We start from the raw sequence: 144,179 nt of genomic DNA, 5'->3' as shown, positions 1-144,179 counted from the left end.
AACAATCACACTCTAACATGTCTGCATCAGAATTAGAAATGTTCACTTACCCGATTTTCCTAAGGCAGTACAATTTCACTAGTGATGTTAGCAGATTAAAAGAAAATCTCTAAAACAAATTCAAAATGCAAACCTAATAATGGCTCATGGTTTCCCTTTCAAAGTATCATCTCAGCCACTGCTATGCGTCCCCTAGAGATCTCACTGGAGAGTTGGTCACTGGGTTTTGGCAGCTTTCCCATAGACCTCACTTCAACAGCTAGAGATGTGGGCAGATACTGAGTGACAATTTCCCTTCTGTTGCGGAACATGAGTCAGGGAGGGAATTCGCTGTGCAATGACACACATTTCACATCCTTCAGGTGCCAAATGTTCAAAGGATAAAAATACCTCCACTGGCCACTTCCCAGAATAAGATAGGCAGTGACCCAACCGTGAGCTCACAGTGCACCCATGACTTCACACTCCAATTGGGAGGGCTGTGCCGTTTAGAATTCATCAAAGAGAGAGTCTAAAAGAGACAGGTTCTCCTTTCCTGGGCCTCGTCCTCCCTCACTAAACCTGGAATACGTGCTCACTCAAGTGAGGAAGTATTCCTCACAGGAATCGGAATCATTCCTTTGAGCTGAAGAGTAAAACATGTTGGGGACGGGACTGAATTATCTGTGTACCTCACAAGTGATGGAACTGCCATAGCAAGAGGTGTGGTTTCCAGAAGAATGACAGCATCTGAGCACATTTGCCCATCCCACGACCATTATCTCCAACCCATAAGGAAGGGAGGAAACCTCTCCCTCTGTTTTATATTTTTTTCCCCTCTGAATTCCTCTCTGAAGGGAAAGGAGAAAATTATAAAATCAGGAGCCTGCACACTGCCTGAAACATTTACATTTAAGCTGGACCAAGCACTACCCATGTATCACAGGCAACAATTTCGCCCTAACAGGGAAATGGACTAAGTGACTTAATGGGTATTTTCCATCTCTAATTTCCATGATTAAAAGAAAGAGGTTGAGAGGGGTACATGTGGAGCCTATTGTGAGTTTGCCAATGAATCCTAATTTAGATCAAAGAGAGTCTATGTGACACTGAACCATAAACACCCTAGTGTGCGTTGCTTCAAGGAAGTTGTTAGTATGTCCCCCGATGGCTATTATGTGATATAGTTGCGCTCAATAGCCTGCACCCTTTAATTACTAATATAGAAGAAAATCCCATATAAGAGGGAGGAATGTAAATGAGACCTCTGCTCTTTTGAACATTTTATGCATTTGCCAAATTAAAATTTGCTGTGGACTTTGGTTTTCCCTGATCGCTGTTGGTAGCGATCATTTGGCTCATGGGATTAAATCCAACTTCCCAAAAACTATTTCCGATCAGTGTGCAGATTTCAGATATTTATATATGCTTTACACTGAGACATGAATCATCAGAACTAGACTGGGAACAACTTCTTTGAAGTTTTGAAAGGTATGGAAGAAATTCTTTCTTCTCTTTCATTCTCCTCTTTCTGCCGATCATCGTTCAAAGGCAGGTTGAGGAGGGTGCAACTGAGAGAGGGGCCTCAGGAGTCCAGAGGCACGATGTTATACCACACTCATGCACTGCCTGCAGCGCGTGCATGTAGCTTTTGTGCACAGAGGACCCCATTTGAAGGACTCAGGTCTGTATCAGTAAGCATGACCGTACTCACTTCAGTGGGGGTTGCTCACACTGAGTTTTAAAGCACAATTGCAAGATGAGGGCAACCACAAACGTCAACTGGATCAGCACGATTTTAATGATTCTTCCATCTTTAGGATTTTTCTGTCCTCAGCCCACCTATAGAAAAAAAAAAGAATTGACTACTCAGGAGGCTTAGGCAGAGAATCGTTTGAGCCCAGGAGTTAGAGGCTAAAGTATGCTGTGATCATAACTGTGAATAGCCCCACTGTGCTCCAACCTGGGGACACATAGTGAGACACTATCCCTGAAAAAAAAAAAAAAAAAAAAAAGAACTGATAACAGCCTTGCACTTAAATTAACAGCTGAGTGTAGAATCAGACCCTGCACAAAAGCGAAGATGCTTATTAGACTGAGCGGCTGCAGAAGATGTTAACCATTCAGGGAGCTCTGCCATGCCCAGTACTGCATCTTGTTCAATAAAGCAAACTCCTTCTTTGCCATCTGTCTCATACTACAAAGAGATAATAATAATAAAATCATTGCTTAATGAGTAAACTAAGTAGATGATAATTCCCGGGTAGATCATATTGGTGTTCTTCTCCAAAGGCTGCCATATTCTCAATGAGGCAGAGAACAGAGGGGAGACTGCATGCTTGTGCTCAGACGGGGATGCCTACAATCAAAAACCAAGGCAGCATATGTCAGTATTTAAAGCCCCATCAAAGAAACATCCAACTTTTCAGCTGTAACCCAAATATAAATTTTCCTTACCCTGTCAATTAGCAGATTACAAAACTTCTGTAGCAGGAAGACCATTCTGCCAGCAAAGCCGTAGTGTTTGGAATGGGTCCAGGTCAGACAGATGGTGTAGAAAGGGGGTGCAATGAGACATTCTCTGTCAGCAAAGTCAAATGTTCCTCCATGCAGCACATGCAACCTTTGAAAGGAGGAGCCACAAGGTGAAGTGTCTCCCACGCAGCTGGAGAAGCATACAGATGTCTACAGGCACCCAAGTGACGTGACAAGCACAACAGTGGGCTGCCTCAGGGGAAGCATCTAGAAAAGGAAAAATATGCAAAACATTAAATAACTGGAAAGCTTGTTCCTGTGTACCTAAAAAGTGCCCCCCAGCCTGAGCTGATGAGCATAAAAAACAGAGTCATATCTCCTCCAAGCATGATACTAGGGTAACAGAGGGTTCTTGGCTTTGGAATGCTGACTAAGCTATGTACAATCAAATGGTATAACCATGGGAAGAAGACAAAGGATATTTGCTATACTATTATTAAATGTCACCTGTGCATTGTCACAGTCTATTTGCAAAACTCATTCACTTATAAATAACACCTAATCGGTTGCACAGAAAAGCTTGATTCAGGAGTGAATGATTAATGAAGTTATTACGCATAGTAACAGTAATAGTCCACTGAATCTTAAAAGTAAGTTTTTAAATGGATCTATTGATGGCTAGCCATTTTAACAATTTTTAATGTAAAATTCCTTTAATTATGATCAAAGAAGCAAAGGTATTTCATTAAGTTAAATATTTTTAGGCCAATAAGAGTGTCTTTGGGCTGGGGGTGGTGGCTCACACCTGTAATCCCGGCACTTTGGGAGGTGGAGGCGGGCGGATTGCTTGAGCCCAGGAGTTGGAGATGAAACCCCGACTCTACTAAAAATATAAAAATTTTCCAGGTGTAATGATTACATGCTTGTAATTCCAACTACTTGGGAGACTGAGGCACGAGAATCACTTGAACCTAGGAGGCAGAGGTTGCAGTGAGCCGAGACTGTGCCACTGCACTCCAGCCCGGGTGACAGAGCAAGACTCCATCTCAACAACAAAAAAGTGTCTTTATTGCTATCTCTCTAAATTAGTCATGACCAGCCACTTGTAAGCACCAACAGCGCAACAGGCACTTTACCTGTGTCAGCTCACTTAATCCTCTAAACAACACTGCAAGATGGAATTACTGACATCATTTTAGAGGTAAGAAATTAAAGACCCAAGAAAGGAACTGGGTCATGCTCTGACAGTAACTCGCAGCACCACTACTCTAATTCCAGGGATCTACTCAAAAGCCTAGTTTTTCTCCATCCCATCACCACATCCCCCAAAGTGGGAGGTGGCTATTTGTAGCAAATTCCAAGTCACACTGTCTTCAGATGGAGCAGTACCACCTGACAATGCAGATCGATTGGCCTAATGCAAAAGGGCCCGTTGTATTTTAGTCATACTTCTATTTCAGCTAGCTCCAGGTGTTGGCTAGCAGTGTGGGATTTTGCACCGTGAAGCGTTTTGACCCCAAGCACAAGCTGGAGCCCTACCTTTAAGTAGTTCCTCCTGAAGGTGTTCCTGCATGACCGGAAACCTGGGTCCACCTGGCCGTCTGTCTGCTGCCAAGTGAGAGAGATACAAACACAAAAGGTGGTTGTGGCAATTTTGACTTTCACAGTGCCCTTCCTCCACAAAGTTCTGAGTCTTTTTCTGCTGCACGTTTTGCTCACTCACCCACAGAGGTTTGGGGTGAGGGGGTCTCTCAACTGAAATCGTGCAGAGAGGAGACATTGAGGCCACTATCCTGACAATACTGGGTTAAATTCTTTTCAGCTGTTCTAGCAAAAGGGGACTCTGCCTTCACACATAGGCTGGGTTTTTCTTTGACGCGATCTTGATCGAACAGAATAGGAAAGAAGTCACATGCCATGCTCTGTCTACAGCAGCCCCTGATTAAAGGAATATAGATCTGGCATCACATTTGATGCTACAGAGATTTCAAAACCAAGGCCAGGTTAAACCGGCCAAGCCTGGAGTGGAATTTTATGACTAGTGCCACTATTTTCACTTCAGAGTGACCTATAAGGAAGAGGATCCAATGATCAAAACAAGTGACTTGGTCATCGTTTAAACTGTTCAACCCAGGCCCCTGCCCTATATCCACACCCTGCGGAGGGGGAGAAAAAAAGCACAAAAGCCTCATAGAAGTAACAATTGCTTATTTTAATGTTGGCAACTTATAACTGACAATTATGTTGTTAATTGATAGTTATTTCAATGAGTTGTCATCCATGTAGATTGTTCAGATTAGCAGTGTTGTTTGTGCATTGTGATTAAACCACTGGGTAGCTGCATAAAAACTGTTGTCATCTATTACAGATACATTCTAACGTCTCAGAAGAAAAAAAGGGCCAAGCCCCTTTAAAGATACAGACGATTTTTAAAAGAGGCTGGGAGTCACAAAGTCTTGTTAAAATACGATTTTTAGCAGAATGCTTGATTAATGAAATGTAACATTTAATTAGAGAAATTCCTTTCTATGTAAACGAAGTATTAATTACACAACTAGCAGTAAAAGAAGGAGCTATCTTCAGCGGGGAGGCTACCAGGCACACCAAGGAAAACATTCTTCCTGCCTAGAATGAGTCTAATGGAGACCCCAAGCTTGTCTTTGGAACTAACTCTCTCAAATTCAGGACAGGTGGCCAACTACAGGATACAGCTGGTTGCTTTTTAGGCCTGGAGATCAGAGCAAGTAAAATCCCACAGGTTTCGCCTGAAGGAAAGGTTTAGAATAAGTTCATAGTCCAAGACTAAAATAGCATTTATTAACTCTACATATGAAAACAAAACCAAACCCTCTAGTATATCTTACTTAAAAGTTTTCTATGGCTTTCAAATCTTGAAAAAAAAAAAAAAAAAAAAAAAAAACAGATTGGATTTCTAAGTTGTTCTACTGTGTAGAAGCTTTAAGCTGTAGTCATTCTGTTAGCAACAGAAAAGTGATCTTGGACATCTGCTGGCAACAACTCCAGAAGCCCAGGCAGGCCCCTCCGAATCCACGGGCAGTCCTGGCCACAAGGTGGCAGTTGCCCAAATCTTAGGCAAAGTGACTTTTGACATATATTTGGATGAAAAACATTCAAGTGATCAAGTTAGTCAACCAACTCTTTCCTTTTAACAACCCTGGCAGTAATTCTTGTTAAATTGGAGCAAGATTCCTTTTCATATCAGCTGAACATACATCTTTTTTTTTTTTTTTTTTTTTGAGATGGAATCTCACTCTATCACCCAGGCTGGAGCACAGTGGTGCTATCTCAGCTCACTGCAACCTCCGCCTCCCAGGTTCAAGTGATTCTGCTGCCTCAGCCTCTCGAGTAGCTGGGACTACAGGTGCATGCCACCACGCCCAGCTAATTTTCGTATTTTTTTTAGTAGAGATGGGATTTCACCATATTGGCCAGGCTAGTCTTGAACTCCTAACCTTGTGATCCACCTGCCCTGGACTCCCAAAGTGCTGGGATTACAAGGGTGAGCCACCACACCCAGCCCATACATCTTTTTAAACTGTCATTTTGTGGGAGTTACATCTATGCAGTATTACCTACACCTCTCTGACTCTCCGCTCCTGATGCCCCCACAATATTGCTACCCCCTCAGTTGGCACTGTTGCACTACTGTCCTGTTTGAGGGTGCAGTGGATCTGTGTGGTTTTACACTGCACATATTTGTTTTCCTTTCTTCTGATAACCACTCCTCATCTACTCTCTTCTCCATGGATTGGGTGGGCCAATCACCACCTCTCAGGCTCAGAGCTGGGCATGAAACTCAGATCCAACCAGTCAGATTATTCTATTCCTCAGGTCACAGTCTATCGATTAGAGATAAGCATAGAACCCAGTCAGTCCAGTAAGAACTCACCTTAGAACTTTTTCTGAAGCTCCTGGGAAAGAGACAAGAAGCATTCTTTCTTTAAGGTGGGAAGAATGTAAGCTTGGAGATGCTGGGCCAGCACATGAATAGAACCTCATGAGAGACAGGCTTGCACAGGACAAAGCAGAGTCAAGATAGAGGAGTGCTTCCTCAAAGGTGCATAGGCTAGCAATTGGATAACTGCTGTATATATTTGAGTAAATAGGTAAATATATTGTAGATAAAGAAAGCCAGGTTTCTCTCTGTCAAAGAAAAAAGTTAAAATCAGGAAAGAGGGGAAGACTAGAATGAACCTTGAGATTTTTGGATTAGAATTGGAGATACTAGTATGAACTCATGGTTTCTCCCCAGTATATATCCAGATGGATAACACAGAAATAAATATAGTTATATGTATGTGTGCACATATGCATGGGAAAATACATGTATTTGCTAGCCATGTGTGCTAAGCAGGCATAGATACAATGACATCCTAGTAATGATGAGCACACCGAACACCCAGATCTTGGGTTCTAAATACCATTCTCCTATAAAAGGAACTGGGACTCCTGGGAGAAGTGAATGATTCCATGGCAGGAGCAGAGAAAATATAAAATGAGCCTTTAATATCTCTTGGTGCTGGAAAGTAGGCAAGAACTCAAAAAAATAATGAAGGTATATCAGAGAGCATAAAATAGTTCCCCAAAGCAACACCTGGAACCATTTGAGCAACAAAATAAATATTGGATTACAATACTTGCATAAAACAAACATTTATGATATCAATAAATTTTATTTTTTCAACAAATAAGAGAACAAACAAATCAACAGAAAAAACACCATTCTTCTTAGAGAAAAAGAAATCCAACTAATAAATGGAGAAGAAATGAGGAAAATAGAAAATTACTATTGGAAAAATAGAGTAAGAAATTTTGCAGGCAAGGTCCATCCGTCCACAAATGGTCTCTAAAATTAGTGGGGAAAAGTTTGAGGAGAAACAAGATAGTTGCATAGTCTCAAAGTATCTCATTCAAAGCATTCACTAATGACAAAGGGTATAATAGCTTTCCATTGGAGAAACCCAGCAGACATCACTTAAGGTTAACATTCTCTGTAATATGATGTGTTGACATTGTGTACCACTAATCTGATGGCCTCAGAAGTATATAATAATTTCTGAGATATTCTTACCACAAATGCATAACATCAAGCTAATCAAGAGAAAATAGTAGACATACCCAACTTGAAGAATGTTCCACAAAATAACTGGTCAGTGCTCTTTAGAAGTGTCAAGGTCATGAAAGGTGGCAATGATTGAGGAAATGTCATAAAATGAAGGCCACTAAGGAGGCATGACAACTAGTGGTGACATGAGGCCCTTGACTAGATGCTGGAACAGACTTTAACAGAAAAACTGGTGAAATTTAGTCTCTGGTTTTATTGTATTGTGCCAGTGTTAAATTCTTAGTTTGGGTCACTGTTTTATTGTCATGCACAACATTAACGTGAGAGGACACTGGGTGCAGGGTATGCAGAAACTTTCTTTATCATTTTGCAGCTTCTCTCTAAGTTTTAAATTATTCCAAAGAGTTGGGGGTTGTTTTTGTTTTTGTTTTAATGTAGAGGGTGAAAATAGAGGATCACTGAAAATTAGAGGGCAAGGAAGAGGAGGAAATGGACTCAAGGACCTGATGATGTCATATGAGCTTCTGAGCCATGCTATGATGGAAGCGAATTTACTCCAGGACTTTCTGGTAGTTCCTAGACAAGGGTGCAAATAAATTCACCACACTTGACACAATACTAAATTTAGATAAACATAGTAAATTCACAGGCCATTGAAAGGAAAGAAGGGGAAGTGTCCAGCCAGGAAAACAGATAAGAGCTGTAATTTACAAAATGTTAGAATAGTGCCATTAGTATTTTTTAAATGAAAGTTTGAAATGTTTGTAAATACGCCTCTTTGATTTGCCCAATACTTTTGAATGCCACTTTGGGTTATCAACTGAATTCGCTTTTTCCATAGATAGACTACCTACCTAAATAGCATTCCTGAGAAATGTAAGAAAGCTCAGCCCTAAAACATCATTCTATTGGCCATGACACAGAACATCAAATTCACTGCATTCATCTCCTTTTGGATCAAGGCCTCGAACGTCTCTCTTCAAATGTAACTGCTGTGGCCCAATCTATATTCATCTCAGTTCTCTCTGAAGGAGTAATATATTATTAATAATTATCAATCATTAGCAACTTAGCCCTAATTTATTAATCAGATTAATTTATAACCCATGGTAGGGTCTTGGAGGAATGGAACATAGAGTGAGTACATTTTAATGAAGGACTAGAAGAAAGGAAGGGTTTGAAGTCTGAGAGACCTGGATAATGTGCTGACTCTGGGGATCCTATATTCAAAGGTACTAGGAGAGAAAAGAGAGAGGAGCGGAGAGAAAAGGAGCAGAGAGGAAACAGCACAGTGTCAACAGCAACCCTGCCAACAATCCCTGTCCGTGGCCACCATTTTCAGGAATAATACAAGCATTGTTTAAGGGACACACAAGTCAGGGCCATCACTCAGTTATTCAGATTGTTCCTGGACAACCTGTTACAAGTAGAGACCAAATCCAGCACAAGCTCCCTTTGCCATGCTGCAAGTCCTACAGGGGCCTGCAGCTGCTCAGAGCAATTCCTTTCTCTAATTCATGCAAAAGTTTTGCAAGAACAGCCCTGCACCAAAATCATTTTTAAGGCTTTTTCAACCAAGGAGGAAAAGGGCATGTTGACATTTTCTGGTTGCACAATCCTCTTTCACTTTGGAGACTGTGACATGGAACCTCATTGCCTTCCACCTTGATATGGTTTGGCTGTGTCCCCACCCAAATCTCAACTTGAATTTTAGCTGTAATCCCCATGCATCATGGGAGGGACCCAGTGGAAGGTGATCAAATCATGTTGGTTTTTTGTTTTTGTTTTTGTTTTTCCTGTGCTGTTCTCATGATAGTGAATAAGTCTCATGGGATCTGATGGCTTTATAAAGGGTAGTTCCCCTGCACATGCTCTCCTGGCTGCCGCCATGTAAGACATGACTTGGCTCCTCCTTTGCCTTCTGCCATGATTGTGAGGCCTTCCCAACCATGTGGGACTGAGTCCATTAAATGTCTTTTTCTTTATAAATTACCTAGTCTTGGGTATGGCTTTATTAACAGTGTTAGAAAAGACTAATAGAGTAAATTGGTACCAAGTAGTGGGGCACTGCTATAAAGATACCCAAAAATGTGGAAGCAACTTTGGAACTGGGTAACAGTCAAAGGTTCAAACAGATTGGAGGGCTTGGAAGAAGACAGGTTTCTCACTGTCAAAGAAAGAAATTAAAAGCAGTAATGGGGGAAGTCTCAAATGAACCTTGAGATTTTTGGATTAGAATTGGAGGTACTAGTATGAACTCATGGTTTTTTCCCCAATATATATCTAGACAGATAATACAGAAATAAATACAGGTAAATACATATATTTATCTGTGTAAACATAGATATACCTATATAAATATAGATATAGATAGAGAGCTAAATACATGTATTTGCTACCCTTCTGAGGGCTCAGAAGAAGACAGGAAAATGTGGAAAAGTTTAGAACTTCCTAGAGACTTGGAGAGCTGAGAAGACAGGAAGATGTGGGGAAATTTGAAGCTTCCTGGAGGCATGTTGAATAGTTTTGGCCAAAATGCTGATAGTGATATGGACAATAAAGTCCAGGCTGAGATGGTCTCAGACAGAGGTGAGGAACTTATTGGGAACTGGAACAAAGGTGATTCTTGCTAACCTTTAGCAAAGAGACTGGCAGCATTTTGCCCCTGCCCTAGAGATCAGTGGAACTTTGAACTTGAGAGAGATGATTTAGGGTATCTGGCAGTACAAATTTTTAAGCAGCAAAGCATTCAAGAGATGACTTGGATGCTCTTAAAAGCAATCAGTTTTATTAATTCACAAAGATATAGTTTGGAATTGGAACTTATATTTAAAAGTGAAGCAGAGTATAAAAGTCAGAAAATATGCACCCTGATGACATGATAGCAAAGAAGAGCCCATTTTCTGGGGAGAAATTTAAGCCTGATGCAGAATTTTTTTTTTTTTTTTTTTTTTTTGAGACAGTCTCACTCTGTTGCCGAAGCTGGAGTGCAGATGCATGATCTTGGCTCACTGCAGCCTCCACCTCCCAGATTCAAGTGATTCTCCTGCCTCAGCCTCCTGAGTAGCTGGGATTACAGGCACACACCACCATACCTGGCTTATCTATCTATTTTTAGTAGAGACATGTTTTCACTATGTTGGCCAGGCTGATCTTAAATTCCTGACCTCAGGATCTGCCTACCTCGGCCTCCCAAAGTGCTGGAATTACAGGGATGAGCCACCACATCCGGCCTAGAATTTTTTATAAGTAACAAGGAGCCAACTATTAATCACCAAGACAATGGGGATAATGTCTCCAGGGCATGTCAGCAGCCCCTCCTATCAAAAGCCCAGAGGCCCAGGAGGAAAAACAGTTTCATGGGCCAGGCCAAGGGCCTTGCTGCTTTGTGCACTCTCAGGACTTGGTCCTACATCCTAGCTGTGGCTAAAAGGGGCCAATGTACAGCTCAGGACATTACTTCAGAGGGTGCAAGTCGCAAGCCTTAGCAGTCTCCACATAGTATTCAGCCTGCAGGTGAACAGAAGTCAAGAATTGAGGTTTGAGAACCTCCACCTAGATTTCAGAGGGTCCATGGAAATGCCTGTATGTCCAGGCAGAGGTGTGCTGCAAGGGCAGAGCCCTCTTGGAGAACCTCTGCTGGGGCAGTGCAGAAGAGAAAGGTGGGGTGGGAACCCCTGCACAGAGTCCCCATGGGGCACTGCCTAGTGGAGCTAGGAGAACAGGGCCACCATTCTCCAGACCCCAGAATGGTAGATCCACCCACAGCTTGCACCATGTGCCTGGAAAAGCCAGAGACACTCAATGGCCAGCCCCTGAAAGCAGTCAAGAGGGAGGCTGTACCCTGCAAAGCCACAGGGGCAAAACTGTCCGAGACCATGGGAACCCATCTCTTGCATCTGTGAGACCTGGATATGAGATATGGAGTCAAAGGAGATCATTTCAGAGCTTTAAGATCTGACTGCCCTGCTGGGTTTCGGACTTGCATGGGCCTGTAGCCCCTTCATTTTGGCCAATTTCTCCCATTTAGAATGGGAACATTTACCAGATGCCTATACCCTCATTGTATCTAGGAACCAACTAACTTGCTTTTGATTTTACAGGCTCATAGGTGGAAGGGATTTGCTTTGTCTTAGATGAGACTTTGAACTGTGGACCTTTGAGTTAATGCTGAAATGAGTTAGGACTTTGGGCAACTTTGGGGAAGGCTTGATTGGTTTTGAAATGTGAGAACGTGAGATTTGGAAGGGGCTGGGGCAGAATGATATGATTTGGCTGTGTCCCGACCCAAATCTGAGCTTGAATTGCAGCTCCCATAATCTCCACATGTCACGGGAGGGAGTTGGAGGGAGGTAACTGAATCATGGTGGTAGGTTTTTCTTCTTCTGTTTTCATGATAGTGAATATGTCTCATGAGATGTGATGGTTTTATAAAGGGCAGTTCCCCTGCACATGCGCTCTTGCCTCCCATTATGTAAAGCATGCCTTTACTCCTCCTTCACCTTCTGCCATGATTGTGAAGCCTCCCCAGTCACGTAGAGCCGTGAGCCCATTAAACATCTTTTTCTTTGTAAATTACCCAGTCTCAGGGATTTCTTCATAGCAGTATTAAAATGGACTAATACACACCTTAACTGTACATCCAGGCTACCATCAACCCATCAGCCTCTTGGTACTCAGGCTTGTTTTGAAAGTGGCAGAAGGCAGAGGACAGGAGGCTGCAGCTCAGGAAAGAGCTTTGAAGCAGTCTTGAAATTCTCTCCAATGACAGAGCTACTGGTGCAAACTCTACTGTTAATTTTCATGGATACTGACATTTTGTTTAGGGTGGTTAGAAGTAAAAGACAGCCTGTAATCCCAGCTACTCAGGAGGCTGAGGCGGGAGAATTGCCTGAACCCAGGAGGTGGAGGTTGCGGTGAGCCGAGATCGCGCCATTGCACTCCAGCCTGGGTAACGAGTGAAACTCCGTCTCAAAAAAAAAAAAAAAAAAAGAAAAAGAAAAAAGAAAGAAAGGAGAAAAGACAATGGAGGAAAGAATCTGGTAGAATACAACTCAATAAAAAAATCATCACAACTAAGACACTGTTGTCTCCTCCCTTTTCTGCTAAGTTATTTACTGCAAGAAAGGCTAGAGTTAAAGTTAGGGAAATCAAAGTAATAAAAGTTAACACTGCTTTCAGGACAGTGTTAACTGCTTCTGGCATATTTTGACCAGGAGAAAGTAGTTAAATTAGCACATTTTTCTCTTTCGAGCAGTGTGGATATATTAGTTCCTCCTATCATTTCACTAACACAGAGGCTCAGAGAAAATCCCACCAGACCTTAGAGGACATTACCCAGGGATGATAACCAGCAAATGCTTGTTCTGGTTTTTCCCAAAATCTTTTCTGCAGCTTTTCTCCGGGGAGCAGTTGAAACTAGGTCTTAGTTTAGGTCCGTGGTTATCTGGTGTCCTCCCAGGATTACTAACTCTTCATCTTTGGCTTTTGCCACTCCTCTGGGAAGTCTTCATGAGCCCTACCTCTGGCTTGAGGGGCCCCTCTTCTATTCTTCTGTAACATTCGGTGCCTACCTCATGGCACTTAGCACTCAAAAGGAGCTCCGAGTTCCCAGGATTTCAAAGTAGGACAAAGATTACTTTACCCATCTCAAAATCTCCTGTCATTTTCATTTCAGTTATAAAAGATCACATAAAATAACTCTCAAAGCATCATTCTTAAGCACTATTCAAAGGAGAGAAAAATTGATATGCAGTGCACAAAATCTGGAAAAATAAAATCTCTATTGCTCATAATGGTAAACGTGGTTGTGGGTCATGAATCTGATCTAAATCACTGAAATCCATAAAAACAGTGATAACTTGCTCATTAAACACTTCTTGCGAGACTTTCCATAGGATACCTTAGAAGGTAATGAAACAGAAGGTAATGGTAGAGCCTTGATAGGTTCTGCTTTATTATCTTAATCAGGAACATCGTAAACAGCGTCCTTACAGCACAGACACAGTTGTCTTCTTCACCCAGCTTTCCGCTCCTGATGGCAAACACCTAGGGTTCTTCTTGCCATTAGATTTTAATAGCCCAGTTTTGTGTTTGAGTTTTACAATATAGCTTCTTACAACTTCCTGCCTGTTCCTGGGCCACCAGATAGAATGATTTTGGTAAGCAGGTATCATTGAGAATTAAGATTGTGAAGGGGCCAAGTCCCATGTTCAAAATGTTAAATTAAAACCAGACCAAAAATCATAATGAAAGATGTAAAACCAGACTGAAACTAAAGTAGAGGGAAGAAAAATTGTATCAAACAGACTAAGAAAAACCTTTTCATGTTTAGTTTCTCTCATAAAATAGAGTTTTGGAGAAAATCACAGTATCTTGGGTTCAGAAACCTTTTTTTTTGTTTGTTTGTTTGTTTGCTTGTTTGTTTTGAGTCAAGGTCTCACTGTATTACCCAGGTACAGTCATGCGATCTTGGCTTACTGCAACCTCCACCTCCTGGGCTCAAGCCATCCTCCCACCTCAGCCTCGCAAGTAGCTGAGGCTACAGGCATGCACAACTATGCCTGGATAATTCTTTTTTTTTTTTTTTTTTTTTTTTTTTCTTTTTTTTTTTCTTTTTTTTTTTATTGCATTTTAGGTTTTGGGGTACATGTGATGAACATGCAAGATTGTTGCATAGGTACACACATGGCAGTGTGCTTTGCTGCCTTCCATCCCCTCTCCTGTATCTGTCATTTCTCCCCATGCTATCTCTTCCCACCTCCCCACCCCCCGCCCCTCCCCCATTCCCCCCAACAGACCCCAGTGTGTAGTGCTCCCCTCCCTGTGTCCATGTGTTCTCATTGTTCAACACCCGCCTATGAGCGAGAATATACGGTGTTTGATTTTCTGCTCTTGTGTCAGTTTGCTGAGAATGATGGTTTCCAGGTTCATCCATGTCCCTATAAAGGACGTGAACTCATCGTTTTTGATGGCTGCGTAATATTCCATGGTGTATATGTACCACATTTTCCCTATCCAGTCTATCATCGTTGGGCATTTGGGTTGGTTCCAGGTCTTTGCTATTGTAAACAGTGCTGCAATGAACATTCGTGTGCACGTGTCCTTGTAGTAGAATGATTTATAATCCTTTGGATATATACCCAGTAATGGGATTGCTGGGTCAAATGGGATTTCTATTTTTAGGTCCTTGAGGAATCGCCACACTGTCTTCCACAATGGTTGAATTAATTTACATTCCCACCAACAGTGTAAAAGTGTTCCTATTTCTCCACATCCTCTCCAGCATCTGTTGTTTCCCGATTTTTTAATTTTTTTGTAGAGACAGGACTTCACCATGTTGCCCAAGCCAGTCTTGAACTCCTGAGCTCAAGTGATCCTCCCGCTTTGGCCTGTCAAAATGCTGGGATCACAGGAATGAGCCACCGTGCCTGGTCCAGAAAGCCTTTTATACTTTCTGTTCTTTGTATTTAAAAGCAAAACCAAACAAAATACTCTGCTGGTCTTGGCCCATGTTCTCAGGTTTCCCAGACCCATTAGCCGTTCTGTATTACCATGGCATGTATTATCATCTTGAGCTCATGACAAAAGTAGAGACGCTAATATTCAACATGGCAAAATCTTACTAAGTAATGACAAATACCATTTGCACAGCTCCAAATGGAGCTAATTTTGACAAGATACATTAACTGAGTATGTAGGCTTCAAAACGACCCACCTGATTTCACAAAATATTTTGAAGGAAGGTGGGTAAATTCACCAATTATTAACAAAAACATATTATACTCGCCGGGTGCGGTGGCTCAAGCCTGTAATTCCAGCACTTTGGGAGGCCGAGGCGGGTGGATCACGAGCTCGAGAGATCAAGACCATCCTGGTCAACATGGTGAAACCCCGTCTCTACTAAAAATGCAAAAAACTAGCTGGGCGTGGTGGCGCGTGCCTGTAATCCCAGCTACTTAGGAGGCCGAGGCAGGAGAATTGCCTGAGCCCAGGAGGCGGAGGTTTCGGTGAGCCGAGATCGCGCCATTGCACTCCAGCCTGGGTAACAAGAGCGAAACTCCGTCTCAAACAAACAAACAAACAAAAAACACATTATACTCAACTCAGGAGATAATTTAAAAAATTAAAGAAACAAACAAAAATTTATTAAGAGGCACTGTGGCCAGTGTAAAGTTAGTAGGTGAATCTTTGCTTTCTCTGGATTTTCCCCTGATCTTTTCAATACTTACCCTGTTGACAGTATCTTTTAATGCCTAAGAACCACTTTAATAATCTTGAAACAGGAAAAATAATTAGTATATACTTGTAACAAAAGGTGTGTAGACATCGATGCTATAATTATACATCATAATAAAGAATATAATTCAATGTCCTAAAGACAGCTTGCCTAAAAACATGTAGGAGACCATTTGGGAATCTTCAGGGACATAGCAATTTGGTAGTTGGAAAATAATTTAGGCAGCAAGCAATGTGATCTGCTTACCCAAGCCACAGAGCAAATGTAAATAAAAGGGGGAATGGAAAATACTGTGGGTTGGACTAAAAAAAATTGGCTAGGAACTTTTTCTGACTATAATCTTCTCCTGTTACAAATGTAAGCACTGGGAAGCATTGATGCAAAGAACACCATTCATCCAAACCCTTCCTTTTAGCCAACTAGTATCCAGACAAATAAAAAGAAAGACGGGGTAAGTCTAGAACATAAGGCTGATACATTTAGGTTCCTTTTTAATAAAACTTCATACTAGGTTTGCTGATTTAACATGCAAGAAAAAAAAGAAAAGAGAAATAAGGACTTTTGAGGTTAACATTTAAAAAGTAAGGATAGTGTCAAACAAAACGCGATTCTCCTCTTCCTTTTCTGCTACCATTGGGTTGCTGGAAAAAGAGCAGAGGAGAAATATGATAGAGTGCTAGACAAAGCCTCATACTCTCTGGTTTCTTTTCTTTTCTTTTCTTTTTTTTTTAGTTGAGGTTTCACTCCTGTTGCCCTGGCTAGAGTGCAGTGGCCCAGGCTGGAGTGCAGTGGTGTGATCATGGCTCACTGCAGCCTCCACCTCCTGCACTCAGGTGATCCTCCTGCCTCAGCCTCCCAAGAGGGTGAGACTACAGGTACTCACTAGCACACTCAGCTAATTTCTTGGGTTTGTTTGTTTGTTTTTTAGAGATGGGGTTTTGCTATATTGCCCAAGATGGTCTTGAACTCTTGAACTTCTGGGCTCAAGCAATCCTCCTCCCTCGGCCTCCCAAAATGTTAGGATTATGGGTGTGAGCCACTGTGCACAGCCCCTCTACTATGTTCCGCTCAGATTTTCTTTCTTTCTACAGTTCAAAATTTACCTGAGACTTACCAGTTAACACAAGAATATAATCCCAAGGCCTTGAAAAAAATAATAATTAGGTCAGCATAACAAGTAATACTTGTTTGTATTTTACTATCTACCACCACCAGTACTGTACCCAAAACTAGGGGAATCCGTTTTCTTTCTTTTTTTAAGGTCAGGCTCCCCAAGAGGAGGTAAGTGAGGTGGAAAGTATATGAGAACCAAGGGGGCCCTGGCTACCCAGGCGCAGTGGTGTGCACCTACAGTCCTAGCTTGAGCTCAGGAGTTCAAGGCTGCAGTGAGTCTTGATCACACCACTGCACTCCAGCCTGGGCAACAGAGCAAAGGCCCATCTCAAAACGGCCCGGGTTGCCTACATGCAAGTCAGGAGCAAGTGGGATACTGAGCTGATTATGCAGATGAGCAGGACAGTTCTTTGCTTTGAGCTCAGGTTGACTGTTGCCACCAATTCATGTTTCTCCTGTTTCTCCTGGGATGGGAATTGAGAGTAGAGCCACTCTCTAGCCTACTGGGGGCCCTTTCTGCTCTATGGGGCACAGTTGGTTTTCCCAATAGATATTTTGGTAGGTAGGGCTACCCATCTCCTGGTACACCAAAGTGTACTAGAAGCAGCCCAGGCAGAAGGAATAGGATGAAGCGTCAAGGTGGCCTGATCATGCATAGTAGGTGAAGTGCCTAGGCTCATAACACATTTAGGGATCCATGAACATGTTTTTAATTCCTTTTTTTCTTTTTTTGAGAAGGAGTCTTGCTCTTTTGCCAGGCTGAAGTGCAGTGGCGTGATCTTGGCTCACTGCAACCTCTGCCTCCCAGGTTCAAGCAATTCTCCTGCCTCAGCCTCCTGAGTAGCTGGGACTGCAGGTGCACACCACCACACCCAGCTAATTTTTGTATTTTTAGTCGAGACGTGGTTTCACCATGTTGGCCAGAATGGTCTCCACCTCTTGACCTCATGAGCTGCCTGCCTCAGCCTCCCAAAGTGTTAGAACTACAGGCATGACCCACTGCACCAAGCCTTAATTTCTTTTAAGATAGGAGAGTAATGAATCCAGCAATCCCATTCCTAGATATATACCCCAAAGAACTGATAACAGGCACTCAAACAAGTATTTGTACACAAGTGTGCATAGCAGCACTGTATTAGTCCATTCTCATGCTGCTGATAAAGACACACCCAAGACTGGGTAATTTTTAAAGGGCAGAGGTCTAATTGACTCACAGCTCCACATGGCTGGGGAGGTCTCACAATCACGATGGAAGATGAAGGAAAAACAAAGGGATGTCTTACATGGTGGTTAGCAAAAAAAAAAAAAAAGAGAGAGAGAGAGAGAGAGAGCTTGTGCAGGGGAGCTCTTGTTTATAAAAACCATCAGATCATATTCACTATGAGAACAGCATGGGAAAGACCTGCCCCCATGATTCAATTACCTCTCATGAAGTCCCACCCACAACACATGGGAATTATGGGGGTTAAAATTGAAGATGAGATTTGGGTAGGGACACAGCCAAACCATATTCAGCACTATTCACAATAGCAAAAAGATGGGGAAAAAAACACAAATGTCCATCATTGATGAGTGGATAAACAAAATGTGGTAAACACATACAATGGAATATTATTCAGCCTTAAGAAGGAAGGAATTACTAGTACATGTTACAGTGTGGATGAACTTTGAAAACATTACAGTAAGTAAAAGATTCCAGACGCTGCATAGTGTATGATTCTATTTGTATGAAACATCTAGAACAGGTAAATCCATAGAGACAGAAGACAGATTAATGGTTCTCAGGGGGCGGGAGGAGGGGCTTATGGGGACATGCCTGCTTAATGGGCACAGAATTTTCTTTGAGGTAATGTTTTGGAACTAGGTGGAAGTAGTGATTGCACAATATTGTCAGTATATGAAACGCCCCTCTACTGTGCGCTTTAAGACGGTAAGTGGCACAGCATGGTGATTATGGTTAATAACAATGTATTGTATACTTGCAAATTTCTAAGAGAGTAGATTTTAAGTGTTCTCACCACACAATAAATTGTGAAGTACTGCATATGTTCATTGGCTTCATTTAGCCATTACGCAATGTACATGTAGATATTTCAAAAATATGTGGTACCTCATGAGTATATACACTTTTTGTCAATTAAAAATTTTTAATGCTAATGGTTCATTTTATTTATTTCTGTGAATTTATCTCAGTAAAAAAATGAATCCAACCTAGATTATATTCATCTTTGTACCATAGAGTCATCATTTTAAAAAGATATTTATGAAGGAGTCTACAAGGCAAAAGTGCCTAGAGCCTATGAAAGTCATAATGCAGCCCTGACCAAGTGCACAGGATTCAGAGAGGCAAGCAGAAGGGCAGTTGGTCAGAGCTCAGCAAGTAAGGGACAGGCTCACGTGAGCGGAGGCTGGGGAAGCTGACGGAGGCCCAGACAGGCATGGCAGCAGAGCCTTGGGATGCGAGGTTAAGTGGCAATAAAGAGTTTTAAGAAGACTGACATTTTCAAAGATCACTCTGGGCTGTTGATTGAAGAGTGGACTAGTCAGAGTCAGGAAAAGTGGTTACGAGGAGCCCAAATTCCAGGATACTGCTGTAATCCAAGCAAAAAATGATGGCTCTTGCTCGGATGCTTGTAGAGGAGATGTACAGCGATGCATTGCTTTGGGACATTTGGACAACCAACAAGATCCATATGGGGACTGAGAAGGAGAGGGTGTCAACATTAACCTTCTCCTTTCTGGCATGAGCATCGAGAAGCATATGATGATGCTATTCATCGAGATAAATACTGAAGGTCCAGGTTCAGGGGCAGATATTCAGAAATTGAATTCTGAACACATAAATTTGAGGTACCTGTGAAACTTCCAATACAGGGGCCAAATAGGTAATTCAATATTCTGCCTGCAACTCAATTGAGAAGTGGAGATGGAAAACTTGGGAGTTGCCCACGTCTGGAGTAAAAGGAAGTCCCCAAAACAAATGAGATCATCCAGTAAGAGAGTGAAGAGTGAGAAGAGAAATCAGCTCAGGACCAGGCCCAGGGAACATTTAGCATTTCAGTGTCAGGTACAAGAAGAAAAGCTAGCAAGGAAGAGAGAGAAGTGGAAAGAGGAAGAAGGAAGCAGCTGGGCCACGGCTAGCTATCAAGGAAGAGTCCGCTTCAAGAAATGGTTAACAGCCAACTGCTGTGAACACTGAGGTCAGGCAGTATGTGAATATTTAAATGTTACAATGGTTAGTGACAAGGAGGACACTGTTGACCTTTTCAAGAGCATCTTCAGTGAAGTGAAGGGACAGAAACCAGATGGTATATTTGAGAAGAGAGTGGGGGAAACGGAATTGTAAAGAGGGTGGGCAACTCTTTTAAGAACCTGATTGTGAGTGAGGAGTGGGTGACAGTGAGACAAGCGGAACGTTGACTTCATTCAACTGGCTGCCTGCCCGTGGGACAATAGGGAAACTGAGGCAGAAATAACTGCCAAAAGCAAAGAAGTGAGCAACCTGGTGCTGCTAATTCTTAGAGCTCAATGACCAGCAAGGCCTGGGTCCTTCTGCCTCTGGTTGTCTGACAGTCTAGCAACTTGATAAAACTCATGCTGTGACCCTGTTGATGTTTTGACTGTTTGCAAAGGGACAGTTTCCTCTGCCCTTGCAGAGCAAAACCAGGGAGGAATTTTAGTTTGCAGCTTGCTCCCCACCAGATCTCACAGTTGTGGTGGGGAAAAAGGCCTCAAAAACAAAGAAGGTGTGATCACACTGGGTCAGAGTCCAAAAAGCCAGCTTCAAACAATGTTAAGACTGTCTACCACCTTTGATGGTTCTTTAAGTACAGATTGCTAAAAAGAGTTTGCTCAGCACCGGCGCTGCAGGCTGAGTCTGGCCCTATGATGCCCCTGCACATTCTAGGACACCTTCTTTCTCCACAGCCATCACTGTTAATGGCTCACTTCTTTCCTCCAGGCCTTTGCCCTCTATGTCCTAAGTTTAAATTCTAGGATGAAAAATATCTCAAAAAAACTGTCCCTTTATCCTTTGCCAATTGGAAAAGAAACCAGCCCAGCAGAGAGAGGAGACTAGGTAACACAAGACCTTGGTTCTGGGTGGTATTCACATCTACTGTCATTTTTGCTGGGCATTGTCAATCAAATAATGATTTACAGGGCACAATATTGCTTTAAAAAGTTGGGTTTATGCCTATGTTTGCTGCCTCGTCGTTTCTAGTCTCCGTTTCAGGGTTGATTCAATGTCTCCAATATTGGAGTAGATTTGAGGGACACTTTGGTTAGAAAGATACATTCCCATCATCAACTTCCCTTACGTTTTTCCTGCCCTGAATTTGGCTTATCAAAGAAGTCTCAAACTTCACACTAGAGCCTGAGCAAGTAAGGCTCTATGTTCTTTCTTTGAAAGTCGTAAAAGGTTTATTAGGTCCCCTCATGAATCCCCTACTGTGTCAAGTAGACGAGGCCTCCACGCAGACTCTCCCAGGCTGGGGGCACGGTGCTCCAGATATCACATCTGTGGATGTTTAGTAGAGTTATATTGTAGCTCTTAGAGGATCATGTTTAAGGGAAAACACAAAACAAAAAATATAGCCCTTCTCTAACATTGAAATAAAGGGCATATGTTGTTATAATGAAAAAGTACAGGAAACTAGAGAAACCAGATGTATATTTTTTTTAAGTCAGAAAGGTGATTATAGTCAGAATGTCCTCAGCTTCTCTGACTATAACCTTCAGGGTGGAAATTATGAAATGATCATTTCATCCTGAGTATCGGGTATATAACATACACTGAAATGTTTGTTAAAGAAATAAATGCCATCAATCCTGTTTTAGGTTATATGAAGACAGCTGTGATACTTGAGATAATCACACAGGATCTGAAGTCAGAAAATCTGGAGTCCATATTCTGACATCTACTAGCTGTGTGTTTTTATGTGGTACTCTGGCCTGCTAAGCCTGAATAGAAATGGAGATAATGCATATTCCACCTATCTCATCATGTTATAAGAACTGAATAAGGTCATAGTTACATGTGAGAAAGAAAAGTAAATAGTAGTCAGAATCAGGACAGAGATGTCTGGCACCATCACTTCTATTTACCATTAAGCTGTCGATGCAGTAAGATATTTTAAAAGTAGAGGCATAAGACTTGGAAATGAAGAGACAAACCTTTTCTTATTTGAGGACAATATGACTGTCTCCATAGAAAATCATATGGGATCTACAAGCAAACTATTAGAATAGCAAAAGAACTTTTACTACTAGGCAAAAAAAATCAATAGCATTTATATACTCCTGCATTGATCAATTTAAACATTTACTTTTAAGAAGCCTAGTCTCCAAAGTGATAATAAAAACAAAAGCTACATAGGAGTCAGTGCAATAAAGGATGTGTAGGGCTTTTCATAGAGAAAGTAATTTATTTTAAAAAATAAATACTTTTTTTTTGTAGGCACGGTGGCTCATGCCTTTAATCCCAGCACTTTGGGAGGCCGTGCCAGGTAAGTCACGAAGTCAAGCATTTGAGACCAGCCTGGCCAACATAGTGAAAACCCGTCTCTACTAAAAATACAAAAAATTGGCTGGGCATGGTGATGGGTGCCTATAATCCCAGCTACTCAGGAGGCTGAGGCGGGAGAATGGCTTGAACCTGGGAGATGGAGGTTGCAGTGAGCCAAGATCGTGCCACTGCACTCCAGCTCAGGCAACAGTACAAGACTCCTTCTCAAAAAAAAAAAAAAAAGAAAAGAAAAAACAATTAAAGACTTGAATGAATGGAGAGATACAGAATTATCATGGATAGAAAGATAACGTTCTTTCCCCAAATTAATCTATAGATTTAATGTAACTCTAATAGAAAATCATAACCCGATTCTTTAATTCACTTGATCATTTAATCCTAAAATCCACAGAAAGATCCAAGGGTTAAGAACAGTCAAAACCATTTTTGAAATACAGAGAAGGGTGGGCAGAGGAGACTTCCTTACCAGATATCAAGAACGTAGGCTAAATGACAGAGGGGGCATTACAATCAGCAGGGAAACGTTGGGACCATTCAATAAACTACTAAGACACTGATAATCCACATGGAAAATAATAGACTTCACACCATAAACAAAAGTAATTTCAAAGTGAATTAACAAGATAATTGGAAAGGCAAAATCATAAAATTTTTAGAGAAACGTTATTATGACAGTAGGTAGAAATTTCTTCAGAAAGACTGAAAAGCCACAATTCATAGATACAATAAAGCTTCTGCAAAACAACACACACAAATGAACATAAACAAAATTAAAATACAAGCCTTAAACTGGGAAAAGATATTATCAGCATATATATCTCTGCAATAATATATACCTGGGATTTATTAAGAATGTTTCAAGATCAATGCAAAAATTGCAAATAACCCCAGAAAGCACAAGGGCAAAGGATTCAAACAGGTGACTCCTATCAGAGGAAAATGGATTATAAACTTGTAAAAATATGCTCGACCTCACCAGACTACAGAAAAATTAAAGTCACGAGTTATCCTTTCACATCCATCAATCCATCATGTGCAACAGCCTATATCCCCAGCTCTTGTATAAAATGAACAGCAGGAAAACAGTTACTTGGAGTTACGCCCTCTTTTTTTTTTTTTTTTTTTTTTTTTTTGAGATGGAGTCCTGCTCTGTTGCCTAGGCTATAGAGTGCATTGGTGCATTCTCAGCTCACTGCAACCTACGCCCCTGGGTTCAAGTGATTCTCATGCCTCATCCTCCTGAGTAGCTGGGATTGCAGGGATGCACCACCACACCTGGCAAATTTTGTACTTTTAGTACAGATGGGGTTTCGCCACGTTGAGCAGGTTGGTCTTGAACTCCTGACCTCAAGCGATCCAACCACTTTGGCCTCCCAAAGTGCTGGGACCACAGGCATAAGCCACTGTGCCCGGCCAAGACTTCTTTTCAATATTCAACCCTAGAGAGCTGTCTACTACGTGAGAAGTCCCCTACAGTGAGAGACTATGAGGAGTACCACACTGGGCAGGGGTTGCCTGAGAGCTAGAAGGTGGAACCAGTGAGAAGAACATGCATGATTTCTGCTACAGCTAACAAATGTTTGGTTATGCCTACTACTACCAATTTTTAATATATGCATTGCTTAGTTTTTCTGGTTCCTTTTTAATTTCTTAGTTACTTTTAAGTGCTTTCTTCCAGATGAATCTAAATCATTTTGTCAAATCCCAAAACAAAATTTATTGTTATTCATTGGAAAAAAGTATCTGCCAAGGCAGAACTGGGAGGGTATGGAAGAAACGTGAACACCTATAAACTGCTGGTAGGAGTATCATTTGGTATGTGTGCTGTGGAGATCATTTGGAAGCATCTGGTAAAACAGAAGATTAAGAGTATCCTGTTGGCAGGCTATTCAAGTTCTAGATACATATCTCAAGAAATGCTCACACATGTGCACAAGGAAATATGTCAAGTATTTCATTGCAGCATTGTTTATAAGTCAAAAATTGGAAATAACTGAAATGCTTGTCACATTGTGATAAACTTATTCAATGACCTACAACATTTAAATGAATGATTTAGAGAAACATGTTAATGTGAATACAACTCAAAAACATGAGTGGTAAAACAAGTCCCAGAAGGTTTTGTACAGAATGATACCATTTATATAAAATTTCAAAATCATAAAAAAAATCCTAGGTATGGACACATATAATAAGGATATAAAGCCACTCATGATCTCATTCTGATAAACATCAAATTCAGAACCGCAGTTACCACTGTGGGTAAAGTGAGATAAAAGAAACGAGACAAGGCTATACAAATTTCAAGTACAACTATAATCATTCCTTTTTAAAAAAAGAAAAGCAAACATAGGTAAAAATAAGATTATAAAAGCTGGATGATACTTAGGTATTTTTACATTGTTTTCTGCATTTTTCTGTATTCTCGAAATGATTCATGATTTTTTTTAAAAAAAAGGCAAATTATGAATACTACCAATTTTGTTAATAAATATTTGCTGACAACTAGGTGGATCCAGGTGAATTAACTAATTAACACACTATGAGGACAATTATTTTCAAGTGTAGGATGAATATTGATTTCTCTAGGGTTTACATTTACTAATACTTAATGTAATATGAGCCAGGCATTATGGAAAGTGGTTTACATGGATTAACTTATTTAATGTCCATAATCACTCTATGAAAATGATGCGTCACTCTGATTTTATAGAGAACAGGCTCAAAGTGGAAAGGTAAAGAGTGAAAGGTCACATAGGTGGTAAGCCACAGAACTGGGAGACAAGCAAGCCCACTTGTGTCTAAGTCCAAAACCTATCCACTTAATCACTACATTAAGCTATGAAAGGTTTCAACTTTACTAAATGAATAAAGATGAAAAAAACAGTTCCTAGGAGTAAAATTGAGAAAGATGCAATTAACACAACTAAGAATTTTTAAAGGATCAAAGTGTGAGAAGGACTAAGTAATTGGGTATGCACGATTAAAAGTAAGGCCCAAACCTATTCTTTTGAGTCCAAATACGCAATGAAAATATACAGGATGTGGTATGAAATAGAACCATAGGCCGAAGCTGGCAGAAAATCAGTATTCCACAAGACCAACCACAGATATAGACACAGCCATCTGGTTTAAGAGTGTCCTGAAGTTGTAAAGGGACTTCTAAGCCTATTCATCAGTTTCCTTGGACACATTCTACCAGCCCTTCAATGCCCACCCTTTCTGATTTGTCCAAGCTCTATACTTCAAGTTCTGCCTCATCTAAACCTGACTCACTTGGCAGGCAATAAGTATGACTTTTTGTTGGTACTTCCTATAGCAGCCGTCCCCAACCTTTTTGTGGATGAGTTTTGTGGAAGACAAGTTTTTTCAAGGATAGGGGGTGGAGGGATGGGGATGTTTTCAGGATGAAACTGCTCCTACCTCAGATCATCAGGCATTAGGTTCTCATAAGGAGGGTGCTACCTGGATCCCTCACACACGTGATTCACAGCAGGGTTTGCACTCCTGAGACTCTAAGGTTGTGGCTGATCTGACAGGAGGTGGAGCTCAGGCAGGAATGCTCACTTACCTCCTGCTGTATGGCGTGGTTCCTCACAGACCAGGGACCAGTACTAGTCTAAGGCCCAGTAGTTGGGGACCCCTGTTTTTGTTTTTTTTTTCTTTCTTTTTTTTTTTTGAGACCGAGTTTCGCTCGTTACCCAGGCTGGAACGCAATGGCGGGATCTCGGCTCACCGCAACCTCCGCCTCCTGGGTTCAGGCAATTCTCCTGCCTTAGCCTCCCGAGAAGCTGGGATTACAGGCACGCGCCACCATGCCCAGCTAATTTTTTGTATTTTTAGTGGAGACGGGGTTTCACCATGTTGACCAGGATGGTCTCGATCTCTTGACTTTGTGATCCGCCTGCCTCACCCTCCCAAAGTGCTGGGATTACAGGCGTAAGCCACCGTGCCCAGCCCCAGGGACCCCTGTTTCTATAGGATCAAGTCACCAACTCTGTGGTTTTATGAGAGAATGAACTGTATTTCAGATGTTTTAGTTGGCATTATTTGGTAGCAAGTAACAGCCTTCTGGCTTAAGAAAAAACTAAGCTGGGGAGTCTCTGTAAGATTTTAAGGCTATCTTGTGGAACCCCAGAAAGATGAAATGCAGACAGTGAAATGCAAGACATTGGAACAAACACTGCAATGCTATCAGGAACCAAGAAATCTTTTTCTTCCAGGGTTGAATGTCTTTCATCTTTGCTTTCTCTTTCTGCTTCCCATGTATGTTCCAGATGCAACCTCCCAAGACATCAGTTTTTCAACTCCAAATTCTTAGAAGAAATCATCTAATTGGCTCAACTTTAATCAAATGTCCACTCCTTGTCTGATTTCTGAACATCTCCTCACTGAAAGTGGCAGGAAAGTAATGCTCAGAAAAGGAATTTAAGTTGGGCAGGTATCCCAAAAGGTCACTAAGCCATTAATTCCTGTATTTTCTTGTTGTGTATTATAATTGGAGGCTTACGCTTTTTTTTTTTTTTTTGCAGGGGAAGGGTGAAGAGAAGTAACTGCATTTCTCTGATGCCTTTCCCAACCTTCAAAACCACTTTAATGCTAAAATTTATCTTTTAGTCAAAATGAACACGAAGATTCTTTGGGTGGTTTTTAGAAATGTTAAAATAGGATAGAATCTTACATAGGGGTGTAATTTCTTCAAGAAAAGACATTTGTGTGCTTCAGTCTTTTCTTCTTACTCCATCCTGATAGTGGATGAAAGTTTAGGTTCCAATTATTCTTTTCACGTCTTTGCATTAAAAACAAGACTTCCCTTCATTTTTGAAAAAATCAATGCATGAACCATAAACAATGAAAATTCTAAAACACTTTACTACAGAAAAATGGAATCCCCAGAGTTAAGGGGAAAAGAGGGCATCAGAAGTAGTTTACCATTTGAATCTCTTCAGGCACTATGCTAAATGCTTGTATTGTATTGTATTGTATTGTATTGTATTGTATTGTATTGTATTGTATTTATTTATTTATTTATTGAGATGGAGTTTCACTCTTGTTACCCAGGCTGCAGTGCAATGGTGCGATCTCGGCCTCCTGGGTTCAGGAGGCAACCTCCACCTCCTGGGTTCAGGCAATTCTCCTGCCTCAGCCTCCCGAGTAGCTGGGATTACAGGGACGCGCCACCATGCCCAGCTGATTTTTTGTATTTTTAATAGAGACGGGGTTTCACCATGTTGACCAGGTTGGTCTCGATTTCTTGACCTCGTGAACCACCCGCCTCGGCCTCCCAAAGTGCTGGGATTACAGGCATGAGCCACTGCGCCCAGCCCAATGCTTGTATTTTAATACAACAATCCTATGAGGAGGGAGGACTATTGCTAGCCTCTTCATCGATGATGAAAATCAGGTTTTAAGAAGGTAAGAAAACTATCAATATCACACATCTAATATGTAGCTTAACATAGATTTAGAAGCAAGAGTTAAAAGGTGAAAAATGGGGAGAAGGGCTGAAGGAGATAGGTCTTCTCAGGATATCATTAACATCAAAAACTGTATCTTAAAAACAATGGCATAAATCATGTTATGACAATATATATGACAGCTTTTACAAAACTTTTAAAAAAATATTCCTATCATGGAGACTTCTTTTTTAGTAACATCAAATGAAAGCAACGGGGGGGGGGGGGAACACCTTGTATATCCTTTAGACTCAGACTTTTGTTATGTGTATTAAACCCTAGATTTGGCCAGGCATGGTTGCTCAGGCCTGTAATCCCAACACTTTGGGAGGCCGAGGTGGGAAGATCATTTGAGCACAGGAATTGACCAGCCTAGGCAATATAGTGAGACCCTAATTCTACAAAAAAAGTTAAAATTAGCTAACCATGGTGGTGCACACCTGTGGTCTGAGCTACTTCAAGGGGCTGACGGAAGTGGCGAGGATTGCTTGAGACCAGTCTGCAGTAAGCCATGATTGCACCACTGCACCTGTCTGGGTGACAGAGACAGACCCTGTCACAAAAAGGGGGGGGGGGACCCAAAAACCAACCCTGGAATTAAATTTTTGTGGGGAGAAGGCCTATGATCCCAAAAAGATTAGAAATCACTGATTTAAAAAAATTCTTTTGCAATTTGGCAGCCGCCCTTCAAAATTTTTCCACTTCATCCCTCCCAAAGTCCCCCATCACCCAACATACCACACTGTACCTTTGCCAACGCCATTTCTGCTGCTCCCAGACTTCATGCAGAATTCTCCCTCTTCTAGATTTCTACAGTACCTTGTATCTGACACTAATACATATTTACATTACATGCAAACCTGTCTGAACAAGGCAAGGAGCCAATCAATATTTTTTTTTCCAACACTAAATAAAACGGAGGTGATTTCACTAAAATACCACATTTTATACCCCAAATACCAATCACCTAATTTGTTTTGTGCTTGTCAGACAACAAAAGACTTAATACTCATTCATAGCAGTAAGTTTTAAACATACTGTTTAGTGAAAAATAATTTTACAACAAAAATGATTGTTACCAGCTTCATGAAATTAAAACTGAAAACCAAATTGTGTAACAGGTAGCATGACTAACATGTCAGCTTGTATATTTTAAAACCAAATGTTATTCCATAATCATTTATCCAACAACCCCAAACTTCAAACAATATTGAACACAGTACAAATTTTTCATAAAACAAAACTTTTGGATCTCGAGTAGCCAGCACTAAAATTTAAACTACAATTAAGAGCCTAAGGGGATGCTTGCTTTGTTTTAAGTGAATCTTAACACAGCAGTGTTTAACAGAACCACTTCAGCCAGCTATTTCAAAACACATACACACACTCCATCCCGAGATGTTGATTTAGTAAGCTGAGGCGGCTGCCAGGCCTATGGAATCTTTAAAATGCTCCCCGGCAATTTCTGATGAACAATACTGTTTAAGAATTATTTCCTATGAAATAGATTTGACATGCTTTCAGCTTATATGTACGTGTATTTTTAAGTATCTTAAGTATTGCCACTATTTTCAAAGACTAAAGTTATTGACAGGGTATCTGACTTTCTGCAATAGGTGTGGCTCCTTGAAAAGGTTACGCCCTTTTCGGTTGAGTCACTTTTCAAAGTCTAAAGTCTCAATCTACAGAAAAGGAGATGCTTTTTAAAAGATACTTTCTTAAATTAAAATTTGAGGTACAGAGTACAGATAACCCAGTCCACTAAATGTTACAATAGGATTTGTACATATATTCAATACGCACTAACTCTAGCCTTTACAAAAATAAAGCAATTGATAAAACACCTATTAGAGTATACCTACCCTGAGAAATATATTCATATACAATACTAATAGATTTTATAACTAGAAAAAGTTGACATCAGAGCAAATCTTCAAATGTTGTTTCCAGAGTATATTCAACATTTTAAAATATAAAAATAGAAATATTTAAAATTACCTACAGTGAGGTTACATAACTTTGATTGGTAAAAGTTTCAAAGTTCACTAACATATTCCTAGGGAGCCCTAAAAAAATCTAAAACTTTAAACAATTTTCAAGACTACTTATTTTCTTCATTGTATTCATTCTGAATTTATAAAATATGCATGGAAACCCATGTATTAAAAGTACACTATAAACTTCCTGTAAAAATTCAGCATTACTTAAAACATCTCTACCATCACTCAAATGATTTAATCTGACTTGGAAGTTTGCTCAAGTGAGCCACTTCCTCATTTAATTCTCTTCACATTAATCTTAATTTAAAAATTCTAAAAATTACCTAAAGGAGTTTAAAGGTCCAAAATCTAATCCCTGTAACTTCAAATTGTACATTTTAGTGGTTCACTTATATTATTCCAACTAGAACTTCCTATTTTACATCACAAGCTTAAGTCTCACATTTAGAAAAACTGTTCCTGTTTACGGTATCGAGTTTTCCAATGCATTCAGCTGTTACTGAGAGGGTCAGACTGGGCCTGGAAAATCACACATTAATACTCTTTCTTCCTACTCTGCCTTTTTCATGATCAAACACACAAATTCAAAACACAACTTTTTCAAGTAACTTCTGCCATAGTTACCAAAGCTTATTAATCATTTTCAGGAATCTTAATGTAAATTCAGGTTTTCAATATTCTGCATTGCTTTAAAAGGGGAAAACAAAAAAAAATTTTGCAAATGGTACTGATAAAACTGGTATGAATCAATGTGGGCTAAGGGCTAACAGATTTTTTTCCAAAATTGTATTTAATAAGCTCATTCTTACTTTAGGTAAAAAAAAAAAAAAAAAAATTTATTAAATGACCAGTGTCTCTACATTTCTTCTTGAAATAAATATACCTCTTTACAATGGTCTAAAATCAAGAATCTAAAAACAAAAGGCCAAGTTGAAGAAAAATTAACCACAAATTCTTACCCCAGACCACTACAATCTTTTTAATGCATAGGAATACAACAAACTCAAAAGAAAAAAAAAATAGTGTTTTATTAACTACCACACTGTTATAATACACTTTAAACGTACAATAAGGTAGCCTTTAAATTTGAGGTGGTCTTAAGAATAACAAATGAACAGAATTCCAAATTTTTGAAATAGGTGAACTGCTGCAGTTATAGGTATACATTTAGGAAAATTGTATAGCTCTTACAAGACCAGCAATGTAACTTTATTTTGTACATTTTTAAATTGAAAATATAAACAATAATTAAAAAATAAAAAGAAAATACAGCATAATAAAAAAACATACGTTTCTCAATTAAATGTACTGGATACATATAAATTTTAAGGGAAGAAGCAAAAAAGGAAAATGATTGATATTTAAGTGCAGACTGACTACCTAGACAAAAAAAAAAAAACTTAAAAAAATATCATAAAACCTCTAGTTTTTCTATGACTAATATCCATATGGTTGGAGTATTGTCACTATGGAAGTAATTTTGTTATGTTTGCATATGTTATACTTTACTGGTAATTTACATGATGGCTTTTAAGGCCCTGGGAGACATACGGTTTTTGGAAACAAGATTGGATAAAAATCACTGCTAAGACGCAATACACCTTATTTTTTTTTTGGTCCTCCAATAGTCAAGAAAAGGGATAATTCACTGTAACATTTTCTTACCACCCAAATGCCTCAACCTATACATTTTAAACTTTTTTAAACATTGGTTATATTGCCCAACTTCGTTATTGAAAGAATATTAACAAGACATTATTTTGGCAAATTAAATCTTAAACATGGCTTTTCAACAGGATTTAAAAGGTGACTATCCCTAGAGTTCCATGTTAAAATGTAGTTTTCAAAATCTTACAAGAGTAATGCTTAAAATATTGTACATAGTTAACCTAATTAAAATAATTAGCTTCAAAATGACAAATTGATAAGCTAAGTAAAGCCTACACTATGTAACATTTGCTTGGAAACTTGATTTGTCAGTTATGCATAATAAAAATTCCAGTCATCAAGAAAATTACAAAATTTTTTATCATAACATGATTTCTTTCACCCACCAGCTTTTTTATCTTACAATAGATAAATACCAACATGTTCTTATTTTTACACTAAACCACACAGGATTGATGCATTTGGTTAGACTACCATTCGCATTGTTAAATTCAATTTTCTCTTTATATAACTTGGTAAAATTTCATTTCTTCTAGATTCCAAAAGTACCTACAAAACCCATGCAATTTTACCATTTTTAATATACTATGGAATATCATACAAAGTAAGGCATTTCAGTGTCATGTATAACCAAGTTACTGTCAATCCAAAAATTTTTGCACATCAATAAAAAGATATCTAAGAACTTAGGAACAATATTCTTCTCACTACTGTATAAAAATAACCACAATGAATAAGTATTTGTGTAATATTTACTCCATTGTCTCATTTCCAGAAACTGTGACAAGCTGTAAAGGTATTTCAGTGTTGGTAAGGATATCTTGATTGCTGGTGGCGGAAGTATTAACAGTTCCTATCCCTGAAACAGAACCTTGTTGAATATTTGCAAGGATAAGTGTTGTTCCTCCTGCAGTAATCAAAGTATCATCTCGCGCAGCTTCCACAGATGCCAGCACTGTACTGCTAGAGTGAATACCTTTTTTATTCTGGTGTGTTTTAATATGTTTGGCAAGGTGGTCACTTCTCATAAAGCGTTTTGAACATTCTGGACAAACAAATTTCTTCTCACCTGTTAAGAAAAAAAAAGTTACTTAGTTTTAAAAATTCAACTGTAATAACTCAATCATCTCCCCCAAAACAGAAAGTAAGTCAATGGTGATATCTGAGGATGGGAGCAGGGGTCTATTATAATTGCATTCCTTTTATGAGCTACCCCTGCAAGATTTCTCTTACAAAATATTTATCCTTAAAATAAATCTTTCATCTTTACTTTTTGATGAATAGCAATCTTCAAACATGCACTATGTAACAGATGGATATTCAAATAAGACTTTAATATCTCAACTAAGTTTGTCTGAAGCACCTGTGTTAAGACGCCAGCTAAAAATCACCTATAACACACTTTTTAAAAGTCTAAATAAAAGTCTATTCTTTCATGCTGTAATTAAAATACTAACATGTCATATTCATGATACTAAACCTTCCACTCTTAAATATAAAATAAATAGGGTACTTCTAGATTAAAGAAATGACACAATAAGCTTGAGATCCAAAAAGAATGAGTAATCCCTAGAATAATGAATCTGGCTAGTTGACTTGCTTTCAGTTGGAACAATCAAGAACAAGACTAATTTGTCAAGATGTTAATGTTGTTAAAACCCTGATGCCTAAATTTATTTCCCAGCATGAATAAAATAAGTTTAAATACAAAAGACAGACTGAACTTCTATTATATTGAAAACCTACTCTGCAAGATTACTAAAAAGATGACAAAAGGCCAACCTAAAAGGAATTCAGAGAGAAATCAATCAAAAATCAATAAATCTAGGTAATACGTTAATTCTATTCTTCAAAAATTTCTTACCCTCTATCTTTTGTTCCAGCACCTCTACATAGGTCTTTATCAGACCTCATGCTTGAACTATACTGCACTCACATCCTAGTCTCACTCTCTCCAGACATATCTTCCTTAAAGACCAAATATTACTACATCAGAAAACTTCAAGATTATATTAAGTGATATGGAAATGCAAGAGTAACTTGCAGATGACGTAAAAGTTTAGATGCTCCAATTGCCTAATTTACAAGGATCTCTAAAATGTGCCTCAATCCTACTTAACAGAAATGTTACATAAAATTTCACTGCTACAAAAAAATGGTCTCCCATCTCTTCTATTAACATACCACCATTTTTCTAGGAAACTATTTCCCACTTTCTCTTGTAACATTATACTCCATGGCAAACAGCACAATGATCAAACAAGATTAGGAAATGCTACACACATTACATCACCCACTTATAGATGCAAGCTGTTCACCTAAGCATTTAAAGGTCCTAAGAGGTACTGCCCTTGAAGGTATTTGTACCCTCTTTGGCCCACCATTTCCCACACTTACTTGATCATAGACCCTTTTTCTCCCTTTTACATTATTCCTTTTTACATCCTGCTGATAAAATCCTACTGAGGAAAATTCTGTTACAGAGCCATCTTAAGGTCTATTAACTATACTTTATGATCCCAAGCAATAATTATCTGTTTCTGGGCCTTTTCAAAAGCACAGACTACAACGCAAAATCTTTTATCTACTTTTTCTTGAGACAGGGTCTCACTTTGTCACCCAGGCTGGAGTACAGTGGCATGACCTTGGCTCACTGCAACCTCTACCCCCTGGGAAGTGAAGGCAATCCTCCCACCTCAGCCTCCCAAGTAGCTGAGACTAAAGGTTCACATCATCATGTCCGGCTATTTTTCATATTTTTAGTAGAGACAGGGTTTCACCATGTTGCCCAGGCTGGTCTCGAACTCCTGAGGCTCAAGCAATCAGCCTTCCTTGGCCTCCCTAAGTACTGCAATTATAGGCATGAGCAAGCATGCCCAGCAGCCTCATCTACTTTCTTGTCTACTGCAGTTTCATACACATTAATCTCATATACCTACCAAAAGAGAGACAGGAACTAAAACAATCAGAGCATCTGTGTACTACTACAGACCTCACAGGTAATTTTATACAACACTGAAGGCCAAAGTAGGAGGTGTGTAGCAATGTCAGAGATAGTTTATTCGCTTAACCTAATAAGCAACTTGGATTAGAATCCAGATGACTTTAAAATCCATCTTGTTTTCCATTTCACCATGTTTCTTTCAAGCTCGCTAGGGATTATAAATACATATTTTTCGATTCTCCAGTGTTGAGTATAGACTGATGAACACTTTTAATCATTTACATGGTAGTAAGAGAAAACTATCTCTAAGTTACACTGTTAGGTTTCAGTGTGGATCAGTCATAGGTCTATTTCATTTTACAACCACACAACACTATATAAAAATAATATAATGAGAGAAAGTCTTCACATCAACAATGCCTTGGTTATTACCTTACCTCAGACATACTAAAAACAAAAGAAAAGGTAAAATACCCAAACATACCAGAAGAAACAGGATTATTCTTTGTTACAGTGTTAAGGAGAAAAAAAAATAGGATAGATCAAGAGTAAAAGCTGACAACTAATTTAAAATGTCAACAGAATAAAAATAACAAAAATGTGGCTTAAAACATTCAATAATGTCAACAGGGCTAACCAAAGTCTACATAAAATAAACTTTATTTTAGAAAGTAAGCCATACTGACTTGTTCTTTGGAATTTGTGTTATTAAGATGGCGTTACTAAAGGTAAAAATTTGAGGTGATGCATTGTATTTGAAAGATTCAGTTCAGTAAGAAATGCTTAAAAAAAAAAAAAAATAGTCGAGGCAGTTATGTAGCCCTATAATTCATTTTTGTTGGTTAAAAGTAAATATTAGTAACCTGTATGTGTTCTTCTGTGCCTCTGTAATTCATCACTTCGAGTAAATCTTTTACCACAGTACATCCAGTTACAAACAAAAGGGCGTTCTCCAGAATGCCAACGCAGATGAGCTCTCAGATGTGAGGTCTTCCCATAGACTTTACCACATCCCGGTATATGACAGATGTGTTGCTTCTTTTTCCCAAGATTGGTACCTCTAAAAAACACACACAGAATAATATATACTTATATGAAAATATTCAAATGGACATTACCATTTATGTCCTATATCCCTGTGTTTAATTTTAAATAGAAGACATTAGCATTATGAAGTCAATCAGAAACCAAAACCATGTAAAATCAGTTTAAATGGAAATTTATATATTTCAAGCATATACATTTTATATATTAATCTTACTCCAGAATGTGATTGTTGTCCATATGTAAATATGCCCAAGAATTAAGTAATTAAAAGGACATTTCCTATGTAAAGAATGTACAATAAAGCTATTTATTCTTCTGTCAGAACCATTCACAAATCCTATGCATAAGCCTGATCCAATTAATTATATAGGAAACTAAATGTGGTCTGTATTCAAAAGTCATGGTGTCAGATAATCAAAAACATATTTAAACCAAAGAATGAGTGCGTAACTGATCACAGGTACAATTAAAAGGTATAGGCAGCATTAGCAGACTTTAACATGATTTAAGCATATTTATTCATATTTGTGTGGCCGCACCCTGAATATACACTGACTTGGAGAAAGCTTTTTTTTTTTTTTTTTTTAAATCTAGCTAAAGCTATGGACTGAACTCCCTTAGCATTAGATGAAATAAATAGAAATCAAAATTATCTTTACATTTAAAATTCCCTTCATATTAACCACGTAAAAGATATCCAAAATTAGACACAAGAAATATAATACAGTTTTCTCAACATCACAAAATTTGACATTTATTACATTTCAGTATTTAATACCAAGAGCAGGGTTTAGAAGATATATTAGATGGGTGAACAGAGGTATCTTAGCCTAAGCAAGAAGAAAACTTTTTTGATTCCAGAATCGATAATCTGAATAGTATTAAACATCACAGAAACGTTATTTCTCAACCTTAAAAAAAAAAGTAGGCTAGTTACTGATTAAAAATAAATTAGTTTTTTGAAAACATGACACTTCGGACAAAACAATTTGTATAAACTTTACAATGTTTCTGAGTTTAAAAAAAAAGTACATTTAGCCCCCTCCCCAACACCCCTCCTCCCCCAATCTCACAATCTAGGCATATCCTGTAAAACTTTCTATAGCCTGTAAATCCTCCTGTATACAATAAACCTATCGTTTTTCAAATTTACTGGAAAAATGCATATTTCCCCACATTTATATTTTAATGTACTCACACTCAGTAGCATGTGAAATTGCCATAGGACAAACAGTGCTAAACGGTGCAGTGCTGGCTGTTAGATGCCATAGGTGTTCTGAACAGGGAGACATCAATGTGGGCTCCAGTAGTTAGAGAAGGCTTCGTGGAGGAGGTGGGTAGGATTTAGATAGAAAGGAGGGAAGGCATTCCAGGCAGAGGAATAGCATAAGTAAAGACAAGGAGGAGTCATGCTGTTGTCTCAAGGGCAAGGATGTCATAATCTAACACAATTCTAGTTTCTGCTCCAGTCCACCCCCAATTTCTACAACTCTCTTCAAAGAGCTGAGTTGAGTGAAACAGGTTTTTTCTGGCTCCCTTGCAATGCCAAAGTCTTATTAACCAAAGCCAATATTGATTCCATTTAATTTAGCTTTTAAAATCCATTTCATTCTTTAAAAAGCCCTAAGAAAAACAGCAATGTTTGTGGCTACTGGTGTACAAACCAACTTTACATATTGTGTTCACCATAGCAATTTCACAGAGAACCCAATTCAGTTCACTCATGTACTCATGATTTCATGCTTCTCCTCTAAGCCTACCACTCAGGTGAATCAATGCACTTTTACAAACTCAAAAGTGCATTTCACAAACTTAGCAAAATTTAGCATGGGAACACTAACAAAACACAAGACCAACAAATTAACAGCAGCAAATCTGGGTTCTCGAAGAAGCAAGAAGCTAGGGAAGTATTTTCAACTGGATTATTAGGAAATAAACATTGTTTGAAAATGGGATAGGCATCTAAGAAAGAAAAAACATAGGGGCAGGGTTGCACACATATATAATTTAAGGAAAAAGCTCAACATCCAGACCCAAAAATCTATTTTTAAAAAAATCTGATTCAAGATTAAGATACAGATATGGTAGATGTAGATTTATGGCATGTTATATGAAGGCTGGAAGGGAGAACTGAAGTGAATTTCTCAACAAACTTCAGGTAAGAAAAGATTTAGTGTTCTGTTTTGTTCTTAATATCAACAGCACTAATGCCTATAATATAGGGAAAACAATTTTACATTTTTATTCTTGAGTGTCTAAACTTGCTCCCAATAATTAAATAATGCTAATACAGAGTGGAAGCTAAATGGTGGGTAGAGGGGTTAAGAAAAGTTAAGTAAATACACTCTCTCTGCTCAGGGTAGGAAAAACAAGACATAAACTGAAATGCTGACAAAGAAAACAGATTGTGCACAATAATTTTTAAAATATGGACTGATGTTTAATCCATACAAAACCTATATATCAATAATGCCTCCAGAATTTATTTTACTTGTAATTATTTGTCTCTCACTAGGTTATCTCTCACTAGGTTAAACAGTCTCTGAAAGCTGGTTCTGCTCAATAAATATTGGCTAAATAATTACAATTTTTAAAGATTTAATCATATTTTATACCTTACTTTAAAAGGTAAACAAAATTTACTTCTCTAAAGATGAATAAAATTAGTTCTCTAAAAATGCCACCTTGCCCATATTCTTTTAAAAATGGTTGCAAAAAAAGACAAATATTCTAAAAATTATTAACTACTACCTCTACCACCTTGCAGAATACTTCAGAATAGTTTGGATTTACTACATATATTATGCTTCTATTAATTAGATACAATTGACATTTATTCAAGTGTGTCTATCACACATATACTACTTGAATTTTGTTCAAACAAGCTCTAAGAAAAAATACAGTTTCTTTTCTTAGGAATCTCAATTTTTATTGCTTAGAATAAGTAAGCTATTAAAAACTGAAGTCACAAAAGCTCTAGAAAAAATATAAATGAACAATTTTATAGTCCTCAGGATAAGGAAAACTTTCAATGGCATGGTAACAAGGCATTTAATAAAGGAAAGGCTGTTCAACTTGTAATTTTTGTGCTTAAAAATGTTTGCAAGCTATAGGTGATGGAACTGTTTACTTGTGTAATAACAACGCATTCTGTAAACCACTGACAAAGCCAATGTAAAACTGGGAAAAAAATATTTGCACATGACAGAGTTACATAAATTAACAGATTCACCAAAAAAAAAAAAAAAAAATTCACAAAATAAATTTTAAAATGGCAAAATAACATCCCCAAAAATGCTCAACCTCACCAAGTAATTTAAAAATATACTAAATAAGACAATATTAAGGTATTTTTCATCTGCCAGACTTTCAAAGGTTAAAAAAAATGTAAAATCCATTGTTGGTAAGGATATGGGAAACTAGATACTCTCACATACTGCTGGTTAGCGTATAAATTAGCCTTACTAGCAGACAATTCCCTTTAACCCAGCAATTTCACTTCTGCCCACTTAAACAAATAATCAGACAAATGTGCAAAGACAGACATGTAAGATTATGACAAATAATAAATTCCCAACAAAAGATGTTAAATTATTCTACATCCACACAATAGAATACTATATAGCCATAAAAATAATGCAGACTATGTAGACTTGAAAATATGGTCACAAAAATTCTCAAAACAAGAACAGACATGTAAAACAGTGAGAATACAATGATTCTACTTTAAAATACATGTAACATCTTGAAGGACATATACAAAAATGCTACTAGCTTATCTTGGAGTGGGGTGGGTTTTTGGTGTTTTAAAATGTCCTATATTTCTAAATTTTTATGAGCACGTGTTAGTTTAATTAAACATAAATTACTTAAAACATTTTTTATTTTAAAATAAAGAATAATTGAAACAAAGGGCCAGGATTCTGCTAGATTTGACTTTTGGGAATAATTTATCTTAAAAGCTCCTCTAAAATGAGTTTCAAAAAAGTTATTGCCTAGCCAGAATTCACACATTTTAACTGACCAAAACATGTCAAAAAACAAATTTTGAAACTAATTACAATAAACATGAATACCTAAGGATCCCATGTAGAAGGAGGGTCACTTGGAAGGCAGTATAGCTTAATGGTTAATGCTCTGGAGCAAGAAACTAGGTCCGAATCCCTGTTGTATGTGCTCTTGAGAGTCATTCAACCTCTCTATTTCTCACCTGTAACACTGTCAGGAATACAGTAAGCTCTCAATGTTACCAGTTGTTAGTGATTATTATTACTGCAAAGGGCTGGTCAATGTGCAACTCAAAGGCAGGTGGAAAAGCTCTATTATTAGATCAAGTTTAACTGTGTTAAAGAACATTCTATGTACTTAAAACTGCATTTCTAAGAGAGGTATGCTAACTTTCAACATGACAGGGGATTTGGTTAGCTATGGCTTTAGAGTTCTACCTGTTTTTGCTCTATATATTACAAAGCTGCACAAAAAAAGGACCATTGACTATTAAATCTTCTTGCTGGAAATTTAGTATTATTAACAAGAAATATATCTCTGTCCTATGTGCGGCTTTCACCTCAATCCCACCTTGTGTGATATAGTAACACTGCTAACGTAGTTCTCTTTTTGTAAATACTTGCCTGATAAATCTTTTTCCATCCCTCACCTTCAATATTCCTGTGCCAATTATTTGAGGTGTTCCTTATAATCAACATCAGTCTGGATCTTGTTTTTTTAAAAATATGATCTGAGTCTCAATCTCTTAATTATTAAGCTTAATATATCGACATTTAACAACTCATCATTTTGAATTTACTCCAGTCATGTTATTCCAGTCTTAATGTTTACCAAAAGACTGAATTGAAATACCATCCCATTTTTTTAAAAATTCAATCTATTAAGGCTTTTCACTTCTATTGAAAATGGAGATACTTAGGCTTATCAGCCATTTCTGAATGTCTTAGTTTTACATAACTGCTATTCTGAACCTAATAATCAACTTTTTATCTATATTTAGGCAAATTCCATTGCTGGTTTGCGAATAGGCTAATTTCTGATATGGGCCTGTTAAATGGCATCTGCTATACTGTTTTTGAAACAGCAAACTAATAATTTTAGTTTAAAAAGCATTTAGAACTGAAAATCCAATTGCATATATTTTGCTGACTTCTGCCACACGTGCACACACACACCCAAAATGATCATGTAATGAATAATTTCTCATAATTAAATGACACAACATGCAGTACTTCAAAAATTAGGATGATATTAACACTCTTAAAAATATATCGTGTTTGGTGTATGCATACCTCCCACCACCTTCTTTACAGTTGGGACAAGTGCAAGCTACCCTCCGAAGTCTTTTTCCTTCTTGATGTTGTTGGTCCCCTTCTTCATCTACCACTTGTACTCTTAAGTGTGTTAGGTCATTGGTATTCAAGGTAGAATCACCACTGAGCTGCCACTCTTCAGGATCAGGTTCTTCTTCCTTGATCCTAATATCTAAAGGGGAGGGGAAGGAGGGAAGAAAAAAAAAAAAAAAAAGAAACAAAACAAATGAGAAGCAACCCAATGGCCCAAAAAGACAGCATGAAATCTGAGCCTCTTGAAAGTAAAGAGAATATTATGTAGAAGTTAAAAATAATCTATGGAGCATAATCACTGCTCCTCTTTGTAGCCTGTTCTGTTCAAAATAATCTATTTTCTAAGTATCAGAGATTAAACCAAAACAGGAATACAGCCCATAAAAAGCTTACTTTTAAAAATATTCAATAACAAAAGCAGGTAATATTTTTTGAGCAAGTTGAGTCATAAACTGAAAGCAATCTGAAACTTCAATTATAATTGTCTGATGAGTCAAAAAATCCAATAATCAATTCAGACTGGAATAAATTCTAATGCCTTTAATCTCTTTCACAACTTGCATCCTTGCCTATCTGCAGATACTATATGAATGCAAATGAAGGTACAATTCACTTGAAACTGTTACAAACTTAAGCTTTAAAGTCAATCATTACTAAAATATCAGTAACAGCCAAAACATTACTAGAGAAGGAAGTATAGAAATATGAGACAACTTCTATTTTCAAAGAATTTTATCATAAACCAGATTGGGAAATACAATGAGCATGCAATAGTGAAAAACCATAAACATGGTAGAAAGTCCTATCACTTTTCTGGTGAGCCAAACATCTTCATTTATCATCAATAATACATCATTTGCTAAGTGAAAACTAAGAGATCCACTGAGGCTTTTCTTATTTCAGTAAATTTTTTTTTTAAAGGAACAATTAAACACTGAACATAACCATCTTTGTTGAAGCATAATTATCTTAGGAAAAACATAAATCCCTGCAAATTTTCATTTTGATGTATGTAAACTAAAACTCTTAATTATTTTAGAACTATAATACTAATACTCAGGGTAAAAACTGCCTTAAAAAATCAAAAGTGCCTAGTAACTCCTGAATTTATACTAACGAAAACTAGAATGTATAATCAATTGTCAAGAAAATTACCTCAAATAGCTTAGAACAAAAGTTTATCAGAACAACCACATCAAAAATCAAGGGGAAAATAAATGGGAAGAAAGGAGACTGGGCCTGGGCAACAGGGTAGACAGTGGTGCCTTTCACTGAGATATGAAATACTGGAGAAGGTTCAGGTGGAGACAGGCAGTTAGTTCAAAGTTGAAGGTCTCTGAATTAGAAGTGTTCGTGAGACATAGAAGTAAAAAAGTTGGACCTAAAAGTCTGTATGTAGCTCAGAAAGGGAAGTATGTGTCAAAGATAAAGAACTGGGAGTTATCAATAGATACAGAGTGAGATAACTATTCAAAGAACTAGTTTAGAGTCAGGTACAATGGCATGCCTTTAACTCTAGCTACTTAGGAGGCTGAGGGGGCAGGATCACTTGAGCCCAGGAGTTTGAGGCTACACTGAGGTATGATCACATCATTGCACTCTACCCTGGGCAAGAGGGAAACTTGATTTTTTTTGTTTGTGGGGGTAGAGGGATAAATAAAAGAAAAAGAAAAGAACTAGATTAGATCGCTCAGGGACTATGAGTAGCAGAAGATGAGAAGGTGGCCTATGAGGAACACAAACATTTAAGGAACAAGACAGAAGCCAGGAAAATGTGCTACCACAAAAGAAAAGGACTGTGTTCCAAGAAAGAAAAAAGTGGACAACATCAAATGCCGCATATAAGAAACCGACTAAAAAAGTGAGCAAGGGCTAGGCGTGGTGGCTCATGCCTGTAATCCCAATACTACTTTGGGAAGCCAAGACAATAGGATCACTTGAGACCAGGGATTCAAGACTAGTTTGGGCAACAGTGAGATACCATTTCTTCCAAAAAACAAACAAACAAACAAAAAAGTGAGCAAGAAGTAAGAAAGATTAATGATAACAAGTATATCATCTTCTTCAAGTCTGAGTTTTGCTCTTGTTGCCCAGGCTGGAGTGCAATGTCACAATCTCAGCTCACCGCAACCTCCACCTCCCGGGTTCAAGTGATTCTCCTGCCTCAGTCTCCCAAGTAGCTGGGACTACAGGCATGTGCCACCACACCCAGCTAATTTTTTTGTATTTTTTAGTAGAGACTGGGTTTCTCTATGTTGGTCAGGCTGGTCTCCAACTCCTGACCTCAGGTGACTCGCCCACCTCAGCCTCCCAAAGTGCTGGGATTACAGAGATGAGCCACTATGCCCAGCCTAGACACATTTTTGAAGAAGTCTGGTTAAGAAAGACAGAAACATGACAATAAAAGTCAAAAAGGGCACAAGGAAACAAGTAGTGGTGTTTTGGTTTGAAAAACAGGAAAGGAGAACACTGTTTAAAACCTTAAGGGAAACCACTACAGAGGAAGAAGTTGAAAACCCAAGAGTGAAATTCCTCAAGTGAGAAGGTTGTCAGGAGGAGATGACAATCCAAAGCACTTACAGGTTTAGCTGATGAGGCACAGGTACCTTCTCCTCTATTAACATTGAGGGAAGAAAGGATAAAGGCACATTCTTTCATCCAATAAAGATTCACAATTATCTACTATGTGCTACAAATTATGCTCTGCCCAGATGCAGAGTGAATATGATTTGAAAGCTGAAAATTAAGGAACTGTAAGAGATCCAACCCTGTTGTGTCTATATTCTCAGTGAAGAGGTGAAGAGTCAGATATGTGTAAAATCCTTACCGATACACAATAAGTCAGTCTTAACCTCTGTTCCTTTATCCACCTGTAACACTATGTCAAAACATTGTACAAATATTGCACAAAACTAGCTTTTACAAGTTGAATACAAGACAGTATTATAGATATCACATATATAGTTGAATACATTTTAAGTCCAAAACATGAAGAATCTTATTAGATGTTTTAAAGGCTGCTCATTTAAGTTTAATTTTCAACCTTTTGAGTATTTATTTGTGACGTTATTTGTAACAAGACAGTAAGGAAGAAAAGCAAGACTGGATGAAGAGGTCTTGAATTTATAAGAGGGGCTTAAAGACAACACAGAACAAAAAAGCAACTGATGAGAGAGGAAAAACATGAACTGCAATTTGACTAAGGGGGTGAAGATGTAATAGGACATTCTTGCTCTTCCCTGTTGCTAATTATCTTACTGGAACCTACAAAACACATTTTAAAAAAATGTGTCATGGACATAGCCACTTAACACAGTTTTCTTTCTTACTGCATCTAAATAGACCAGAGGTACATAGAATTTAACATGTCTAAATCGAATTCATCTTGGCCATCCACCAAACCTTCTCCTTGTATCCCCTTAGAATAATGAACCTAACTACTCTATCAACTTCAGGTGAGTCCTGTCAGTCCATTCCCAAGCCTCTCATCTCTCTTTCTCCAACCATTTTTTACACAGCTTCTCCAATTTTCTTCCTAAATAAAAATTTAGCCAAGTACAATGGTTCACATCTGTAATTCCAACTACCTAGGAGGCCGAGGTGGGAGGATCCCTTGAAGCCAGGAGTTTGAGACCAGCCTGGGTGACATGGCAAGACCCCATCTTCAAAAATAAAATGTCAAAAATTAGGCAAACATGGTGGCACACACCTGTAATCCCAGGTACTCAGGAGGCTGAGGTAGAATACTGCTTGAACCAGGTGTCTGAGGCTACAGTGAGCTATGACAGCACCACTGCACCATAGCCTGGGCAACAGAGCAAGACTATCTCTTTAAAAAAAAACTCAGGCCAGGCGCCGTGACTCAAGCCTGTAATCCCAGCACTTTGGGAGGCTAAGGTGGGCAGACCACAAGGTCAGAAGTTCAAGACCAGCCTGGCCAATATGGTGAAACCATCTCTACCAAAAATACAAAAAAACAAACAACAACAACAACAAACAATTAGCCGGGCGTTGTGGCGGATGCCTGTAGTCCCAGCTACTCGGGAGGCTGAGGCAGGAGAATCACCTGAACCCCAGAGGCGGAGGCTGCAGTTAAGTCAAGATGGCACCACTGTACTCCGGCCTGGGCAACAGAGCGAAATGCCGTCTCAAAAAAAATTAACTGCATCACTTTCCTAACACTTGCACCAATTCTCTATTTTCTACAGGATAAAGTCTAAATTCATTAACTTGGTATTCAAGAATGCTCTTAATCTGATCCCATCCTGCTCCTCCAACTTTAATGTTAAAACACTGAAATTCTAATCATTATCAAAATACACATCCTCTCCCAATGTCACACCCTTGCAAGCACTACTTCTCTTGCCTAGACTATTTTCTAGTTCTTTTGTTCTTAATCTAAACTAACCTCTCTCTATCCTTCAAGACTAGTTGGAGAGTAATAGCCTGCACACATGCTTATAATATAATTAATTATATTAATTGGTTCATATGTCCCTTTAGATAAATGCTTCACTCAAAGTTCTCAGAAAATACAATCTCTCTAAATGAACAAATCTTCCAATAATCTACCTGGAAAAACTTTGTCCTCTACTTTTCTATGCCCCTTTTACATGCAAATAATACACAGAGATGTTACAAGACTAAGTTCATACAGATGAAACTACAAGATGTTCACTAAAGACAATAAATTAATTGCCCAAAAAGTGTTGTACCCAATTTCTAATCACCACACACATTCATACATATCTGGGTATATTTTCCAATTCTAACCATAAGATAAATTAATGTAATAAGTCCTAAGAAATTCTCCTTTGCATACCAACTTAATACAGATAACCTTAAAAATAAGTATTCGGTACCAGGCACTTAAGTTCACAGGTTCCTTGGTATCTCAGTATAGATGACAGAAAAACTTTTTTTTTTTTTTTCTTTTTACTGTGCAGCATTAGTGTCCTACACGGTAGTTAGCTATTCTTAGAAATCCACTATTTTAAGGCTCAGGAGAAAGGAAGTAATATCTATCAAAATGACCCATAAAGATATAAAAAGAGACACAACATTTTTAAATATCGGGGAAATAAAAATGTAATTCACAATGAGATATCATTACACACCCACAGAATGACTAGAAATTTTAAAACAGACCGTGCAGACTGTCAGCAAAGAAGTAGAACAACTGAAACTCCTACAGTGATGGTAGGTGTGTAAATCAGTATAACCACTTAGGAAAATCTTTCATCCACATCTTCTAAAACTGAACCTATGTATATACCCTATGGCTCAATTTCTTCAGGTAGACACCCTACAAAAATGCAAACACATAACACCGAAATACATGTACAAAATCTATAGCAACATTGTTTGTAATCACCCTAAATTAGAAACAACTCATATATCCACTAGCATGGAAAAGTAAATCATATTTGTTCACACAATAGAACATGTTTAAAAAATGAATCTTAACAACCTACATGCAACAGAAATTAATCTCTCAAAGAATTTTGAACAAAATAAGCCCCCCCACACTCCCTATGTATTCCCTATATATACAGGGAATGGGATCATGTATGATATTTACATAAAGAAATTTCCATTTATGTAAGACCCATAACAATTGACAATGATTCCAACCATATGACACGTGGGAAAAAGCAAAACTATGGAGACAACAAAAAAGATCAGTGGTTGCCAGGAATTAAAGGGGAGGGAGGGATGAATAGGCACAGCATAGAATACTTTTAACACGAATATTTAAATGTTGTATTAATGAACATTAAATACTTTTAACACGAAGTATTTCAGGGTAATGAAAATACTCTGAGTGATATGTTATAGTTGAATGCTGGTATACATTTTTTTAAACTCACAGAATGTAGAACACCAAGAGGGAACCCTAATGTAGAGTATGAACTCTGGGTGATAACATATCAAGTACATCAACTGTAACAAATGAACCACTTTGAATGATGGGGGATGCTGATAATGGGGAAGGCTATGCATGTGCAGGGGCAGGTGGGTAAGGTGTATCTCTGTAACTTCCTTTCAATTTTACTAAGCATCTGAACTTCTCTCCTAAAAATTACTTACTTATTTTTTGAACAGTCTTGCTCTGTCGCCTAGGCTGGAGTACCAGCGGTGCGATCTCAGCTCACTCCAACCTCTGCCTCCTGGATTCAAATGATTCTCCTGCCTCAGCCTCCCAAGTAGCTGGGATTGCGGGTGCCCACCAAAATGCCCAGCTAATTTTTGTATTTTTAGTAGAGACAGGGCTTTACCATGTTGGCCAGGCTGGTCTCAAACTCCTGACCTCAAGTGATCCACCCACCTCAGCCTTCCAAAGTGCTAAAATTACAGGTGTGAGCCACCATGCCCAGCCTAAAAAAAATTATTAAAATTTGAAGGGAGTGGGTGCTCAATGGTGACATTAGAGTGGTGACTACCTACTTGTGAGGGAAATATATGACTGAGTATAGGGAGATTTCTGGGTTTCTGGTAATACCTTATTTCTTGATCTGGGTGGTAGTTTTTCTATGTGTTCATTTTGTAAAAATTCACCAAGTTATATACATATGATCTGTACATTTTCTGAATGTACATTATACTTCAATATAAAGATTCAAAATTAGACTTTTTTTTTTAACCTTACCTCTAGTTCCCACATAGCTAACTAAACATTCCCCCAGTTTTATACAAATTTTAAAAAACTTAAAATGAGTGTGTCCCACAAATATAATTCATAATTTGAAGTTTAGAATATAATTTTATTCACTCAACAACTATGTGTATGGCTACAATGTGCCAGCCACTGTTCTAGGTTCTAAGGATAAGGCAGTTAGCAAGTTAAAAGTTCATGCTGACTGGGCATGGTGGCTCATGCCTGTAATACCAGCACCTTGGAAGACCGAGGCAGGAGGAACATTTGAGCATAGGAGTTCAAGACCAGCCTGAGCAACAGAGAGAGGTCCTGTCTCTATCCAGAAAAAAGAAGAAAAAAAAAAAAAAGCCAGGCAGGCATCGTGGCACATGCCTCTGCCTCTGTGGTCCCACCTCCTCAGGCGACTCACATAGAAGAATCACTTGAGCCCAGGAGGTCCCGGTTGCAGTGAGCCACGACCACATCACTGCCCTCTAGTCTCGGCAACAAAGCAAAACCCTGACATAGTTTAGATATTTATCCCCTCTCAAATCTTATGTTGAAATGTAATCACCAATGGTGGAGGTGGGGCCTGGTGGGAGGCAACTGGATCAGAGAGGCAGATTTCTCATAAATGGTTCAGCACCACTGTCTTGGTGCTGTCCCTGCAGTAATAAGAGATCAGGTTAAATGTGTGGCACCTCCCCTCCTACTCTCTCTCTTTCTCTGTCTCTCACCTGCCCCTACTTTTGCCATGTGATGTGCCCATTCCCTTTGCCTCCAGCCATGAGTAAAAGCTTCTTGAGGCCTTCCCAGAAGCAGATGCCAGCACTACGCTTCCTGTACAGCCTGCAAAATTGAGTCAATTAAACCTCTTATAAATTACCCAGTCCCAGGTATTTCTTTACAGCAATGCAAGAATGGTCTAACACAGTCTTTAAAAAGATGATGGTGGCCTGATGCTAGGGTATTGATGAGGGGGTGGTGGAATAGGTCAGTTAGAAAACATTTTTAAAGTAGAATCAAAGACATCTGGTAACAGATTGGTAACGGGTTATCTATCATGTGAGGTGCAAGAACAGAAGGAAGTTAAAAAAAAAAAACCTCCCAAAGACTTTTTTTTTTAAAAAATACTGAGCAACTAGAAAAATGGAGTTGCCACTAACTGAGATAGGATAAACTAAAGGTAAACAATTGCAGGGGAGGGGTGCCAGTCAGTGGCCTATTTTGAAATATGAAAGTTTTGAATGCCTACTGAATATCCAAATAAAGGCACTGATCAGGTAATCAATGGGTTTGTAGTTCAGACAACCTAAAAAATAACCAGAAATCTGGCCTGCCAATATCAACATATATGTATATTAGGTATTGAGAGTCATCTGGAATGCAGTGTAGATAGGAGGAAACCCTGCAGCATTCCAAAATTAACAAGTAGAGGCTAAAAAGAAAGAGCAAAGTGGACTGAGAGTGGCCAGTGAGATAAGAGGAAACTGGTGTCCAGAAGCCAAATTGAAGAAATCATTTTGGGAAGAACTTAATTGTGTCAAGGGTCAAGTAAAATGAGGACTAAGAATGATCCTTTGGTATAACATTGTGGTAATCCCTGGTGATCTTGACCAGAACTGTGGGCACAAAACCCTGCCTAGTGTAGACTCCAGAGAGTGGAAGGAGATGAACTGTAAACAAGTATAGGTAACTCTTTCTAAGAGTTGTGCTATAAAAGCAAGCATGACAAATTGGCAGTACAGTTCCTAGGTTAGCCCGTAAAGGTAGATTTGACACATAAGGGTACCTGAAGTATTTGTAAACTAGCCTTTATATTCTAACAATACCTGTATAGTGCAAGCTAGCAGTATAAAGAAATGAATGTCCTTATTTAAATTTGATTAATATTTGAGGAAAAGTATGCAAAAACTTTAAGCAATGAAAACAGAAATTCAAGGAAATGTGCATGACACATTTAAGAACTTTATAAACTAACAGCACTGGTTTTTTATTATGTCTATTCTCTACCTCAAAACGTTTACTTCTCATTTGGTGAGGTATTGCACTGACAGCAACTCTGTCCTGTGATTATCGTTTTCAGGCCTACCAATAAAACAGGCTTGCAAAAGGGGTATGTACAAAAGTAAAAAAAAAGGCAGAGCGCGGTGGCTCATGCCTGTAATCTCAGCACTTTGGGAAGCAGAGGTGGGTGGATCACGAGGTCAAGAGATCAAGACTATCCTGGCCAACGTGGTGAAACCTCGTCTCTACTAAAAATACCAAAAAAAAAAATAATAATAGCTGGGCATGGTGGTGCGCGCCTGTAGTCCCAGCTACCTGGGAGGCTGAAGCAGGAGAATTGCTTGAACCCGGGAGGTGGAGGCTGCAGTGAACCGAGGTTGCGCCACTGCACTCCAGCCTGGTGCCTGCTGACAGAGTGAGACTCTGTCTCCAAAAAAAAAAAAAAAAAAGAAAGCAAGAAAGAAAAGTAAAGAAAAAAGATTCCTGCACACCTGGGCAAGAATTGAAGAAAACAGAAAATTTAAATAATGAAATACACATAGACACACACGGATACACACACACAATATGGTTACAAAGATAAGGCTAATTTTCAATATTAGTTAACTATCAATAACTCAGGGCACCCCTAGATTTCTATTAAAAATATTACCAGAAAAAAATCCTAAATACCTCTTCCTAAAATTAACTACTAATTATTTATCAATAGAACTAATAGAACATTTAAGATAAATTCTTAACCAGTTTATCGAGTCTGGAACATGCATATTAAATTTAAATAGCTAACATTAAATAAATATGAATTACAGTATGGTTGATAAAATGAGACATTATCTTTTATCAATGGTGTGTCATTAAGATTTTGTTATTCTTATCAAAGTCTTTCATATTCTCTGCCTTCAACTTTTTTAAGCACTGATGAAATTACTTCATTTGATTCTAAAAGTTTACTTTATTTACATTTTCCCTTTAATCAGCTTCACCTGCCATAAAAATCATCTAACAGAACCACAGGATAATCCTAAAATATCTCATGTATTATACACTTTCATTATTACTCAGATTCCTATAGATAGCTCAGAACTAACGAGTTGGGTTTTTTTTTTGTTTTTTTTTTTTTCAACTTTTCTTCTAAGGGGATAGTTCTAAATTTTAGATAATAGTTCCTAAAAATATAACTTCGCTAGTGTTAAAAGAAGTTAACACTTTAGGGGTAGGTTTTTAAAACTAAATGTTATTCTCTTATCAAATATAATAATATATCCCATTTGAAAGTAATCTTTTATTAACTTTTCATTTTTATAGCAATTTTCCAAATTATCTTATACACACATACATATACACATAACCAGAAATGACTTATTTTCTAATATGCCTTACAGAAGATCTCATTTTATAGTCTTACCGCATCTACCACCACACTCAGCTCATTTCTGTATTTAGTAGAGGTAGGGTTTCACCATGTTGGCCAGGCTACCTATTCTCAAACTCCTGACCCCAGGTGATCTGCCCACCTTGGTCTCCCAAAGTGCTGGGATTATAGGCATGAGCCACCGTGCCCGACCTGTATCATTCTTTTAACTCGCTGAAATGTAATGGTAATGGCATATATAATCATATAAATTCACTTTCTCAAATTTAAATAACCTGAGGTCCTTTTAAGCTTTAATTATATTTTAAACCTTGGAAACAGTATTATTTTAACTTTTAATTATTTGTGTATCACTTTTAAAATACATCAATATTTTCCAAAATTCAGAACCTTCAGGGCATGAGTTATTTAGGATAGTTGCCATATCTTGAACAAAAATTTCTCCAGAATCAATTACACATTTACCTACCTTCCTTGGCAGGAAGCTCAGAATGTTATTTAATCTTTGCCTAATGATTCCAATTATTAAAAGTAATTTATAGTATCAAACAGGCCCTAGAACACTGAACTAAAAACATTCATAATTATAGTTTTTGATTTCTTCTACTTGTTTTTCTGCCTTCTTCCCAACTCTGGTGACATCTCCATCCTCCACTTCCCAGGTTATCACACCCATCATCCATTTTACTGTACGTCCTCCAAACCAATTTTAAACTTGGAAACAGTCAGAATTGTTAAAACTGTATATAAATATTGACTAAATTAGGACTAAAGAAAGGATCTGAGGCAACTTTTAAGAAACTCGAACCCTTGCCAGGTGCAGTGGCTAATGCCTATAATCCCTCTTAGAGAGGTAGAGGCGGGAGGATAGCTTGAGCCCAGGAGTTCAAGACCGGACTAGGAAATATAACGAGATGCCATTCTCCACAAAAGTGGGGGGCGGGAGAGACAAAAACAAACGCAAACCCAAAACAGGTAAATCTGCTTCAGTATAGGGACTTTCAAACTGTTTCCATAAAGTATACTGTGTCAGTAGAGAAGATGAATACATGGGGCCCCAGGTCCTCATATAAGTCAGGGCAGCCCCATTAAGATTAGTTTTATACACTGGAGTTCTGCCTAAGATGTCATGTGAGGAAAGGGCTCTGCTCTAGCACTGGACTAAAACTGATGCTTCTGCCACTGCTGCTATGGCTGGGGAGGGGGGCAGGGGGCATGGCTTCGGGTTTTCCTCCATCAAAAAAAAAAAAAAAAACCCACCACAAATACTGCCTTTAAACAAAACAAAACAATTCCCTTCCAACACTTTCTGCAGACTGTAAACAATCCTAATTTATCAATAGAAATAGAAAAAAAACAATGCTTTAAATGACCCACTAAACCACACCTATGTATTGCTTTGAACTCCTAGTTATTACAAGGTTCACTGTTTTCTATTTTCCCATGTCTGCTACCTAAATAATCTCTGCCATATTAACTATGTAATTAGAAGACCCTTAGTCAACATGTGGGTTGGCTATCACAAAGAATAAAAGCCAAAAACCTGGATCTTGGCACGTTAGAATTTGTACATTTTTCTTTTGCCCTCAAATTTCTACATATTTGATTCAAACATTTATGGAATTAACTATATTGAGCAAATATTTGTTGACGAAAGTTATCATCTAACACACAATCAAAATCAGTGAGGTTGTGCTACAGTAACAATCAATCACAAAATCTCAATGGCTTTGATACAACAGTTTACTTTTCACTAATTTTAAATGTCCAATTCAGGTTGGTAAGGGAGATCTGATGATGATAGTGCCTCAGAAGTCCAGACGCCACTTGATATATGCTTTCAAGGTTACCTCGCCAAAGAAGGTGAAAAAATGTGGCAAATCACATTCTGCTCTTAAACTTCCACTAACATTTCACTGGTTACAAAAAGGCACATGGCCACGCCTGACATTAAGAATTAAAGGAAAGAACAATTTTATGATTCTTTTTTGAAGAATCATGACTCCTTAGTCCCCCTGGTGGTCAAATATTTATTCTTCTCCCCACATGAAAAAATACATCTGTCCCTCCATTAAGAAGGTAACCCAAATATCCCATCCAGTCTCAGCCTTGAACTCAAAAGACAGGATCTGTGGTGATGTGGAAATCACGTCTATATCAAGATGCAGCTCCTCTTCAAGGAGACGTATTTATTAAATCAAGTTATCTACCTCTCTTCACACGCACAATACATACTGACAGAACAAGGTTAGGTATAGCCATAAAACAATGCTCCAATTCAAAAGAAAATAAAACAACCATCAGTGGTTCATAGCAATTCATAAGCCAAGCTGAACAGACTGTGCAAGGGCTCTCTCTCCTGGAAGGTGGGTAATGCTCTGACTGATCCTTGGGAGGAGTTTCTAAGTCTAATGTTCTCTGTGCCTCTAGGTTCTGCCTTCTGGAAGGTTTTCCTTGGTATGTTACCCTCTACCACTACAAGTGAAGTGGACATCAGAGAGTGACTCCTTAGCTGAGCAGAATTCTCAGCAGACAGGTTAACAAGGGAAGGGGAGGGAGCAACATCATTATGTCTCAAGCAGTTATATTTTATTCAGACTTTTATCTATGCCTCTCCCTGAAAAACTTAAGAAGGCTTACCTATTTGATTCTATCCAGTTCCAAGTGCCAATGTCCAGAACCACAGCTTTATTCTATGAAACTCCTCTTAGATTTTACTACTTTTCTTCACTTTCTTGCCCCATGGGACAGCGTGTCCATTTCTCTCTACTTAACTGTGGATACCTAGAGTTTACCTGGCTTTAGCAGGGAATCCATACTTTGAGTCTCTTTTCCCTAACCCAAATGAAAAGCAATTCCCTCTCAAGTTGGCCTTTACTCTGAATTACCTTAATCCTTTAAGACATTTGGTCATAACCCTGATTGGATCCTACCAAAAAGATGAACTTTAATTATCTACTCAGAAGCCTTTACAGCTATGTCTCTTACTGATTAGAGGTAAGAAGCAATTACTGGTCAGGCACAATGGTTCATTCCAGCACTATGGAAGGCCAAGGTGGGAGGACTGCTCGAGCCCAGGCAATCTGAGACCAGCCTGCGCAACACAGGGAGACCAAGTCTCTAATTTATTTTTTTTTAAAGGCAGCAGCAGCTATTGCTTCTTCTAATCCTACAAATTCCCAAATTTCTGGACTCTCTGTATTGCTTTTTATTCATACTTGCAAACTAACCAACTATTTTTTCTAGCTCATCTCTTTCTTATAACACCTTGTCAAATGAAACCAATAATAGTTAAAACACAATTTGTTTCCAACCTTGTCCCAAAAGCTACACATGCACTAGGTATATTACTTGCCTTCCAAGTTACTGAAGGCAAGTTTTATATACTAGTATTGTTCTCTGCATCGTCACGTTCCTAGCATCTAACATCAGTTTCCTTGCTGCCTGATCCTCAGACCAATGCCACACTTGAAGTTTTTGGTTAGAGTACACTATTCCTTATATAAAATTTGACTTAAGTGATGATAGGCTATAATAATATAGGTGCCAGCCAGCAGAAATACAATGCAAGCCACATATATAACTTCAGATTTTCTAATAGCCATGTTAAAAAGGTAAAACTCAAAGGTGAAATTAACTTTAATAATCTATTTCATTTAACCTAATACAGGTGCCAGGCGTGGTGGCTCACGCCTGTAATCCCAGCACTTTGGGAGGCCAAGGCGGGTGGATCACGAGGTCAGGAGATCGAGACCATCCTGGTCAACATGGTGAAACCCCATCTCTACTAAAAATATTAAAAATTAGCTGGGCATGGTGGCACGTGCCTGTAATCCCAGCTACTCAGGAGGCTGAGGCAGGAGAATTGCCTGAACCCAGGAGGCGGAGGTTGCGGTGAGCCGAGATCGCGCCATTGCACTCCAGCCTGGGTAACAAGAGCGAAACTCCATCTCAAAAAAAAAAAAAAAAAAAAAAAAAACCTAATACAGACATACTCAGAAACACTGAAGATCTGATTCCAGACCAGTACAATAAAACTAATATTGCAATTAACCAAACCACACATTTTTTTTTGGGGGGGGGGGGCTTCCCAGTACATATGTTTACACTATGCTGCAGTCTATTAAGTGTGCAACAGCATTATGTCTTAAAAAAAAAAAGTACATGCCTTAATTTAAAAAAAAAAAACTTTACTGCTAAAAAATGTCAACAATCATCTTGACCTTCAGCACATTATCTTTTTGCTGGTGGAGGGTCTTGCCTCAATATTGATTGCTACTGACTGATCAAGATGGTGGTTGTTGATGGTTGGGGTGGCTGAGGCAATTTCTTAATAAAGTAAGACAACAATGAAGTTTGCCAAAGCAACTGACTCTTCCTTTCATGAAAGATTTCCCTGTAGCATGTGATGCTGTCTGATAGCTTTTTTTTTTTTGAGACAGAGTTTCGCTCGTTACCCAGGCTGGAGTGCAATGGCGCGATTTCGGCTCACCGCAACCTCTGCCTCCTGGGTTCAGGCAATTCTCCTGCCTCAGCCTCCTGAGTAGCTGGGATTACAGGCATGCGCCACCATGCCCAGCTAATTTTTTTGTATTTTTAGTAGAGACGGGGTTTCACCATGTTGACCAGGATGGTCTCGATCTCTTGACCTCGTGATCCACCCGCCTCGGCCTCCCAAAGTGCTGGGATTACAGGCTTGAGCCAGCGCGCCCCGCCTGATAGCATTTTAATACAGTAGAACACCTTTCAAAACTGGAGTCAATCCTCTCAATCTATTAACTAAGTTTATGTGATATTCTAAATCCTTTGTTGTCATTTCAAAAATATTCACAGCTTCTTTACCAACCGTAGATTCCATCTCAAGAAACCATCTTCTTTGCTCATCTGTAAGAAACAACTTCTCATCCATTCAAGTTTTATCATGAGGTTACAGCAGTTTCATCATGTCTTCAGGCTCCACACCTACATCTAGTTTTCTTGCTGTTTCTACCACATCTGCAGTTACTTCCTCCACTGAAGTCTTGAACCTCTCAGTCATCCACGTGAGTTTGGAATAAATTTCTCCCAAACTCCTATTAATGTTGATATTTTGACCTCCCATCAATCATGAATATTCTTAATGGCATCTAGAATGGTGAATCCTTTCCTGGTTTTCAATTTACTTCACCTAGATCCATCAGTCACCACCTATTGGTAGCTACGGCCTTATGAGATGTATTTCTTAAACAATAAGGTGTGAAAATCAAAAATGACTCCTTGATTCATGGGCTGCAGAATGTATATTGTCTTAGCAGTCATGAAAACAGCATTAATCTCCTAGCACATCTCCATTAGAGCTCTTGGATCATCAGCTACATAGTCAACAAGTTAACAGGTCTCATGAAAGGTCTCAATGAAAGCAATCTTTTCTTCTAAGCAATAGGTCTCAACAGTGGGCCAGGATCTTCACAGTAGTAAAGTAGCACTGCCTTCAACTTAAAGTTACCAGCTACCTTAGCCCCTATCAAAAGTCAACTCGCCCTTTGAAGCTTTGAACCCAGGCATTAACCTATTCTCCAGTTATGAAAGTCCTATATTGCATCTTCTTCCAACAAAAGGCAGTTTTGTCTACAAGGAAAATCTTTTGTTTAGTGTAGCCATTTTCATCAATAATCAGCTTCCAGATAACTTGTTGCAGCTTCTACCATCAGCATTTGCAGCCTTGCCTTTACGTTATGGAAATAGTTTCCTTCCTTAAACCTCATGGACCAATATCTGCTAGCTTCCAACTCTTTCTGCAGCTTCCTCACCTCTATCAGCATTAACAGAAGTGAAGAAAGTTAGGGTCTTACTCTGGTATGATCTGCCCAGACCACTAACATTTTCTCCATATCAGCAATGAGACTGTTTTGCTTTCTTATCACATGTGTTCACTGGAAGAGCACTTTTAATTTCCTTCAAGAACTTTTACTTTACATTCACAACTTTGCTGTTCGGTACAAGACACCCAGCTTCTGGTCTATCTATCTTGGCTTTCAACACACCTTCCTCCCTAAGCTTAATTATTTCTAGCTTTTGACTTAAAGTGAGATGTGTAATTCTTCCTTTCATGTGAACACTTAAGAGGCCATGGTAGGGTTATTATTAATTGGCCTAGTTTCTTTTTATTTATTTATTTTTTTTTTGAGACAGAGTTTTGCTCTTTTGCCCAGGCTGAGTGCAGTGGCACGATCTCGGCTCACTGCAACCTCTGACTCCCGGGTTTAAGCAATTCTCCTGCCTCAGCCTCCCAAGTGGCTGGGATTACAGGTGCTGCTACCACGCCTGGCTAATTTTTGTGTTTTTAGTAGAGACAGGTTTCACCATGTTGGCCAGGCGGGTTTTGAACTCCTGACCTCAAGTGATCCACCCATCTCAGCCTCCCAAAGTGCTGGGATTACAGGTGTGAGCCACCGCGCCCAGAATTGGCCTAGTTTCAATACTGCTGTGTCTCAGGGAGGAGAGAGATGGGGAAGCGGCTGGCTGTTCGAACAGTCAGAACCTACAACATTTGTATCAATTAAGTTCACCTTCTATGGGTGCATGGTCTGCTGTGCCCCAAGATAATTACAACAGTAACATAAAAGACCACTGGTTACAGATCACTGTGTAATAATAAACAGAAGATCTGAAATATTGCACAAACTACCAAAATGTGACAGAAAGACAAAGTGATCACATGCTGATGAAACAATGGTGTCAACAGACGTGCTGAAATGCAAGGCTGCCACAACCTTCAGTTTTTTTATAGTAGTATCTGCGAAGCACAGTAAGATAAAGCATGCCTATATAGTCAATCTTTTATCAATAATAAAAATTACTCATGAAATGTTTTACATTCTATTTTTTATAATAAAACTTCAAAATTCAGTTTGGATTTTACACTTACAGCACATCTCAACTCAGTCTAGCCACATTTTGAGTGCTATTTAGCATCATAAGGCTAGTGGCTCCCCTATAAATCAGAGCAGGGCAAAATTAAATTGCAGTAACAACCCCTCAAACCACAGTGGCTTAAAACAAAAGTCTATTTTTTATTCACATCCATCATAAGTCAGCTAAGTGTGTACTGCATGCTTTCCTTACTTATGGATCGACGTTAATGGACCAATCACCATGGCATACTTCATTGGCCAAAGCAAGCTCCATGACTGCCCATGAAAACCAGAAATATTAGGAAAACAGTACAAATGACTAACATACCCACTTATAAAATCACAATTTAAAACTTCCAAACTATGTTTTCAATAAATTCTACTTTTTATTTTCCTTTTGTTCTGACATAAGCCTTCTTCAAAAAGCAAATGAAATAATAAAGTGGTAGTTATACTACTTGAATAAAACTAACTAGATAAAACAATAAATCTAAGACAAATAAAATTTCTTTACCATGGAACATCATCTGCCCTTCAATGAAATTCCTGAATATTTAACAAAAGCAAATGAAAAGAGGAAGTAAGAGTTGGATGTGGTGGTACACGTCTGTAGTCCCAGTTACTTGGCAGAGGTGGACGGATAATTTGAGCCCAGGGCAACATAGTGAGACCCCATCATTACAAAAAATTAAAATATAAAAAAATTAGCCCTAGTGCTGGGCACGTGTAGTCCCACCTACTCACATGGCTAATACAGTAGCATTACTAGAGTCCAGGAGCTTGAGGCTGCAGTGAGCTGTAATCACACCCCTGTATTTCAGTGTGGGTAAGAGAGAACTTGTCTCTTTAAAAAAAAAAAAAAAAAAGCAAAAAATTAAATAATTTATAAGAATGGAAAAAAGCAAAGATGGCAACAGACATCAAATACCATTTCTTTTAATGCATTTTGGCCATGAAGTACTTCAAATCCTCTTTAAAACTTTCTCACCAACTCTTTTTCAGTAGTTACTGCTGTTGAAACAAGTGTAGGCTAAAAGAAAATTAAATAGGAGTGGGAAAAAAAATTTTATTACAAGTAGGGAGAAAGCAGAAAATAAAAGACATAATGTTAATCAAAACTAAAGATATTCTCACTGATTTTCAAAAAGATTTCCTTACACCCTTTAAAGTTAACTTTCTGTCATTTAACACTGTAACATGAAAAGTCAACTGCCAGGCCTGTAATCCCGGTACTTCAGGAGGCAGACAGAGGAATCACCCAAGGCCAGGGGTTCAAGACCATCCTAAGCAACATAGCAAGACCCCGTCACTACAAAACATAAAAGTAAAAAACCAAAAAAATCAGCTCTCTATTTATCAACAAATGTAAGGTACTACCTTCAAGATCAAAAGCTTTGCTTTTACAATTCTATGTCTGAAACTCCTTTCTTCTAAAAATAAATACATACTATTCCATCTTCACCTAAACATTCAAGAACAAATTCTGGCATATAAGAGGACCCAAGGTAATGAATGACTGAAATACATGAACTGATGGGAATTAAATACTTTAAGTGGTAGAAAATAAAAAAGCATCACAAAGAGGGGCTTATGTAAATATAGCGGCAAATTTTGCTTAGGGAATAAATGTACTGATATATATGTCGACTGGTATCTCACAGCAGCAACTAACTCTTTCCTCCAGAACCTCTGTTTTAAAGTTGGATGTTCTAGGCCAGGCGCAGAGACTCATTTACTCCTGCCTGTAATCGGAGGCTAAGGTGGGAGAACTGATTGAGCTCAGAAGTTTGAAGCTTGCAGTAAGCTATGGTCAAGACACTGCACTCCAGCCTGGGTGACACAGTGAGACCCTGTTTCCAAAAAAGATAAAGTTGAGTGTTCTAACTTATTAATGATCAGTCCAGGTTCAAAGAAGCTCTTTTAAATAAAGCAGAGGTGATAATATCTAGAACTGACAGGCAATCCATGTAGATGTTTTCCTCATGGAAAATAGGCAAAACCAAAACCCAACCAACCAACCAAAACCAAACTATCAGCTAAGTCCAAACTAAACTTTCCAATGCCAAGTGTCAGGGGAAAGAGAAATCCTGTTTTCCTATTACCCAAGAAATATATTACCCATTAAAACTTTATTATCCTAAAAGAATATCTTAGAAATGGTAGAAAACATACACATTTCCTGCATTTTTTACCAATGCTAATGTAACAGTTACAGTCCCCATTCCACCCACCCCAAAATTTCCCAAAGTGTCTTACTTTTTATAATTCCCTTGTTCAGTGTTATCAATTCTCCTGACTTCAATTCTGTCTATCGCTCCTCTCCCATAGAATTCTATTCCTTTATCCTGGCCTCAACCCTCTATTTCTACTAGCAACAATTATTTCAACCACAAATTCAATCCATTCAAACTAGTAACACTTTGGGGTCTCCAGATCAGTTTTCCCCTCACAGCTGTGCCAAGGGTATAACTTTAAAACAATGGATTCATCTCTTGTATTCCTGATAGCTAATCACCAATCCTACAAATTCAAACTTTGAAATGTCTAGCATTCTTTCTTTCTTTATCCCTGTTAAACTAAAGCCCCTCCTGCCTGTTTTGTTTTGTTTTTTTTTTTTTTAAGACAGAGTCCTGCTCTGTCACCCAGGCTGGAGTGCAGTGGCACAATCTTGGCTCACAGCAACCTCCACCTCCTGAGTTCAAGCAATTCTCTGGTCTCAGCCTCCTGAGTTGCTGGGATTACAGGTGTGCACCACCATATCCGTCTAATTTTTTTGTATTTTTAGTAGAGATGGCGTTTCACCTTATTGGTTAGGCTGGTCTCGAACTCCTGACCTGAGGTGATCCACCCGCCTCGGCCTCCGAAACTGCTGGGATTACAGGTGTGAGCCACCACATCCAGTCCTCTTCCTATTTTTAGTGCTAGTTTCTTCCCATTCCACTCTGTTCTGGAGATACGTCTTCCAAGCACCGATTTACTCACATTAATCCTCTGTTCAAACTTTCAAGGGCTCCCTAAGTAAGGTTAATAGTAAAACCCTCACCAATAGTATTCAGTGCTTTTCATTCTTTCACCATAGTTATTCAAATGTGTCCTATCAGCCACTAGTCACCAAACTGCCCAGATTTCTATTCATGCTATGACAGCATTTCGCAAAGTAGTTCTTCACCATTAACCGAACAAAATAGACATATAATCTAAAAAACAAAAAAATGCTGCTTCCTTTCCTTAAGTAAGTTTTATTTCCCACAGGATTTCTCAGAAACTTTAACATGCTAATGAGTATTTTCATAACTTATTTAATAATACCTATTAATATCTTATAAACCATTCTTGGAGAAATGCTGAGCTATTAAACTATCTCCCAGATAGGCTCTTTTTTTTTTTTTTTTTTTTGCCTTGTTAGTAAACATCACCCTCTCATCTCTCTACCTATACAAATCTAGATTCTCTATTTAAATTCTCTCTTCTCTATATTAGGTCTCCCAGAGCCCTCTTTGGATCTTCTATTCCTCTGAACTTCTGCAGTTATCTGTACCATACAATTTAGTGACTTATTACATTGATTTATATTGTAGACTATACACTGATTTATATTGTTTATGTATCCATCTTATTGATGTATCTATCTTAATTTCTTATTCTATCTTAATATCTTATTGCTCCATGTATCTATCTTAAATACCTCATTAAATCTGTAAGCTTCTTCGGAAAATGAGCATGTACATACTTCTTTTACACACCACACAATTAAAAAAAAAGTACATATTTGATTAAAAACAGTTCCACTGTAAGAAACTTCACCTGCTCTCTTCTCTCAAGTTCTTGAGCCTTTATTATTACTGTGCCCAAACAAGGCTACCAAATAAAAGCACCAAAGGCATTTATTAAAAATATATCTGACTTTCCCCTTCATATGCAAGAAAAACCAAGAACACTTCCACTGCCGTTTAATATGACTGGCTGTCCCCTGAAATTTATCAACTACCTTCTTCATTAACACCTGAGATAATGCAGGGAAATAGCCTAAACAGTCAAAAATTCACCTTCAAGTCTTTCACAGAACCATAAAATCCTCTCTCACTTGTGAATCAAGTAAGTATTCAAACCCTGCCCAAGCTGTTACTATGAACAAAGCTTACTAACAAAAACATCACGGGAGTTTTTGGAACAAAAATTAGAGTCCAATCTTGCTTTATGTTAAATTTCTTATAAAAATTTTTAATAATCCTTCTGATGCTCACTAAAGTCTGAGAACAAAATTTTTAAAAAGAAATTTTAAAGTATTTTTAATCCAAAATTTCTACTCATTAAAAACATGAGGCTAAAACTCACAGTTTCAAAAGCCTTTTATTCTAGAAAATCTCCAAATATACCAAAGTAGGAAAGTATAAGAAACTCCCATGTACCCATCACCCAACTTCGACAAACTCTAGGACAATTCTATTTCATCTATAATCCAAACTGCCTCATTTTGAAACAAATCCCAGATATAACATTTCATCCACATATATTTCATTATGTACTGCTCAAAGATAAAGAACTCACATTTTAAAAATCTCTCATCATGTTATTCTTAGAATAAAAATACACAAAATCTGCAGGTCATTTAATTCTTCTAAATTATCTCATACGCAGGGTAAGACTAAACCTAACATTCCTTTTGCTTCACTTCGTTTCTCCCCAACAGGCTTATATGTTGGCTTCTGAAACATAATTTTGAATGCCAAGAGTTTTTAAAAAGCTATAAATTTAACACAATTACAGAATTGGTAGTGGTATGAAACAGAACATAACTAACATATCTGAACAAAGTTAATTATTTAAAAAGCAAATTTGTATCATACATTACCACACAAATCTATGTTTATTCTGTAAACAAGTGCTAGTAAGCAGTAATTCAAAAGGCAGCAGGTAAGACTCCAGGATGAGGTAGTATCTAAGTCTTGAAAGATGTCAACCTGAAGGTCACTCCACTATTCCTCTCTGTTACTAAAGTGCTGTGGGGTTCAATGTTAAATATACCATTTATCACATTATACTAGAATCATCTGTATGTCTGTCCAGCCTAATGATTCTTGGGGGGATAAAAACCTGTCCAGGGAACATCTGGCGATGTGTGAAGCCATTTTTTCTGTCACAACTGCAGTGGGTACAGGGTGCTACCAGTGTCTAATGGGTAACGCAGGAATACTGCTCAACATCCTACAAGGTAGAGGGCAGCCCTACAACAAAGGATCATGAGACCCAAAATATCAACAGTGCAGAGGCTGAGGAATCATAGTCAAACATGTTAGATTATGAGAACCTTTAGTGCAGGAAGTATCATATTCATCTTTGTATCTCCAGTATCTGGCATGCAGAGCAGAACCTCTGTTAAGTATTTGCAAACTCAACAGACCTCAATTTAAAGGTAACAGAAGAGCCAGTAAAGGCTTTACAGAAAGCAACAACATGATCTGTGTTTAGGGAAAATTAGTGATATAAAAAGGATGTATTGGACCAGTTTCTAGTATCTTCCAAAATCAAAAATGCACACATTCTCCAACCTTGAGATTTTCCTTTAGATGTGTATGCTTCAGATATGCATACTTTAACAAAAGAAATAATACATTTGTGTAAGGATAGCCACTGCAGCACTGTTTGAAATACGATTAAAAATTTTTGTGACATCTGGCCAGGCACAGTGGCTCACACCTGTAATCCCAGCACTTTGGGAGGCGAGACAGGTAGATCACCTGAGGTCAAGAGTTTGAGACCAGCCTGGCCAACATGAGTGAATGAAACATCGTCTCTATTAGAAACACAAAAAATTTAGCCAGGTGTGGTGGTGCAGGCCTGTAGTCCCAGCTACTCAGGAGGCTGAGACAGGAGGATAGCTTGAACCACTGAGGCAGAGGTTGTAGTGAGCCAAGATCACACCATTGCACTCTAGCCTGAGCAACAGAGCAAGACTCCACCTCGAAAGAAAGAAAGAAAGAAAGAAAGAAAGAAAGAAAGAAAGAAAGAGAAAGAAGGAAAGAAAGAAAGAAAGAAAGAAAGAGAAAAAAAGTGACATCTGATTTTGGGGGAAGAATTAAGACAACAAAAAAATTAAAAATTTAAAAAAATATAAATTTTTGTTAATGCACCAGAAAGGAGGAAAGATTGGAGGTATGGAAAATAAATTCATTTTTTAAGAGAGACAGACACACAGGCTGGGAGGCAATGATTCAACGACTCAATCACAGCTCACTGTAGCCCTGACCCTCCTGGGTTCAAGCAATCCTCCCACCTCAGCCTCTTTGAGCAAATAGGACTACGGGCAAATGCTACTGCACAAGGCTAATTTTTTGGTGGAGGTGGGGTCTTGTTTGGTTGCCCAGACTGGTTTCAAATTCCTAGCTTCAAGCAATCCTCCCAGCCTCAGCCTCCCTAAGTGCTGAGATTATGCCACCACACACAGCCTAGATTAGTTGTCTTAACAATAGTCAAAGACAGTGGTCCTCAACCTTTTTGGCACCAGGGACGGGTTTCATGGAAGACAATTTTACCACAGACAGGGGAGATGGTTTTAGGATGCAACTGTTCCACCTCAGATCATCAAGCATTAGATTTTCAAAAGGAGCTTTGCAACCTAGATCCCCAGTATGCGCAGTTCACAACAGGGGCTCGGGTTCCTATGAAAATCTAATGCTGCTGCTGCCAGCTGCTTACTTCTTACAGTGTGGTCTTGGTACCCGGGGATTCAGAACCCTGGTCTAGGAGTCCAATAAGACCCAAACTAATAAACTGAGAATGAAAAGGAAGAACACATCACAAAAATATGGCAGAAATAGAATGAAAAGGACTTGGAACTTTCCTCCAGGAAACAGAACTTTGCATGTGTTCCCCAGCCGCTAAAGGTAGCTGGAGAAAAAACACAACTGTGCTAATTATTCAAGCAGGCACCCAGTACTGATGCAATTTTACATTTCACATTTCACTTTCCAATTATCTCATATGATCATTTCATACCTTCTTCCTTTTCAAACTTCTTAACTCCTGACCCTCACCCACCTTAGCTTCTTTCTTATTACGAAAGGAAATAAGGAGTAACCCGACAAGAATTACCTTATCTTCCCATCAACATATCTGTATCTCTAAAGGTCTATCTGATGCCCTTTCTGTTATAACATAATGACCCCCACTACTGTGTCCAACCCTTAAACCTGTGTCCTGTATTTCATCTTGTTTTCTTAAAACATCCCTCTGTCATCCTCTATCATACTTTCTCTCCTGTATCATTAATTTGTGGCAAGATTCTTAGAAAACCACCCCCCTCAACTAGGTCCACCTAGAGCTACCATCTGTTTCAACACTGCTTACAACAGGGGAAAAAAAACACACAACAAGAACAAAAAACCTTTTAATTATTTGTCTGTACTTACTCTCACCAAATCCTCTCCTCCTTTTAAATAAATCTACTCATGCTTTCCTCCAGAGCATGCCAATGAAACCACTTGTTAAAAGTCATCAATAATCATTATCTTGCTAAATCCAATATCCCGTTGTCTCTCACCTCATGTATCCTCCACAATATATGAAAAGATAATGCTAGGCCTGGTGGCTCACGCCTGTAATCTCAGCACTTTGGGGGGTTAAGGCAAGTGGATCGCTCAAGCCCAGGAGTTCGAGATCAGCCTAGTCAACCTGGCAAAACCCTGTCTCTACTAAAAATTACAAAAAAATTAGCCAGACATGGCAGTGCACATCTGCAGTCCCAGCTACCTGGGAAGGTATGGTAGGAAGATCACCTGAGCCTGGAAGGTCAAGGCAGTGAACTGCCACTATGCTCCAGCCTGAGTGACAGTGAGACCTTTTCTTTTTTTCACTCTCTCCTCCTTTCTTAAGTAATGTACTCACTTGGCTTCCAAAATATACTTGGCTTTCACGGAAGGTCCTTCTGTTTCCTTTGCTGGCTCCTCCTCTACTTCTCACCCTCTAAATGTCGGGAATGTCCTAGGACTCATTCCTAAGGCTATCCCTCAATTTTGGATACTTAAGTTTCAGTTCCTGAATTTCTGTTTGGTTCTTTTACAAATCTGCAGTGTCATTTCTGTTATCATCTCCAACTCTGTTAAAACTTTTTCGCCGGGCACGGTGGCTCAAGCCTGTAATCCCAGCACTTTGGGAGGCTGAGACGGGTGGATCATAAGGTCAAGAGATCGAGACCATCCTGGTCAACATGGTGAAACCCCGTCTCTACTAAAAATACAAAAAATTAGCTGGGCATGGTGACACGTGCCTGTAATCCCAGCTACTCAGGAGGCTGAGGCAAGAGAATTGCCTGAACCCAGGAGGCGGAGGTTGTGGTGAGCCAAGATCGCGCCATTGCACTCCAGCCTGGGTAACAAGAGCGAAACTCCGTCTCAAAAAAAACAAAAAAAAACTTTTTCAAGTTTGGCTTGTATTCTCTAGACCACAGTAAGTGGTCTATTTCCATTGTTTCTGCTGGTTCTCATTCATGGTGTCTTACCACCTCAGATGCCTGGTGGGTTACATATGACTCTGTGCCAGACCCTGCATTTAAAAAGTCTAGAGAAATCACTTGAGGCTCAGAATATGATTTCCCAAGCTCTTCTCTATGTACATTCTTTCCCTACTAAGTTAGAAATTCTTAAACCAGCTGCACTTCAAAATCACTTTGGGACTTTTACAACACAAGTTTCCTGGCTTCATGCAGAGCAATTAAACTAGAACTGGGAGGAGGATGAACACAAGTTGTTGACATTTCTAGAAAGTTCCCTGTGAGATTCTACAATGTAATCAGAAGTTGGGGCCGGGCACGGTGGCTCACAACTGGAATCCCAGCACTTTGGGAGGCCAAGGCAGGCAGATCACTTGAGGTCAGAAGTTCAAGACAAGCCTGGCCAGTCTGGTAAAACTCCATCTCTACTACGAAAAACACAAAAAGATTAGATGGGTGTGGTGGCACATGCCTGTAATCCCAGCTACTTGGGAGGCTGAGGCAGGAGAAACACATGAATCTAGGAGACACAGGTTACAGTGAGCCAAGATCGTCCCACTGCACTCCAGCCTGGGCGACTGGAAAAGAAACTATGATCTGATGATTTCATCTGGTCGTATCTGTATACATTAATGACACCCTAAATTCTACATCTAGCCCAACCTGATCACTAGATTCTGATATTTCACATTTACTGGAACCATCCACTTATAGATCTGCCAGTCATTTCACATTTAACAAAGCCATAACAGACTTACTGCCCATTTTACTCCACCCTTCCCCAGATTTTCCTCATTACTAAACTAGCCGAACTATCGTCTTTTGCTTGTACAGTCAGCCCTCCACGGGTTCTGTATCTGTGGATCCAACCGACTGCAAATCAAAAATATTTTATAAAAAACACAAAAATAGTGTTAAAAAAACACAAAATTTAAATACGGTGCAACTATTTACATAGCATTTACATTATATATTACAAGCAACCTAGAGATGATTTAAAGCTTATGGGAGGATATGCGTAGGTTATATGCAAACACTACAAGAGACTAAAGTATCTGGGGATTTTGATATTCTAGGGCAAGCTCCCCAAACTACAGCCCGCGGGCCGTATGCGACCCCCTAAGGCCATTTATCTCCCCCCACCCACCGCCACACTTCAGGAAGGGGAACCTCTTTCATTGGTGGTCAGTGAGAGGAGCACAGTATGTGGCGGCCCTCCAATGGTCTGAGGGACAGTGAACTGGCCCCGTGTAAAAAGTTTGGGGACGCCTGTTCTAGGGGCAGGGGACATCCTAGAACCAATCCCCAGTGGATACTGAGGAATGACTCTATTGCTCCATCAGCCTTACGCTTACTCTGAGGCAGAGACCTACTAATCTTTTAAATACATAAATTATATCAGTTCCCTACTTAAAAATCCTCCAATGTTTTCCTATGAGACATGAAAGAAATCCAAGTTCCCTACCATGGTTTATATTATCTGGCCCCTGGCTGATTTCAATCTTATTTTCTAACACTCCTCAGTCACTAAATTCCAGCCACCTTGCTCATCATTCCCTCTTCCTGGTAGACCCTTTCCACCAGATGTGAATATGACAGGCTCCTTTATCAGCGTTCAGACCTGTGGTTTCATTTCATTTTCTTATAAGGAGGAATTTCGTAACCACAATGTTTAAAAAATAACCACCATACTCCATGGTTATTCCATAAATCTGCTCTCTTTTTTAAATTTTTATTTTTTTATGAGATGGGGGGGTGGGGGTCTCGCTATGTTGCCCAGGCTGGTCTCGAACGCCTGAGTTCAAGCAATCCTCCGACCTTGGACTCCCAAAATGCTGGTATTACAGTCGTGAACCACCACTCCCAGCCCTGCTTTATTTTCTTCGTAACAGTAGTTATTTAAAATTATTGTATTTGCTTATTTGTCTTCACCCACTAGAATACAAGACTCATGGGAGTAGGAACTCATGGGAGTAGCAGTCTTTTCACTGCTTCAAAGAACATTACCTAGAATATCGCAGTAAACAATCATTTGTCACTTAATGGGATACATTCTGAGAAATGCATCATTAGATGATTTCATCGCTGTGCAAACATCATGCAGTCTACTTACACAAATGTAGATGGTGTAGTCTACTACACACCTTGGCTATATATATAGCATACTGCTCACAGACCAAGAACATGTATAGCAAGTTACTGTACTGAATACTAAAGGCAACTGTAAACATAATGGTACATATCTGTGTATCTAAACACAACAGAAAAGGAATCATAAAAATAAAGACTTACATCTGCCGGGCACCGTGGCTCACGCCTGTAATCCCAGCACTTTGGGAGGCTGAGGCAGGCGGATCACCTGAGGTCAGGAGTTCAAGAGCAGGCTGACCAACATGGTGAAACCCTGTCTCTTAAAAAATCATCATCATCATCATCATCATCATCATCATCATCATCATCATCTGGGCACAATGACACGTGTCTGCGGTCCCAGGTACTCTGGAGGCTGAGGTGGAAGAATCTCGAGCCAAGAAGTGTCCAGACTGCAGTGATTGAGCTGGGATGACACCACTGCACTCCAGAATTTAACAGTGCCTGCCTGCCTGCCTCCCTCCCTCCTCCCCAGCTTCTCTCTCTCTTTCTCCCTCTCTATAAAAAAAAATATATATAATATAATAAAAATGAAGACTTACATCTTATGGGACCACCATTGTTATGTGTTTGTTGTTGACTGAAACATCATTATACAGCATGTTTTCTACACCCTCAAACATTTGTCCACTGAATCAACAACTAACTAACCTAGGTTGCTGGCAGAATGATGGCCCTATTCATCAGAGGAGAACTTGTGAGATTTATGAAAATAGTGTCACATGTTAAGTACCCTCATAAAATAAAGCTGAAGGCCAGGCATGGAAGCTCATGCCTATAATCCCAACACTTTGGACAGGCAGATCGCTTGAGCTTAGGAGTTTGAGGCCACCCTGGGCAACATGGCAAAACTCCACCTCTACAAAAAATACAAAAGATTAGCTGGACATGGTGGCACAGGCCTGTAGTCCCAGCCAACTCAGGAGGACTGCTTGAGCCTGGGAGCTGGAGGTTGCGGTGAGCCAAAACTGCACCACTGCACTCCAACCTGGGTGACAGAGCTAGACTCTGTCTCTAAATAAATAAATAAAGCTGAATACAAAAATTATCCCAAAGAAGCACTAAAATGATGAGGCAGTTTAGAGAACAAGCTGTAATAAAGTTCTTCTCTTATATTAAAAGTAATATGGTTATTTTTAAAATGTATCAAAGAAAGCACTCTAACGAAGAGTACACATCAGGTGATTTCTTTTTTTTTTTTTTTTTGAGATGGAGTTTCACTCGTTACCCAGGCTGGAGTGCAATGGCGCGATCTCGGCTCACCGCAACCTCCGCCTCCTGGGTTCAGGCAATTCTCCTGCCTCAGCCTCCTGAGTAGCTGGGATTACAGGCACACGCCACCATGCCCAGCTAATTTTTTGTATTTTTAGTAGAGACGGGGTTTCACCAAGTTGACCGGGATGGTCTCGATCTCTTGACCTCGTGATCCACCCGCCTCGGCCTCCCAAAGTGCTGGGATTACAGGCTTGAGCCACCGCGCCTATTCTGTTCGTCCAGAATTCTTATTTGCATTATTGTTACTGACTCTATTATGGGGTAACTTTGGTTAATTATAAACTTAATATACTAGTTTAGAACACAAATTAAAGAGAGAATAAAGAGAGAAGTATTTTAAAACAAACAAACAAACAAACAAAAACACCAATGGCTGGACACAGCTCATGCCTGTAATCCCAGCACTTTGGGAAGCCAAGGCAGCTGGATTACTTGAAGCTAGGGGATTGAGACCAGCCTGACCAACATGGTGAAACCTTCTCTCTATAAAAAACAAACACTGAGCAGTCATTTGTTCAAGATACATTTAGTAAGTTGAATTATTTGAGCTAAGATTCTATGGTTTAAATCACATAGCTGTATCAGAACAAGTAAATGGTTACAAGATTTACTAATGTTAAATACACTTCAGATTGATGGAAAGTATCATCCTCCAGGATGATCTCATGGAACTATGAACACTATTTTTTTCCATAGAATACTAAGAAACCAAAGTGTGACCAAAACCATATATTTAAAATTACTTTATTTTAAAGGTCACACAATGCATTTTAGATATTCTAGTCAAATAAAGTATAATTTAAAATTCACAATTTCTTCCACATACAACATGTCCCCACTGCAACATAAGACTTACAAATCAATACAAACTAAATTCAAAAACTATACCTCAAGTTTTTAAATTATAATACTTTTTAAAGTCTAATAAAAACTTATGTGTGCCTCAACTCAACACGACGAAACTTTAAGGCAAAAAGATGATGAAAGCATTTGTAGAGTGTAACAAAAGATTAATATCCTGGACTTATAAAGACATTTTATAAATCTTAATGTATACAGTATACAAGAGTATGCTATACTAGTGGGGAAAAGAAGCAAAAAACATAAAGGCAATTTAACAAAGATACACAAATAGCCAACAAACATGCAAAAATATTCAGCTTCCCTAATAAAAACTCCACTGTACACTATTTGTGAGGTTAAAGAGGTAAATAACATCTTAATATTATGAAAATAGCTTTGACTTCACAGGCTCCCATTAAAGGATCACAGGGAGAATAGGAGACCCCCAGGAGTCTCAGACCACACACTGAAAATCACTCCATTAGTATTCTGGGGTAATATTATACAATGTCAGATTTGCTTTAAAATAACCCAGCAAAGGCCAGGCACGATGGCTCAGGCCTTAATCCCAGCACTTTAGGAGGCTGAGGCAGGCGGATCATTTGAGGTCAGGAGCTCAAGAACAGCCTGGCCAACATGGTGAAATCCCATCTCTACTAAAAAATACAAAAATTAGCCAGGTGTGGTGGCAGGCACCTGTAATCCCCAACTAACTCAAGAGCCTGAGGCAGGAGAATCACTTAAATCCAGGAGGTGGAGGTTGCAATGAGCCAAAAACACACCACTGCACTCCAGCCTGGGCGACAGAGCAAGACATGGCCTCAAAAATAATTAATCAATTAATTAATTAAACAACCCAGCAAAAATACAACTTTAAATAGTGGAAATAAAAGAAACAATAGCAGCGTGCTCATAACTAATAAAGCTGGGAAGGGGGTACATGGAAGGTTCATTATATATTGTTTTCATATACTTTTGAAATGTTCTATATTTTTAAGTAACCAATATTATCAATTTTTTTTTTTTAAGAGATGGGGGTCTCATTGTCTTGCTGGTCTTGAACTCCTGGCCTCAAGCAATCCTCCTACCTCAGCCTCCTGAACAGCTGGGACTAGAGGCATGTACCACCACATTGGGATTCAAATTATCGATTTTTTTTTAAACCCATTTCTATCATTACTGTTATTTCCTCATTTCCAACTCATTTCCTCAGGATCCATTTCTCCTACTTAATCCTTGCCTAGTCAGTTCAATAAAGGTCTTTAAATAATATTTTAAGTATCTTCACTGAACTCTAAATCTTGAGTAGCTGTTTAACTGCACACTGAATTCTGGGCTGCTCTTTATTTTCTCTCAGCACTCTGAAGACATTACTCCATGATCTTCTCACATCTGTGTGGCTAAAAAGAAAGTTCTGCTTCTTTTTTTTTTTTTTTTTAATTAAGACAGGGCCTTGCTCTGTCACCAGTGTGGAGTGCAATGGCACAATCACAGTTCACTGCAGCCTCAACATGCCACATGCCAGACTCAAGCAATCCTCCCAACTTAGCCTCCCCAGTAACTGTGACTACAGCTGCATACCACCATGCCTGGCTTTTTTTTTTTTTTTTTTTTTAAAGGTAGACAGAGATCTTACTATGTTGCTGGTCTCTAACTGCTGGACTCAACTGATCCTCCTGCCTTGGCCTCCTAAGGTGGTGCAATTACAGGCATGAGCCACCATGCCTGACTGGGCTAACTATCATTCCTTGTAAGTAACCTGTCTTCTCTCTGTTAACACTTAAGACGTTAATGCAACATCTCTGCAATGTCTCTGTGATTTTAAGTCAGAGATGGACTTATTTCTACTTATCTACATACTTAAAAGAAAACTTTGATCTGTAGACTGTATTTCTTCAACACAAGAAAATTCTTAGCCATTATTTCATCAAACATTGCTTCTCTTGCCATTCACTCTATTTTTTTTTTCCCCCTGAAATTTCTATACTGGTAGCTCTCAATCTATCCTCTATGTCCTTTAACTGATCGTTCATTATCTCTGTGTGGTATTCTGGGAAAATTGCTCAGTATACTACTATTTGCTCAATCCATTCTAAAGGTTGTCTTTTTTCTCCCCGAAAAACTTTTTATTTCATCTAAGAGAAAGCACTACCAGAGAGAGAGAGTAAACACTGACATGTCCTAAATTGCAAGATGCACCCTAATTTCAGAAATGTGTCTTAGAATCAACGAAACGTGTTTTTGTATCCAAGATTTGACTGTTTTTTTCATATCCACTTTTTTGTTTCACTTCTTTTCTATAAATGCTATTGTTTCTTTTATTTCACTGACAATTACAAGCATACTGATTTTTAAAGCATTTAACAGAATGTTTTGTTTTCTTTCTTTAATCTAACATGAATTCATCTCCTACCTGTTGATTTTATCAGCTATCTTTCACAGATTTTGCCTTCGTGAATTTTGGAATTTAGGTTTTCAGGCTCATTTTGAGTACAATTTTTTCTTTCTCTGTATTACAATTCTGGGTCTGGCATTTCTGCAAGCCCCAGAACTCAAATATAACTCATAAGGAGTAATACTGGCTATATCACAAATCCAAACACTCAGCTAACAGTCCAATGGTTCAGACTGGTTCAGATGTGGTGGTCATAGGCTGTGCTGATGTCCTCCTATTTCCCTGCATCTTCCCATCTCCGTAAATCTTCATTTAAGCTATACCTCAGGGTAACAAACAGCAACAACTTTTTGCAGCTCCCCTTTAACAAAAAAAGAGCCCTACTCCAGGTTTGGGTTTTCAGGAGTGAATCTAACTCTGGGCTTTTCTGCATGTGGGGTACTTTTATCTATATTAATACCTAATTAAATAGGATGTTAATTCCTGACCTAAATACTTAGCAAGCACAGGAGGTCCTTATATCCTTATCCAAGGTTTTGTTTTCCACAATGGTTTCAGTTACCCAGAGTCAATTACAGTCTGAAAATATGAAATTAAAAATTCCAGAAATAAACACCTTGTAAGTTTTAAATTACATGCCGTTCTCTGCAGTAAGAAATCTCATGCTGTCTCTTTCCATCTCACCTGGGAAGTGAATCGTTCCTCTGTCCAGCCTGTCCACTGTACACGCTACCCAAACAATATCGCATAGTAAAAATCATAGTGCATATAGGGTTTGACACTCCCTGAGGTTTCAGGCACCCACTGGGGGTCCTTCACACTATCCCACACTGATTTGGGGTGGGGGGAGAACTATTCTATTTTCAGCCTCCTTAAATAATATCAAAAATTAAGCAATACTTTTTAAAGTGTATATGCAGTATAACAACATTTTAAAATGTATATGATACTAAGTCTTATTCGAAAGAAAATTTCACTTTCTACATTAAATATTTCCATGTTTTTGCCACGGTCTTGTCTTTTAAAAAAAAGTATATATATATATATATATATATATATATATATATATATATATATAAATATTTCCATGTTTTTGTTTTCCATATCAAGCATGTATTACTTTTGTGAACAGGTAAAGCCACTTTAAGTACAGAAAATACAAAATTATAATACATAATTTTAAGAAAAATCAAAATAAACCAAGAAAACATTGTTAGAAAATCAGAATATAGATAGGTTTTCCCCAAGCTTTAAAATAAAAATCTTAATTTCTAAAATTTAAAGACCATAGCATGCAATACACATGTGATTCACAAATGAAGAGCAGCTCAGACATAACCAAGCTAAGTGGTATGATACCTAAATAAACCATCCTCGAGTTATTTTTTGATAAGACAACTTCAAAGTCTACATAAAGCAACAGCTAGGTTGGTCCCTTTTATGTTGTGCAAGAGGAGCAAAAGGGAGGTCTACCAATTACTTTAAATCAGCACAGATCAGTCTTCACATTTTTTCCACTCTTTCTCTAACTCTACAAAGACCACATTTCCATCATACACTCTACTTTTCAAGCAATAGGGCTGGCCCTTAGCAGTATTTGTGCATTTCTATAATCAACCAGTTCTGACAGTAATCCCTGAGGTAAAATCGGTAAGGATTTATCTTTCGCCTTGTTAGACACACCAATAAAAGCGTTTCAGAAGACATTTCCTCCACTTACCATGTAGAAAATACTTTATTCAAGGCTAGTATCTTCACCCCCAAAAAGAAACAAAAAATCCGAAATAAAAACATCCAAAAAAGAGGGAAGAATACAACACTGATGTAAATTAAAGAGCACACTGCCAAGACATTATAGTATAGTGAAAAGAACAAAGCCCAGCTGTGAAGTCTTGGGCCAGTTTCTTTCCTATCCAACTGTGAAAATAGTAAATAGATTAATGTAAGAATTATATGAGATAATACATCTAAAAACACCTAAACAGTACCTGACACAACAGGAGCCTGTAAGAGATCCATCCCTCTCTTTTGCCTGTCAATCTATAAATACTTTTATTAAAGTTAAAAAATCCAGCCTTTTGTAAGGCTTCTATCTTCTCTGCTAGTAAAAAAAAGATGACTACCAGTTAACCTGTAACTATCCAGTTTTTCATGAATAATGGGGAATTCTAAACATTAAGGTTTTTGCTTTTAAGAAGAAATGACTTCTATAAACTCTTCTTCTAACTTCAAACACCTGACTGCATTTTAAATATGCCCAGTTGTGAAAAAAAGCTGTATTCAGATAAAACAAAATCTGATAGAGGACTAAAATTTGAGAGACTGAATTAAGTTTTGGCTTAAATTTGGGGAAAATTTTGACATTGGAAAGATATATAAATTCATACTTTGGGCTGGGCACGGTGGGTCGCACCGGTAATCCCAGCACTTTGGGATGCTGAGGCAAGTGGATCACGAGGTTAGGAGCTCAAGACCAGCCTGTCCAAGATGGTGAAAACCTATTTCTACAAAAAAATACAAAAGTTACCCAGTGCAGTGGCAGGTGCCTATAATCCCAGCTACTTGGGAGGCTGAGGCAGGAGAATTGCTTGACACGGGCGGGGGTGGGGGGAGGGTTGCAGTGAGCAGAGATCACACCACTGCACACCAGCCTGCGCGACAGAGTGAGACTGTCTAAAAAAAAAAAATCATAATTTGCATCCTTTCACCCAGTTTCAAATATACAGCAATAATAAAGTAAAAATGAGACAACACGAAGTTTTCTAAAACAGTATGCATTTCTCAGTAGGCCAGAAATGGACAGAAATATGTAAGATGAGTAGGGTTTCAGCTTGGTGTCTGATGTTTCCAGGAAGATGGAGATTTGGCTTGCATAGGATAAGGAATAGTAAAAGTACACCAAAAGAGAAGGGATCAAACTCAGACGTACTGCTTAAAACAGGCAGGAATAGTGGCCATTTTTGCAAAAGGGGAGCTTTAAACTTACAAAAACAAACAAACAAAAAGGCAAATTCCAGAGCCCTGGTTTTTAAAAAAAAGCACTTTCTCCTTTATTGAGGAAAATTGTTACAATACTGTCATGCTTACCAAAAGTAAAATGTAGGCTACGCACAGTGGCTCATGCCTATAATTCCAACACTTTGGGAGGCCAAGGCAAGAGGACTACTTATACCTAGGAGTTCAAGACCAACCTGGGCAACATAGCAAGATGCAATCTCTACAAAAAATTTAAAACTTAGCTGGGCATGGTGGCACTAGCCTGAAGTTCTAGCCACTCAGGAGGCTGAGGCCAGGAGTTTGAGATCACAATGTGTTTTTTTTTTGTTTGTTTGTTTGTTTGTTTTTTGAGACGGAGTTTCGCTCTTGTTATCCAGGCTGGAGTGCAATGGCACGATCTCAGCTCACCGCAACCTCCGCCTCCTGGGTTCAGGAAATTCTCCTGCCTCAGCCTCCTGAGTAACTGGGATTACAGGCACACGCCACCATGCCCAGCTAATTTTTTGTATTTTTAGTAGAGACAGGGTTTCACCATGTTGACCAGGATGGTCTCGATCTCTTGACCTCGTGATCCACCCGCCTCGGCCTCCCAAAGTGCTGGGATTACAGGCTTGAGCCACCGCGCCCGGCCCACAATGTGTTATAATCATGCCATTACACTCCACCCTAGGCGACAGAGACCCTGTCTCTTTTAAAATTTTTAAAAAAAAAAAAAAAAAAAGGGCAAACCAAGGATGTCAAAGTTTTCATCATTTTCATCTGGGCATACTACACATAACACTGATAAAATAGGTTTGCTTGGATTTTCTGGTGAGAAAAAGCTTCTTAATATGAGCATCTTAATCAAACATATCTCCCTTCTTACCAATTAAAAAGACAGTATACTGAAACAAAGTTTATGTCCCCAAAATGAAAACTTCCTAGTTGTTTTTTATTTTTTGGTTTTTTTTTTTTTTTGGAGACAAAGTTTCACTCTTGTTACCCAGGCTGGAGTGCAATGGCCAGATCTTGGCTCACCATAACCTCTGCTTCCTGGGTTCAAGCGATTCTTCTAACTCAGCCTCCCAAGTAGCTAGGATTACACACATAAGCCACCATGCCCAGCTAATTTTTGTAATTTTAGTAGAGACAGGGCTTCTCCATGTTAGTTAGGCTGGTCTCAAACTCCTGATCTCAGGTGATCCGCCCACCTTGGCCTCCCAAAGTGCTGGGATTACAGGCATGAGACACCACGCCCAGCAACTTCCTAGTTTTTAATTACTAAATATGCCATGTCTTATACAGCATTTTTATCCTCACTTGCTTTACTTAACTTTTACTTTCTCAAATAATTTCCCCATTCCTTTAAAATTGGGACAAAATTCAAATTTAATGGCTTTCAATAAAGTAAAATTCCATTTTGTATTCAATTCATAGTGTTTCTATTCTGGTAACATCTGAAAAGAACTTACTTTACTGAAGAACTTAGTGCTTTATACCAACTAAATTTCATGACCAATGAAAATCACAAAGTTTCTAGAGATTTTTTTTCTAACATCTATAGAACTTTATAACATTAATTTTGTACGCACATTAAATACTGGTTTAAAAAAACTATGTTTCTTGTCTTCAGTAGTCTGCCACCTTACTGTCAAACCTTTTAGTCTCAGAACTCCTTTCCAAACTCATATATTACTGATGTTCACAAAAAACTTTTGTCCATGTGGTATATGTGTATATATTGACATATACTGTATCACAACAGAAATTTAAATTTTTAAATTCATCAAAAAATAAATCCACTACACATTAACATAAATTAACATTTTATGAAAAACATTTTTCAAAACAACAAAAAAAGTTTAATGAGAAAACCGTGTTTTACACTTTCACAAATTTCCGTAACGTGTACTTTCACAAATTTCCATAACGTGTAGAGTAAATAAAAGACATTAAAGCCTCAGATCTGCTTCTGTATTCAATCTCTTAAGAGCAATACATGGCTCGGGCTTAAGCAAATGAAGAGTATCTAATTTCACAGATATGTACCTGAAAAGGGCAAGAATAACCTAATATCCTTTCAGCCTATTGCGGGTTTTCTCTGATACTACACCAAACTTAACAAGTGTCAGTTTCTTCAAGTTCAGTCCAAATGTGGAATCTGACACTCTATCTGTAAACTTTCTATATTGTTATTGGTCTATTTTGCACTTTGAATGGATCTTTTACCCATGCATAATTTTATAATATGAGTTGGTCATTTGAAAACTGCTGATTCACCAAGCTATCATACAGCTCTTCCAAGAGTTAGCACATTTCATTAAAATACAGTATCAAAAAAGCTTTGTTAGTATCACTAGCCATCTCAACAGAAAAATACTAAGAATTTATCAAGTTCATAACAGATTTGAGTTTTCCAAAATTCTAATTTTCACTGGAAAGCACAAATTTTCTTTCTTCACATGACAGGCTTACTTCATTTTTTTTTTTTTAATAAAGTATCTGTCACTTAACTACATTAATCTCAAAACCACAGTCAATCAGTCATTCTTTCAAGTAACAACAGCATTTCATGAAAATAGCATCTAGTTCTGCTTACCACTCACAGAACTGCATTAACTGAAAAAAAAAAAAGTGTTTTTTAAAGACATTTCTTATTTTGATATACAACAAAAATCCTTTATTAAAGCATACTTCCCGTTTCATCACAAAGAATACTATAAAGATATGCAGCAGGAACTACAAACCAAAACCATAACAAGATACCACTTCATACCCACTAGGATGGCTGTAATCAGAAACATGGGCAATAATAAGGTTGGTGGAACTAGAGAGAAACTGGAACCCTCAACACATGTAAAACAGTATAGTCTCTTTGGAAAAATACAACTGTTAAAACACAATTGCCATATAACCCAACAATCCAGTCCTAGGTACATATCCAAAAGAAAACATTTCCACACAAAATACTACCTATACGTATGTTCATAGCAGCATTATTCATCATAGCAAAAAAAGTGGAAACAACCTAAATGTCTATATCAACAGATAAATAAAATGTGGTATATCCATACAATGGAATAGTATTCGGCCATAAAAAGAAATGAAGTACTGACACATGCTACGACACAGTGAACCTTGAAAACATCATGCTAAATGAAAGATGCCGAACACTAAAGGACACATATTGTACAGTTACACTGATATGAAGTAACAGGCAAATCCAAAGAAACAGAAAGTAGAGTAGTGGTTGTCACGGGCTGAGGGGATGAGAATGAAGAGTGACTGCTAAAGAGTTTGAGTTTCCTTTTGGGGTGATAAAAATGCTCTAAAATTAGATCATAATGGTTGTACAACTCTATGACCATAGTTATAACCAGTGAATTGTATAAAGAGTATTATGGTATGCGAATTATATCCCAATAAAGCCATTATTTTTAAAAAAGACAGGCAGCCTCAAGGGTCAAGATTTAGTAAAAACTACTCTTACTGGTTCATCAAGGTCATTATTCAGTGAAACTGGGATTTTTCTTTAACTGCAAGTGCATGGTCATGAAGAATATGGCAACTGCTATTACAGTTTGCTGTCACTGCCCTGATTTATGCTAAGACACAAGCAGTCACTGCAAGTGTCAGCATCTCTCTATTAAAAATACAAAAATTGGCGGGGTACAGTGGCTCACAACTGTAATCCCAGCACTTTGGGAGGCTGAGATGGGCGGATCACAGGTCAGGAGTTTGAGACCAGCCTGGCCAACATACGGAAACTCCGTCTCTACTTTAAAAAAAAAAAAAAGCAAAAATTAGCCAGACATAGTGGTGAACGTCTATAATCCCAGCTACTTGGGAGGCTGAGGCAGGAGAATCACTTGAACTCAGGAGGTGGTGGCTGCAGTGAGCCGAGATTGCACACTGCACTCCAACCTGGGTGACAGAGCAAGACTCCGTCTCAAAAAAAAAGTAGTCAAGCACAGCAGTATGCACCTGTAATCCAGCTACTCGGGGGACTGAGGCATGAGAATTGCTTGAACCCAGGAGGCAGAGGTTGCAGTGAGCCCTTCAGTCTGGGGGACAGAGTGAGACTCTATCTCAAAAAAAAAAAAAAAAAAAAAAATACCACTGCTCTAAACCAGCTTCAGAAATCCTAATCCCAACCCCTAAAAAAATCATCACAGCGGCCGGGCACAGTGGCTCACACCTGTAATCCCAGCACTTTGGGAGGCCGAGGTGGGCACATCACGAGGTCAGGAGTTCAAGATCAGACTGGCCAACATGGTGAAACACCATCTCTACTAAGAAATACAAAAATCCACTGGGCATGGTGGCTCATTCCTATAATCCCAGCTACTTGGGAGGCTGAGGTAGGAGAACTGCTTGAACCGGAACCCAGGATGTGGAGGTTGCAGTGAGCTGAGATCGTGCCACTGCACTCCAGCCTGGGCTACAGAGTGAGACTACATCTCAAAACAACAACAACAAAAAATCATCACAGCATCACAGCTTCAGAAGGCTCAAATGCAATTAAAGGATTTACAAATACAGATCTGAGGTTCTAAGACCATTCCAATTTTCTAAGCATGTATCACAAATTTCTCAAAAGAAAAAAGGTAATCTCTAAATGGTGATGGGAGTTACTTCAACCAGTTCAGTTAAAATCTCCCAATTTAAGAATTTAGAATCACTGACACGATGAAAGACTAATAGTACAATCTCCACAGAAATTCAAATACAAAACAGAATTAAAAGTAATTATGTTCAGTAGTTAGTGCACAACAAAACATTCAAATGTTATGTAAACAGACCACATTGATAGGGTAAAAAAGACATTATCTCTTTTTAAACTTTATTATTTAATTCTTATACAAGTGTAAGAGTAGACTTCTGAAACATCTACTCATACTATCAATAACTATTTTTAGCACAGAATCAAAGAATTTTTGGTCTGGTCACCTAGACAGTTACCTAGTCCAACACCTCCATTTTACTCAACGAGGAAACTGAGTTTACAAGAGAAAAATAACCAAAATCACACACCTAACAAGTGGCTAAGGCATATAAGTAGTCTTTACTCCCTGTACCATGTTTTCACTATACCAACCTGACTCCTCAATCAAATAGAATACACAAAATTTTTAATTCACATGACATTAAGGCCAATCAAGACACTCTACCTGCCAAATAAAAATTTTATAATGACTGATATCATCAATCAGATGTCAAAACAAAAATTGTTCAAAAAAAAAACAAAACTACAAATGTAATTGGCATGATAGAAAAATGAATCCCTAACTTCACAAACTACAAACTTTCAAAGAACAATTTGGAAGATACTTTGATGTCTACTTTCATACAAACATATTTTCACACAAACATTGATCATTACCTCTAATGTGAGCCTGATGCTGACAAACACCTTAAGCAAAAAAAATTTCCCTCTATGTATTATCACTGAACTCATTTATGGTACGACATAACTTAAGACTCACCTGCAGGACTGTCAGCATTCTCTCCTGGATGTAGCTGTATACCAGTAGAATCTATAGAGTTTACTGTAACTGTCTGTAGATTTGGCAACTGACCAGTGCTTAGACTAACTGGAGTTGAAGTGAAGGCTCCACCTGCCGCAACTTGACCAAGTGTGAGTGTCTGAACAGGCGTCAAAGTTATTTGTTGGGCAGCAGTATTCTGTATTTGCAAATTCTGCAAGTTCTGGACCCCTTGTACTTGAAACGTTTGCCAAGTTATCTGTCCAGAAGGGGTCACTGTCTGTGCCTGAATTAAAAAGGTTCCAGGATTCAGCTGCAATTGAAGATTTTGCAAAGCCTGTTGTGATATATTTTGACCACTGGCTTGCACACCATGGATTGTCTGTGGTGTAATACCTTGCACAATTTGGGCTTGACTGGTTGGCTGCTGAGACTCTTGAAGTTGTAGATGTTGTACAACAGGCTGTGCTGTAGAAACCTGAATATTCTGTGCCTGTGTCTCTTCAGAAACAGGCGACTGGATATAATTTCCCTGAAGATCTGAAGAATGAACTTGGCCACTAGATGCAGTCAAGCTATTTGTGTTTTGTTGTAATATACCTGTACTATCTATCGTAACAGGCAACTGTGAAGAGGAGGATGTTGGCACAAATAAATCTGTATCGGTATTAGTTTCATTAATATCAGGAGAAACCCGCTCACCAGTCCTTTCTGAATTGTCTGAACTATCCATAGCTTGTCCTGTGTTTATCAAATGTCCATCGGCATTAATGCCTGCAGTCATTGTCTGAGAACTGCCCGAGAGTCCCAAAGAATCTAGATCGACACTATTGATTGGTACAAACGTAATGTTTCCTGGCAGACCAAGAGGCACATTAGCAACTACTTGGGTTTGACCAGGAAAAGATGAACCACCAATTGCAACTCCCTGAACCTGGACTTGACCAGTCTGTGGTATGAGATTCTGGATGTTAGCAGGAGGTGTTCCAGAGGCAAGTAAGGTTTGATTAGAGCCAGGAATGATCTGAATTTGACTGCTTTCTTGATTTATACCCCCATTATCTGAAGAGCCTGTGAAACCTATTTGAACCTGCTGACCATCTGTTGACTGAATCTGTGGTATTACTTGATATTGAACATTGGACACTGTACCATTTGATGAATCTGATCCTGGTGCAACTGAAAATATTTGTTGATTCTGCAAATTCTGAAGGGGAAGAACATACTGCCCACTTGAAGTAGTAGCACTTGGAATCTGTACTAGATTACCAGCTTCATCCTTTATAGTTGTAGGTGTGGCTGACAAAACCTCCCATCGGTTTGGTGCTCCTCCTAACTGTGCAGAAGCCAAATCACCTGTCTGGATGAAGAAAACAAAAATGTGATATATTTGTGGTATATTTAAACCAACTCTCAAAACATTCTAAAAACTGGTATAAATCCTACTACCTGAAAATTCAACTTATCTTAAAATACAGTAGAGTTCAAATACAGTAAGTACAGTACTATATGAACTACAATAATTATCACTTCCAGCTTTGTTACTGCAAAGACAAGTCATCCTATTTGAGTGGAATAAAAAAAAAATTCTCAGCATGTTCATCACAACCACAACCCAATCTACTAATCCTGCATCTATGATCTCTAACACTGTACAGTTAAAAAAAAAAAAAAAACAGCAAAGATGGCTATGACTGAATCAGGTGTGTTATATTTGTGTATAAAAAGGAAACATTAGTATAGTGTATTGTCATCGAGTTAGAAAAGATTTATTTATTATTGCTATAAACTTAAAATCAAACAATTAAATCTACTCCTTTGTGGCATGTATTAACATACTCTAAAGTAAACTCATGGCTAGGACTATTCCATTAGCAAGCTATCAAACTCTTCACTTTTTCTGTCAACTATTAAAAAATAAAGACCTTAAAAAAACTTAATGAGAAAAGGTCACTGCCCTGGAACCACATGACCACGCAGCCCCATTTGAAAGGTTTCTCTATAATCAGAAGCTGCAGCATACACACTGTGGCTCTACCTACTATTCTAAGTTTGCAGTAGACTACCTGGCATATATTTTTTGTATTCTGGTGTAAGCCTGGCATTACCCTGCAAACTCAGAATAGTAGGTAAAGCAACAGTCTGTATGCTTCTGGACCTGCTAGATGCTCAGTTTTCAACCCCACAGTTTATGGATTAGACAAGACTGGAAAAAATCCAATTTAGAAAAGCAGAAAGCAATAAAACCCTACATGTCAATGCCAAGAGTAGATTTCTTTTTTTTTTTTTTAGGAAAATAATAGCAATAATGTTTAACATTTAAGCTTTCATATGCCAAGAACTATGAGAGAGGTTTACAAGATTATGTAATTTAATCCTTAAAACAATCCTATGAGACAGATATTATCCCTATTTCACAGCTGAGAAAACTGAGGGACAAAATCACATAGCTATCAAACAGACAAAACAGGATTTAAAACTAGGCTAAGCTTGACTCCAAAACCCAGGCCCTTAAACACCGCATCATGTCTGTATCATACCTACCCCCAAGACCAATGGCAAAGACACAGGAAATAAGACCTATATAATTTGCTATCAAAATAAAGCCATCCTTCTCCTACTTCCTTCTAGATCGATCTGTTGAGTTCAGTAACTCCCCAAATCATTAGACAACGGAAACATAAGCATATCTAGCCCAGCATTGTCAACCTAAGATCCATAATTGGGCTTCAATTCAAGGAAGCCCTTTAAAACAGCATGCCAACTTTTTGACAAAGTATTAACACCATTTGAAAGGGTGAAAGACAATCCAGGGTTTCATCGAACTCTCAATGGGAGTCCATGACTGTAACTATCAGTAAAGATATATACAGTTCTCCCAACATAAACCATTCCATAAAACTTAATGCAAATACGATAAACAAAAAAATCTTCGGTTAAAGAAACTCACTACCTAATTTTCATGAAGACATAGTTGAGAAGTATATACAATATTTCAGTGAACGAACCAGTTAAATGACTCAATTAAAACATCTGAACGTAATCTACCAAGATGAAATACACATGTGAGTAAACCATGGCATACAATTCCTATCTTCAAATGGTTCACTGTAAATCCAAGCAAATAGACACACATCCATGACAATACAAAGTAGCATATACTAATCATATGATCAAAAACACTCTGCGGAAGATACAAGACTGAAAAAAAAAAGATTTCATTAGAGATATTTTAAACTAGTATTAGTAAGATTTTACTACAGTCAATTTAAAAAGAGGCATTAATAAAGACATAGAAACAAAATCACAGACAGAAAGAAACCCTAAATAATAATACGCAGTTTGGAGTTGAAGAGGTGGTCCCAAAAAGGCTCATATTCATAGAGAAAAGTAAAGGGGAACAGGACTAGACATTTTTATCAAGGCTTGTAAATGGCTTCACAGATCCCACTAAATTGTTTGGACTTTATTCTGCAGATAGTGAATGAAAGCTATAAAAGGTTTATAAGCAAGTGAGTGATGCAATCACATCTGTGTTTTATAAAGATAAACTAAGGCTCAGCGAAGGAGACTGAAAGGCAGAAGAGACTAATGGCTGAGAAACTGAGAGACCCAATACAAATCTCTAGGCCTGAACTAAAACAGTAATCTGTCTTACCTACACTTAAATTACACTTACTAAACTATTTTAAAATGAAGCATCAGACATTGAAGTCACATGTCATTCTGCAACTTCAATCTGGTATAGAAATTACAAGGTTAAATTACCTTTCCTAACATTACAGTGACAAATCATGCTTCATTTCAGTCTCTTAGCATTTTAAGTAAACTACAAATATTTAAATCTATACACTAAAATCTACACTAAAGTGTCTAAAATCCAATCGTTATCTTAAGGTTACCGCTCACCTGGAGAATCCACTGAAATTTTTTTCTGACTAGCATTAAATTTACAAGTATTGAACTTTTATCAAAGAATACAGCAATTCAGTATATGTGCTGCCGAAGCGAGCACGAATACAGCAATTCAGACACAAATTAATTTTATAGTACTGGCATTTTGTCCCGTTTCCTTTCTTTAAAAACAAAAAGTCAAATTTACAGCATCTAAAGTTTTGGGGTTTTTTTACAAAATAGTAATAAAGGCAGATATTCAACCATCACTGAACAGCTTTCTAGTCAAGAAATTCCTTGAAAATAAAATACAACTACTCAAATGACAAATCTGAGTAAATACTGCCCAAGTCACCCCCTCTCCAGAAACTAGATAAAAATAAACTGTGGTTTCATTTATCCCAGCAATTTAGGCCATTAATTGAATGAAAATCTCTAAACCTACAGCAAAGTGATGTGTTCTGAACTTTTCTGAATAAGCAGGAAATGAAAAGCATATAAAATACCTGTGAAGCACAAAGATGAAAACAAAAAGCAACAGATAATTTAAGAATCAAACAAGAAAATGGACTTTTTTAAGGTAATGAATTTGCAGTTTAAAAAAAAAATTTGCTAAACACCCTATTTTCTAAATGAAGTGGAGAAAAAAAATCAGAAAAGTACTAGATGATTTATGCTAAAACTACGGCTGACAGAGAAGAACATATACTAGAAAGAAAAGAACTCAGAACTGAGTTCTAGTTCTGACTACACCGTGGAATTGTGTGAGATCAACTCAATTTCCCCATGTCAACAACCAGAAAAACATTACCCTGAAGGGTCATAAGAACCACAGAAAAACATTAAGTCTTATAAACTATTGAGCACTGTGCAATCCCAAAATCATTGTGATTACTAAAATTATGAGAATAGGCTTGAAAAACATCCATTCAATGCCTAGCACAATTCCCGACAAACAGTAAGATCAATATATATTTACTGAATGAAGTTATTTTACTTTAAAATCATTGCAAACACAATGACAAACTGGATCAAAACAAATTTTGAGATATTAAGAGCCTTCTATGAAAAAATCTAAACCAATTTTAAACCTATTTATTTCCACAATTCCACAATGCATCAGCCCCAAATATTTCAAAACTATAAAGCCTTGTAAAGCACAATCATTTGTAAAAGAAATTTCATCAGGAATACACCACTGAAAGAGATAAAGTATACTAAATACCAAATGGGAAAGGAATAAATTAGAAAATCATGTGAGACCAAAAAAAACAAAAAAGTTTGAAAAATATTCTGTCAAACTACTGGAAACACTATAGAAACAAAGGAAGAAAAAGAGATTTAAAAACACAACCACGGCCAGGCGCGATGGCTCACGCCTGCAATCCCAGCACTTTGGGAGGCAGAAGCGGACTGATCACAAAGTCAGGAGTTCGAGACCAGCCTGGCCACATGGTGAAACCCCGTCTCTACTAAAATACAAAAAAAGTAGCCGGGCATGGTACCTGTAAGCTCAGCTACTCAGGGGCTGAGGCAGCAGAATGCCTCGGGCCTGGGAGGTAGAGGTCACAGTGAGCCAAGACTGTGCCACTGCACTCCAGCCTGGGTGACAGGGCAAGACTCAGTCTCAAAAAAATAAACATAAAAGTAAATTAAAACAGGCAACCTAGACAATAGTATTTGGTTTAGAAGCAAGATAATCCTCTACATAACTTATGTCTACGTTAAGTTATACAACTAAATTAAAAATCCACCAGTGTTTCTCTCAGTACCTAATATTCTTACTGGACAATTAACAAACAAAACCCAGGTGGGTGGATCCTTTGAGTCTAGGAGTTCAAGACAAGCCTGGGCAACATGGGGAAACCCTATCTCCACAAAAATTAGCTACGTGTGGTGGCACGTGCCTACAGTCTCAGCTACTAGGGAGGCTGAGGTGGGAGGATCAATTGAGCCCCAGTGGTGGAGGTTGCAGTGAGCCATAACTGTGCCACTGCACTCCAACCTGGGAGACAAAAGGAGACTTTCACAAAAAACAAACAAAACATCTAACATGCATGTTGGCATTAGCACTGTATAAAGTTGTAACTAAGGCACTCTAAGACTCTCTACATACAAAAATACCTCTGGAAAGGGAAAATGAAAAAATTAACACCACCTATTCCATAGCATTTGGAAATGATCATTAACTTAGTTCCCACAAAAGCCTTTATGAAAGCCAGAAACAGGAAAGGAAGGAGCATAACTGGAAACAAGAGCAAGTGTGAAGCTGAGGTGGAAACAAACTAAGAACTTAGGCAAATATTCAAGTTTCTTTAAATCTTCAAACAGCACGAAAAGAACTCAAACAGACTTAAAATAGAAATAATTACCCTACCCAAAGAATTAGTTACAATGACAGCATAGGTCTTGTTTTAAATAATGGCAAAATAACTTTTTTTGAAGTCATTAGATTTTTAGCTCACCAACATTTATGTGACAAATAACCAACACTAAATTTACAACCTAAACCAAAGATTAGGCAATCATTTTCATAATGTTCACTTAAGTTTATCCCCCTAACGTACAAATGAAATAAGTAAATTAATAATCCACAAGTTCACATAAATGCAAACTGGTCAAAGTTAATACTTGCACAAAGGTCTACTTTTTTCTATTTCCTGGTTTACTACTAAAATTAGCCACACAACTTAAGTACAAAGGAGGCTTGCTATAAAACCATCTTTCAGAGTCCATGTTGTAGGACATTACATGTGAAACTGCTTTGTGACTAGACTTCTTCAGCAATGTACTGCGGGTATCCAAACACCCTTGGCTAGGATCCTCTTTTATGACAAATTCAAAATCCAAATATTAAAAACGATCTTCAGCACAGCTGATTGGCTTTTCAGGGCCCCTTTAATCTCAAAATACCAAGCTAAACTGGCATAAAGTTGAACTGTATGTGTATATTTCTACTTATTTAAACAAAACAATATATACGCAATGTGTTGTCTACCCTGGACTGGATCCCAGAAGAGAAAATGGACATCAGTGGAAAACCTGGTGAAATGCAAATGAAGTCTAGTTGGTAATATCATACCAATGTTCATTTCTTAGTTTTGATGAATGTATCATGGTTAACATTAGGGGAAGCTGGATGATGGGTATGAGATAACTCACAGTTCTGTATTTCCAACTTTTCTGTAAATTTTAAATTATTCCAAAGTACAATTACTTAAAAATAAAGTTTAGATTTGCACTGGAAAAAAAATTTTTCTATTTGCTAAGACAAATATACTCAAGCCAGTCTTACCAATTTTAAACAAAGTGAAAAATCTTGTGTGCAAGTACCAAACATTGAAAAAAAAAAAAAGGCTTTTTTTTACAGGCAAAACTATTTTCATTTTACTATGATTGGCAAACTATGATGAATTTGATTGGTAAATCTCAGATTTATCAGATTGATTCTAGTTCATGTTCATCTGGCAGCAAATGTGTTATCAGGAATACTTTAGTAATTCAGAGAAGAAGCTAAAAAGGCACAGAAACAACTTCCCCACAGGTATATGGCCACAGATGGCTAACGCTGGAGACAGTACTCTATCCCTGGGCCTCAGACTCACATATATATGTACATACACTTATTTTTCACCCATACTTCCTTACTTCTCTCCTCCCCCATCTGTAAACTGATATCTAAACTTTACAAATAACAGTTACAAGAAAAGTTCTGTTCCATTAGAAATGGAAAAAAGATTAGTAGAAGCAATCTACTTTCTAATTTTACTTATGCAGTAGTTTTTTAAGATAAACCGTTGGTTTTGGCACTTTGGAACTAGAGGGATACAGTTCATTAAAAAAGGTCTATCAACCCTCAGTGAAGCTGAAGGCCTACCAATTCATAAATGTGTTTAAAAATAACGATGTCTAATAATTTTACACTTTTACATCTTAATCTGCTTATGAAAAAACAAGACATTAAACTATTCACATCCCCTATAACAAAACACTAAAATTACGTATCTATTGACCAATAATAGCTTAACATTAGTTTAAATTTTAAATACTTGGACATACGAAGCATTTGCTGCAGACTATACCAAATACCAAACTTCTGTCTTCAATGACTATTCAGAGTATCACTCCACAAATCAATTCCTATGATCCACCACACACACACACACACACACACACACACACACGAGTGGGTTTTCATTATTTTAATAGGCGAACAAATCTACACATGAACAGCAATGATCCAAATGTAAAATTCGCAATCAACAGTCTAAAAACTGTTTCTACACTATTTGTATTAGGCCCCCCAAATAACACAGGCGAGCTCCTCCCCTTGCCCCAGACACTGAAAACACTAGAAAATCCCACATCTTAACCTCACTAGCAGTCATAATAAAATAAAAATATAGTTTTACCAACCAAATTCAACTTAGTACTATTAGTATTCATGTAAATCTAATGCCTTACATATACTTTTGTTTCTAACACTGTCACACTCAGTTTCAAAAGCTAAAGTACTATCCAAGCAACTTTGCTAATTTCAAAGGCTGCTAAATGTTTCACTTATACCCTTACCAAAAAAGAAAAAAAACAGCAAATTTAAGTAGTCTGCAAAAACAATGATTTCAAATGGTCACTAAAAAGGCAAAATGTGTTCACTCCTGCATACAAAAGGGTAATTCAAAAACTAAACCCTCATTTTTTAAATAATGTGTGATTTAAAGCAGTAAGATCTTGTAACTTCCAACAGAAAATGCTCCAGATTCAAAACTAAAAACTAGACACTGCCTGTAGTTGATACTACCTATGGCCGATAGGCTGTGCTTGAAAATTTTGTAGTGTTCAGCGAAGGAGTTTTCGGCACTGATATGAATTGCTCAAACATCCATTTTGGAGTCCTCCTCCCCCGCCCTCTCAGACTTCATTTTGTAAAGAATTTTGTGCGAGGTGCCGCAGTGACAATTTCGAGAAAGCCTGGGCTGACTTCAGATCCAAGCAGGGATGCGAAAGAGCAGCAAAGGGCGCCCTGAGGCCCGGCGGCCCGTCCGGGTCGGGGGAAGCGCGGGCGCCGGGGAGGCCTTTTGGGCGGGCGCGCCGCGGGCCCGGGATGGCGGGCGCCGGGCCTCGGCGGGGGCGGGCCGCGCGCGGGACTTACCGCTCCGGCGGCGGCGGGGGCCCCGGCTGCGGCGGCCGCCTCCTCCTCGTCGTCGCCCGGCGATGGCGGCCCTATCTTGCTGCAGGTAGCGGCCAGCAGAGCAAGCGGTGACGGCTGAGTGTCCTACCCCCGATGGGCGGGTTCAGAGAGGGAGACAGGGGGAGGGGGTGGCGGTTAGGGCCGGGCCGCCGCTCGCACAGGAAGTGCGACTCGGTCCCCGCCGACTGCGACCGGGCGAGCGCCAGCCCGCGCTCTCCTCGTCGTCCTCCTCCTCCTGGTCCTGCCGCCGGCCCCCGCCTGGCGCACCCCGCTCCACGCACCCCGGCTCCCCCGTCCGCGGGCAGGCGGGCGGCGGGCTGCGCGCCGGGCCTCCGCCTTCCGCCCGGAACCCACCCCCGGGAGGGCGCGCTGGGGCCCACACTCACGCGCGCACAAAAAAGGCGGCGGGCGGGGCGGGGCGGCGCGGCGCGGGCGGGGTCGGAGCGTTGGCGCCTCGGGCGGGCAGCACCCGGGGCGGGGGGAGGGGAGCGGAGGGGAGGGGAGGGAAGAGGCGAGGAGGGAGGGGAGAAGTGAAGAGGGAGGGGAGAGGCGAGGGGAGGAGAAAGCGGCGCGAGGGGGGAGCCGGACCGGGGCTCAGCCGCTCCTCACCTGGGCCGCCGCCGCCGCCACCGCGCCGTTTCCGTGCTGTTGCTGCTGCTGCAGATACTCGCCGTGGCCGCCGCCGCCGCCGCCGCCGCCGCCGCCGCCGCCGCCGCCGCCGCTGTCCACGTCCAAGGCAGCCATTTCCTCTTGTTTCACGGGCTTTTCGGGAGCTGCAGGCACAGCGCGGGGGGGTGGGGGTGGGGAGGAAGGCGGGTGGCGGAGAGGGAGGGGGCCCGCGGGCCGAGGCGAAATTACTCCCAAAGCCCGGACCCAGGCCCCTTCCCCTCCCCCACCCGCCCTCCGGCGGCGGCGGCGGCGGCGGCGGCTCCCTCCTCCCCTCCTGCTGCTGCCCCCGCCCGCCGCTGCCTGTAACCCTCCTCCTCCTCCTCTTTCCCTCCTCCTCCTCCTCCCCGCGCTGCCCCTGCCCCCTCTCCTCTCCTCCCCTTTCCCTTCGCGCCGCTCGCTCTCACTCGCGCTCGCTCCTCTCGCACCGTCAGTCACTCACACACGCCCGCCCGCGCCCGCACACAGGGGGATGCGCTCCCGGCGGACCGCGCCGCCCGCCCCGGGGCCTGGCGGGGAGACGGCGTTGCTGGGGCTTCGGGGGTGGACGGTAGCTGGCGGGGAAGGAAGGGAGGCGGAGGGGAGTGCAGCTTTCTGCCTCTCACAGACACTCGGTCGCACACACGGGGCCGGGACCGGCGGCGGCGGCCCCGGGCTGGCTGTGGTCGGCGGCAGCAGCGGCGGCGGCAGCAGCAAGGGTTGCTCTCTCTCGGCTTTACGTACCGGTCATAGTGTGTTTAGGGCACCTCAGGCGGGGCTCCCCGCCGCCTTACACATGGTGAGGAGCGAAGGCGGCGGCGGCGGGAGAGGATGCGGGAAGCGGCGGCGGACACGGCCGGAGCGGTCCGGGGGTTTTTTTTTCCTATTTTGATTGACTGTGCGGGAAACACAAAAGGTGGAGCCTCCAGCCCAAAAGGGGGGAAGAGGGTGACAGCCTGCCCGGAACTCCCGCCCCTCTTCTTGGCTCTCATTCGCCGCCGCTCTCTCCATCGGCTGTGCTCATTGGTCCAGGCGCCCGTCGGTCGCTCTGCCAGGCGGCGCGCTTCCTGTTTGCCCCCCGGGTGGAAGGGGAGAGACAATGAGCGGCCGTGGCAGCGTAGGTTCCCGAGAGCGGCTACGGCTCGCCGGTTACCCCGCTGTGCCCGCCTCTCTCGTCGGCTGCGGCTGCCAGGCCCGAGGCGCAGGCCTCTTCCACCTCGCAGGCGCTCGGAGCAGGCCTAACCAAGCTGTGGGGGAGCTCAGCTGGGGAGGAAATTCGTCCCCGGTGACTCCGGCTCCACTCGACGCTTCTTCCATCTCAGCGGCAGCCTCGGCCGGCTCTCCCCAGGGCCTCGCGCTCTTGGAGCCGCCGTTTCCCTGCGCTGCCAGGAGGCCACCGCCGCTCAGCCCCGGGGCTGCTGTTGCGGCCGCTGCCGATACTGAGCAAACCAGACCCGCCCCACGAGCCCGGGGGGAGGGAGCTGGTATTAGGGGAGACACCCCCTCCGAGGCTGGAGGAGGATTTTCTCTCACACAGTCAGCTCTCAGATTCACAGTCACAGCCATCTCGCTCCCAGCCCCCTTAGCCTCAGCTTACCAATCTCCCACTTTCACGGGCCCTGGAGGCAGACATTTAAAGCAAAAAAGAAATATGTTATCTCACATCCGGAAGAAGAGCTTTAATTCTGGCCAGTGGCACCAAAACAAGGGCTTGAAGTACATTTAATTTTATTTGTGCAGTGTGTAGGTATTCAATGGGGCAGAATTCTATTTTTTTAAAAAATTAGTCACACAATCATTTTGCTGCAAACGTATTATTCCCGGCCTCTTAATCCTCCTGGTACCAAGCCAGATACCTCCTGAAACAAACCCATCAACCATTGCCAGTATTTTTAAAGTCCTGAACCGGTGAAGTACCTTTTTCCCCCCATTGGAACACTTTTGTTGTATTTTACAGTCTTGTTTCACGTATTGGATTAGGTTAACACTCCTTCCCTCTTTGGCATCCTTGATACCTTGCTGTCATCCTGGGGGAAGATGCCAGGTTTTATGTCTGTGTTTTGCCAACTAAGAGACATCTCTGCCTGTTACCTTCAGGTATAGTTGCCAAGAAAGAAGTTAAATTCCAGAGGTGGAAACACTGTCCACAAAAACTCTTTTTTTAGAAATCTGACTTCCCGTTACTGTGATTATTATATTTTGTGTGATATGTGATGTTATGTTGGTGGACAACGTTGTGAAGTCCAAGCATTTTAACTAGATTTCGTGTGCACTAACTTAATAGGTAATCCATTTGTGAGATAGTGAGTTTGTATCCCAGTGCCAAAGCGCTTAACCGCCTATGCTCACAGGGTCAGAAACATTGTATGGTTACTTTGCTCTTAATTGTAGAAAGATCAAATTTCCAGGGAATTGACCTAAAAACCACAAACATGCGGAAATGAGACTCAAAATTCTGAGTCCAAGAATAGGGCTCATCTCTTCTAATAGTAAGTCCTTGTGGTCTCATATTTAAGTGGAAAAATCACTTTCAAAGTTGAATAGTATAACTGGTGTACTATTTTACAACAAAAACTTTTAAGGAAATAAAAGTCACAAAAACCCTGATTTGGGGTGGGATGATGGCAAAAAAGACATGGGTGCTTTGAAGAGCAGGACAGGTGAAAATCAGTGGACGGGGAGAGAGGAAGTCACTATTATCACTCTTCCTGCCTGGATATGTTGGATGGAAAGTAGCTCTTTCCCTTGCAAGAATATTTCAGGCATTTTCAGGTGGTGTTTTTTGTTTTTTGTTTTTTTTTCCGGGAGTGGGGATATTTTCTGTGGGTATAAGTACACTATCACCATGCCGTTTTTGCAGAGCGTTAATCCAGCTACCTAAAGAGCAAAGTACTTGGCCACAGGGATTAAATTCATTTCTTCATTGATACCAATTGGCAATTTACATGAGACACTGTCTTTTTTCTTTCTTTTTTGCGGGGGTGGGGGTGGCACGTCCATAGACCATTTTGACAAGTAAAAAACGTCTGAGAAAAGAACCGAGCCGGGCGCAGTGGCTCACACCTGTAATCCCAGCACTTTGGGAGGCCGAGGAAGGCAGATCACTTGAGATCAGAAGTTCGAGACCAGCTTGCTCCCCATGGTGAAAACCTGTCTCTACTTGAAATACAAAAATTATCCGGGCATGGTGGGATACAACATATAATCCCAGCTACTTGGGAGGCTGAAGCAGGAGAATCACTTGAACCTGGGAGGTGGAGGTTGCAGTGAGCTGAGATCACGCCACTGCACTCCAGCCAGAGTGAGACTGTCTAAAAAAAAATTTTAAAACCTACCTGAACTAACTATACTGCTTTTGATGCAATGCTTCTGTCACCCCACTCACATGTGTAGGTGGGGTGATAAAGAGAGGTTGGTTAATTGGTACAAACATACAACCTTAGAAGGAATAAGTTTTAGTGTTTAATAGCACAGTAGGGTGACTATAGTTAATAGCAACATATTGTATATTTCAAAATAACTAGAAGGGAAGCTTTGAAAATGTTCCCAGCACAAGAAATGACAAATGTTCAAGGTGACAGGGGAGGGGGGCAAAAAAATGTCCAAAGTGATAGGTACCCTAAACACTCTGATCTGATCATTACCCACTGCATGTATCAAAATACCTCATGTCCCCCATAAACATGTACAAATACTATGTATCAATTTTTAAATTTTTTAACAACAAAAGATGCATATACCAAAAGCATCACTCACTACTTTAGTCAGATTCAGAGAACCCTTTTAGACCATACTTGAGTTATTGTCATGAAGTATCTTTAAAAAATGGTTGACAGTGAAGGTAGTATCTTGAAAGTTGTTCTAGCTATTTCAGTATTGTAGTCAAGTCTTGAAATACAATTTAATTAAAAGACATATTCTAAATAGAAGGCTGCCTCTCAATGGCCCCTATTGCTACATTTACATAGAAACTCAAAATTGCAATTGCTTAACAGGGAGAGAATCACAGTACTGGATATTATTTATACTTTCTCTTCCAAAACGATTTGAGGAAGTTCTGTGCTGGCCATTGTTTACATTATGTTAGGAGATCTGGATGTCACTATTTACCCATATCCTCGATTTCCTCACTTTTAAAAATGTCATATGTTTTTGTAAGTTTTCGTAAATCCTTTGGAAATGTGATGACAGTAAAAAATCCCCAAAGGCTTGTATACACCTGCTGATGTGGAAAATTTTGCAACCCCTTTCTTCCCTACAAAGAGAAGAGACAACTAAATATTGTTTGATCTACATCTGCAAGAGCCTAGCCATTCGGTATTAAACAGTGATGGCCCTGGCTAATGGCACAACACCTGATGACCTATACTCTTTCCTTCACACTCCCTTCTGCATTCCTTCCCTCCTGAACATCTATCAAGTGGACCATTTGAAATTGCCAATATATGACTGGTTTTTTTAATCTTAAAAGGTGGCAATTCTATATCACTCAACCTAAATTAATGTCTGAAGAATATAACTTTTGTTTCTATGATTGTGACCTTACTTTTAACCATCCGAGATCTCTTTAATCTGTTCACACTGGATTTCAAGGATCTTAACTTGTTCTACTACAAAATGACTATCACACTTCAGAAACATTCTGCTTTACATTAAATACACTCATATTTCATCTCTTTCTTTCTCAAAAATAGTAATGAATAACCTGAAGCTATTAAAGTGTGATGTCCTTAAATGAGGAGCAACAACCTTCAGCATGGAAGGTATTCATACTTGATGATTCAATTTGATAATAGAATTTGTTTATTTTCTCTGGTCATATAAACCAGACATACACATACATCAACTAATCTCAAAAAAGTCAATGATACCCAGAACCTAGTTAGAGGAGAGAAAAGGGAAAAATAATGATGATGCCAAGAGAAGATCGTATTGTACTGTAGAAAATATTGAAAGCAGTTTTTACCTGGCCTTTAAGGAACAGAATTTTTGCAGCTCCCCCTAAAATGGCTGAGTGCTACACCATGTCATCACTCTTCCAACCAAACAGCTGGAATAAAAAATGTAATTATACACACATATATGTGTATAATCTATACACATATATGTATAATCTATATATACACATACGTATATATGTATAATACACGTGTTAATATATAAACAGAACAATAATATATTAAATGAAAAGAGATGACTGTCATGGATAAATCTCAGACAATGTTGTGTGATAAAGGTTAGTTATAGAAGAATAAACATTATGCTACTTTATATAAAGTTTTTAAATGTACCAAGTGATATTCTATACTATATATGGATATGCACATATGTAGTAACACTGTAATTGCAAAGGAATGATAAGTGCTAAATTTAAAAATGGTGATCCGGCCGGGCGCGGTGGCTCAAGCTTGTAATCCCAGCACTTTGGGAGGCCAAGGCGGGTGGATCACGAGGTCGAGAGATCGAGACCATCCTGGTCAACATGGTGAAACCCCGTCTCTACTAAAAATACTAAAAATTAGCTGGGCATGGTGGCACGTGCCTGTAATCCCAGCTACTCAGGAGGCTGAGGCAGGAGAATTGCCTGAACCCAGGAGGCGGAGGTTGTGGTGAGCCGAGATCGCGCCATTGCACTCCAGCCTGGGTAACAAGAGCGAAACTCCGTCTCAAAAAAAAAAAAAAAAAAAAAAAAAAAAAATGGTGATCACCCTTGGTATGAAGAGGAGAATGGGATTTGAATGAGTTTCCCATGGGCTTTGTTTACATTTGCAAGTTTTACTTAAGCTAGGCTGAATGTATTATTATTGTATTCTCTATATTGTTCTCTTTGCCTGAAATACGAGCATTATTTTAAACTAAAAATAAATAAATAAATAAGTATCCCCAGGTAACTGATCAAAGGGGTGGAGGCAAGAGAGAAAGATTCAAATATGACTAAGTTTCCCACTTTTTAGTAACTGGAAAGATGAACTGAAGTAAAGGATTTTAAAGGAGCATGAGTAAGGGGTGGGCCATCATGAGTTTGGTCTTAGATGTGCTGAGCTGGAGGCGCTCGCAGGACTTCCATGAGATGGATCACCAACGGACTATGATCAAATTGAGCCTAGAGCTACGGAGAGAAGCAAGGGCAGGCTTGGATGTGGGGACTCTTAACATCTTCACAGGCCTTTGTCCATTTGTCTTCAAACATTGTTCTGTTTGAAGGGTAAACATTCCTTCCTGTCTTTAAAAATCCTCCATGTGACTGTGGTTGTCTCTAGCTACTATCTTTTTTCTTTCCTCCCTTTCCTTGTCCGAAGTCTCAATAACTTGCTGTCTTTCTACTGCCTTCCTAATAGAATTCTACACCCAATCTCAGCATTTTACACTATAAACATTTCCTCCTTAACGCTCTCTCCTCCCTTGAAGCATCAGGTTTCTGGTTTTCTCTCAAATATGTGTTTATTTGTATCTTTACAGTGCTGTCCCATAAAAAATCTACCTGTGATGATGGAAATATTGTGTGTGTGCACTGCCTTATTACCGTAGCCACTAACCACATGTGACCATTAGGAACTGGAAATATGGCTAGTGTGACTGAGTCAGAACTGAAGTTTTTTATTTTAATTAAAGTTAAATGTGAATGGCCCCATGTGACTAGTGGCTATCATATTGGACAGTGCAGCTTCAGGGTTTCTTTTCAGTTTTTCGTTCCCTGAGCTTTGCTTCAGAAACTGGAAACTCAGCATTCTGCAATGTCAGCCCTTATCTCCAAACTCAATCCAAAATCTCTAGTTCTCTCCTGTCACCTGAGTTCTTGTTCTATAGCCTTTTTTTAAAGATGAAATTTCACTCTTGTCACCCAGGCTGGAGTGCATTTGCATGATCTCAGTTATCTTGGCTCTCCACAACCTCCACCTCCTGGGTTCAAGCAATTCTCCTGCCTCAGCCTCCCTAGTAGCAGGAACTACAGGTGCACGCCACCACACCTGGCTAATTTTTTTTTGTATTTTTAGTAGACATGAGGTTTCATCATGTTGGCCAGTCTGGTCTAAAACTCCTGACCTCAAATGATCCATCTGCGTTGGCCTCCCAAAGTGCTGGAATTAATAGGTGTGAGCCGCTGCACCCAGCCTTGTTCTATATCCTTAAACACCGAATTTCTCTTGAATATCTCACTTTCACCTCAAACTGAGAATGTTCAAAGCTAAACTCATAACTTTCTCTCCACAACCCCAGCTCCTCCTCCGCTCCGATGCTTCTGTCTGTGACAGTGAGGCCATCATTCTCTCAGAAGCTATACAGGAAATTACCTTTGACACATGTCCTCCCCTCCCGCTCCCATGGGCAGCCACTTACCAGGTGCTGGCTGCCAAGTATTCCTGCAGACACTCTCAGCTACCTGCTCATCGAAATCACATTTATTGACCCCCTACTCTACAAGATGCCACATGGTCCCCACCCTCAAAGATTGGATATCCAGTTAAAAAACAAGATATAGGCCAGGCACTGTGACACATACCTCTCAGCACTTTAGGAGGCCGAGACAGGAGAAACATTTGAGCCCAGGAGTTCAAGACTAGCCTAGGCAACATAGTGAGACCTCATCTATACAAAAAAAAATTTCTTTTTTATTTTCTTTTTGAGACAGAGTCTTGCTCTTTCCCCCAGGCTGAGTATAGTGGCGTAATCTCGGCTCACTGCAACCTCTGGCTCCTAGGTTCAAGTAATTCTCCTGCCTCAGCCTCCCAAGTAGTTGGGATTACAAGAGTGCCTACCACAACACCCAGCTGATGTTTTGTATTTTTAGCAGAGACAGGGTTTCACCATGTTGGCCAGGATGGTCTTGATCTCTTGACCTCATGATGCACCAGCCTCAGCCTCCCAAAGTGCTGGGATTACAGGCATGAGCCACCATGCCTGGCCCAAAAAATTTTTTTTAATTAGCCAGGCTTGGGGGGGCATGCCTGCAGTCCAAGCTACTTGGGAGGCTGAGATGGGAGGATTCCTTGAGCTCAGGAGGTCAAGGCTGCAGTGAGCTGTGATTGCACCACTGCACTCCAGCCTGGGCCACGGAGCAAGAAGCAAAACATAAATAAACACAAATTCAAATAACAGAGAAGAGAAATAACAAAGCCTACAGTACATCTGCTGATTTGCCAAAAGACTGCCTTCCAAAATCAGAAATCACTGGGAGGTCGGTTAGCTCATTCTAGAAGAGATCAAAGCATGCTTTGCCCTGACCCACTTCTGCTGCCCTAGACAGGCCTTCAAAATTTCCTGCTCCTTTCTACATCTGCCACCAAATTGATCTTGCTTAACCTGGCTTTAAAAACTTGAGTGATTTTGTGTATCAGGGCATCACTCCCAACTCTTCACTGTCCTGTAGTCACTCTAACCATGGAGAATTTACTGGCTGGCTGCCACCAGAATTTTCCTTCTTTTCTCCCTGTGCTTCAGTTCAAGTCTTAACCACTTTCCATAAAGCCACTGCTGGCCAGACATGGTGACTCACACCTGTAATCTCAGCACTTTGAAATTCAAGAACAGCCTTAGCATCATGGCAAAACCCCATCTTTACGAAAAAATACGAAAATTAGCTGGGCATAGCGATATGCACCTGTAGTCCCAGCTACTCTGGAGGCTAGGGCAGGAGGATCACCTGAGCCCAGGGAGGTTGAGGCTGCAGTGAGCTGTGAGCGTGCCACTGCACCCCAGCCTTGGCAACAGAGACCGCATCTCAAAAATAAAAATTTTAAAAGCCACTGCTTCCAGCTATTGGTCATTCCCTCATCTCTAACCTTCCATTAACCTTAGAGTATACCCCTTAGTCTTACTCTTAATTCATGATTAAGCATTGTCGCTGTGATTTAAATCATAAGCACTTTGTGCACAAGCATTATCTTACTTTTTTTCTAAGGTTCTTAAGCAGTGATTTCCAAGGAAAGAGAGGTAGTAATTGAAAACAAAACACCTCTTTGTCCCATAGGGACATTTTTAAAAGCTAGGACACTTAGCTTACTGAAATTTCAAATATAAAGGACAATGTGAGGCTTTTATGCTTTATCAAAAGAGACATATTGATTAATGAAAGAGTAAGGAAACAATTTTTCAGTGTTGAGCAAATAGAAGATAATCAATAGATATCTGTTGAACAATACGATGATTTCAATAAGCCATGAATTTGGATTCTTCTAGGATTAAATGTTCAGACTTCTTATTTTAATGAAGAAACTGTTAGTAATATGACTTGCTGATTGTAAAAGAGCCATAAAACTGGTACTCACCAGCTGAACCAACCATCGAAAACATAAGGAAATGTTTGAATGTTTTTGTTATGAACTATTTGATATATAAAATATGCACAATGTATACATAAATTACAAAACAATAAGTTAGGTGGTGAAGTCACCTAATTTAAGCGATTTCTGGAACTAACACCCATAATTTAAAGGTTCTGTTCTCTTTAACAGCAAACGATTTTATTTTTGCTCTCATTACATATATTTTACTGAGTTATTTTCTTAGTCTAGTATATTAAAAATATGGCATTTCTTGACCAGGCATAGTGGCTCACCTGATGTCAGGAGTTCAAGACCAGCCTTACCAACATGGTGAAACCCCTTCTTTACTAAAAATACAAAAATGAACTAGGCATGTTGGCATGTGCCTGTAATCTCAGCCATACAGGAGGCTGAGGCAGGAGAATCGCTTGAACCTGGAAAGTGGAGGTTGCAGTGAGCTGAGATTGCCCCATTGCACTCTAGCCTGGACAACAAGAGTGAAACTCCATCTCAAAAAAAATAAAAAGGCATTTCTTTAAATTCTATAGTCAATATTCCTGTCTTACTCATTGTATTGGAATTATTTTGTTTCTAGCATGCTTGCTAACTCATGAGTTTTTACTTTTTTTTTTTTTTTTTGAGAGACAGAGTCTCGCTGTCACTCAGGCTGGAGTACAATGGCATGATCTCGGCTCACTGCAACATCCACCTCCCTGGTTCAAGCGATTCTCCTGTCTCGGCTTCCTGTATAGCTGGGATTGCAGGCACAAGCCACCACCCCTGGCTAATTTTTTGTATTTTTTTTTAGTAGAGACAGAGTTTCACCATGTTTTCCAGGCTGGTCTCGAACTCCTGAGCTCAGGCAGTCTACCTACCTCAGTCTCCCAAAGTGCTAAGATTACAGGCATGAGCCACCGTGGCCAGCCTGCTTTTTAAATTCTATTTTGAACATTCTGATTTCACATTACTGAGATAATCTTCCTTCCTCCCTCCCTCCCTCCCTCCCTTCCTTCCTCCTTCCTTCCTTCCTTTCCTCCTTTCTTCCTTCCTCTCTGTCTCTCTTTCTTTCATTCTTTCTTTTTTGAGACAGGGTCTCACTCTGTTGCCCAGGCTAGAGTATAGTGGTGCCATCTTGGCTCACTGCAACCTCCCCCTCCTAAGCTTAAGCAATCCTCCTGCCTCCCCCTCCACCCACCACCCACCCCTGCCCCGCAAGTAGCTGGGACTGCAAGCCTGAGCCACCACATCTGGCTAATTTTTGTATTTTTTTGTAGAGATGGGGTTTCACCATGTCATTGCCCAGGCTGGTCTCGAACTCCTGAGCTCAACCAATCCACCTGCTTCAGCCTCCCAAAGTGTGAGGATTATAGACGTAAGCCACCGCACCCAGCCTACCATGAGATAATCTTTCTACTTTGTATTTTCTCCACACTGAATTGAATAAGCCACTTATCTGCTTGTGTCTCTAGTCTACTCAAGTAATTTCATTCCTTCTTTGTATTGACTGACCCTCCCTCTAGTTTTGTATAACAAGCTTACTGCATGTTTCTTCTTTCAAATCACTGACATATAAAAATGAATAAAATTGGCCCTAATATTGATCCCTGGAGCTTCGTAACCCATCCATTCTCAACTATTCCACACTTTGGTATCAAAGTCAATGTTTAATCTACTTAAGTAGTTCATCCCTCTGCCATACTTACCTAACTTCTAGATTAGTTGTTTGTCTGGTACTCTTTTCATGGTACTTTATCCTAAAATACAAGTAATTGGTTCATGGCTTCCCTCAGCTGATACTTGTTATTAGACACAGAGGTTATTTCACATCACTGAGGCAGGTAAGATGTGAATCCATGCTGACTCTTTTTAAAATTATTTTATAACTTCCTGATATTTCCATTTGCTGATTTCCTACAAAATTTACCAGGGTCGTCTTCTCTACAGAAGTTAATACTTCTGAATTTCATGCTCAGGAGAAAAAGGAATATTTAGGGAAAGAACAATCATTTAATGAGGGTTTTACTTATTAACACTGACATAGACCTAGTCAAAGATTATATCTAGTCACTTTTCTCCTTATTGATGAATTCAAACGTCTGTTAAGAATCAAGAAGCAGGCTAAGCTGGTGGCTCACATTTGTAATCTCAGCACTTTCGGAGGCTGAAATGGGTGGATCAGTTGAGTCTAGGAATCCGAGAGCAGCCTGGACAACATACAGAGATCCCATCTCTACACAGGATCTACCATGCCTGGCCAGAATTGTCATTTTTTAAAAAACTAGTAGAATACTGAAAGTGAGACTCTATTGGAATAGCCTAGGGGATTGCACAGGCTCCTGTGCCTGGGGGGTTTAACATACACTAATTTAATTGTGGAAACTTTTTTGAAGAGGAGATGGGAGCATATGAAACAAAGGCTTAGAAATGAATATTGTGAAAGTAGGCAAAATCCATGGATAAAGCAGTGGAATGGCAAGAAATGCACACCTTCGGCCGGGCACAGTGGCTCACTGGTATCACTCCAGCACTTTGGGAGGCCAAGATAGGCAGATCACTTGAGGTCAGGAGTTCCAGACAAGCCTAGCCAACATGGTGAAACCCTGTCTCTACTAAAAAATACAAAAATGAGTCAGATGTGGTGGTTTGTGCCTGTAATCCCAGCTACTCAGGAGGCTGAACAGGAGAATCACTTAAAACCAGGAGGTGGAGGTTGCAATGAGCCAAGATCACACTACTGCACTCCAGCCTGGGTGACAGAGCAAGACTCTGTCTCAAAAAAAAAAAAAAAAAAAAAAAAGAAAGAAAAAGAAAAGAAAGAAAAGAAATGCACACTTTCTTTTAAAAGTGTGTTTAATGTATGCTAAAAGTAAATGCATTAAAAGGCCAAACTCATAGAGTTTCCCACAAACACAGTATTTCTGCAAATATAAAAGCAAGATTATAGAAAGAAAAATGGTATATATAAACACACACACACACACACACACACACACACACACACACATTCCTACTAGGACTTTATAATAAATTACTTGACTAAACGGATATTTAGCTTCTTTAGGTCTGTTATATTAGCTATTCCTAACTTGTTTTGTTTTTGTCTTATTTTTTAATAAACTTTATATTTTTGAATGCTTTTAGATTTACAAAAAAAGTTACAAAGATAATATAGAATTCCCATACACCTCTAATTCAATTGTTAGAGCCAATGTGGGCTGACCAGTCATTCCAGTTTGCACAGACTGTCCTGGTTTTAGCACTCAAAGTTCCACATCCCAAGAAACAGGAATGGTTAGTCACCCTACAATGTTAGCATCTTACCTTACCATGGTACATTTGTCAACACTAAGAAACCAACAGGGGTGCATTATCACGAAACTCCAGACTGTATTTGGATTTCACTCGCTTTTCCAATAACATCCTTTCTCTATTATAGGATCTAATTCAGGATACCACATTCATGTGTTTAATCATCATGTCTTAGTGCCCTCCAAAGCTGTGACACTTTCTCAGTCTTTCCTTGCTTCTCATAACCTTAACTCTTTTAAGGAGTACAGTGGCCCCCACTTCTCTGTGAACGCCATTAGGTGCCTGAAACCTCAGCTAGTACTGAACTCAATTGCCATCAGTCGGAACATGTTTTTGTTCATGTCTTCCACCCACACACTTAATGCCTTTTGCATCTTAACTAGCGTTTATCATGCACCGTAGCCATAACTTTTGCAATCTGAGGTGCGATGGCAAAAGTAGCAGGAATTTCTCTTTCCTTCATCACAAGTTCACAGATAGAAGATTTGTTCTTAGATCTCAGCAACCCCAGCATATGATTGTTTTTCTTTTATTATTGAGCTGAGAAGGTTCAACTTTTCATTTAAAGGAGGCACTTTATGGCTTCTCTTAGGCATATCTGAATTGCCCGCATCACTACTCTTGGTGCTTTGGGACCATTTTATGAGGTCAGATAAGAGTGACTTGAACACAAGTACTGTGATACTGTGACAGATCCCATGAGAGGGCTGCTGAGCGAGTAATAGGTGGGTAGCATTGACAGTGTGGATCTGCTCGACAAAAGGACGATTCACATCCAGGTAAGATGGCGTGGGATGGCCAGAGAGTTCATCAAGCTATTCAGAATAGCACACAATTGAAAATGTATACATTTATTTTTGGAATTTTCCATTTAATTTTTTTTGCCACAATTTGCTGAAGGTAACTAAAACCACAAAAAGTAACACTGTTGATTAGGAGGTGCTATTATACTGGTATTTTGTGGAATGTCCCTTAATTTGCATTTGTCTGATGTTTTTCTGACATTTAGGCTAAACTTACCGGGCTTGAGGGCCTTCCTAATTTTATTTATGTATTTACTCATTCATTCATTCCTTTTTAGAACCAAAGTCTTGCTATGTTTCTCAGGAGGGAGTGCAGTGGCTATTCATGGGTGCAAACACAGCACCCTGCAGCTTCAAACTTCTGAATTCAAGCCATCCTCCCATTTCATGCTTCTGCATAGCTGGGACTACAAGTACGCACCACCTCATCTGGCTCTTATTTATTTATATTTTTATTTTGTTTATTTATTTTTTTAGATGGGTGGGGTCTTGCTCTGTTGCCCAGGCTGGAGTGCAGTGGTATAATCATGGCTCACTGCAGCCTCAACCTCCCAGGTTCAACTGATCCTCCCACATCACTCCCGCCCCCCAACCCCACCAAGTAGCTAGGACTATAGGTACATGCTACCACACCTGGCTGATTTTTGTATTTATCATAGAGATGAGGTCTTGCCATGTTGTCCAGGCTGTCTGACCTTATTTTTAATATCTGTATAATATTTTATAATATGTAACTTGGGATATATTATATAACATCCTTGTAGCTAAATATTTGCACAGATCCATGATAATTTTTAAGGTTGAATTTCTTTAAGTGGACTTCATGTACTGAAATGTATACACAGTTTTAAGGCTTCTGATATACACTGCCAAATTGCCCTTCGAAGTGTGTAAATTTACCAGTTTATACACCCATAAGCAATTTGTAAAAGTACTCTTTTCTCTATACACTCAGTTTTCGTTTTTATTTTTAATCTTTGCCAATTGGATCATGAAAAATATGGTGCTTTTTTGTTTTAAGTTTCATTTCTTTGATTATTGGTAAGAGTGAGCATTTTCACATGGTTAGTGTCATTGGTATTATTCTATGAGTTTCTTGTTTATACCCTTTATCCAACTTTCTGTTGAGACATTCATCATTTTCTTTTGCTTAGAAATGGCACATTAGTGGCTGGGCACGGTGGCTCACACCTGTAATCCCAGCACTTTGGGAGGCCGAGGTGGGTGGATCACAAGGTCATGAGATTAAGACCATCTTGGCCAACATGGTGAAACCCAGTCTCTATTTAAAAATACATAAATTAGCTGGGTGTGGTGGTGCACACCTGTAGTCCCAACTACTTGAGAGGCTGAGGCAGGAGAATCGCTTGAACACAGGAGGTGGAGATTGCAGTGAGCCATGATTGCACCACTGTACTCCAGCCTGGAGGCAGAGTGAGACTCTGTCTCAAAAAAGAAAAAAAAAAAAAGCACATTAATGATGTTAAACGTTTTCTCTCAATATGTTTCAAATATTTTTTTCCAGATTTTCATTTGTGTTTTAATAATGTCTTGATATTCAGAGGTGTCAACCACTCTCATTTGTTTTCTGCCTTTGGATGTTGTTTTTGTTTTTGGATTTGGTGTTGCTTTGATTTCAATATGGAGCTCAGTTCTGAATCCTGCTTGTTCCCGGGCAGCTTGCGTGAGTCTTCAAGTCCTTCAGCACAGCGATCTCATCACAGATTGACAGTGCTTTCCTTCCTAATGAGGCAATACCCCTGAGTCTTCACAGTCCCAAGCTTTAGGAGATTAAAAAAACAAACGAAAACAAATTCAAAAGCACACTGCCCTGGAAGCTGCCAAATTCAGGCTGCCATCGACCTCCAGGAAATAAATTCCAAAGATAGTAATAACTACAGCAAAAAAAAAAAAAAAAAAAAAGCCCATCTTTTAACACAATTCAGCTCCAAAACCCTAAAATAGTCTGTTTTAATGGCTTTAGTACAGTAGAGAATAGGGGTTCCCAGCATACTCTGTGAGCATCCCTGCCATCAAGTCTTTCCCTAAGGCTTCAGCTCCCTCTGAGCAGGGAATGGGACCCTGAACTCTTAAGTTCGCTCAGAGAGGACCGGATTTCTCTTCCTGTTTCTCATTCTCTTTGAGTCCATTTTAAGACTTTTAAGGTCCCAACAGTTTCAGAACAGATGTCAGGACTGAAAGTTATTAGAACCAGAAAGGGTGGGAGGAGGGAGAGCATCAGCAAGAATAGCCAATGGATGCTGGGCTTAATACCTAGGTGATGAGGTGACCTGTGCAGCAAACCACCGCGGTACACATTTACCTATGTAACAAACCTGCACATGTACCCCTGAACTTAAAAGTTAGAAATTTAAAAAAAAAATACCCCTAAGTATTTTGTTATAGTGAGACTTGATATTTTATGGAGAAGGTCTTCTGCCTTATTTTTTTTTTTTTCTTTCAGACAGAGTCTTTTTCTGTTGTCCAGGCTGGAGTGCAGTGACATGATCACAGCCCACTGCAGACTTGACTTCCTAGGCTCAAGTGATCCTCCCACCTCAGCCTCCCAAAGTGCTGGGATTACAAGCATGAGCCACTGTCCCCAGCTCTTATTCTTTTTATTCAGGAATGTCTTGGATTTTTTTTGTTTTGGTTTGGTTTGGTTTTTTTTTTTTCTTTTGGCAATTTGCTCTTACATATACATTTTACAGCCAGCTGTCACACTCCATGAAAATGTAGAATTTTCATTAGCATTGTCATTGGATGTGTAAATCAATTTTGGAAGAATTGACATCCTTATTACATTGTGTATTTCTAGCCAAGAAGATGAGGTATGTCTTAACTTATTTAGGTTTCATAATATCTTTCAATAAACTTCCATAATTTTCTGCAAAAAAAAAGAGAAAGAACCAGAAAGAATAAAAAGCTGTGCTCCTTCTCCTTCCCCCCACCTTAATGAAAACATTTAAGACAGCAAAACCTTTACATTAAATTTAAGTAAGTAAAATAAATAAATAAATAAATAAATTTAAGAAAAAAATTAAATAAGAAAAACTTGAGGCAAAAAGCAGGCCTAGTTCACAGATGGCATAGTTTTTTTATAATTGATAAAAATTGTATGCATTTATGGTATACAAAACATGATGTTTTGAAATCTGCATACATTGTGGAATGGCTAAATCAAGCTAATTAACACATGCATTATCACACACAGTTGTGTGTGTGTGTGTGTGTGTGTGTGGTGAGAACACTTAAAATCTACCCTCTTGGCCAGGTGCAGTGACTCATGCCTGTAATCTCAGCACTTTGGGAGCCCAAGGCAGGCAGATCATCTGAGGTCAGGAATTCGAGACCAGCCTGGCTAACATGGTGAAACCCCGTTTCTACTAAAAATACAAAAAATTAGCCAGGTGTGGTGGCATATGCCTGTATTCCCAGCTACCTGGGAGGCTCAGGCAGGAGAATCGCTTGAACTCAGGAGACGGAAGTTGCAGTGAGCGGAGATCGCACCATTGCACTCCAGCTTGGGCAACAAGAGTGAAACTCCATTTCAAAAAAAAAAAAAATCCACTTTCTTGGCAACTTTAAGTTTAGAATACATTCTTATTAACTAGCCACATGTTGCGCAATAGATCTCTTGAACTTATTCTACCTGTTGAACTGAAATTTTGTATCCTTTAGGTGACATCTTCCCAATCAACTCCCAACCCGACCCCACTACCAAGCTTTTGGTAACCACCATTCTATTCTGTTGCTAGACTTTTTAAGTTAGACTTAAGATTGCATATATAAGTGAAATCATGTAGTATTTGTTCTTCTATGCTTAGCTTATTTTATTTAACACAGTATCCTCCAGGTGTTTTCACAAATGACTTTTCATCTTTTTTAAGGCAGAATAGTATTCCATGTGTGTTTATATCTATACACACACACAATGGAATGTGACATATATATCTCTCTCTCACACACATTTTCTTCATCCATTGATGGACACTTACATTGAACTTAGGTTGATTCCAGTCTTGGCTATTGTTAATAATGTTGCAGTGAACATAGGAGTGCAGGTATCTCTTTGATTCATTGATTTCATTTCCATTGGACATATACCTAGAAGTGGAATTGCCAGATCACACGGTAGTTCTATTTTTAATTTTTGTGGAACTTCCTTACTGTTTTCCACTATGACTACATAATTTATATTCCCACCAATAGTATACAAAGGTTCCCGTTTCTCCACATCCTTGCCAACGCTTGTTATCATTCATCTTTTTGAATATCCTGACAGGTGTCAATATAGCTTGCTTTTGTGTTATGAATCAAGGGATCTTAGGAAGGTCTCCTCACATTTTTCCCAGAATATCTCCCTTCCACAGACTTACTGTAAATGTTTTGTTTCTGAAGTGCCTGACCCAGTATCCAGTAGAGTGAGCATGTGTGAGTAACTACAATAATTCTTGGAAAGTACTGAGACGTACGAACGAGGTGTCTGTCCTCAAGTCTTCAGAGATACCAATTATCCTCTAGAAACAAAGGGTACCTATAGTATTGCCTGGATTGTGCTTTCCAGTTGAGAAAGGGGGTCTTGATAGAGAAGAGACCCATATGGCCTTGATTAAGATGAGAGCAGATAATGATGGGAGGAGGTGCTGCTGGTGCCTTAAACACATGCTAAATCTCTCTACTGGGTAATCCAGCTTTGGACCTGAGGGAGCTACCACACTGATATTAAATAGTATCAAAAATAGTAAACAGGACGTGGTTTTCACCCCCACCTATTCACTATTCCCAAAACTTGGTCTAATTCTAAAACTACAATTCAGAACAACTCAACATTCAGTCAGCAAGCCCAGATCACATCTCTAATTCCGAAAGGCTGCAGCCTAGCCCTGTTCAATGCAGCTGTGTTATAGAAATATTTTCTTTAACACTTACAAACCGCCTTTTTTTCTAGAGTTTCCTTGTTGGTGACCTTATTTTGCCATCCAGTTTCAATGTTAATGCAGCACAGAAGGGGAGTGGGAGGGATGTTCTAGCCTGAGCCAAAGCCGGGCTCCAAGCCAGGATACAGATTGGTCTGGGCATGTCTGATGGGCTTGCCAGGAGCATCTCAGCATGAGGGATGGAGGAGTCCCATAGAAAATAACATTTTAAGGCAGTAGGTGTGGGGAGACGCATCACAGGTATCAGAATCACCAGGAAAACATTAAAAAATGTGTGTACCCTGCACAACTACACTCCTTATTCTGATTGTGTGTGTACATGTGGGGACACGCTAGTGAGGAACCCTGCTTTAGCACCAAAATTGGCCCAAAGAGTTATGCAGATCAGTCTGCACTGGAGGCATTGAGAGCTCAGAGAAAACAATGTGGCTTCTGTGAGTAGTAAGAGTTCCCAACCCACCGGCAGTGTGACCCTGCTATGTTGTTGTGAACACCAATAGCTTCAGTACTGCAGGTACTTCTGCATCAGGATGCTTAAACTAGGAACCATGGACCACTGGGAGTTCAAGAATAGGCTGTAGGGGGTCCATGAACTCCTGAAAACTGCATGCAACTTACTGGCTGTATGTTTGTATTTCTGGGAAGAGGTTCTATCGGTTTTGTGAGATTCTCAAAAGAGAATGTAATCCTCAAAAGGTTAAGAACTACTGCCTGGCAACTGCCAAAAACATACTGGGGAGAGCAGACTTTCTAAGATTCTGAGAATGCTACGATGGAAAATATTGGCCAAAGCCAGAAAAATGTTGCTTTTTCATCTAATGTGACTTATTTTTACGTCGAGGCATCAGTGACCTGGCAAAACCTTCATTATGTGGAAATCCCACCCATCCTGCTCATGCTTTAAGCCCACCTGAAATGCTCCTACCTCCTCCCTAGCCAAAATCATTGCTTCCCTGGCTGAACTTTGTGTGCCTCCTTTGTTAATAACACTTTTTACCTAGTATGAGCACATACATCATATCTCTTCTACAAATTATAACCTTTTTTTTTTTTTTTTTTTTTTTTTTTTTTGAGACGGAGTTTCGCTCTTGTTGCCCAGGCTGGAGTGCAATGGCGCGATCTCGGCTCACCGCAACCTCCACCTCCTGGGTTCAGGCAATTCTCCTGCCTCAGCCTCCTGAGTAGCTGGGATTACAGGCATGAGCCACCATGCCCAGCTAATTTTTTGTATTTTTAGTAGAGACGGGGTTTCACCATGTTGACCAGGATGGTCTCGATCTCTCGACCTCGTGATCCACCCGCCTCGGCCTCCCAAAGTGCTGGGATTACAGGCTTGAGCCACCGCGCCCGGCTTTTTTTTTTTTTTTTTTTTTTTTTTGAGACAGGGCTTTACTCCGTCACTCAGGCTGGACTACAATGGCATGACCATGGCTCACTGCAGCCTCGGTGTCCCGGGCTCAAGCAGTCCTCTGCCTCAATGTCATGAATAGTTGGGACTACAGGTATATGCCATCATGCCTATGTATTTTTTTATTTTTGTTTTTTGTAGAAACAGGGTTTCGCTATGTTGCCCAGGCTGGTGTCGAACTTCTAAGCTCAAGCAATTCTTTCACCTTGGCCTCCCAAAGTACTGGGATTACAGATATGAGCCACCACTCCTGGCCAAAGTCTAACCTTTGAGATTAGGAATTATGTTTTATCCATCTTCTATCTTACAGTGTCCAGCAGAGCACATTGATTTAGTTATCATTGGATGAGGGAATGAACAAGTCATAAATCCAAAAATCCATCCATCTACCAGACCTTTTTACTCTTGCTACTAAAAACGACTAATTTTTTTTTTTTTTTTTTTTTGAGAGAAGAGTCTCACTTGGTCACCCAGGCTGGAGTACAGTGGCTCAGTCTCAGCACACTGCAACCTCTGCCTCCCATTCAAGCAATTCTCCTGACTCAGCCTCCTAAGTAGCTGAGGCTACAGGTGCATATCACCATGCTCAGTTAATTTTTTTTTAATTATTATTTTTAGTAGAGATGGGGTTTTGCCATGTTGCCCAGGCTGGTCTCGAACTCCTATGCTCAGACAATCCACCTACCTCGGTCTCCCAAAGTGGTAGGATTATAGGCATGAGGCACTGTACCTGGCCTAAAAACAACTAATCTTCTTTCCTTGTAAATAATGTATTTTAAATATATTCCTTATAACTTTCATTGTCCTAGTCCATTTATTTACTTATTTACACTTCATCCAATGTTTGTCTGCTTTAGCTGTTTACTCGGTTACACACTGCTTGGAGGACATAGATCCTATGTAACTCAAACTATGGAAGCCTACATGCCTCTTGGGAAGAACACACAGGGCTCACCAACACGTCCAGTGTCCTGGCATATGTGCCTCATAGTACAGACACACCACGAGGAAACGTTTCATAAGACACAGAACAGAGGCTGGTAGAAACAAAAAAAAATATAATAAAACGACTAATGTAGGAATTAAGCAAAAGAGGCAAATCATCAGGTTATGGAATTGGATTCTGAAGAGCAGATAAACCAAATGGAGAGAAGCCTGAACCTGTCTGAAGGAGAGGGCTAAAAAGGCAGCCCAGCCTCAGGGTGTAGAGCTCAGCAACAGTTCAGAGCTTTGGAACTGGCTCCGTGCAGGTTTTGCAGGAGCTGCCAGTTTTTTTCTAACCTCATTACCGTATTTGGTTTGTTCCATATTTGTGTCAGGCTTTTCTTGTGTTCAGAAAGTCCCGACTGCGTTATTACATGTAAACTGTTAATAAAATCATTTTATGTACTCTGTTTTCAAAGTAGAACACAGAGTATTTTTAAACTGATCCAAGCACATTCCTGATTATCAGAGCAGCAGAGGCACAAAGATAGGGTGGTTTTCCTCTCTTATTCTCCTTTTCTTCATGGTTTGCTATCTGTTACTTACATATCCACTCACATGTCAACACACCCTTAGTTCTGTACAATCAATATCTCCAAAGGTCAATGTGATCTTGGCGACCATTTCAGCTTACTGACTGAATTGTGTTACAGCATGAGTATACGCAAGATGTTGATTAACTGATAATGAGCATAGTCATAAATGTCAGGCCAACCATTCCACAGGCAAGGGTCAATGCAAGTGGTAGAAGGCTACACCATTTAGTGGCTACATGGAGAGTAGCTTAGCTAGGGATTCTAAATATACCACAACCACACAGAGATCAGCAGGGTGATCTTAGAGTGAATGCAATTAGGTAAATCAGATAATCTGACATTGCTCATTTAGCTTATCACAAGTTTATTCATTTGTCATTCAACAAGCATGTATGGAGTACCCATGTGTGGAATCCATCATTAAATGGAACAAAAGTCCTGCCTATTAGAATGAAGTTTACATTCCAACAGAGAGAAGTCCCATCTGGGCATCATCTGTCAATCCTGTGGTAGTTTTGCATTTTCTCTAGGTCTCAATTCTTGGAGGTTATTACCTTGCTTGTCCCTGGTACTTGCATCTCTGGGCCCCAAATGAGTTTGTTTTCAGCACCCTGGGTATTTGGAGAAGTAGGGTCTCTGCATTTCTGGGTCCCAGGTCAAACCCAGTCATCTTATGTGTTAAAGAGGACCCTTTCCTTACTACCTCAGGGCCTTCTTAGGCTCTTTGGCTCTAGCCATTAGAGACTTGTTAGGTTCTGGCCCTCAGGGATCTCTGACTACTCCCAGAGACTTCTAGGACAGAGGCTGAGAAAATATGAGTGGGTCCAGCTTAACCCACTTACTTCCTAGATGAGGAAACTGAGACCAGAGAAGCAAAGTGACTTGCAAGTGTCACAAGGAGGGACTCCCATTTGTCCCCTGGTTCCTTCCTCTCGGCCTAGTGCTTTTCTGTCATATTAGATGACATGCCCTGTGAGGTCTAACAGGCCAACAGTATCAAAGGTGGCTGGGGAACAGAGGTGACTACAGCAGGATGCGTGGTCAGACAGAGCTCATGCTTAAGAGTAACAATAGAACTGATTTCTTGTTAGACTGGAAATCTTGAGAACGTCAGTATCACCCTTCCTTTATCACCCCAAACAGGATGAAAGCAAGGCAAAGAAGCTGGTGTTGGGTGTCCTGAAAGCTACTGTGGATATAGGCCAGGCTACAGTTAAGTGAGAATTCGAAAATCTGTGTTGCATCAACTCATCCATTTATATGCTTTTGTATTTGTTTACCCAGTTTACTAATCTGAGCCAATTTCAAAAGGGTCCAGTGTTGTCACAGCTGGACTGGACTACGCTAAGAGGAAAGAATTTTTCTAGATCTCATTCAATATTGTGACCAGGAACAACAGCTGCCTGAGCCAACAGTTCTGATGAATATGGGACATGGGAAGCTTGAGCTTGCTTACCATGTAAGAAAACCCTAATAAAACTTAAAATGTTAATAAGAAACCATATGATCCAAGATACCTACATTCATTAGCTTTTAACCGTCCTTCCCAACAAATCAATTAGCAGTTAAACAACACCATGGGTTTTGTGTTAGATTTAATTTTTTCAGTGTTCCAGTTTTATGGCTTGCAGCAAGTTCTTCAACTTTCCTGAGGCTTGTCTTTCTACCCATGAAGTAGAGATAATAAAACCTCCCTGATTTTCCTCTCTAGGTTGTGAAAATTAAATGAGCAGGCATATGAATGCTTTTCATAAATTGTACAGCACTATAAAATTTTAATTATCATTATCAATTAGCATTTATCTATAAAACTTTAAGCTCAATTTTAAATTTAAATTTAAATTTAGTAACAATATGAACTTGAAACTACACAATGTCAATTTTTTTTTTTTTTTTTTGAGACAGAGTTTTGCTCTGTTGCCCAGGTTGGAGTGCAGTGGCATGATCTCGGCTCACTGCAAACTCCACCACGCGGGTTCAAGCAATTCTCCTGCCTCAGCCTCCCAAGTAGCTGGGATTACAGGCACCCACCACCATGCCCAGCTAATTTTTGTATTTTTAGTAGAGATGGGTTTTTATTATGTTGGTCAGGCTGGTCTCAAACTCCTGACCTCAGCCTCCCGAAGTGCTGGGATTACAGGTGTGAACCACCATGCCCAGCCCCAAAGTCAATATTTTAAAATTCAAAGAAATCAAATTCCTTCAGGTATAATCCTGTGAATGAAAACAGTCTTTCATTCATTCTTTTAAAATAATTATACAGTTTCTTTTCCTTATCACAGAGAAAGTTAAAAAAGAGAGCCACGGGAGTGAGCTTGTTTTGCACACTTTGCAGAGGCAGATAATGTACTGTTTACGCAATTGCTGAGTTCTGGAGCAGAACTCCCATCTGAATTCTGCTATTAACTGCCTATCCTTCGTAAGGGCTCACACTTGGATGACTGAGAAAATCTTGTTCCTTCAGACCCTGTACTTTTATTTTTTACCATGGAAATGTTTATTCCTCTGTCCCAAATTGCATGAAAACCTTCTTTGCTGAGATAAGCAAAGCTTTGCCACTTTTGGTAGCTTTAATTCAAAACTGATTCTACAGATTTGGCTGCCTAGACAAGCTGACTGACGGAGAGATATTTATTAACATGAACAGGACTGAGGGATACCTGTATAATGCAATAATTCTTAAATCCACATCTGCCAACCTTTAGGGCATAATTAACATTATTTTCTTTTTATTTTTTTATTTTCACAACTGTACCCTGTGCAACACTGCCCTTGGGTGTTAGTGGAGAAAATGAGCACATTGTAACACATAAAATATGACAGAACAATAATAGTTTCCATTAATTAAAAACGAGAACCCATACAACAATCTTATTGCCAAACTACTGGGGAGAAACAAAGTCCTTTAACCACTAAGACCGGGACACAGTAGAAACAAACTCTTCCGAGCGAGGTAGGATGGTGCGTGCCTGCAGTCTCAGCTGTGCAGGAGGCTGAGGTGAGAGGACTGTTTGAGCCCAGGAGCTAGGAGTGAGAGGCTACAGTGAGCTATGATCGTGCCACTGCACTTCAGCCTGCGTGACAGAGCTAGATTCCATCTCTTAAAAAAAAGAAAGAAAGAAGGAGACTTGTCCTGAGCAATGCAAGGGACATAGGAGCTGGTACAGGGGAAAAGGGCTGGAGGAGGAAAACAGCAAGCTTTCTTGGGAGCAAATGATTCCCCAGCCAGGCCCACAAAAAGTTCTTGAATATGGTAATGAACTAGAACTGCCTTGATGACTGCAGACAGATCAGGTCATATTCAATGCTTAAATGGTATAGCCCAACTTTAAATCTCTAACTGAACCCGTCCCTGTTTAACTTTCCCACCAGACTTACCTGATGTTATTGCCCTCATTTTTCTAAGTAGGAAAAAGCCTATATTATTTTAAAACTTAAATAAAAGTAATCTAGTCCATATATACAAATCACAACAGTGACTGAGTATATTATAAATAAATGCACACATACATACAAATATGCACACACACAGTATACTCATACACTCACATGTGTATATCCATGAACTTACAGGCCCTTCAAAGATCCAAAAAACATAATAATCTACTGGCCAAAATACAGGGCCAGTCCACTAGGTGTCCTTAAAATAAGAGTGTACTCTAGTTTTTCTTTAAGCTTCTACAAAGTTTTGCATTGCTATCAAAATATTTTTGGAAATTCTGTAATGTTTCTCCTTTTCCCTTGGCTTCTTATTTCTGGCAAGGACTAAACCCCAAAATATCTTTCCTCTGGGACACTGAAATAACTGTCCCAATGCAGCTGCCAGAGCTATAGCTATTCAGAGATTTGAGACAGATTTCCAAGGAAGGCCACTTGTAATTTTAATTGTTTGAGTCAAGAGACCAACTTTCTGAGATGTTCAAAGAACAGGTGTATGAGAATTTTTAGTCTTTCTAGATGCTCTCATTTTCGTTCATGATTCTATCTGCTTTTTCACTTCTGTTTCATCCCTCCTTTTGTCTTCACCCACCCATCCTCTAGGTTTTATTTTAGACTTACAAAAAAAGTCAGCCATCCCCCTCCGTCCCAGGGCTCTGAAGCTGTATTTCTCCCCTGACGACTGCTCAAAAACTTCCTTGCTATAATGATGCTATGGAATTGGGGTCTTTGTACCCAACACCGCCTCCCTCAAGTTTAGGCCGAGGAAGAGGGTGTATCTGGTAAATAAAGGGAGGAAGCAAGCTGTCTCTGCCAACAAACACAGCTGCTTGACCAGCCCAAACTGAGAGGCTTCCTGCAGATAAATAAGGTTCGGACCCATTACACAGCACACAGGAACCTTTCCTGTGCTTATCCCCAACTACTCACCTTTAGGTCGGTGCTTCTCATCTCTGGGAGCTGTTTTTAAAAATATAGTTGTAAAAAAAAATTTTTTTAAACAAAACTTTTATGTAGACCCCCTGAACCAAATCTCGGCCTTGGCCTGAGCATTGCAATTTTTTTAACAGCTCCCAGATGATTCTATCGTGCAGCAGGGTTAAGAACCACTGATTTAGATTCCACTCATGGAAGTTATCCAACCCTGAGCTTACTCCCTTCCTTCCAAATACACCCCAGGAGATTCCTCTGCCTGTTCTCACACTAAAGATCTCTGGGAGCCAGGAAATAAAATAAGGCGGGCTAGGGAATACAGTTCGTTTTAGAAAGGAAGACTGTTGAAAAGAGAGGTGGTGCCATGAAGCGGAGGAGACTGTGTTTGAGGCTCTCTCCCCACTCCTCTGTGGATGTGGGCTGCACACAGCTGGCGTAGATAAGGCTACCTCCTCTCTCGAGGACAGGACTGAGCCTCCGAGGATTTGGGGGTGAGACACTTTAAGTGGCATCATGCTCAGTTTCTTTCCTGCTGGGGTGGGATAAGGGAAGTTATAAGTGCTGGAAGACACTGGAGCCTTGAGAACTGTGATGATGAGACTCTGGGGAGAAGAACATGATCCCCGGCCAAAAAAGGACAATTTAGAAATTAGACCAGGTGCAATGGCTCAAACCTGTAATCCCAGCACTTTGGGAGGCCAAGGCAGGAGGATTGCTTGAGGCCAGGAGTTTGCAACTAACAAAGCAAGACCTCATCTCTACAAAGAATACAAAAATTAGCGAGGCAAGGTGGTGCACACCTGTAGTTGCAGCTATTTGGCAGGCTAAGGCAGGAGGATCACTTCAGCCCAGGAATTGGCTGCAGGGAGACGTTATTGCACCACTGCACTCCAGCCTGTGCAACAGAGACCTTGTCTCAACAACTAAAAAATTAAGTCCTACCCCTGCCAAAGAATTAAGATACAGTAACGAATATGATTTTCCATGCAGAACCCAGCTTGAGAGGCACACAGCTACCGCGGTGACGCATCCACAAAAGCCAGAGACTCTGCTAGCCAGGGGAGAAGCAGCTTTCAGAGCCCAACCCACATGGTCCCTTCAGACCCTCCAAGTGTTCTCCATGCAGTTAGGAAAGAATAAAGAAGCCCCCTCTTGGAGTCCAAAGCTTAAGCAAACCCCCAGAAATTCTAGACACCCCTGGTTGCTTAGGCAACTGGTGGGCACCATCCAACACTTCCAGGCCAGTGACTCTGCAGGAAGAGTGGCCTGCCCTGCTGCTTAGCTTTTGCTCAGAGATTCTTGGCTATCTGCCTGCCTGCCTCTGGCACGTTCACAGCTGCTGTTGCGCTCTTGGCTTATTCTATCCAGAGGTCTCCCTGCCTCCACCCCTCTTTTTTTTCACCTCTCTCCCCAGATGTCTCAGTGTTTATGTGGGAAAGCATGTTCATACAGCCTGTTAGAAACTTTCAAAGTCATGCCTTCCCCTGCAGCTTTGGGAATCCACCACGTCTAAGCAGTGTGTAAAGGGGACTGAACAGGAAGGTGTATTTTGCATTCTCTGGGTCGAGATGCTAAATGCAACTCTGGGTTTCCCCTGGTACCGTTCTCTGATTCGTGAGCATCCAAAACTCAGGTCTTTACCCTCAGAACAACCATCAGCAGCCGGGTGAATGCAGATGTGTAATATGGCTGAGTTCCAGCTATGGAGGAGAAAGGGTGTTTTACATTTTCTTGTCCAACAAAAAGCCTCTCCATGCATGCAACCTTGGTGCCTCCAGTTTAATGATGTTTTATTACCTGGAATTTGGGGTGTATTTCTCTTCTTTTTTTTTTCCAAAAGAAATTCAAGCAAAGACCAAATGTGAGTGATGATGTCAGATAATGAACTGCTGGGGCTCCTGCCAGAGGCTGCCCCACCATCAAACCAGCATGTGGCAGTCCGTGCTGGTCACCACTGCTTCTTCCTGCAGTGAGCCAGCCAGCCCAACTCCCCTGGGGCTGAGAGGGCCCTTAAAGCTTCAGGATAATATTGGCAAATGTGTGCCCTGCCCAGCTTTAGGAATAGTTTTTTAAACAAAATTAATGCATGCAGTCTACTGCATTTTCACTCTAATCCAATAGTCAGACCAGGACAAGCCTGAAAGGCTGAATCTGATATAGCTTTAAAAGGTGTCAGAGAAATCACATACCTAGGCTGGGGAGCGGGAATGCCCTAAAGGCAAATCTTCCTACCTCAAGGAAACTGGCAGGAAACACCCTGCCTAGAACAAATACTCCTGCTGCAGGGATTGCTTGCCATTTTCATTTTTAGAAACCAGAAAAACATGAAATGTAAAAAGGGCCCCAGTTCTAACCATCTTACTCATACCTGCTCACAAGCAAAACTAAGAAATGGGCCAGGAAGGTGAGGCCAGGTTTCCAGGCCCTATCTGCACCAAAGGCAAGGACCCAGTCAATACCACCCTACTCCCCAGCCCAGGGCAGACTAAGGCAACTCTGGAGCACATGCATTACTGAGATCTCTTTGTACAGGACAGCAGAGCAGAAAAATCAGAGAAGTATGTCATGGAGTCAATATCATAATCATCACAATAATAGTCATGGCCACTAGGATTCTTGTCCTACTTCTGCTACTTATAGGCTTTGTGACCTTGGGCGAGTCATTTACCTTTTCTCTTTGTTCACCTGTAACATTTAACATTGTCATAATTATCTATCCTGCCCTTCTCCCAGGCTGATCTTAAGATCTGGATGAGGCTGGGTGCAGTGTCTCATACCTGTAATCCCAGCACTTTGGGAGGCCAAGGCAGGTGGATCACCTGAAGTTAGGATTTCAAGACCAGCCTGGCCAACATGGTGAAACTGAAAATACACCTCTACTAAAACTACAAAAAATTAGCCGGCCATGGTGATGGAAGCCTGTAATCCCAGCTACATGGGAGGCTGAGGCAGGAGAATCACTTGAACCTGGGAGGCGGAGGTTGCAGTGAGCCGAGATTGAGCCACTGCACTCCAGCTTGAGAAACAAGAATAAAACTCTGTTTCAAAACAAAAAACAAACAAACAAACAAACAAAAACAAAAGAACTGGATGAGATTGTATGATTGAAGTTTTTTGAAAAGATAAAGTTTATTTATAACCTATTTAGAATATTTATTCTTATTAAGACTACTTAATACCAAATAGGTATTTCAAAACAGATATGGCACCTAAATATTATACCTTTGGACAATATCTTAGTAATCTACTGATGACTAAACATGCAGAATTTGGTGGGTGCATCTGCCATGTTGTATTTTTCTTGTAATATTTCAAACTGTTACTGGGGATATGTAAATAGCCTCACTGCATAAAACCTATGATCATGGCATTTGCTAAAGTGGGCTCCAACCTCAAGATATGGTGTAGTTTCAAGGGTCCCTAAGGAGTGCTCTGCATGACTCTGGGTGGGTGGTACAAGTCTTTAACTAAACCACATAAAAATTATATCTATTCTCATGGAATGCAGCTATCTCTATGATTTGTGAGTAGGCTGCTCAATGAGTTCAGAAAAACATTTCCCTTCGGCTCCAGCTGGCAAGACGTCAAGGCTGAAAAACACATTTCCTAGTTCTCCTTCTTTCCCCAATTGGGATAGATGACCCTAATTCTCACCACCCCATTTCCTTAAGCCATTAGCAGTGATTGAATCTCTGTCCATCCCAGCGAGCCTCATACAGATGATTTTAATGCACAGAAGCACCCCTAATAGAGAGAACTATGTTGTGAAACTTCAAATTTACTTTTAATTCCATCTTTGACAGACCAAATTGAAGCCGTGGGTTATACTTCGATATGGCCACTTAACACTAGCTGGAAATTCAGGCCCCCGCCAGTTTGTAAAAGTTTTCCTCTCCCATTAGCCTCAGATCAGATAGAGGCATCTCCATTTCTATCTTGATGGCTTTAGGCCACAGAAAGAGTTCATCTGGCCTGGGAGAGGGTATAGAAAGTACAGCCAGAAGCTGGTATCCCTGAGGAACTGGGGATCCAATAGGAGAGATGAGACAGTCACCAGTCGTGTTACTGGGCATGCATTCACTATGCATTTGTGAAGTACTGCGGAGCAAGGAAGGAGTTTCAAGAGACATAGAAATTACATCACAAGCAAAATGCACTCATTCTTGATTGACCAGGCATCATTTATGCTGTTCTAAGTTTTCAGATAATACTCAGATAGTATTATCAGGAAAAGATAGTAACAGCAAGACCACTATTGATTATTATCTCTCTTTATCCTCACAACAAATCCATGAGGTACCTATGATCCCAATTTTATAGATGAGGTAATGGGAGGCTTAGAAAGATTGGGTACATTGCCAAATATTCCACAAGTATTTGGTGGCAGAAGAAAATTCTCACCCTAATTTATCTGATTCCTAAGTTTCTGCTCTTAACCAGTACACTTGGCTGCCTTGCAGAGTCAGGGAACCATTGAGAAGGTGAGGTTTGAATTGGCTCCTGAAGGCAGCCTACAGTTTGGATCTCCTTGGATTGAGGGAGAAGGGGAGACAGTGTCATTCAAATTGCCTGGATTACATTCCCAGAGCCTGGCTGCCTAGTATACGGTAGAAGCTCAATATCCATTGAATGAATGAATGGGTGGGTGGATGAGAAGAAGCATCAGCAGAGTCGTGGAGATGGGGTCAGAGTCATGGAGATGGGATCAAGATGGAGAGCAAGGCCTGGGAAAGGGAAAATGAGAACCTGTAACAGAAAGAGGAGTAAAGAGACCAGTATGAAGCATAGTGTTCATTCTGGTTTGGAGTAGGAGCTCAGGTCACCTAAAGCTTAGGCTTTAGGTGATGGAACACTTGATGGAAGGCTTAGAACGCTAGGCTGAGAAGTCTGGGTTTTGTTCTATGGATTGTTGTCAAGTTAATTTCTAAAGAGATGCCCAATAAGGTGAAAGCCACAATTTAGAAAATTAATCTGATTCTGACAGGCAGTGGGAGCTAGAAGTGGAGAGACCGTAGACCATGAGACCAGACAATGACTGTGTTGATCAGATGACAGCACAGGGGAACATGCCTGGGAGGACGGGGGTTGGGGATGGGGGCTCTGATTGAGAAGCTAGGGTAAGAGTCAAATGCAGACTTGTCTCTTCATTAAAGAGACAACAGAATTGGGCATCCAATTATGACCAAGTCATTTACAGCAAGTAGAGGACAGCAGGGAAACATGCATGCTATGTTCCTCACAAGAGCACCTGGATATGGAGATAATTTGAAAACATTCAGCTCGATCTCGCTACACAAATAATTTTTTTTTTTTTTAAGACGGAGTTTCGCTCTTGTTACCCAGGCTGAAGTGCAATGGCGCGATCTCGGCTCACCGCAACCTCCGCCTCCTGGGTTCAGGCAATTCTCCTGCCTCAGCCTCCTGAGTAGCTGGAATTACAGTCATGCGCCACCATGCCCAGCTAATTTTTTGTATTTTTAGTAGAGACGGGGTTTCACCATGTTGACCAGGATGGTCTCGATCTCTTGACCTCGTGATCCACCCACCTCGGCCTCCCAAAGTGCTGGGATTACAGGTACACAAATAATTACTTTGAAAACTCTTTGGTCATCTGGCCAGAGGAACCGGCCATTGGTCTAAGCAAGTGATTGCAAATGCTTTTAATGATCTTCATTGGCCTAGAGAAAAGAAAGCTCAAATTAGAGCAGTTCCTTCCTCAAACTTAGGTGCATCCTCTTGCCAGTAAGAGTCAAGATCCATAAAGCAGGCTTTCCATGGAAACCTCCCCAGCCGCATGGCAAACTTTGGTGAGAACAATGGCAGAGCGCATTCCTTTTTGGGAAGTCTCACAGTGAGTTCGGCACCAGGCACACAGAAGTGAGTGGTTCACAAATACATGCTGACTTAACTTACTAGTAACAGAGAGAGCTTCCTCCTCATGTCCTAAACAAAGTTGGCACTTAGCTGCTTCCCTAAATGCTCCAAGGATGACTGGAACTCCAAGCATTTGTGTTCCAACATCAGTACTCTTAACATACTTTAATCACACATACCCACTGGGGTTTTGTCTTTAAGAAATGCACCTTGGGGTTGCTGGATATTGGTAGTGTTCTGTGAGCAGAAGAGGATGTGAAAGTGCAGATATTTAGATGTCCATCCAATCATTCAACAAATATTTACTGTGTGACTACTACAAACTAGGAACTGTTTATGGCACTAAAAATATGTCCGTGAATAACACAGGCAATCCTGCCTTTGGGTAGGTTACCTTCTAGTGGAAGGAGACAGATAATAAGCAATAAGTATAACAAATAAGTAAATTCATAGGTTGGAAAGGGTTATGTTCAATCAAGAAAAGAATGAAGTATGGAGGTTGGGTGTGATATCACAATTTTAAATAAGATGGTCAAAGTGGGCCTTGATTGAGATGTGACACTGACGAAAGACCTGAAGGAGACAATTGTCTATGCTGCTACTTATACTTACATTTAAAATCCTTCCTAAAACATCAGACTTAAGGGAAAACCAATGCATCAGCTTATATCTGGTATAAGCAGAGCTGGGGACTTGCCCTCTTATCATGAAACTGATCAGATACATATTTTATCCACTTGCATTTAACAACAAAAGCAATTAGAAAACCTATTTTTCTGAGGCAGAATCTGTTAAAATACTATCCCCCAAATCCTTTTTGTGTAGCAAAGCTCCCCTTGTTAAAAACTCTGTCCCTACTTGTTGGTGCCACTGTCTCTCAGGTACCATTCTTCTCTGAAGACAACAGTAACAACTGCTCTCTTACCGAGATTAAAAACAGAAACCTAATTTTTGTAGGTGATAAATAGCCAACAGCAAGTTTTAGCATTAGTCCAGTAGTGTATGAAAAAAGTTATGAAAATTCTCTTTGCCAGAAAAACAATCAGCTGTCTCACTGCTTACCTATCAGCCTTTATTTCCTACTAGGTACTATATTTATGGCTCCTACCTAGAAAAAAAGAAGCTGGGAATAATTCAAGTTTAAGCACACATTGTTGAAATTATAAATCTCTATTCCTGATTCTGAGCAATTATCATATAATTATTTTTAAGACTTTCAGATTTCAATGTTTCTCAAATGTAGAAAATTATCTTACAAGTCAGCAGGTCAGGGTTTGATCTTGAACAGAACCAGTTTAGAGAACGTTCCCATGGGGAGCTTTCAAGATTCCTAAAATACAACACATGTCTGAGAAATTAGAAAGTACACAACAAGTTTCTGTTACATGCGTTGTAACTGAGTGTGTGAGTGGCCGGTGTTCACTGCTACTAAGTGGCCTTGCTCAAAGATTCTTCCCCAGGCCTGGCATGGTGGCTCATATTTGTAGTCTTAACATTTTGGGAGGCCACAGTGAGCAGATTGCTTGAACTCAGGAGTTTGAAACCAGCCTGGGCAACATGGTGAAACCCTATCTCTACAAAAAAAATACAAAAATTAGCCAGGCATGGTGGTGTGCACCTGTAGTCCCAGCTACTTGAGAGGCTGAGGTGGGAGGATGGCTTGAGTCAGGAGATGGAGATTGCAGTGAGCCAAGATCACACCACTGCATTCCAGCCTGGGGAACAGAGCCAGATCCTGTCTTAACAAACAAACGAAGATTCATCCCCAACACCACCCCCACGTGTCTACCTCCTGCCTGCATGCCTCTGGCTGCTTGCATATCTTCACTTCTGACTTTGCTCAACACAGCTCTGGCGTTTGCCAGTCACGAGCTGCCAAGACTAGTGTGTGTGACTGAAACACTTGAACACTCATGTGAAAGAAACTCAACTTCTGCTTTTGGGTAATTTGCTGACAGTTGCTTTATTTCCTTTTCTTCTATTAAGCAATTCTATTTGCACAGAAAAATAAAATCAACAAGTGACTTTCTTAAGCTAAAGCATAAAAGCAGTGATAATAAACTAAATGGGACAAACTTTTACAGAACCTACTCTGCACTCACGGTCCCACTTGGCAATGTCTTGTGAGCCCTTTCAGAGGAGAAATAATAAAGAACTTAAATTTTTAAAAACCGTCCTTACAAAGAAAAAGAGCATAGTTTAACTGTGATTTGAACTAACAAGAAGTACTTCTTGTTTCAAGAGAAAATACTTTGGACCACTGGGCACATTAGGTATTGAAATATCAGGTTAACACTGAATACTCCTGTTTATTTTCTCCATCTTTTGGCAGGTGCTCAATTCCAAGCCTTGGTCTCGAGCCAATGTATCCTGTGAAAGTACAGCACACCCACACAAAATGGACACGATCTTTCACAGGAAGGCTCAACATATAATCACTTTCCCTTTGACCTGTCCGTTCTCCAGGCTTCATTCATGACTTTCTACATTCACCAAGCAGCCCCATATCTCACCATAACCTTGACCCTCCTCTTTTACCGTATAGATGAATTAACTGTGACAAGATGAAGTGACTTGGCCCAAGACCCAAGTGCAGATGTCCAGACTAGAACTCAGGTCTCTGGCTCCAGGCTAGTACTCTTTTGATCAAAGTTACACAAGTAATTAACAACAGATGAAAGGATCGCCCCTGCTTTCCAGCTTCTGACAGCCAGCTTCCCTACCTTCTCTCACCTCCTTCAATGAGAATGTCTCACTACTGTAACATGCCTTTGTATCCAGTGTCTCTTCAACATCATCTGTTTGGGTGCTGCCTCCCCTTGCATGCAAGGCTGATATTCAAAACATTTCACAACTGGGGTGGCCTAGGCACTGACCAAAGGGAAAGGACACTGGTTTCCTGCTGGATGGAGGAGGTGGAGGCTCCCTTTCCCCCTGCAACAGATCCCCTTAGCTACAAGTGTGTGGGGAAGTCAGAGAAATCCCCAGAAACCCTGCTTACAGGCAGTTTCAGAAGGGAAACTTGTGAAGGACCCAGGTTTCTGTCATTTGTGCACCATATCTACAACACTTCTCATTTAGTATTCACCCAGCAAATATTGATTAAGTATCCACAATGTTTAGAACCTTATGAGAAAGTCAATCAGATATGCCCTTCTGCCGACTTTATTTCCTGGTAGTATAGATAAGAAATGTACATCGGGCCAGGCACAGTGGCTCACATCTGTAGTGCCAGTACCTTGGGAGGCCGAGGCAGTTGGATCATCTGAGGTCAGGAGTTCGAGACCAGCCTGGCCAACATGGTGAAACCCCATCTCTACTAATAAATATTTCTGAGTGATTCTTAGACTATTGTAGACAAAATGGAGAAAGTGATAGAAGGTTGCTTTTCCCATCCCCTGTAGTATTTAAGCATCCCCCATTATTTAGTTCAATGAGAGAAACTAGCAACATGCTAATCGGAAAAAACAGGGGCTCTGGATTTCACTGATCTGGTCCAAGTTTCTTCCTTGCCAAGTGAAAGTGCATCCTATTTACCTAGAATGATGCAGTGGCAGGGAGGCTTCACAGATTCAAAACGAAGTCTAGGAAAACAGAGGTTACTGAATAGCTGTTTGTCGGTGCTTTTCTACCATAGTGCAAGAAAGATGTTGCTGTCTTCTCCACGATGGGTAGAATCTTTGTTTTGTTTTCAGACAGGGTCTTACTCTGTCACCCAGGCTGGAGTGCAGTAGCATGATCTCGGCTCACTGCAGCCTCAACCTTCTAGGCTCAAGCAATTCTTTTTTTTCCCTTTTTTTTTTGATGTCCATATGTTCAAATGTCCAGGTACATTTATTGCTTCTTATTTGTTTTTATAAAAACTTAAACAACATATTGTGATCTTTCCTCAGAGACATTAGTATAAGGAATTCATGTACCCGTCACCAACTACAATAGCTATCAATATTCAGCCTCTTCCATTTATACCCCGTCCATTTATTTTTAAAAAATAACTTCCAAAAATTAAAAAATAAAATCAGAAGGCAAAATTCACTTAAAAATTCATCCTACAGATTTCAACTAGGTCCACTCTAAATGCAACTCTAATTGTTAGAACAACGTTAACTGCTGCTGTTTAGTGGATGTATTTCTGAATCAAGACTCTCCTTAGCCCATTCCAGAAGCCCTCCCCAAGTCTGAGCTGGGGTTGCATATTTATGGACAACATTAGTAGGAGATGATGGTTCAGGAGAGCAGTGGATTACACCTGTAATCTCTCCCAAGGTGCTGGGATTACAGGTGTGCACCACCGTGCCCAACCCAATCAGTAGCATCTTAAACAGAAATACTTGTACCACAAATGCAGACAAGATTAAGTAACTGTCCTTGTCTTAGCACCATGTTCCCTGGGAACAGCAAATTCTCTCTGTTCTTTTTCTACTCCCACCAATCCACCTTCTAATTGCAACTTGGTTCCCTGAGTGGCCTTGCTTTAGAGCAGGCGTCCCCAAACTACGGGCCCTGCGGGTTCCCTGAGGCCATTTATCCAGCCCCCGTCGCACTTCAGGAAGGGGCACCTCTTTCATTGGTGGTCAGTGAGAGGAGCACAGTATATGGCGGCCCTCCAACGGTCTGAGGGACAGTGAACTGGCCCCCTGTGTAAAAGTTTGGGGACGCCTGCTTTAGAGCATCCTGTACCTGTAAACAGCCCTAGTTTTCAAGCAAACCCTTTGTCCTATAGCATTGTTTTTTAAATTGGATTCTTAATATTTCAGAGGTCCATGAATTCTTTATAAGAATTTTTTAATGTTGTGTTTTAATTTTAAAGATAACATAAAATTTTTAACACAAGTATCACCACCTTTTTACAGAGTACTGCCACGTAATATCAATGGCCATGCTGGATTTGCATTCATGACTGTCTTGGTCAAGTGACCTAAAGTCTCATAATGGAAGTTTGAATGCAGTGTTCCTCAAATTGGGATATATTGAAGAGTTTACAGATTCCCACATGTAAGAAACACTTCCTATTATAAATCTGACAAACTGATTTACACATCAGTTTCTTATAAGTTTCCCTATGATGAATTGATCCTTTCTAGTTTAATTTCCTTGAGCACAGGGCCCAGTAGTCATTGGATCTGTAAAGCTGAGGATCATATCTGTGGTGTCTATATCAATAAACTGACAATCAGTGAAGCAGCCAGCCAGATGGTCTCCTCCTGAAAACCCCTACTCTCTTCTATGTGACAGATGGATTGCAATTAGTTAATCAGGGAGACTAATCTTAGATTTGAAATAGAAGACTTTTCTGATCCTGAGTAAGTCACTTAATCTCTGTTCTCAACTTTGTAGAATACAGGCAATTAACTGCTACCTATCACATGGGGATGTTGTGCTAACTATTTCAGGCTTTCTGCCACGCTGAGCTGGCCTGGCCCTGTTCCTGATACAGTGCTCTAAGGAGTTTGAGATTTGTCAAGAGATCAATTCAGTGAGATGGGAGAGGCATAAGAAAGAATGTTTTGGAAAAGTCGTGTCTGTAGTCTAGCACTGGTAGAACAGTGAAAAGCTTCTTCAGGTGGTGCTGGAACAACTGAACATCCACATGAAAAAAAATGAATCTAGATACAGACTTTACACTCCTAGCAAAAATTAACTCAATAGGGATCACAGACCTAAATGTAAAATGCAAAACTCCAAAACTCCTAGAAGTCAACATAGGAGAAAACCTAGATGACCTCGGGTATGACAATGACTTTTTAGAAACAACACCAAAGTCATGATCTATGAAAAAATGATTGATTAATTGGACTTCTTCAAAATGCAAAACTTCTGCTCTGTGACAGACATTATTGACAGAATAACTCAGGCGTAGTGGTTCATGCCTGTAATCCCAGCACTTTGGGAGGCCACGGTGGGAGGAATATTTGAGACCAGGAGTTCAGGACCAGCCTGGACAACATAGTGAGACCCCATCTCTATTACAATAATTTAAAAAAAAATAAGAATGAGGCCAGGCACGGTGGCTCAAGCCTGTAATCCAAGCACTTTGGGAGGCCGAGGCAGGTGGATCATGAGGTCAAGAGATCGAGACCATCCTGGTCAACATGGTGAAACCCCGTCTCTACTAAAAATACAAAAAATTAGCTGGGCATGGTGGCGCGTGCCTGTAATCCCAGCTACTCAGGAGGCTGAGGCAGGAGAATTGCCTGAACCCAGGAGGTGGAGGTTGCAGTGAGCCGAGATTACGCCATTGCACTCCAGCCTGGGTAACAAGAGCGAAACTCCGTCTCAAAATAAATAAATAAATAAATAAATAATGAGAAAACAAGCCACAGACAACGAGAAAACATTTGCAAAAGACACATCTGATAAAGGATTGTTATCCAAAATATAAAAATAATTCACAAAACTCAACAACAAGGAAACAAACGACCAAATTAAAAAATGGACCAAAAACTTGGATACCCACCAAGGAAAATATACAGATGGCAAACAAGTATACAAAAAGATGCTCCACATATGTCATCAGGGAAATACAAATTAAAACAACAGAGCTATCCCTACACATCTGTTTCAGTGGCTAAACTCCTGAACACTGAAAATATAAAATCCTCGCAAGGATGTGCAACAATAGGAACTCTTGTTCATTGCTGGTGGGAAGGCAAAATGGTACAACCATTTTGGAAGATGGTTTGGCAGTTTCTTACAAAACGAAACATACTCTTACCATATGCTCCAGCAATCACACTCCTTGGGAGCTACCCAAATGAGTTGAAAACTTATGTCCACACAAAAACCTATGCACAGATGTTTATGACGGCTTTCTTCATAATTGCCAAAACTTAGAAGCAACTAAGATGTCCTTCAGTAGGTGAATGAATAAATAAGCTGTGGTATATCGAGACAATGGGATATTATTCAGCACTAAAAAGAAACGAACTATTCAGCCATGATAAGATATAGAGGATCCTTAAATGCATATTAACAAGTGAAAGAAGCCAATCATACAGCTATACGCTGTATGATTCCAACTATATGATATTCTGGAACAGGCAAAACTTGAAGAGACTAAAAAGATCAGTGGTTTTTTTTTTTTTTTTTTTTTTGAGACAGTCTTGTTCTCTCACCAGGCACCAGGCTGGAGTGCAGTGGCGCAATCTCAGCTCACTGCAACCTCTGCCTCCGGGTTCAAGCGATTCTTCTGCCTCAGCCTTCCCGTAGCTGGGACTACAGGCACGTGCCACTACACCCAGCTAATATTCGTATTTTTAGTAGAGATGGGGCTTTACCATGTTGGCCAGGATTGTCTCAATCTCTTGACCTCGTGATCTGCCTGCCTTGGCCTCCCGAAGTGCTGGGATTACAGGTGTGAGCCACCACACCTGGCCCTAAAACTGCTCCTGCAAAAGTAAAGTCCTTCAAACCATGGATGCACATAGAAAAAAAAAAAAAAAAAGTGAAGTCTTAGCTGGGAGCTGGGCATGGCGGCTCACACCTATAATTCTAGCACTTTGGGAGGCCGAGGTGGGTGGATCGCTTGAGGTCAGGAGTCTGAGAACAGCCTGGCCAACATGGTGAAACCCCACCTCTACTAAAAATACAAAAATTAGCCAGGCATGGTGGCAGACGCCTGTAATCCCAGCTACTCCGGAGGCTGAGGGAAGAGAATCGCTTGAACCTAGGTGGCAGAGGTTACAGTGAGCCAAGAGTGTGCCACTGCACTCAGCCTGGGTGACAGAGCAAGACTCAGTCTCAGAAAAAAAAAAAAAAAAAAGTAAAGTCTTTCCAAAAAAGTTTCTCTGAGCAAAGTGCATCTGAGAGACTTCTACGACTCTGGAGCAGAATAGCAGTAAGCATGCTTTTGGATGCAAGTAACAGAAAATAACCAAGGGAGTTCCTTGGTGATGTACCTGAAGGTGCAGAGGTAGATCAGGCTTCAGGTATTGATCCAGCGGCTCAGCCCTGACCTCAGGACCAATTTCTGCCACTCTGCCCTGCCACACACAGCACTGTCTCCACCGTCAGGCTGGCCCTGCTTCTGAGTGTAGGATGGTGGCCAGAAACCTGCAGGCCATATGCTGTATCATTTGGGGATGCTTCTGCTCAGCATTCCAAGCCAGAATTCCAAGATTTATCCTGAGGAGAATCCTCCTTGACGTCTCTCTTCTCTCACATTCAGCATCCAGTCTGTTAGAAAGCTGTTGGTTCCACCTTCAGAATACATCCAGCATCACCACCTCACACCATCTCGGCTGCTACTAACCTATTGCCAGCAACCAGTGTCTCCCACCTGGCTTACTGGGTCACCTAAACAGTCTCCCTGTTTCCACTCCTGTTCCCCTTACAACAGCCTGAGTAATACTTCAAAAATCTAAGCCAGATAAACACTGGAAGCAGTAGACACTGGGGACCCCAATAGTGAGGAGGGTGGTACGTGTTGAAAGTTGAAAAATTATTTATTGGGACGCTGGTGCAATGGCTCACGCCTGTAATCCCAACACTTTGGGAGGCCGAGGCGGGCAGATCATGAGGTCAAGAGATGGAGACCATCCTGGCCAACATGGCGAAACCCCACCTCTACTAATAATACAAAAATTAGCTGGGCCTGGTGACACACGCGTGTAGTCCCAGCTATGCAGGAAGCTGAGGCAGGAGAATCACTTGAACCCAGGAGGCAGAGGTTGCAGTGACCCAAGATCACGCCACTACACTCTAGCTTGGTGACAGAGCAAGACTCCGTATTAAAAATAACTATGTATTGGGTACAATGTTCACTGTTTGGGTGACAGTTTCACTAGAAGCCCAGACCACAATATTACACAATATATCCATGTAACAAACCTGCACATATATGCTCTGAATCTAAAAAAAAAAAGTCAGAGCATGCTACTGCTCAAACCCTCCTGTGGCTCCCTATCTCACTCAGAGGGAAAGCCAATGGCCTTGCAATGGCTTCCAAGGGCATGACCTGGTTCTCTCGTAAGCTTTCTGACCTTAGCTCAGCCACCTTCTCCCCATCTCACTCATATACAACCACCCTGGCCTCTAAATTGTTCCTGGGAAACACCCAGGTGTGCTCAGTATAAAGCTTCTGCCTGGGGACTTTATACTGGTTGTCTCCACTGCAGGAGACACTTTTCTAGAAAGCCACGCTGCTCACTCTTCAGTCACTTTTTCAGTGAGGCCTACTTAGAACAACCCATTTGAAATTGCAACCCAGGGTCAGGCGCAGTGGCTCATGCCTATAATCTCAGCACTTTGGGAAGCTGAGGCAGGTGGATCACCTGAGGTCAGGAGTTCGAGACCAGCCTGGCCAATATAGAGAAACCCTGTCCCTACTAAAAATAAAAAATTGGCCAGGCATAGTGACGCACCTATAGTCCCAGCTACTCAGGAGAATCACTTGAAACTAAGAACCCAAGAGGGAGAGGCTGCAGTGAGCTGAGATTGTGCCATTGCACTCCAGCCTAGGAAACAATAATGAAACTCCATCTCAAAAAAAAAAAAAAAAAAAAAAAAAAAAAAAAATTGCAACCCAGCCCAGCAGGCTGCTGGCTCACATCTGTAATCTCAGTACTTTGGGAGGCTGAGGAGGATCACTGGAGGCCAGGAGTTCTAGACCAGCCTGGGCAACAAAGCAAGACCTTGTCTTTACAAAAAGAAATTAAAAACTAAAATACTGTGATGTCTGTAACCCCCACACTCACATTTTCTATTTTGCTAATGTTTTCCCCATAGTACTGCTCACCTAGCGTGTTTATGGATTTAACTCACTGTTTTTCCCAGCTAGAATGTAAGGGATTTTGTCTATTTATTTTATTGATGTTTCCCTAGACCCTAGAACAGTATGTTGTTCATAGCAGATACTCAAAGAATTTTATTGAATGAATGAATCAGACTGGCTCAGGACACCCACTCTATGCTTAGGGAGGAAATGCCTAAATCCTAAATGCTGGGAGTGTTTCCAAAATAAGACCAAGCTTGATGTCTCCAGAGTTTGGAATCTGGTTTCTGCTCAAGAATAAAACTGGTAAGAATCAACAGATCATCCAGGAGGTTAATAGTACCTACGTTGCTTAGCTAATGTGATCATTCTTGGATCCTACCACAGGCCTACAAATCAAAATCTCTAGAGATAGGGGTCATAAGTTTGCTTTTCTTTCTTTGTTATAACCAGCAGCCCCAGGTGATTCTTCTAGTCACTAAAACTGAAAATAGTCCTGGACTATATGCAAAGCCTTGGCAGGAGTGACACAGATGTGCTGTGAGACATAACTGGAGCATGACTAAGAGAACTGAGATGTAATAAATGATATTAGCACCTCAGAAGAGGCCAGGCACTGTGGCTCATGTCTGTAATCCCAACACTTAAGGAAACAAAAGAGAGAGGATTTCTTGATCCCAGGAATTTGAGCCTGGGCAACAGAGCAAGACCCCATTCTCCACAAAAAGGTTAAAAAAAAAAAAAACTGCACATCAGAAAAAAGGATGTGGATACATAAGAAGGAAGATATTGGATTTAGGAAAAGAAAATCCAAAGACCAAAATTTGGGGAGTGTTTTGTTGTTGTTGTTGTTGGTGGTGGTGGTGGTGGTGGTGGTGGTAGTGGTGGTGGTGGTGGTGGTTTGTTTGTTTTGATACTAAGTTTCACTCTTGTTGTCCAGGCTGGAGTGCAGTGGCGCAATCTCACCTCACTGCCACCTCTGCCCGCCAGGTTCAAGCAATTCTCCTGCCTCAGCCTCCCAAGTAGCTGTGATTAAAGGTGCCTGCCATGAGACCTGACTACTTTTTAGTATTTTTAGTAGAGACAGGGTTTCATCATGTTAGCCAGGCTGGTCTTGAACTCCTGACCTCAAGTGATCTGCATTCCTTAGCCTCCCAAAGTGCTGGTATTACAGGCGTGAGCCACTGCACCTAGCCGAGGAGTGTTTTTCCACTCCTGTCTGAGGAAAAAAAGATTTAGATCTAGAGATTACAAATAATTTGGTCACTAGTGAGGGTTATAAGGTAATTTGTCAAGCTCCAGAATGTGAGCTAGTCCTCAAAACCATCTGTATTAGTCTGCTAGGGCTGATGTAACAAACTACCATAAGCTGGGTGGCTTAAACAATTTACTGTCTCACAGTTCTGGAAGCCAAAAGTCTGAAATGAAGGTGGCAGCAGGACTGGTTCCTGCTGAGGCCTGTAAGGAAGAATCTGTCCCATAATACCTCTACCCTAGATTCTGGTGCTTTGCTGCTGTCTGACTCTCATTGGCTTATGGATGCATCATCCCAGTCTTTGTCTTTGTCTTTCCATGGTGTTCTCCCTCCGTGTATGTCTGTGTCCAGATTTTCCCTTTGTATAAAGACACCAATCATATTGGATTAGGGGCCCACCTAATCCACTATGACCTCATCTTAACTACAGTTGACTCTTGAATAACACAGGTTTGAACTGCATGGGCTCCACTTATAGACGATTTTTTTCTTTTTGAAGGAAAATTTGTGTTGTTTTAATTTTTATGCACCGAAAACTCTACAGTGTACATTTAACCCTGTTTAGTGGCAAGTTCTTTAGCCTTTGCCTTTTCAAGCTTGGCAATGCATGCCACAGACTTGGGACCCAGAACGTTGCCTTCCCAGTGACCAAGGATCTCATCATACCTATCATTGTAATTGGTCTGATAGCTTCCACCAGCTTAGCCAAAGCACTTTTGTCTTCCGAGTTCACCTGTGTGAAGGTGACAGTGGCGCAGCTCTTCCTGTGGACCAGACGTCCCAGTCTTGCCTTCCCCTTGGTAATGCAGTGAGGGACTCCCATCTTATGACACAGGGCAGGCAAGAAGACAGCCAGCTCAATGGGATCCACGTCGTGTGCAGTCACCACCAGCTGAGCTTTCTTGTTCTCTACCAAGGTGGTCACGGTGTTAACTCCTCCTCGAAGGACAGGTGGTCTCTTTGTGGGGACATCCCCTTTACCAGCAGCTTTCTTTTTGGCCCGGGCCAACAGCCTCTGATGCTTCTCTTGCTTTGTCCCTGGTCTATACTTGTGGGTCAGCTTAAGCAGCTGAGTGGCTGTTTGGCAGTCCAGGGCCTGGGTGAACTGGTTAATTGCAGGGGGCGCTTTCAGACACTTATAGAGGATGGCTCTCTGCCGCTGCAACCTGATATAGCGGGGCCATTTCACAAAGCGGGTGAGGTCTGTTTTGGGCTGGATGTCCTGTCCAATGCCAAAATTGTTAGGCCTTTTCTCAAACAGGGGATTCACCACTTTCTTGGCCTCCTGCTTCTTCACAACAGAAGGGGCCAGAGCCATCTTCTTCCCCTTGGCCTTCTTTCCTTCCAGCATCTTGGGCGGTGGGAGGAGAGAAAAAGGCTCTCTCTTTTTTTTTTTTTTGAGACAGAGTCTCGCTCTGTCATCCAAGCTGGAATGCAATGGAGCAGTCTTGGCTCACTGCAACCTCTGCCTCCTGGGTTCAAGCGATTCTCCTGCTCAGCCTCCCAAGTAGCTGGGACTACAGGTGCATGCCACCACACCCCACTAATTTTTGTATTCTTAGTAGAGACGGGGTTTTCACCATGTTGGCCAGGATGGTTTTGATCTCCTGACCTCATGATCCACCCACCTCGGCCTCCCAAAGTGCTGGGATTACAGACTGAGCCACTGTGCCTGGCCAGATTTTTTTTTTCAATAAATATATTGGAAATTTTTTTTAGAAATTTGTGACAAGTGTTATGTATAAAGTATATGTAGATACTAGTCTATTTTATTACTGCCATAAAATATACACAAATTATAAAAAGTTAAAATGTATTAAAACTTATACAAACACAGATTGTATGGGGAGCCATTCGAAGTTGAGAGAAATGTAAACAAATATAAAGATGCAGTATTAAATCACAACTGCATAAAATGAACTATAGTAATATTGTATGACTGTAATAATTTCATAGCCACTTCCTGTTGTTATTGTAGCGAGCTTAGTATTATGAGCATCCACTTAAAATGCCGTGTGCTGCTCATCTCTGCATGAGCAGTTCATCTCTCCAGTAAATTGCATATCGCACTCAAGAGTGATCTCTGTCAGTTCTCACATATTTTTTATTGTGTTTAGTGCAATACTATAAACCTTGACTAACACCATGGGACCCATACAAAGTGCCACTAGTGATGCTGGAAGTGATCCCAAGAAGCAGAGAAAAGTCATGAGTTTACAGCAAAAAGCCAAATTGCTTGATATTCACTATAGATCGAGGTCTGCAATTGCCGTTGCTGCTAATTCAGACAGACAATTCATCTTGTAAATAGGTGATACAAACTTACAGTATCAACAAATACAGTACAGTACTATAAATGTATTTTCCTTGTGATTTTCTTAACATAGTTTCTAACTTACTTTATTGTAAGATCACTGTATGTAATTCATAAAACATACAAAATATGTGTTAATCCACTATTTCTGTTATTGGTAAGGCTTTGGGTCAACAGTAGGCTATTTGTAGCTAAGTTTTTGGGGAATAGAAGTTATATATGCATTAGGCAGTTTGGCATGTCTAATTCCCACATTGTTCAAAGGTCAACTGTAATTATATCTGCTACAAGTCTATTTCTAAATAAGGTCACATTCTGAGGTAATAGTGGTTAGGACATTAACATATGAATTTGGAAGAGACAGAATTGAACCCATGACATTAGCCATTTCTCTTTCATGATTTAGGGATCACTAAACAACTTCCTGGTGACTAGCATAATTCCCCAGGTACCCAGGATTTAGCAGTGGGGGTCCTGGAGAATAATCATGGGGTCTATTGGTCATCAGAGATAAACGTCTCCATCATGAACTGGAATTCTGTTCACTCATGAGTCTTCAGCAAGTCTGGCTAGATGAATCCACCCCTGAGGGTCTGGCCATTCTGGTCACATTGACAACATGAGTTTTGAAGGCTACAAAACTGTGATGACTCCCCCATTAGGCCATGTTTGCAGAATTGATTGTCTTCTCTCCATGTTATTATTCAGTCATCTCTACAACTGCAGGAGGGAAATCCCCTTTAGAAGATGCGGAAAAACAGCTAGAGAAGCCAAGAAATATGCCTAAGTGCACACCTCTTACCAGCCCTGCTTCCCAGCAATCTCCACATCAAACCTAAGGGTCCTGGGCTGACATCTTCAAAATGAAGGAAGCCACAGTGTATGCCTTCATTAAAAAGGGATATAGGTACCTGAGTTGTAGGTAGGGATTCCCAGACATTTTACAGCAGATAATCTGTCCTTTCTCTGGCCCCATCTTTCCTGAATGACAGGCATTTTGAAAAGGGGTAAATTTCTGACAGCTATTCCTACAGACCAGGGTAAATAAAGCTATCGACCCAGGAAAACACTCACCTGACTTTACTATGCTTTCTAGCAGGATAGCCCCCAGTATCTTTTGTATCTGGGAGCCTCTACCAAGGAGGAGGAAGATCTTGAGTTCAACATCAATGAATATTCTGGCTTGCCATATCCTTCTCTGGCTCCATCAAGTCCCACGTCCCTGCAGAGAAAGCAGAGCTAAGTAAGACTTAGGTGGGGGTCCTTAGAAGCCTTACACGTTGTCATAAACGAGGAAAAGTGTTTTCTTAGATTGGCTTGGACATTTAATCAATCAATCTCCTTGTTCTGTCCTTAGAAAAGGATAATATAAAACGGCCTTAAAATGGCTCAGTATGGTCAGTTACATATGTAACGTGAACTTCACAGGCAATTAGCACTGACTCTAAGCTTGAGAGCTTTAGGCCTAGGCCCAGTATCTATAAAACTCAAAGTGTAACAGCCAAAGTGAGTGCAATGAGATTTCCAAACCCTAGTGGTTGACCTAGAAATTTAATCTAACAGAATTTTAATACAGCAGAAACTCTCTTAATGGAACACTATCTAAACAACTCACTGCATTAACAGATACTCTCTATCCCTCTCTAACAGCCACTGATGCCAGTGTGCATTGAGCACTAGAAAACTACCCTTTCACATAGTATTTTTCAAACTGCAGGTCTTCATACCAATTGACTAGGGTGAAATAAATTTATTGGGTCATGACCAGCACTTTTAAAATGAAACAGTACAGATCAGTTGAGTTGTATGTTTAGAGTTATTCTAAAACGTCTTTATGCCTTTTACGTAAAAGAATGAAATATGATCATTCACTATGACTCATGGGAAACTGTGTGCTTACTTTCTCTAACTTTGGAATCTGAAAGACTGGAGATCTCGATCCCAATAGGCCAGTTTAAATTTTTTAAAAATTAATTAAAAAAAAAAAAAAGAATGAAATATGAGTGCAAAAAAACCCCACCATGAAACAAACAAATGTAATTATGAAAATGAAGTTGAATGTTTTGAAAAGACTAAAGGCAGTTTACTGAAAAATAAACAAAAAAATTGTTGTCAAATCAGTTATCAGCTAGAAAACTAAAAGATTAGAAAAAGAAATTGTAAAGCCTAAAAGACTCCACACTGATATTGTTTTTGAAGTGTCTACGTTCACTTCTCTCTATAGAAAAACAAAGGCTGGAAACCATAAACCCAGTGTATCATGGGCTGGGTTAATACAAGAAAAACAATGAGTAATTTCAATCAGAGGAGTCACATAACTAAGCCAGACATCTAATCATTGAGGAATGAAGGTACAATTATATGTTTTAAGTAAAAATAAAAAGTTTAGGGTATGCAATTTTACAAATTTTAGTCTTAATATAATGATTGATATATTTTAAAATTTTGGTCAGTTCTTAGAATATGATGGAATAGGATTTAAATGTGATAAACTCATTGCATTTCTCAATGACGGAAAGAATCATGAAGCATACCCTTAATGTAGCAGACAAAGTAATCAGATAGTATATAAGACAACATGATTAGGACAAAGTACAGAAGAAAACAACAGCCTCACATCAGGAAAGACTACCCACTTATAAGCTAAAGATTCATAATCAGTCCAGATCACTGGTTATTAAGTTTTTTTCTGCTTCCTCCTTTTTGCTGTCTCCCTGCCCCACAAGACTGGCTTTTCCTTTTTGTCCCATTCGCCACTGTAAGCCTGTCTACCCGGATCTACTAAAGCCCTTGAGACAATTTTGTACATATCAGTGTTTGTCTATGCATGTTCATCAACTAGATCCTAAGCTTCTGAAAGATAAGAACCAGGTCTTATTTCTTGTTTCCAGCATCAGCATAGGGCCTGGCACTTGGCAGGTACTCAGTAAATTTTTGTTGAATGAATGACTCTATGCACAGATAAATCAAAGTGGTGCCCTAATTTTCAGTAAAAGTGGAAGGTAACTCTTGTTGAAGTGCATTATAAGCTTAGTAAATTTGTGTGTGTGTGGTTATTTTTAACATTACAGTAGCACAAACAGAAGAACACTGGTACATCCTAAAGCTTTGAAAGAAAAATAAATAAATAAATTACAGGAGACCAGCACAGTGGTTCATGTCTGTAATCCCAGAGCTTTGGGAGGCCAAGGCAGGAGGATTGCTTGAGGCCAGGAGTTCAAGACCAGCCTGGACAAGACCCCATCTCTACCAAAAATTTAAACTATTAGCTAGGTGTGGTGATGCATGCCTGTAGTCCCAACTACTTGGGAAGCTGAGGGAGGAGGATAGTTTGAGCCCAGAGGTTTAAAGCTTTGGGCCAGGCACAATGGCTCACGCCTGTAATCCCAGCACTTTGGGAGGCCGAGGCAGGCGGATCATGAGTTCAAGACCAGCCTGGCCAATACAGTGAAACCCTGTCTCCACTAAAAATAAAAAAAATAGCTGTGTGGTGGCACGTTCCTGTAGTCCTAGCTACTGGGGAGGCTGAGGCAGGAGAATCCCTTGAACCCAGAGAGGTGGAGGTTGCAGTGAGCCAAGATTGCACCACTGCACTCCAGCCTGGGAGACAGAGCAAGACTCCGACTCAAAAAAAAAAAAAAAAAAAAAAAAAAGGCTTCAGTGAGCTATGATTGTGCCCCTGCACTCTAGCCTGCACAGAGCAAGCCCCTGTCTCCAAAAAAAAAAAAAAATCACTGAAAAGGTGAAAGTTCAGTAAGCTAGTTGAAATAATCATTAAGATAATTTACCTCACTTTGCCTTGGCTCTGAATTTAGTAGAAGACCCTTCCACACTTTTGATTTCCTGCCTGGAGTATTGACACTTCAAAGGAAGACCCCTAGATAGGAAAGACAAATATTCTGGTCCCTGAAAGGGAAATATCTCTACACTTCAAACTGACGAATTGATTTACTGGCACAAATCAGTAAAGATTGGCTGCTGTGGTGGAAAAAATATGAAGGAAAACTTAGAGGACAGCTATAGTTTTGTTCTCATTATTTTTTTTCCTCTGAGGTCATCACATATCTAAATATCCAAAGTGTGATCATTTTTATTGGCTACATTATATGGATAATTGAAGTACTTTTCCTGAGCAACTCAGAAACACATATGGACCATAGAAAAGCTGAAAAGGACTAAAAAGTATAAAACAGGAGGGGGAAAACATCACTCCTACTCCTCCAACACTAAGACATCAACTATAAAATCTGTCATGTTTACCTCCAGTTTTATGTTTTGCAGTTTTTTTACATAGGTCAGATTACTCTACATGATACATTTTTATGGTTCTAAACTAAGCTGACTTCATATCTCAAGCGTTCTTCCACTCATCCTGCCCTATGAAGAGTTTTTCTTTTCCATTACTTCAAATTTTCTAGAAAAATCTCTTTCTAGGTATCACTGAGGTTTCATCACTCAATCGACAAACATGTATTGAATATAAGCTGTGTGCAATGCACTAAGTTGGTGCCTTTGAGTATACATAGAAATAAAAGTGACTGCTTCAAGAACTTAAAAGGTAGGTTGAGGAAACACACTATCTGCGCACAAAGAAAACATACTGTCAATCCTGTTTAACGAGTTAGGAAGCAAAGTAAAAGTGGGGGAGAGGAGATACCAAGGTAACCTTAGAAGAAAGAAGGCTCTTGGCTCTGACAGATAAAACTAGATAAACTCCACGTGAATTATTTAATATAATCAATTCTCCAGGTAACATTGTGAGGTGGCTACTATCATCATCATCTCTAATTTACAGCAGTGGAAACCGTGGCATAGGGAGGTTAAGGAATTTGCCCCAAGTCACAGAGCTATTAATAATGGGCGGTGGATGCCGGGGGTGGTGGCTCACGCCTTTAATCTCAGCACTTTGGGAGACCGAGGCAGGCGCATCACTTGAACTCGGGATATCAAGACCATCCTAGCTAACACGGTGAAACCCCGTCTCTACCAAAAAAAATATAAAAAATTTGCCGGGCATGGTGGCATGCACCTGTAGTCCCAGCTACTCCGGAGGCAGAGGCAGTAGAAACGCTTAAACCTGGGAGGAGGAGGTTGCAGTGAGCCAAGATTGTGCCACTGTACTCCAGCCTGGGTGACAGAGCAAAAGACTCTGTCTCAAATAATAATAATAATAATAATAATAATAATGGGTGGTGGAGCCAAAGTCCATCTCCAGAGTTGGGCTCATAACACTGCCTTCTAGGAGATGTCCAGAGGCCTAGGGGAGACTGGAGAGTCACAGTAAGGGGAATCCACCAATCAACTGTTAATAATAGAAACAAAAGTACGAGTTTTTTTGTTTTTTAGACGGGATCTCACTCTGCTGCCCAGGCTGGAGTGCAACGGGCACCATCTCACTGCAGCCTCGACCTCCAGAGCTCAAGCGATCTTCCCACCTCAGCCTCCGGAGTAGCTGGGAGCACAGGCTGCGCACCACCACGCCAGGCTAATTTTTAAATTATTTTTTGTAGAGTCAGGGGTTTCTCCATGTTGCCCAGGCTGGTCTCGAACTCCTGGGCTGAAGAGATTCACCCGCCTTGGTCTCCCAAAGGGCAGGGATTACCAGCCTGAGCCGTGGCACCAGCCTCTGTTGCATTCTTGAAGATGCTTAGCACCTGTTCTATTGAAGACAGGGCTTCCCTGGGGGCCACCTGCCCTACAGAATTTCGACAAGCCGCCCCTCCCTTTCAGGTAGGCCTAACCCTTCACCCCAGCCCTGGCTGGAGGTTTGGGGAGAGGGCTTCCTGAATCAGGGACCTTCACCCTTCACCGGGGCTCGCTCGCGTTCACGCCCCTTCCGCCCAGGGAGAAGTCAGCTCCCCACCCTTCCTCTGCAAGTTTCCACTTGGGCCCACAGAAACAAAGATCCCGTTTTCTAGCCTGGGGCTCCCTGGAGAGGGTGGTTGAGGAGTCCGAGGACTCGCACTGAACCCCGCCTTCCGGGTCTGACCTCGGAACCGCGACGCGCTCTGGGCCTCTGCTGTCTACAGAAAGCGCGGCTCCGCCACGCTCCGGAGCCGCGAACCCACGCGTGAGAGGCGGGAGCGCGCGGGGCCCGGGCTCGGCCACCCTCCGCCGTGCGGCCCCCTCGGACTTCCGCTCTCGGCCCCGGGCGCCCCGGGCTGCGCTGGAAGAAGCCGAGGTTCACGCTGCCCTTCGACGGTAGAAACTGCCGGCGGCCTCAGCCAGCGCCTTCCCGGGGCCGGCCCGGCCTCCTCCCCTCCCGCGCCCAGGCCTCCGCCTCCTCCCGTCCACGCCTCCCCGCCCCGTCCCGCGCTCCCAACCCCCGCCTCGCCCTTCCTCCTCCCTCTCTCTTCGCTCACCTCCCCTTCGCTCTCCCTTCCTCTTTCTCCCCGTCTCTGCCCTCTCTCCCTCTCTGTCTCTTCTCTTCCTCTCCCCGGCGACCCTCAGGGAAGGGGGACACCCGGTAGAGGTGAAGGCCCCTCTCCTCCCCTTCCCCGGAGCTGGAAGCTGTGGAACTCGGACCCCGCAGCGCTGCCCTCCGGTGTCCCGACGCTTCTGGACCCAGCATCTGCAAAAGCTGAGCCCTCGGCCTTTGCCCAGCTGGTTAAAGGCTCCCACAGGGGCTCGGGGAGGAGGCCGTTTCGGCCTCGTGAGCTGTTTACTTAAGTGGTTCCTCCTGTAGGACAGGGAAATAAGAGGCAAGATTGCAACTCCTTGGAGAAAATGTTTGGACGCTGATGGGACTTGTGGCCCCGAGGCACGGTGGAGACGGAGAGATTGCAGGTGAAGGAGCAAAGGGCCCAGGTCAGCTCCAGCTCGCCGGCGGCCTGGGCTCTTCAAGAGGATCCGACGTCGGCTGTGTGCCTTGCAAGCCCTGGAGGTCCGATCTGAGCGCCTTCCCCTGGTAGCCTTCAGTGCTTCACTACACACAGCAATCACTATTTTACTTTGGGGGAGAAGTTATGACCCGCCAAATCATAGAAATTTCCAGCTAACGTTGTGATTTGGCCCAAAAGCTAAATAATGTGTTCAAGAAAAAAATCTGTTGGAGGTACCAACAGAGCAACAGGTCTAGAAGAAAGTACTTTAGGTCTGGACATTGCCTCCGGCTAGCTTAGGACCTTAAGTAAGCAAATGGAGTAATGATCCCTACCCTTGTTGTTTTCAGGAGCAACTGAGATAATGCATGTGATAATGTGAACTATAAAATGCCATACGAATGTAAGCTATTAGGTCTTCAGAGCTGTATGGCCAGCCAAAGAAGAAACAGAATAGTTTAACCCTCTCCTTTCAAGAGGACCACAGTGAAAACCATGTTTCCCAGTGGTGACTTTCAACAGGACCACAGTGAAAACCATGTTTCCCAATGCTGTTTTAGCAATACCTTAGGGAAGATCCCAGGGGCCTGTGGGACTGCCACAACATTCTTGCAAAATTGTCTTAACCAGGATACTTTAAATTCACCATCATTAAAAAATAACTTGCCATTGAACACATCTGGTAAAAGGAGACGTTAGAAAATCAAAGATTTCTAAATCAAAATAGTGAAGTGGTAGATGAAGATTTAGGAAGCATTTGGTTAAACCAAATAAAACAGGTTTTTTGCTGCTGTTTTACTCCAGAATTCCTCGTAGCCTTTGGTATGCATATTGGGAGTCAAAAGAGAGGAATTGGATCAGTGCTTCAGGACTAATCTGCCCAGAAATGCACGTGAACACCAGCCTATCCTCACAGGCAGGTTGTACTCATCTCGTACTCTGGATTTCTGCACTCTCTACCTGAGGCTCTCACTGCGATGTCAGTGTCCTCATAGGTAGCCAATGTTCCTAGATTCATTTATCAAACTTTCATTGAGTGTTTTTAGCCAGGCACAAGGCTACACACACACAAGCATGTAAAACAAGCAATACTCCAGCTCTAGTGTCACTGGAGGAAACAAACACGATGACCATGACAATATAATTAGCCATTCACCATGAGAAGCTGGCAGTTGGCCTTGCATAGGGGTCTGGTCTCAAATTCAAACCAGACACAAAGGTGAGGCTGGAGAACTGGTCTGAAGGGGGAGCCCTAGGAAGCATGTACCTGTCGATGGCATGCCTGGCCGTTACCACATCTCCCACTTTTTCTTTTTTGTTGTTTTGTTTTGTTTTTGAAACTGAGTTTTGCTCTAGTTGCCCAGGCTGGAGTGCAATGGCGCAGTCTTGGCTCACTGCAACCTCTACCTCCTGGGTTCATGAGATTCTCCTGCCTCAGCGTCCCGAGT

General features: G+C 40.3%; 1 protein-coding gene and 1 pseudogene across 2 annotated transcripts; both read right to left on the bottom strand.

Moving 5' to 3' along the window:
- Positions 1-30,878: 30,878 nt before the first annotated feature.
- SP3 (Sp3 transcription factor) lies at positions 30,879-137,068 on the bottom strand. Of its 2 annotated transcripts, none has more exons than XM_039469955.2 (7): positions 136,985-137,068; positions 91,106-91,269; positions 90,458-90,580; positions 81,412-82,771; positions 40,835-41,027; positions 35,351-35,547; positions 30,879-32,612 (listed from the first exon to the last, which is right to left on the bottom strand). In XM_039469955.2, exons 2-7 carry the CDS (start codon positions 91,238-91,240, stop codon positions 32,296-32,298), a joined length of 2,325 nt encoding a protein of 774 aa, XP_039325889.1. In that variant the 5' UTR covers positions 91,241-91,269; positions 136,985-137,068; the 3' UTR covers positions 30,879-32,295. The 2 variants fall into 2 exon arrangements, with proteins under 2 accessions (XP_039325889.1, XP_039325887.1); XM_039469953.2 differs by lacking the exon at positions 136,985-137,068 and adding an exon at positions 91,886-91,990.
- LOC141584587 (large ribosomal subunit protein eL8 pseudogene) lies at positions 128,842-136,988 on the bottom strand (annotated as a pseudogene).
- Positions 137,069-144,179: the final 7,111 nt, after the last annotated feature.

This window comes from Saimiri boliviensis, chromosome 5, assembly GCF_048565385.1.
Source record: "Saimiri boliviensis isolate mSaiBol1 chromosome 5, mSaiBol1.pri, whole genome shotgun sequence".
Classification (NCBI taxonomy): Eukaryota; Metazoa; Chordata; class Mammalia; order Primates; family Cebidae; genus Saimiri; species Saimiri boliviensis.
Note: the sequence above shows the minus strand (reverse complement) of the source record. Positions and strands in the feature narration are given on the sequence as shown.

Excerpts from the sequence above, each read along its gene's own strand:
- SP3 (XM_039469953.2), bottom strand. Across the intron at positions 35,548-40,834 it reads TGTAAAGAAGGTGGTGGGAG|AGGTACCAATCTTGGGAAAA; the intron begins GTATGCATACAC and ends TGTGTTTTTTAG. Across the intron at positions 32,613-35,350 it reads GCACAGAAGAACACATACAG|GTGAGAAGAAATTTGTTTGT; the intron begins GTTACTAATATT and ends TTTTCTTAACAG.